Source organism: Oxyura jamaicensis, chromosome 2, assembly GCF_011077185.1.
Source record: "Oxyura jamaicensis isolate SHBP4307 breed ruddy duck chromosome 2, BPBGC_Ojam_1.0, whole genome shotgun sequence".
Taxonomy (NCBI): Eukaryota; Metazoa; Chordata; class Aves; order Anseriformes; family Anatidae; genus Oxyura; species Oxyura jamaicensis.
Genome location: NC_048894.1, coordinates 135,876,515 through 136,020,693, shown reverse-complemented (window position 1 = coordinate 136,020,693; position 144,179 = coordinate 135,876,515). Strand labels below are relative to the sequence as shown.

The window sequence follows — 144,179 nt, the reverse complement described above, 5'->3', positions numbered from 1 at the left end:
CACTCTGTTCCAGAGTTGTTCAAGTTCCTTGGAGTGTCTGCTTATTACGGGACTTCCCATCTTCTTTCCTTAGTCTTGTAGGAGAAGAATCAAATTATCTTCCATTGCTTTGTTTGACCAAGAGTTATCTTAATTAAATGCATTTATATGGATTTAATGATTTTTAACTTAAATGTTCCCCAAGTGACATCAGTTTGAATTCATTCTTTCTTTAGAAACCTTTATTTAACTTGTTTGTATTCAAATAGTAGGTAAAGCTTTGTTTTCAAAACACTGCTTTTAGGTTTGTTTTATTTTTTGGCTGCCATATTAAGAGCTTTATGTTAAGCTAACTGTGAGATAAAGAACTGAAACTGAAAATTCCTGCTGTGTAGTGCAATGCGAATATTCTCGCTGTCCTGATATTCTTGTGATCAGGGGAGGCTAGACATTCGCTATATTAAAGCTGTGCATTGTGTCCTCCAGGACTAGATTGTCACTCTAGTACTGGCTTTGTAAATGCTAGTGACAAGTACATAATTATCATAAACATACTGAATATCAATTAGCAAAAATGCAGTTAAAAATACTTTTATCAAGCCATCAACATTACTTTTTTATAAATACACCATTTCCATATTACTTTTTCATTTTCTTTGTAGAATCTTTTATTTTTTTGCATATTTCTGGAAATGGATCTTTCTGCAGGTCTTCTTGTAATGTCGTATTTTTGTTTTACAGGTGACTCTGACATCATTAGAAGCATGCCAGAACAAACCAGTGAGAAGTAAATGCTGTAATGGTGTTCTTTCTACAATAAAACTGGTTACAGATCTGTTTTAAGAAAAACTCGTATTGTATTATACATACTTTTCTGGTTTTAGGGAACAAACTATATAAATGAAGATTCTTTATCACCACTGTGTTTTTTGTTCTGTGAGAAGTTACATTTGCGGGACAAAACTTGCCTCTTGCTTTCTGTATGAGCTGTGTCTCTTGAGAAGGTGAGTAGGAGTTGACCACAGTGAGCACGGTGTCAAATCCCAACAGGCTGTGACTCCCTTAGGTTTTGTTTTTTTGGGGTGCTAATGGGAAAACAAGTCATACTGTGAGGTACAGTAGCAAATTTGGGATGTTGCTGGGGGATCCCAGTGGCTTTACTTAGAAGTGTGAAAAAGCTTATTTTAGCATTTTTTCACCTAGTCAGTCACAAACTACTAATGCATATTCCTGTATTTTCATTCCAAGAGAAAATAAGTACATGTGTTACTGTTGAGGACTTTGGCGTTTTCTGGATTTGTCTTTTTTTGTGTGTGTGAGACCACAGTTGCAGAATGTTCCTTAGTATTAGTGGCTACTAAAAGGGGTGTCGGCGCTCTGCTGACGTGCAGTGAAAGGAACATGTAATAACAATCGGTATGAACCAGCAGTCTCACAAAATTTGCATTCTATTTGCCAAAGAATGCTAAAACAGAATACGTGTTAAACCTTGTTACTTTGTACATGTTCATACTCATTTTATCTACGATGATTTAATTTTGCTGCAACTACTTCGGTTTCTGGAGCAGAATAGCTAAAATGGTGTGCATCAAGTTGGAGACAGTAAAGAGGCAAAACAATGTGTCCAAGCAAAGAAGGAATTGCTGGTGCCTGTACCTATTAAACCTCAGATTTTAGGTCAGTTCACAAAACAGTTCTGGTGCTGCTGTTGGTGTGAAAATAGAGCTAGCAGAAGGGTGTGTTCACCGCTAAGGAGCGGGAGTAAAACTTTATTAAAGCACTTCAGTTAGCTAGAATGGCTGGAAGCAATTTGCTGTTTCATTTTCATCTTAGCTTTTGTCAGACAAGTGTGCAGCTAATTGTATTGCCCCAAAAATGTCTTCACAATTAAAATAGTTGCATTCAGAAAAATGAAAAAATCACTGAGTGCTGACCAGGAGGAGGGTGAGGTAACTTGGTCTTGTGGCTACAGAAAGAGTACTTGGAACTTCAGATGGCGGTACTGGGATAAGCCGTCAGACTCCTTGCTTTGCTCATTTGCATTCATCACATTTTCAACAGACATAAATTCATATTTTTACTTCCAACCGATTTCAGTAGTCTGCACTTGTTGGAAAGAATGTATGAAATCCAACTGCTGCGAACGCCGTCCCACTGTTCTGTTCTTACACATGCATGTATATACAACTACACGTAGGCACACAGGGTGCTCGAAATAGCAGAGTGAGTGGAGGAGGGAAGTACAGAAAAGCAACCCAAATAAATTCATTCCTTAAAAATACTTCAAAACATGGAGGTTTCACATCAAAAATAACAGCATTTTAATGTTTTGCATAGCTTATTTCAGTTTAGTTCTACTGAATTGGAATTTTTGCTAGTTGCTAAATTGTTTATATATAAAACTTAAAAAAAAATCTTATCTGCAATCAATGCAAGACAGAACACATAGTATTACAGATGCAGGAGTCCAAAATACTCTTACTTAACTTGAGACAAGGATTTGTTATTTTACTTCAAACTGATTTAACAAAATAGCTCTCGCAACTTTGTATGTATAAATATACAGTGTAGTGTACACGTGATACTTTGGTCAGTATTTTAGCCTGTTTTCCAAGTCTTCCATTCTCTTCGTCATTTCTTCCAGTAGGCAAAAGTTAAGGAAAGAACTAATGATGGCATACAGTATTAAAAAATACATCAGGTGTCTGATCAGTCGGGTATTGCAGAGCATGGCATTACATAGCATGGAATAAAATGGGAAATTCGGAGGGTTTAGGAAGGTTAGTTACCTTTTGTTTGGGAAATGGCTGGGTATCAGCGTGTTCATGGGAGGTGGTAAGCGATTGCCTTTGCATTACTTGTTTTCTTTGTCCTTCCACTTCTCAAATAATTTTTTATGTTGACCTGCAAATTTTCTTGCTATAATTCCTCCTTTTCTCTTCCCTGTCCTACTGGGATTTGGGGGAAAGGGAAAGTGTGGTGGTGTTTACCTGCCCACTGGGACTGATCTACAACACCCCCCTTTATGAAATAACTGCTTTACATGGAATAATTTAAAACTAATTAAATGAGCAAAATGTGATTCCTTGCCACTGAAGGGTTCTCCTTGGGACGATGGGAAATAATGGTGGGGCTGGCTGTTGAGATCCACAAAACAGCTGAACATAAGGTGTGAGCTGGTAGGTGTACTCTTAAGGAGCTACTAAACTGGGCTTGGTGGACAACATTCTGGGATTTGCTTGGCTATCAGTTGCTGAAATCTGTGTATTTTGGGGTATCTGACAGACATGCAAAGAATGTTAGTGATGGAAATTAGGGGAAACGGGACAAATAGTTGAAACGGGACAAATAGTTTTGTGGTTGATGGTTGAGCTGGCTTAAGGGCACCACTTATCTCTCTCACACCTGATAGTGGAGTTCTTGGGCAGGCAAGTTAGGCAGTTTCAGGATAGCATGTATAGCATTGCGACTTCATAGTGAAGCTTAATTTTGGGAATTCAAATCTATCAATCTACGCTTCTTTTTCTGTGTGCATATTTGTTCATGCAAAAAATAATTAGACACTATGTCCTCTGCTTCCTCTTCACTGGGAATCGTACTTTAAGCACCTTCCTGCCTCTGGTGCTTTGCCTAGCAGCTCGGAAGGGAAATATCTCATGATTCCTGTTGCTACTAAATGCTGTTTTGTTAACATCTGAAGAAGTAAACTAAAGCAAAGAGTATTGGTCTTGAATTTAACCAGTGCTTTCTTTGCTGATCCTGAAGATGTTAATTGTTACAGATTATTAAAAGATCCATATTAATATTTTGATCCCTTCTATGAAGGAGAAACAGATTTCAAGTCTTAGGAGCCTTGCTTCTTGGAGATTTACAGTATCTACTAAGTAGTTCAGCCTTTCATTACAGTAGATTGATCCGTGCCATGAAGGTAGTTTATGCTTGCCATGTTATAATTCCTTTTAGCCCATCCCTCTTGATTTACATATAAGAAAGGATATATCGCTGTGTGAGTTTTCTTACTTCGCTGGTTGCGTAGTTCTGGAATGTCACAAGGTTTTCACATTTGCACTCGTCTTTATCTTTTGCTGAAAAACAGAAACAGGCAAGCACAGACTTAAATGCCGAATAAATCCAATGGGCTGAGAGAGAGAAAGACAAAGATTTTTAAATGCGGAGCAGGTTTAATACAGCTCCCTGTTGTCAAAACAGGTCAACATCCAAAGGAATGCTATGGGACAGATTTTGTGTACTGGGAAATAGTACACAGCACTTCTTAGCCTAGATAATGAAAGAGCACTCTGGATTATCTAAACGAAGGTAACCTAATTACCTGTTCTTGTGGAGTGAGTGTGACTGTCTTCAAAATGATACTTATGGTGTATTGCAAGATTGGGACAGGCAAGGACATCTGTGATGGTTATTGTGGTTGATTCAGGTCCTGCAGGAAACCCCCCAAAAGTCTAAAAATGAAACCCACTTCATGTAATTATGCATTATTTTTTGCTACTCACATGCACAGAGTTCTCCTTAATTAGTGAGTAATCTCACTGACTGCAGTGAGGCTCATTCATGGAGAGGACTAGTGATCCAAAGATGTGAAGGAACCAAGCTGTTAGGCTGTATTTACTGTATACATGATTTAAGGTGTGGGTTGCAGAACTGAAAGGGAGTTGTGAAAGTTCCTGTGAGAAAAAAAGTGATTGAAAGCTGAACATGCTTTAAAAATCAAGCAGTGTTGAAATACAAGCTTCCCCTTGAAGAAATTCATTTGGATGGTGTAAAAAGGGAGCATGCAGCCATGCGTCTGTTACGGCGGGTCTCAGATTTTCTGTACTAAAAGCAGGCGTGAACTGCAGAAAAGAGGGTGGCTTTTAAACGGGTTAGGGTGGAGAATGGGGCGAACACTTCTGTAAGTGAACTGTTAAGGTTCTCTGCAGCAGCAGCCATGGGGAAGGCAACTAACTTAGTGATGATTTGGGGAGGTAGCAGGACACTTGAGTTAAAGCAGCCAACCTGGGGACTGTGGACCAGTCTTACGAAGCCTTCCAGATGACGGATTTTGCTGGTGAGCTGAATGTTTCAAGGCTGGTAGAAAAAAAAAAAGTCACAAAAGAAGTAATAAAAGTTTCCCAGAAATTGAGATGTTTCTTACCTATCTCTCTCACCATACATTGAGAACACATCATATTTGTGCAGGCTGGAAGAAGTCCAGTGTGATGGGCTCAGCCTTCAGCTACACACCAGGACTGACCCTTCAACCTGACGATGAGAACTCCTCCAAAACTGGAAGTGCTTTACAAATACTTCGTGGTGGTGAAGCACTTTGAAATTACAGCAACCTATGTGGTGAGAACTCTTGTGTGTTTCACTGTCATCTATTGGCCCTTTTGGGGTGAACTGAGTAAGAATAAAAACTGCTTGCAGAAGGAAGATGTTTCTCGTTCTTCAGTTTTCTCCTTCATAATGGGAAATGTGGATTGGGAGTTGGGAGTGTTTGGTGAGAAGGGTGCAGTTGAGTTTCTCTAATGGACTACAATTATTAGCAGAAGTACCGGTTTATAGTTCATCATGCACGGACTTTAGACTGTAGGAATTTATTTCAGACTCCACATACCCAATTTTTAGTCAAAGTGTGTCTTGAGAGAAATGGAAACCTATTTCATAATATTAAAAAAATATTTTACAGCGACAGGTGTAACCATCTCAAGGGTTGTTCTGCACACTACCTGCTTCCTGCCACTAGAGGGTAATGGAGAGACAGCTTTTGTTTCTTAGGAGTGAGTTCTCTTCTACAAAATTAATGCTTCACTTTCAACTAATTGTGAATTTTGACGGATACACAATAATAAGCAGATGAACTAAGTTGCTAGGAAGCAGATGACACAGTTGGGCTTGGGGCTGAATGCTGAGCACAAGGAACAGGGAATGAACAGAAATGAGTGGCTGAGTAAGACCAGAGTTCAGCGGGCCGGACCACAGCTCTTAGGTACATCAGAAAGCATGACTGGGAGCCTGTTGGTGGAGGAAACACTCAGCTTAGACCTGAGTCCAGGGAGTTATGGGATGAGATCACGAGGTGAGGAGGAAACAAACTAGGTGAGGTGTCTAGTATAAGAATAAGCACCTAGGAACAAGGATGGTGAAATTCCCAATGTAGGTGGGACAAAACAGGTAAGGTGAGCCTTGAGTAGTTGACACTAAGTAGTAAATTGTGTGTAGTCGTGGCCGAGTGGTTAAGGCGATGGACTAGAAATCCATTGGGGTTTCCCCGCGCAGGTTCGAATCCTGCCGACTACGGCTGGAGCTGAAGCTCAGTGCAATTTTATGGATCACAGGAATTTTCGCACCAATATGAGGAAGAACTTCTTCACGATGAGGGTGACGGAGCACTGGAACAGGCTGCCCAGGGAGGTTGTGGAGTCTTCTCTGGAGATATTCAAGGCCCGTCTGGACGCCTACTTGGTCAACCTGCTCTAGGGAACCTGCTTTGGCAGGGGGGTTGGACCCAATGGTCTCTCAAGTTCCCTTCCAACCCCTATAATTCTGTGATTCTGTAAAATCGCTCTAGAAGTAGTTAAAGATCTGTAGGCTAATAAGACTATCTAGGAAGGTAGGACTGACATGAAAAGCTTGAGATCTCGACCCTGGGCTGACATAGATAGACAACGAGTTGAGGGTACACATATAAGAGATAGAAAAGAAACGAGACTGACAGATACAGTAGTAGAGGTGGGGCAGGAGGCTTCCAGTTTGGGAGGGTAGTTGAGCACTTCAGAAATTCCTATTCAGGCTTCAGAGACTGATTTGGACCCAAATATTTCTGATCTCAGCACCTCGGTCAAGTCAGACAAGTACAGGCAGAGGCTGCTAACCTTAACTAAGTTCTTTGATAAAGTCACTGCAGTCAGCATAAATATTCAAATTTGTTGCAAAACCACACTAAAGTTAGGTGTTTGTTTTTAATGTTCTGTTTTGGAACAAAATCTAAATATTACGTTAGAAAAAAGCCTGCGAGAAAGTATCTTCAAAGGCAGTGTCTGACTATTTGCAGCAGCGATAACGATCTGCAATTTGGAACAGAATGTTAACCAACAGGCGTCATCTGATCGGGGCTGGGGGGGGCTTGTGACAAAAATACATGTAACCGTGTAATTAAAGGCTCCCATAACGCATGTGCTCAGAACAAGGGTGGAAGCTGTCATGATGAGTGCCTATTAAATATGACATCGCTGTAGCCTTGTTACTGCTTCCAGTCGTATGAGAAATTCATATTAACCAGGGCAATCAATCCTTCCAAGTGAGTTCCTCTTAGTAAGAAGCATAAGAGAAAAGCACTTAAAAAAAAAAAAAAGTTACTAGTCATCAAGGATAATTAATAGTAATCAGCAACTGTTCCACTGAGCTGATGGTTTCTTGCTGAATAAAAGGAAAAAGCCTTACCCCTAAACAGATTTGGAGGACTTCTCTTTTACTTGTACGTATGCAGCCCATCCACAGCTGGGATTGGGGATAAGAGGCTTTGTCAGTGGACTCCACGTCTGAGCTGCACGAAGTTCAGAGAGCTCATCGCTGCCCTCACAGGCTGGTGCCTTAAGGTTCTCAGCTGAGGACCAAGGCTAGAGTCAAAATGAAATTACTGCTGTTGGAAAGGAGGGAAAAAAAATAGGCCGAGAGGAAAAACTGAAAGGAAAAATAAATTTTCAGCTTGTGTAACAGGCATGGAGGCAGAATTTCTGGTGGTATGAGTTGATGAGCAATAGTTGATGAGCAAATTCCTGGAAGTGTCCAGCAAAAAACAAACAAACAGCTGAGGCACTGCCTAGAGGTAAGAGAGGAGGAGGACAGAAGCTGTGAGGCACCACCTCTCACCGGTTACTAGAGGTGCAGTTTAGAAACTGCCACAGAGGGGCAGAATTTACTTATTTTTCATATGATGGCAAATGTATTAAAAAAGAAATGGCTGCTAAACACTGCCGTGGGTACCTGAAGGATGCATTTCCATCACCGAGCTCTGGGGTTTGCTAATGAGTGAGAATTATACCAGTTGCCAGCTAATTTTGGCTTTGGCGTCTCCCCAAGCTTTTAAGATGACATGCTGTCATCAGTAGATTATCTGCCTGGTAAGAAGGTTAATGAACAGACTTGGGTTTATGCTATCACAGTATTTTGAATTTCAGAAAGATGGAGCTAGAAGATTCATATGACTATGAGAAGCACAAAATATACAAACTAGGAAACATTCTCACTTTTTTTTTTTTTTTCCAGATTCTTCCCTGACATCTGTATGAGGAAGAAATGCACAGCTGCTTGCCAGTGAATTTTACACAATAAAGCTAAAGAACAAAGCAAAACCTGTTTGCATTTAAAGAAAAACAACCAAACAGAAATAGTGAAAATTAAACCACTCGGTACAATTCTAGTGCTGTGCTCAGTATTATTCACAGTGATGTTTCTGTATTTTGCTTCAGGTATAAATCAGAACGTTCAAAATAATGCTGAGTCCTGGGAACGTGTGAGTGGGAGAAACATACTGTCCTTCCTCTAGCTGAACAGCTTCCATCCCAGCTCACATTCCCCCTGTACCTTGCAAAATGTCAGCTGGGAATGTTTAGATTAAGGCTGTTCGTGCCAGAATGAGGAAGGGTGCTTTCTGAACAAACCTTCCACGTTTGTGAAGCAAAACTTGGAGCTTACGTGCAACTGAGATCCAGTCTTTGTGGCTTTGAATATATTGTCAATGAACTGTTTTTAATGTTCTATAAATATGCACAACAGATCTTGATAATTTATTTTGCTGAGTTTGTTTTCTTGCTATTGATCTTAAGAGCAATTTACAAGTCTCATTAGGCTTTATAAAGCCATTATTACTTTCCCACATTCCTAATGAACTAGATCATGCTGCTTTGGCAGGGTGGGGTTCAGTGCATGGCTGACTTCAGTGTAGCAAAAACGAAACAATTGACCCTTCTAAGCACAGAAATCTACATTTTATACAAGCATTATGAAAATAAACAAAATTAAATTATTTTATACCTTTACCTGGTGGTATATTAGGCGTATATATTCCTCACATATTAAAAAGCAGAAAAATTACTGTAAGCCTTGCAATGTCTGACACCAATGACCTACTATGACAGAGGTCACCATGAATAAAACTACTTGTTACTGTAGGCCTGGAAAATAAATCTATAAGCATTCACCCTTCTTTTAGCTCGAAGTGGAATACTGTTACCTTCACAGATTTGGACTTTTAGCTCTTCACTTATGTCCTCCAAAGCTGTGAAATCCTCAGCATAGAAGAGATGCTTATATGATGGTTCAGAAGCAATTTCCAGCAGTTCTTCCTCAATTGCTTTTCCTATTCCAATGGCATAGATAATTATACCTAGATTCAAAAGAAAGTGCATATAATTATTACATCGGCATTTCTAAGTCCTTGCTCCTCCATGAAAGGAAAATATGAGTATTAGTCATTTTAGAGAGAGAGCGGGAGAGCACAAGAAATATATATAAATGCTGTATATCTTCAAAAATGTGTTTGAACAGGCTTAATATGCTTCAGTTATTTAAAAGATGTGCAGAAACTGCTTTGCTGTCATTTAACAGATAGATGTTTTTTAAGATAAAGAGTCGACGGTTGGTTGGCCACTGGTAATAGTAAATGAAGCCATAAAGAGCGCTGTAAAAAAAAAAAAAAAAAAAAAAAAAAGAGAGAGAGAATTAGTTGGAAGCCACTAACTAGTGGTATACCTCAGGGGTCAACACTGGGCCCTATTCAACATCTTCATTAAGGAGCTGGACGATGAGGCAGCGCATACCTTCAGCGAGTTTGCAGACAATGCAAAAGTGGCAGGGCTGCTGACTCACCCAAGGGCCGTGCTGCTATCCCAAGGGACCTCAAAAGTCTTTAGAAATGGGCTGACAGGAATTTCATGAAGTTCAACAACGGAAAATGCAGAGTCCTGCACCTGGGGAGGAACAATCCCAAGCACAAGCACATGGAGGGGGCCAACCAGCTGGGAAGCAGCTCTGCAGAAAGGAGCTGGGAGTCCTGGTGGGCACAAAGTTGAGCATGAGTCAGTGATGTGCTCTGGTTGCAAAGAAGGCAACCATGATCCTGGGCTGCATTAGGCAAAGTGTTGACAGCAGGTCAAGGGAGGTGATCCTGTCCCTGTTGGGCCCTGGTGAGGCCACACCTGGAGCACTGTGTCCAGTTCTGGGCTCCCTGGTACAAGGGAGACCTGGGCATACTGGAGAGAGTCCAAAAAAGGGACAAGAAGATGAAGGCACTGGTGCATCTCTCTTATAAGGAAACGCAGAGCAAGATGGGACTGTTCAGCCTAGATAAGAGAATGCTCAGGGGAGATCTCATCAATGCCTCTAAATACCCAAAGGGAGGATGCAAAGAAGATGGGGCCAGGCTCTCTTCAGATGTGCTAGTGACAAGAGAAGAAGGCATGTGCACAAACTGAAACACAGGAGCTTTCCTCTGAACATCAGGAAGCAGTTTTTCACTCTGCAGGTGATGGAGAACTGGCACAGGTTGTCCACAGAGACTGTGGGGTCTCCCTCCTAGGAGATTTTCAAAAGCCATCTGGACGTGGTCCTGGGCAACTGGCTCTGTGGTTGGACCAGATGACCTCCAGAAGTCCTTTCCAACCCCAACCACTCTGTGATTCTGTGAATCATACAAGTCAGCCTCCCAGCTGAACTGAAAGTTCCTGGTCCGTGTATGCAGGGTGTGTGCGATAAAAGTACTTACTGGCTTGGTGGGGAGACCTGCTATCTGTCAGCAAATGGGTCAGATTCTTGAAAGATGCCAGTAATTTTGAATAAATAAATAAATAAATAAATAGTTTTTAACTGGAATCCTCAAAGCAAATTGATACTAGATGCTTTAATTCTAAAGGATGGGGTGGGAGGCACAGCAAAGGCACCCAAACCTATGAGGGTAAGAAGAACATGGGGAAGGAATCCTGGGGTCTGGGAGAGAAAGGCCCTCACAGCAGAGATGCTCTGTACAGGCATCTCCCCTGCAGACGTGCTAGGGAGAAAAGAAAAGAGGATTTATAGTCTTCTTCACTCTGATACCTGGGCAGGAGGAAGTGGTTCACAACCCTCCAATTGGAAAGACTGTAAACAAGCAACGAGTAGAAAACACGGTGATCTTCAATATCTCCTTTTTCAGCAGTTAACCACGTATTTCTTTATGCTTGCAAGCCTATCACTTGACACAACATTTCTCTACATCATTTCTGGCACAGAAATTGTCCACAGCTAGTGTTGATTTTTGATTCATGATGCAGCAATTAGCTTCGTAGTACTTCAAGCTCTTTTGCAAGATTCAAGAGCAAACAGTGACTTCTCAGCTGTTTGGTTTCAGATAAATCTTAAGAAGTTTGGTGTCTCTCTACTATCACTGAATAGTAACAGCTACACACTGACTGAATTGCAACTTTAGCCTTCTTTATGAAGAATCCTGGGCCTGATAACATCAAAAAAACATGCATTTTCCAACTCTTCAACATTTTGCTCAAGCATCTCCTTACTTTTTGTCATGAATCTGCCTACAATTGCACTTCAGCCAGGAAAGCAAAACATTCACCAGAAGCTTATTCAATTTAATGAATGAACCAGTCATACTGAATCTGTTGCTTTTTAAAGACTTGGAGATATCAGTGATAAAGCATTCAAGGCCAATTTTATGTTCAACATTACTACATTGCCTACACTGCAATTACACAAGGGATGGATTTGGCTTGTAGCGGTACAAATATCAGTGTAAACAGTCTCGAGCTGGGGTTTCATTCAGTAAGTAAGCAAAGTTGGCTTAGTATTATTTTCCTTCAGTCCTGTAAATTCTCCATGTACTTTCCCAGACCTCGCTATTTAGTGTATAAATCTTTCATTTTATCTTTGTAAAAGCCCTTGGCTTATATTTCATTGTAACAGCAACCTTGTTAGTTCATACTCTTCTCATATCCTTTTCTTCACACAGAGAAGTCTCAGTCCTGACCAGGGCTACACTACTCATACATCACCATGACTGTCATATCAAGTCAATAAAACAAGACCAGAAAAATATGTGCAGCATTGTTGTCGTGGTTTACCCCAGCAGGCAGCTAAGAACCACACAGCCGTTAGGCACGTGGAGGAGAGGATTGGGAGGAAAAAGATAGGACAGAAAAGGAAGAGAAATAATAACAATAACAGAATATACAAAGCAAGTGATGCTCAATGTAATTGCTCACCACATGCTGACTGATGCCCAGCCCATCCCCAAGCAGTTGTCTCTCCCCAACCCTGGCCAGACACCCCTAATTATTGTGCAACATGATGCCACATGGCATGGGATATCCCTTTGGCCAGTCTGGGTCAGCTGTCCTCATTCTTTCCCCTCCCAGCTTCTTGTACACCCCCAGCCTACTCACTGGCAGGGTGGTGGGAGAAGCTGAAAAGTCCTTGGCTTAGTGTAAGCACTCTTCTGCAATAACTAAAGCATCAGTGTGTTATCAGCATTATTCTCATCCTAAATCCAAAACAGCACAATACCAGATACTAGGAGGAAAATTACCCCTAACCCAGCTGAAACCAAGACAATCATCTAAAATTTGGCTATTTTATCTGTGTTGTGGGTCATCAGGCCTGGTTCTTAATGCAGTTTCTCAGAACACAGAAAATGTATTTCAATGTTTTACTGTAATGTTTTACAGTAGCACACCTACACTATCACTACTCTATGATTTTCTATGATTCTACATTCTCTTTATCACAATATTTGCCTTTAAGAAAGAATCAAAGACACTTCCACTCACCAGTTTGCTTCGCTCTAGCAGCCCACCCAGAGACTTCATCTTGGGCTCGTCCATCCGTAAATACAATGGCGATTCGAGGGACATTTGCTGAAAATGGTCTGGCTCCTTCTGTTTCTGTGAAGCTTCTCTCAAACATTTGCTTCAGAGCCAGTCCTGTCATGGAACCTCGCCCCATATATTTCATTTGTGATACAGCTTTCTTCATGTCTTTGGCTGATCTGAACTGCCTTAATGTAAACTCTGTGCGGACTTCACTGGAATACTGAAGCAAACCAACTCGAGCCGCTTTGGGTGAAATCTCAAGCGTATCCAATATTCCTGAGACAAATTGTTTCACAATTTCAAAATTATCCTCTCCGACACTTTTTGATCCATCAATCACAAACACCAGGTCAACCGGGCCTTCAGTGCATCCTAGGAAATAAGCAGCAGCGTTCAGGTCATGAACAAGTCCACAAAGTTGAAAATAGGACCTAGATACTTAGGGATTGTATGAGTTCAGGTGTCACCTAGAGTACCTTGATCCTGGCTCAGACAATCTTGCCAGTGTGTCTAGAGATGTTGTGCACAGTCTAGATCAAAAGGTAGGAGTGTGCCCATGACCAGAGTTTATAACCAAAACATAATCACAGTGAATATTTATCAAGATGTGCTGCTTTGTAGAATACTTATTTTTTTTAAAAAAAAGTTTGCAGTAAAATAGGTTTTTAAGTAAATTTTAAGAATGACTGTTAAGTGGGTAAAACTGTAACTGAAGAACATAGCTAAGATACAGAAACAGTTTTGACCATTTCCTTCTAGGTATAGGTCTGTATGCTAACTTTACCTTTGTGTAGATGACCAGCACTGAAATAAATGGAAGAGAATCACTGAAGCCGTATTTGTACTGCAGAAGTAGCAAAAACATAAAGATGGTACAAAGAAATGAGTTGCTGAAGCTATACTTGTATATAAGATGAAAATCTAGAAGTTATGTTTAGAGTTGCAGGAAAGAATGAGGCAAGAGCCAAAGAGCTTGGGGAAGGCTGAGAGAGAAGAGATGGGTTAGGTAGACTGCCCTACAGCTTAGGATGAGGTTCATGTCTAGGGACAAAATTCAGACGATGCTTGTGTTTTTATAGCACAAACTTAAACCTCTACTGGCAATCAGCTAAAAAAATATACGTGAGACAGTAAGTGCTAGAAGGGTACCTAGCTGATAATGTTGGATCAGAACTGTTTATATACATTGTTTTGCTTGGAACTCTCTTACAATCTTGTAATTAGAAGGCTTATTCATTGCTGAAATTAATGTTTTCTGTTTTACCCACCGGAGCTGTGAGACAATCCAGGAGATACTGATAAACTTGGGGTTCTCTTACTTGGTTAAATGCACATGTAGAAATCAAAGCAGCTGTAAGCACCCTGCTTTGACTGCAGAAATTACTGAAGCTGTCTGTTAGCAAGTCAGTAGGGATATGCAATTTTCAGTTTTAAAGTTTGGACATTTCTTCATAGACAATAGCTCCTTCATAGAACCGCTGTCCAAGAATTCCTTTCTGCAGTCATCTGAGGATAAGATGTGTCATGTACCAAAGTAATGGAAATGCACTGAATATCAGAACCACCTCAATATCACTGCATATGTCAAGACAGGGCAACAGTTCATGGTGAACTGTTTTAATTATGACTGAGATCAGCCATGAACCTGTTACCATTCTTTTGGTAATAATACTCTCCTCAAGTAAGGCATCCATTTTTTTGCAGAATAAATATTTTTACTGAGCTCCAGTAGATGAGTTTCTCCTCCAGAAATTAGAAGGGTGATGAGATAAACGCATATCATATTCAAAGGATGTCATGTTAGAAGATAAGAAAATAGAATTAATGATGTTTTAAAATTTAGTATATAAAGATAAAAGCTCCACAGTATATGGATCTGTTTAAAGTACACATTCCTTGATAATAAGATTTTGTTCTGACTCTTTTCCTGATGTTTGGAAAGGATTATTATTGTATTTGATACTGTATCAAACCAACCGTTAATTTTGTTATTTTTTTTTGCTTACAATAGTGTCAAGCTAAATTGTTCAAGACATTTTCCATCACACTCATATATGCTTTGGGCTTTCAAACAATACATCAGTTTTGAAGTGAGGCATTTGAAGTGAGGTCAAGTAATTTTAAAAATCAAAGAAACAAATTCTTTCCAAATAAAATGTACCTACTTCTGCATGTTTTCTGATCTTCTTTTAGTACATATCCATCCTGACATTTGCAGATGTATGAATCATCATTATTAACACAAATATGTTCACAACCATGGGCAACTGATTTGCAGACATCTTTGCCTATGAAAAAAATGAAATATTTATATGTATTCTATTTAACATTTTTATAAATTCAAACATTCCAAACATGTCATTTGAATAACATATGACAAACAAGTAGAACATCTATCAGTTTTTTAAGTAGTAACGCTGGAGAAGAGTGTCTGATAGACTTATTCAGTTACTTACTTCGACATGTTTTTCCATCTTGTCGCAGGACAAAACCCTCATGGCACTGACAGCTGTATGAATTGTTATTATTAATGCACACATGTTCACAGCCATGGTCAATGGACTTACACAGGTCTTTATCTGAGAATTTTTAAGAGAATTTCCTTATTAGATCTGTTCTCAAATGCAAAACTGGAATAAAACACTTTTGAGAAAAAATTAGTCTGTTATCGCTTTTAGGACTGAAATAGCATATTCCTCAAAAAAGTTCCAGCTACTCACTCCTGCATGTTTTCCTGTCTCTCCTCAGTATAAACCCTTTGTGGCACTGACACACGTATGAATCACCAGTTGGAACACAAACATGTTCACAACCATGGTTGACTGTTTTGCAGATATTTTTACCTGGGAATAATGAAAATAATATTTAGCACGGTTATCCAGGTAAATAACTTTCACAAAACATAAAAATTAGAGCAATAATCTTCCAAGAAGGAGCTCATTTCCATTAAGTTGATTGCATGTTATTTTATTAAGTTATTGCTGTGATAAAGACACAAAGAACACACTACATGATATGTTTCATGAACAGATCAGAAAGTATGTAATGGAGATTAAACATCTTACTTTTACAAGTTTTCCCATCTTCCCTCAGTATGAAGTCCTCATGGCACTCACAGATATAGGAATCATCAGTATTAACACAAATATGCTCACAGCCATGGTCAACTGATTTGCAAACATCTTTATCTGAGGAGAATGGATGGAGTTTGTTAGATGAGATTCTTTAGGGAGAGTAGGGAGAGATAATATCTTTAATAAGTAGCTCAGTTAGAAATCACAAATAAACATACACATATGGAAACACTCACAGGTACAACACTTAAATGCCTCAAAAAAACCCCATACTCTTATGGCTCAGGCTACTCACATCTACATGTCCTTCCATCTTCCTTCAGTATGAAATTTTCATGACATTTGCAGATGTAGGAATCTTCAGTATTCACACAAACTTGTTCACAGCCATGGTTGATTGAATTACAAACATCCTTGTCTGCAAACAGAAGAGTTAGTAGTTAACTTATACCAGCAGAGGTCTTGATTATATGTGTAATTCATCAAATTAAGTTATCATGCTACTTACTTTTGCAGGTTTTCCCATCTTCTCTCAGCAGAAACCCGTCATGGCATTTGCAGATATAGGAATCATCAGTATTAACACAAACGTGTTCACAGCCATGGTCGAGTGCTTTGCAAAGATCTTTATCTGAGAATAGATCACAGGTCTTGCTAGTTAATACGTTTCCACACAACCATGAACTGCAGATAAAAAGTTTGCTGATAAATATCGGACTACTTACTTCTGCATGTTTTTCCATCTTCTCGTAGCAGGAATCCCTCACGACACTTACAAATAAATGTATCACCAGCATTAACACAGGCATGTTCACAACCATGGTTGACTGATTTGCAAATATCCTTGCCTAGCAATAGTCAGATAATATTTAATGTGATTTCTTAGTTAAACTTATATATATATATTTATAGAAATATAAAGACCTTAGGGGTAATCCCATGAGCAAAGAAATATGGAAGCATGCATGCTGAAAGAAAATTTCTGACTAGTTGAATGATTGGCAGTTTAGCTCACATGGGGCACGAGTTCTTTACTATCTGAGCAGAAAGAACTGCATGGTTTGGATGGTCTCCCACTGACAATGAATCATTTTAGGATTAATCTGACTAGATTAAGGAGGACACTGTACTGACAGCAGTAAGAGAAAAAGGAAGGAGTAATTTAGCATAGTTATTTAGCATAAATTCATGCTAGTGAAAACAAAATTAAGCAAAACACCACAGGACACAAAGCAAAACAATTCTTTAGGACTCTTACATCAATGCCAAGAATCTGCATAAGCAAAATCCAGGAAAATAGGAACTACTAATTTAAGAGGATAAATAAATTGCTGAAAAATGATGGGGGAATTTGTATGAGTGCAATTGCAATGTTAAAACCAGTTGGTCATAACCTCTTCAAGAAGAATAGAGGAGGAGAAAGTACAGGAGGAAGTCAAGCCATCTATCAGCATTCCCTGTTGTTTTTTCACTGAAAAAAATCCCAGTTGCTAATGCAGAACTACCTTTACATAGGAAATATAACAGTGGATACCTCTGACAGCAAAGTTCACATTGGTCAGAATCACAGAACCATAGACTATCCTAAGTTGGAAGGGAACCACATCAATCTCTGAGTCCAACTCCTGCCTCCACACAGCACAACCCAAAAATCAGACCCTATGAGAGCATCGTCCAAACACTTCTTTAACTCCAGCAGGCTTGGTGCCACGACCACTGCCTTGGGAAGCCTGTCCCAGTGCCCGACCACCCTCTGGGTGCAGAACTTGTTCCCAACGCCCAGCCTGACCCTCCCCTGTCCCAGCTCCATGCCGTTCCCTCGGGTCCTGTCACTGTCCCCAGAGAGCAGAGCTCAGCGCCTGCCCCTCCGCTCCCTTCATGAGGGCTGCTCTCCAGCCTCTCATCTCCCAGTACGTACATACAGCTAGGGTTGCCCTATCCCAGGTGCAGATTCCAGCACTTAACTATTGTTAAATTTCATGTGGCTGGTGATTGCCTAGCCCAGCACAATCTCCTGCTAATGTAGTGTTACCTGCAACTTTACTTAGTATGCAGTCAAATCCTGTATCCAGATCATTTAGAAACACAATGAAGAGAACTGGCCCTAAAACAGAGCTCTGTGGACCCTCGCTAGAGAATGGCTGCCAGCTTGATGTAACACTATCACCTTTTTAGACTGACCCATTAGCCAACTGTTCACCCATTGTATTATGTATTTGTCTAGCTGTATGCTAGATATTTTGTCCAGAAGGATAATGTGAGAAACTGTATTGAAAGCTTTGCCAAAATCCAGATTACATCAGCTGGCTTCTATTGGTTCTTAGCAATTAGCAGAGCAAGTAAGTTCAATGTGTAGGGAAGTCATTTATGTTTTCGCAAGAACTTCAGTCTGAGACACATTACCTGGAGGTTTCATGCTGCCAATATTAAAAGTCAAAAAAATACTATAGAGGACAATGTTCTAACTCAACAAATATTACATTCAAGACATAACAATCTAGACTAGATCCCATTCTAGCAGGTAAAGAAGAAATGGTTATGGAAGTCAAAATTAGCATCAGTTAGCATCAGCTTATGCACAGCTGCGTGCAATATTTGTTGCTTTCAAACAGAACAAAATACAAGCCATCAACAGACTTCAGAAGGATAATTTTTACATAGCTGAAAGCAGTTATGAGCCAAAGAATTTTGTGATGGGAGGAAAAAATGAAAAAAGTAATGATGACTGCACTATTTAAGGTTATTTTAGATAACCTTAACTAGATACCTCCAAAAAAAAACTTAGTCACATCATCAAAAAAAAAAGTACCAGGGTAGTTAGAAACCAACCTCCTTTAGAAATTGAAATAGAAAACAGCTATAAGATATGAATAATGAATGAAAAGAAAATTCACATTATTTACTGAAAATGAAAACATGAAATTAAAAAAACATGGAAATAGTAAGATAAATGAAAAGGGAATGCCCGATGAACAAAATGAAGGGCAGTATGAGTAAATTATTTAAAGGCTATTTGGAAAAGGAAAAAAAAAGAAACATTCTAATGGCATATTGTTAATTAGTAGATAGAAATAATAGAATTTTCAATCTTAATGCAGAAAAGGTAAAAAATATTTAGTATATTCAGATTGGAACTTATGAAATAGGCTACTAGTGATGTTTTCTCAGCTGAGGGGTAGGGCACACAGCACTTACTGAAGAAACAGTAGTAACTTGCAGCCAAGAGGTGTAACAGAGCTGGCTGAATAACCTTTTGGATGCTTAGTGTTATTTTTTTTGTTACCTCCCATAACTCCAAGGAAGCCCCCCAAACACGTGTATACCCCCCGTGTATACACGCACAGCTTTTGAAAAGGATAACTACTTCAGTGTAAACCTGTCTGCTTGACACTAATCTGCATGAAAACAATGGAATAGATAATGTCGACCTTGATTTAGAGAAAATCAAAGAAAGAAAATTAATCAAGTTGTTATTATGGAAAAATAGGTCCGGGAAAAGTAAATAAGTATCTTTTTTAATTGACTATGAGGCTGTTTTGTAAAGCTCAGGTTATTCATACAATGGAGAATCCAGTAAGGTATCAGCCTTGGTTTTGATAAAGAAAACAACAACAACAACAAACCCTACAAAATCAACATTATATGGATTAATAGTGGCTAGAGAGGTCTTCAGGATAAATTGCAAATGGGGAATTGTCAAGTGGCTTTCTTTCTAAGAATTTGCCCTCCTTTCTGCTATTTAACATTTTAATGAACAATCTTAAAGAAAATATAAAATAATCACTGACAAAGTTTTTAGGTTATTCCAAAGTTGAAGGAATGGCAAATAAAGATAGAGCAGCTGCTGATATAACTGGACGGGAATCTTTTTGCAGGCTGAGTAACAACAAGCCACACATATTTTTAAATAGCCAGAATTAGACTTACTTATTTTTTTTAAAAAAGAATAAAGGCTATACTTCCCACGGGATGTGGGACACTTGTGTGACTGAGCGTCTTATGTGGCTATGGTTATGGTAGATAACTGGCTACACATGAGCTTTAGCAGAGTTGTATGGTAAGAGACTGATGTTATCTTTGGTCATAAAAAAAAAAAAAAGGTAGATTTAAAAAAGAATTAGGGATATAGTTCTTGTACCCTAGACCCTACTGTACCTTGTATTGTAAGACTTTGTACCACTGCGGTGTCCCCACAAGGATGCTGATAAATACAAAAGGCTTTAGGAGAGCAAGAAGAGATTTATGAAAAGATCGGAAAACATATAAAGAGCTTGCAGGAGTTTCATCTGCTTATCATGTACTAAAGACCATGATTAGAGGTTAAGCTAAGGAACGGGTTAAATTATGGTCCACATGAGTATACACAGAACAACACAGTGGCAGTTAGAATTCAACTCATCAAAGTAAAATGTAGCAACATCCTATGCTCAAGATTAAATTTTGGCATAGTCCAGAAATGAGGTTCACATTTTAAAAGCCACATTCAGACTTAAAACTGGCTGATTTTCTAAAATATAGCTTTAGTTCAAACAATAATTAATTCCTAAAAATCTTATGATCTATAGAGGACAGTATTCCACTCTGACCACTAGGAATAACTGAATAATTTCCAAGTAAAAGCGAAATGAAATATCTGCTTTTATTCGTAAGCTACTTACTTCGGCATGTTTTCCCATCTTGCCTCAGTACAAATCCATCATGGCATTGGCAAGTGTACGAGTCGTCATTATTAACACAAAGATGTTCACAGCCATGATTGACTGATTTGCAGATGTCCTTACCTAGGAATAATTTAGATTTGATTTACTACCATTTAATAAATGAGTACATTTCCAAAAATATAAATGCTAAAAGTAATAACCTCCCAGTAGAATAAAGAATTTATCCTCCTTTTTGTCAGGTAAAATCATAAATAAGACCTACCTCTAACACAACATGCTTCTCCAGTAGACCCCTGAGTGTAAAAAATACATTAACATCAAGTAACTTACTTTTACATGTTTTCTCATCTTCCCTCAAAACAAAACCCTCATAGCACTGGCAAATATATGAATTATCAGTGTTCACACAAACATGCTCACAGCCATGGTCAACAGAATTGCAAACGTCTTTATCTGGAAAAGAATAATGGTGCCAGAGTTTAAAACATGTCTACAAATGCACAGGTTATAAGGAATTTTTTTATTAAATATAAGGATACTTACTTCTACATGTTTTTCCATCTTCCCTTAAAGCAAATCCCTCATAACACTGGCAGATGTATGACTCATCAGCATTAACACAAACATGTTCACAGCCATGGGCAATTGAGCTGCAAATGTCTTTATCTGAGAATAGTTGACGGTTTTTGGTTAAAGCACATCTACAATGAATATATTATGCAGGGAGAAGTAATAGCTTTTATTAGGTCTATTGGGATCATTGGAAGAAATGGACAAAAATTTAGGCAGCTAACACTTTTAACTCTTGGTACCTGAAAAATTGTGGGTCTTTTTTTATCTACAGTCATATCAATTTAGCTACTAAAATACACTATTTCTGTCCACTGAGTCTCTTACAAGCTTCTGGCAGGTATAACAGTAGTATATCATGAATAAACTTCTGCTTTTAGTTAAAACACTTCCACAGGTCTGTGTATTGTAGATAAAATCTACCAGTAATTACCGGAGTACTTACTTCTGCATGTTTTCCCATCTTCTCTCAGCAGGAAACCCTCATGACACTCACAAGCATAAGAGTCATCTTTGTTAACACAAATATGCTCACAGCCATGGCTGACTGATTTGCAGATGTCCTGTCCTGGGAATGATTCAGATATAAATACAGTTTTGAAGGAAAACATGTTTAAAAATGTAGGTATCAAAATGATGTTATCTAGTAAAAGGTGATAAACTCCTTTCTTTCCTTGCCTAATGCACATGCAAAAATGTTCAAGATATATTGGTTACTCACTTCTGCATGTCTTCCCATCTTCTCTCAGTATGTATCCCTCACGACACTTGCAGATGTAGGAATTGTCAGCACTAACACAAACATGTTCACAGCCATGGTTGACCGATTTGCAGACATTTTTACCTGAGAGTAATTTAACAGATTAAGAATTGTGTTAGTTAAGGACAGGATGTTCAGTTATTGAATATTCATGTCTTTGCTGCTATTCTGGACTCAATTCTGCAAATCATTTATAGCACCTGCTGTCAATTTCTGTTGTAACAAAAAGGTACATCTTTGTTGTACAAATTTTATAACCTTATTACTAAGGAAAAGTGCATTGTTTTGGTTCCAGAGTTTGTATAATTTCATGTGTCCCCAGCATGAAGATTAGTAACCCACAGAGGTTTCCAAAGGCACCTAAAGCCCACCTCCACATTTCAAGTAGACTTTCTGGTGAGAAACCTATCTTTCCATCACCCTCATTTTATCATCAGTAATAAACCTGCTCAAACCCAGTCATGCTTTCTTTCCCTGTGGTTAAGTTCAGATGGTGTTTGTCATTTTTCTGTAAACTAGAATTACAAAAGCTCAGTTTATGTAGTGTTTAAATGTAATGAGAAGGACCAACCATATGATCCTGCTGTGGCATTCTGGAAAATTGCCAGCTATAGTTGGGTAAGCTGATGTTCAGTGGGCTTTCCTGATATGTGATTTAGTTACAGTTTATATTTCAAAATAAAATGAAATTGTCTATTTATTAACATTGGGTAAACTAACATCTTTCTTACTTACACTTTTTTTCTCCCCACCCTTTATTTTCTTGCCAAGACTGTTGTGTGGACACAAAATTTCACTTGCTTTTAGCTTTTTGCAATGTTAAAGTGTCAGTACTTTTTGAGACAGGCAAAATTTGTCACTCTTTGCATGGACTAACAAAGTAGGTTGTTGATGTTATATGTGTAATGCAAACTGATAATATGGAGATTTTCTTTCTTGTGTTAGCATCTGGATGACTTTTAAAAAAAATTTTGTAAATGTTTTTTAACAGCAGATGCTGATGAGATCTTTGGATATGATTTGGTTTATAGTTATGAAGTATATCACGCCTGTGTGGTTTCCAGGGACTTATCCATAATTCTTCTTTGATCACTTAGTGTGTGCTCGTATACTGCAGAGAAATTTTCAGTTCCTTTTTATATCTGTCACTCTTCAAAACTGCGTAACGTAGCCAAACATATAATGCAATTATGATATCTCTTTTGCAATGACCCTTATACCACATTGGGGGAAAATGAACATTCCATTAGTATTGCAGGCTTCCTTGTGCAGTATGTTTTGAAATGCTATATATTTTTCCCTCGATTTGGGAAGAAAACTACAGTTGTCTGATATAAGGATGTAAGTTGGAGTATAATAATTTTGGATCCACAACAGACCAGCATCAGAGCTACTTTTTGTATGTCCCAGACATTCAGGAAGTCATTCAGGTGCCTAAAAGTTTGCACCCAGTGCCCATTTAGATGCCCTAGAGTATCCAAGACATTGACACACTGCTGGCAAATAGGACACCAAAGGGGAAACTGTGAACTTTTGCAATCCTGGAGCATTTAAAATGACACAAATGAAACCCATGTTTAGGCAATCAAATTGTACCCTACGGATTTTTTTCTGTGAGAAATAAAAATCTAGCACTGAATTGCTGAATAATAACTTACGTTTACAAGTTTTTCCATCATTCCGAAGCCTGTATCCTTCAAAACACTGACAAGTATAAGATCTGTCACCATTTATACACAAATGTTCACAGCCATGATCAGTCAGAGCACAATAGTCAACTCCTGCAGGAGCAATGAAAGTTATTTTTAAAAAATATTAATAATTAATTAAACAATTGTTTTCATCCCTAGTATTTGCATTGCATTTAAGCAAGTAAATATAAACACATTGACTCACTTTAGGAACAATCCTGTTCCTTATCCAATAATATACATACACCTTCAGTAAAATTTAAGAAGGCTTTGCAGTACACTGCTTTGACTGCTGTAAGCAGAGTTGAGAATGTTTAGAATAACTCAAGAGAGTCCATGCCTCAGTACTCACAAATTGAATTATAATAAAACAGCACTTTAACAATGATTTCATAAAACAGCACTTTAACAATGATTTCATAAAAGACAGTGGCAAAGACAGAAAGCTACCTTGTGAACACTCGTCAAAAGTGGTTTTTAAATGACCTGATGTAAACGTGGCATTCCCTAGAACTTGCTTGTGTGCCTGACCTAGCTGCTGTGGCAGCAAGAAGAAAACCTCTCTGGGACCTCAGTGGTCTTTGGCTTGGACTATCCAAGCTTTTGCAAAGAATTGAAAATGACAAGAACAATCAAATGTGGTCCATTTTTTCATCTCAAATTTCCTAAGTGTTTCTTCTGTGTAGTACAAAGACATAGTACCCCCAGGAATCTGCAGGCAGCACTCACTGCTCTTTATAAGCTACACACACAGTGCCACTCATTGTTTTGTACTAAGCTGTCAAAGCAGAAATCTATTTACCACTCAGGTGCTCTCCCAGCTGTCTTAAGATAACTGTGCCTCTATATATGACACCAGTGTTGTCATGTCCCTGATGTTTTCCCATTAGGAGTGGTATATGTTAAATGCTAATCCCACTCAGCTGCTCATTCAAGACATCCCAAATGCCAAAACTATTTTCATGGTAGTCTAAAAAACCCACAATGTCTCAGCAACTCATCTGGAGCTCAGGAATAGGACAAATCTTATTCCTAAATAAATATGAGGGGAGGAATACACTGGCAAGAAGAACCGCCATTCAAAAATTCTCAGTTTTATTGCATGAAGGGATTCCAGAAGCCACAGCACAGCTTTAATGTTGCTGATGGGTGTCCAACTACAGCCTGGAGGAAAATGACTGAGTGAAATAAAACACCTTTTTACTACAAAGGAAAAGGGTTTTTCCATTCGCAAGTTGATAAACTATTAAAAATATAGGTCGGCTGTTTCTGAATTTCCAGTGGTTCTTTTAGATGAATTTTCAGATAAATTGTTTCTAGTAGACCCCAATCCCTATTGTATATACAAGAGCACTAATTTTGTATTACTGTCTCTTCTGATTTTTGCAGTGACAGAAGGAAAATTTGCCGAGATATAGAGTGGTGCTAAAAAGGGTAGTACAGAGACTAAGATAAGGTTAAAGACAAAGGCAAATTGCGTTTGCAGATTTGCCTCACTTTTCCCAAGATTATTTTTGTATCCAAGATTGTTTTTGTATCATTTTGATTTCTGTTAAAACTGTGTGGCCCAAGTGCAAGTAAAGGAGCTAAGTCTGGAGCTACTCCAACACTCAACAAGCCTGCAAAAAAATATACCTCTGCAACCTGCAGAAAAGGTGGCCAAAACTCTCTCATCAAAGACCACAGGTCCAGGAAAAGTAACCAGGCAAAATATAATCACATTCCTTTCTTCCTGGCTTTTTTTTTTTTTTTTTTTAAGTGAAGAAGGCAATGTGGCCATTTGTGAAACTGCAATGATTCTCAGCGATCATTAGATTTAGAAAGGGTGGAGGGCTGTCAGGACAACTTTTGTTCACTTATTAAGGGGTCCCATGTGAGCAGTAAAGCTCTACGGGACTCACACTTCTGCCCCAGATCAGATGATGCAGTTTGCCTGGGGAACACAAATCTTAAAATGTCAGTCAGACACATGTGTCATGTGACTGGAAAACTGTCCTCAGCAACTGGGGATGTATCTTCCAAGACTTGCTGCAAACACTACAATTTACAGTCATCTTGACAAGTGCCTTTTCCCAAGTTCTTTTTCTCTCTGTGTCTGCTTTCAAAACATTATTAAGGTGTTTTTGAAATTCAATCTGTGAGAATAAATTGAATCATAGAATCACAGAATGGTTTTGGTTGAATGGGACCTTAAAGCCCATCTAATTCCAACACCCCTACCATGAGCAGGAACACCTCCCACTACACCAGGTAGTCCCATCCAGCCTGGCCTTGAGCACCTCCAGGGATGGGGCAACCACAGCTTCTCTGGGCAACCTGTGCCACTGCCTCACCACCCTCTGAGTAAAGAATTTCTCACTAAGGTCTAATCTATATCTACCCTCTTTTAGTTTAAAACTGTTAACCCTCGTCCTGCTGCTGCACTGCCCAGGATATAGTTGGCCTTCTGGGCTGCAAGCACACATTGCCAGCTCATGTTGAGCTTTTCATTCACCAGTACTTCCGTGTTCTTCTCTACAGGGCAGCTCTTAGCTCATCACCCAGTCTGAGTTTGGGATTGCCCTGATCCAGGTGTAAGACCTTGTGCTTGGTCTTGTTGAACTTCATGAGGTTCACAGAGGCCCACCTCTCGAGACTATTACGGTCCCACTGGATGGTATCACTTCCCTCCCCTGAAGGTGTGTCCCCTTCCCTCTATGAAAACAGAAACCTTTCCCAGATGAGCTGAGATCAAGAAGACTTACGTGTGCAGGTTTTTAGGTCCTCATTAATGACAAATCCTTCAAAGCACTGACAGACATAGGAATCATCGGTATTTAGGCACAGATGTTCACAGCCATGATTACTTTCAGCACAGTGGTCCACTCCTATTGATTTGTGTTAATAATTGAAGAAACACATTGGAGTTTTAAGTACAAACACTATGACATTGTAGTTTGTGCACAATGTCTTAGAGCCAAGGGGAAAAGATCAATACAGCTTTTTATTTATGCAGCATTCCCACCTATTTGAACAACCAGACTTAATTAACAACACCTAAGTGAAATGAATAAAACAACCCCACACAGCAGACAACAAACTTGATGAAGTGCTTGCCAAATGTCATGAAGAGAAACTAAGGTAAAGTGTCCTGCCACAGGATCATTCTTTCTTTCGTTAAAAGGCAAGGCTCTCTCTTTTTTTCACCATAAAATTTTCTCAGGGAGAAGTAGGAATATTAGTAACTCTTGTAAAAGAAATTATAGCTTCCAGATTATTTCATAAACAGTAAAATCTTTTTCAACAAATGAGCAATCACAAATTAAAACTATCCTGCCAACAGGTTACCACAGTTCAAGCCTAGTGGAGAAAAGATACAAATTATGAGTATGGGAGTGTCTTAACTTGTTCCATTTACTTTGTTTTCCTATTTCTATTCTGATTCCAAGTCAGATAAAATGGAATATTTATTGAATCTTGTATGAAACTGGTCCACAGAACAGACAGCAAAGCTTTAGAGTGAGATACGTGCACTTGCAAATGTACTATGTAATCTGCTGACTCTGTAAGTATAGACAAAGCACATTTTAGGAAAAAAGCTTCATATTGAACTTTCTCATAACATTTTATTCATGTCTTGCTAATGGCTATTTTTAGTTATATAGGCCCAAATCACTTTAGCTTAACTTGATCAAAAGTAGTGGAGTTCCCTCAGACACAAAAAGTCTCATGTCTCTATTTGCAAATCATTTACAGATGTGAACAGACACGTCTGTAGCTGTCTACATTTAGAAAAAAAAATCCTTTACTTAACATAAGATCACTTAGTTTTAAATATTGCTGTTTATTAGTTTATTTAACTAGGCAATGAGTTTGCAAGAGTCAGTCCAGATTTACCATTATACATAAGGAGAGGTAACATTGGCTTGAACAAGCGAAGCTGAGGTGTAAGTTTTTACTAGCTGAAGCAAGTTCCAGCTGGAACAGTCTCCTTATTCCAAGGGTTTACATCACCATTAAGAGGCTTGTGTAACTTCTCAGAGCACACAAAAATCATGGAAAAAAGGATAAAATAATAACAATAAAAAAGAGTCTGTGAAAAAATGCATCTGTAGTTTGGCACCATTTTTTAAAATACAAACATCCACACTAATGTGAATTTTAACATTTAAATATTTGGGTTCTAATGCAGATATTTTTAACACATGCTTTCAAGGAGTGGAGTACTCACAAAGCAGCTAATTTCCAGGCTTTAAGAAATAGTGTAACTGTAAATTTGTTCATCATATTTGCCTCATTACTATTTTTTTAAAGGAACAGAAGGGTGGGGAAAAGGGGAAAGGTCTGTATTTAAAAAAAAAAATTGTATTGGGAAATATTTATTTTTAGATATTCAACTTGTGATAAACTAAAAACATAATTGTTAAAAAGTTCTTGCAACACAACCAAGTACCTTTCAATACAGCTTTATCACACATAGTTTATTTTAAAATAATTACTCCCTAGCCTATAAACTATTTTTAATTTCAGTGACAGATTGTTCCTTTGGCAAAATTTATCATAAGTACATCAGGCAAAAATGCTACCAAGATTTTAGATGATGTGCAGAATGGTTCTCTGGAAAAAATACAAAATAATAATAATAATAATATATATAAAAAAACAGTATCTTCTGAAAACTAGGTGACAGTAAGTGGGCAATGGTGTTGGTGTCTTCTGGTGCAACACTGCTCACTCCTTTAGTAACATTCTTATCAACAGAGGACACTTATCAAACAGATTGATGAAAGTGCAAACATGTGGCAGGGGGAGATTTCTTAACATCTCCACATATCAGCATACATTAGTTTTAAGTGTGCTGCAGTTAAATAGCACATAGCAATGACACAGAAGTTCCAGAGTAAGCTCTGCCGTTGTGTTTGACACCATGGCTGAACACCTTTTCCCAGTGATCTGTATTGGAGAAGATGATGCTTTAGTTCCATACTGAATCTGGGATCTTACTACAGCATGACTTCACTAGGGCTGCCTTGGGGTTGACTTTACAGAAACATAGGTTTGCATAGCTCAAAAAGATCTCAAAAGGGACTCAGGATCATTTTCTCATTCTGTTCACACCTCACCCCAATGCACTAACTAGTTGCTGCAGTTCATGAGATACTTATTTCTGCACGTATTGCCATCATGTTGTAGGGTGTATCCAGGATGACATTCACACACAAGTGACTCTTCCATATTAACACATTCATGTTCACAGTCATGCTAACCAAAATCACAGAAGTTTACTTCTCTAGAGAGAAAAACACTAAAGAATTCAAGCCAGTTGTGAGGGTTTCTGAAGTAAAATAGCTTACAAAAACTCACTTTTTAAAAATTGTACCAGATCCTATGCCTTGGACAGCTTTTAAAATTGCATATCTGATAGTGAGCTGTGGATCTGTGAGTTGACTGCAAGTACTTGGCTAGGTAAGACTGCACTTTGACTCCATACCCCTGCTCCTGTAGTCATTACTATTTATGCACCATGGTGCATGGTGGAGGACGAAAGCCTGGTGCTGGTCACCAGTGATGTATACTTCCTGATTTATAATGAGGGCATATATGCAAATGTTCTACTTTATCTTACAAGTTTATTTAGCATCAGCTTTGTTATAACAAGTTTTGGAATGGGAGCTCAATCCTGAAAATGTCACCAGATTTACAGCCAAATCCAGAGTCCCCTAAAGTCAAAGAAATGAGACCCTAAATGAGAGTTATGATTTGTCTTTAATTCTTAATTAAATCCTTGGCAGTTAGTATTCCAGGCAATATAGTTCTTTCACTCCTATACTCACCAAGGTACATCCATTCCATAAAAACCTGAATGCATTAAAATACCATACAGATAATAAAAGCCAGAGTAGTATGGATTGCTCTAAAAACAGCACTGTGTACATAATGATGCTTGATGAAAAAACATCTTCAAGACTGAAAGAAGACATACTTGTAAAAACAGATACATGTTATGAGGGTCTAGAAATATAATTATGTTGCTCTAATCAAGATTCCTACTCATAAAGTATCAGTACAATTCCCCCCCCCCACCCCCCCCCGAACTGAGTCACCGGGTTAAAATAGTTCTTTATTAACAGCATTACACTAAAAACTTGCTGAGTTTCTGGGCCCTAGCTCAGGACGAGCTGTAATACAAAATGCTTTGTGAAGTAAGTAATATGTACAACTGGTTTGGAACCCTAACATTGCTGAGGCTGTTGATACAGTTTGAAGGAAACTGTATGGGGTTTCATGTGTGATTTTAAGTTGCTTCTCATAACTACATTACCAATACATTACTTTCTCAAAGCTAATGAAATACATCTGTCCTTGCTATAGCAACTCAGCAGCAAAGCAAGGTAAAAAAAAAAAAAAAAAAAGCTGTTTGTGCAACTATAGGACAGTGTCAGAAAGTCAGAAAATAAGAAACAAACTTTTTGGTTTTGAGCCACCATGGTTTCTATATTATGCTTTAAGTTTTCATGAATCTCTTAAAAATATTTGTAATATACAACCCAGTCTATGAAACAGAAAACTGTATTTTTCCAGCATGACTGGCTCAGTTAAATTCAAGTTTACAAAGAAAGATTTGTTTCAACCTTTATAATAGAGAAAACTTTCATCCTTTCAGAAAGGAAACCATTCACAGCTGGTTTAAGAAATAAAAGCAGATGAACTTCATTATGTCCAAAGGATTACTCACTTTTGCATGTTTTCTTATCTGGATTAAGTCTAAACCCTTCTTGGCATCGACAAAAATAGGAATCATCTGTATTAACACATTCCTGTTCACAGCCATGGTCCTGAAGAGTACAATAGTCTGGTCCTAAATGGAAAAAATTGTGTCAGTGAGAAATATAATTCCTCAGATATAAGCTAGACAAGAAACATTTACGTCATTTTCTTTTATTTCTTTTTCCTCATGCACCGTTTAGAACTTTTACCATATTGTTTCAAACTTTGAAAATAAAAAGTTCCTTTCTGACAGATAATCTGTTACACTAAGGTAGACCTGATACGTATTCTTAAATGAATTCTTGGAGAAGACATGCTACATGCAGTACAGAAGTTAGAATCTTAAATATTTCTCAACATTTCACAGCTCAGCCCTATATAATGCTGCATCAAAACTGCCTATTTATTTTACTCAGAGCAAGTTTGATATGATCCGTAATAAATACACAACCAAGCTTCTGAATGCTATTCATTAGATCAAAGTGGGACAACCAGGTCATCAAGGGCATCAGTGTTTTTAAAAGCCTTGAGCACTTGCTACATGGCTCTTCCATTTAAAATGCTCATCAAAGGAAAGATGAGCAAATGCTAGCAACAGCTAACACTTTTGTACAAAGTACCTTAGAAGGGAAAATAATTCTGCAGTAAGCACTGAGATATTTACCCTGTAGCGCTAACCACTATTAATTAAGTCAAAGAACCTGAAATTCACTTAGATGCGATGTGTGGCCATCTCTTAGCTTTATATAAGTGGAGTTAACAAATTTGTTGTAGGGAAATAATGGTTTTAATCCTTCATCACTGCTAAAAATAGATAAATGAGTTGGAAATCAAATAAGTTACACTTTTAATAACATCCGGCACTTTTGAACACTTCATTAAACAGCCTGAAAACTGAAATTCGGTGGTTAATTATTATTCCAAGAGATAATTAGCTTCCTGAAGCAGGAACTGTTCTTTTCTAGTATATGCGGTAGCCTAATGCAATCAAGCCTTTGTAAGTGATGAAAGCCTTCACTAATAATAGACCAAGCAGCAATAGTGGCAAAAGTCCTCTTAACAGTTAACTCAGCTGCTGCTTGGTCTACCTTCCTCACTGACAATCTGAATTTACTGCCCTCTTCTCTTTCTGCCACACATAGAGTACTCTGCTGGTGTTGGCAGGATTCCCCTAATGAGCCGTGTTCCTTTTATTTCATTCTGAGAAGTTTGGAGTCATTCCCAGAGAAAGTTTGTAAGACTGTACGGATAACATTTACATTTTCGAGCTTTTTTTTTTTTTTTTTTTTCTTTTCTTTTCTTTTTTTTTTCTTTTTTTCTTTTTTTGTAGCCTTGAGCATTGAAGCTTACTTTCTATTTTTGAGCAGAAAGCCACGGTTCTTTGATAATCACAAGATCTTGGAACCTGGAGTCCTTGGCCCATGCCTGCTTACTTGCTTACTGATACAGTGATCTGGTCTGGCATGGGTGTGAGTCTTGGCTTGTTGGCAACTGTCACTGAGATTCAGTACATAAGCCAAACATGTAGAAATGTATGCTAAAAGTTTTAATTTACAAACATTTTAAATCCAGTGTTCTGAAGTTTGTTCCTTCATGTTGTTTATGTGAACTCAAAGGCAGTGTGATTCATAACATATGGGAACTAGAACACACTTTTGCTCTGAAGAGCTCTCATGTTGTCTCAATTTCGTTAGCATCAAAATCTACCCTGTTCTTTTCTTCATGATGTATTTTATTAGCAAGGCTCAGAAGACATCAAGTGTAAGGTAAAGTGGTTTGGTAAGTGTTTTAGTGTTTGAGCTGTAGAAAATTGTATCAAAAGCCTTACTGAAATCTAGCCAGACCATATCCAGATTTCGCTTGTCCACTCAGCATGTCGCATTGCAGTAGAAGGAGATCAGGTTCATCAACCAGGACCTGTCTTTGATAGACCCATGCTGACTGGCCCTGATCACCTGGTTGTTCTGTTAGTGCTGTGTGATGGCACTCAAGATAGTCTGCTCCAGGAGCTTCCCCACTACCAGGGATAGACTGACAGGCTTGTATTTTCCTGGATCCTCCTTCCAGCCCTACTTGTAGATGGGTGTCACATTTGCTATCCACCAGTTGACTGGGACCTCCCCGATAGCCAGGACTGCTGATAAATGATGGAAAGCAGCTTGGTGACCACTTCCACCAGCTCCCTCAGTACCCTTGGTTGGATTCCATCTGGTCCCATAGACTTGTGTACGTCGACATGGTTTAGCAGGTTGCTAACCATTTCCTCCTGGATGATGAGGGCTTCATTCTGCTCCCTGTCCTTATCTACCAGCTCAGGGGACTGGGAATCCATAGAACAACTGGTCTTGCTGCTAAAGATTAAGGCAAATCCACATCTCTTATCACTGTGTTTCATCCCCACATCCAATAAAGGACAGAGGTTCTCCTTGGTCCTCCTTTTCTTTTTAATCTATTTATAAAACTGTTTTATCTTGTCTTATCTTTGTCTTGTCTAACAGCAGCAGCCAGATTGAGCTCAAATTTGGCTTTGGCCCTTCTAGTTTTCTTCCTGCACAGCCTCATGACATTTTTGTAGTCCTCCTGAGTGGCCCACCCCTTCTTCCAAAGGTCATAAACCCTCTTCCATGCACTCTTAGACTGCTTCCTCTCTGCTGCACTGTATTTCCAACAGACGTCTGATGAGTTGAAGCCCCTCACAATAACAAGCACTAGCAACTATGAGAATCTTCCCAGTTGCTTATCGAGTATTGTGTCTGCCTCTTCAGCTTGGCTGGGCGGTTTACAGCAGACTCCCACTATGACATCTGCCTCATTGGCCTTCCCCTTGATTCTTACCCATAAACACTCAACCCTGTCATCACAGTTTTTCAGCTCTAGACAATCAAAACAACCCCTTAACATAGAGGGCTAGCCCCCTGCCTCTCCTTCCTAGCATATCCCTTCTGCAGAGTTTGTAGCCATCCATCGCAATGCTCCGTCTGTATACCTTCAGCAAATCTGTGTGTGACATTAAATTAGGGACATTGTGTGAAAGCAAACGGTAGTACAGAGGAACCTTGATAAACTTTACAACTGGACAAACAGAAGTCTTCCGAAGTTCAGCAAGAAGAATTGCTTGGGGGTATGTCTCTTTCCCTGGATATATGATCAGATGTGCACTGTAAATTAGATGTTTTCTTTCTAAATTTTAAAATTAAGTGACGTAACAAGCATAATATGCACTGTAGTCAATAGGTTAACTTAATTTCTTTCAATAAATGTTGAAATGCCCCCAAGCCTTAAAAAAAAACCACAGAAATACACTGCTACAAAAATAATGTTTTTTTTCACTTTATTAGACAATATGGACTATATTCATCAATGGCATCAGCAGTTTCACTCACCTAAAAACTAAAGGGTTTTGTCTTCTTACAGCTGCAACACTAAAGTTTCATTACCAAGGTCTGCCTTTATGAAAAAAGGTAACCAGGAGCATACATTAAAGTTTTCCCTTCACATTTCCTGAAGTGAGTTATGACATTACATACTACAGAGGTTTTAGCTTATTTTCCCAATTACGGGAAGCTTTAGCAAGAGTATTTTCTGGTCTGTTAGTTCTCTTCCGCTCTATATCCCCCCCAGCTCTAGTAACTTTTGAACTTGTTAGTCCAGTATCAATCAAGTTTGACAAACAAGCAAACCTCTGAAGTTATTATAAGCTGGTGGAAACATGGAAGCTTTATAGAGGCTACTGATTTTCCCAGAGCTTTGGCACAAGTATCAAAGAACTCTCTACTGGGGAAAATCCATAGCAAAATAGGCTGCAATGTTTCCTCTGATTGTGGAACTACTCACTCTGTTTAATTCTAGCTTGTCTTACAAACCAAGATTATAAATCATCTTGTACAGACCTGTTTGTTTATCCATCTAGGGAGATGATATTCTAAATGAAATATCTGGATAATCAAAGAGAATATGCAAGACAAAGCTTTTGGTTTTTACTGTTGAAAAAGGAGCCTGGTCTCATGTTAAATGCTTCCTGTTTATAGAAGAGGCCCCTCCACCTACTCTCTCTCCCTAAAATCCAAACTACCTCCAAAAACAACTTTCATTGCTTTTATGACCTTTGGATTCAAGGGCACTCCAACATTTTCTATACCTAATATTATTCAGTGTTCCCAGGAACAGTGGGAGAATTACTGCTGAGAACTGGACAGGAGGAGTACATACTGTGCATAATTAAAGCTTATCGGTACTTACTTCTGCAAGTTCTTTTGTCTGGATTTAAAATGAACCCTGGGTGGCATCTACAGTAATAGGAGTCCTTAGTGTTAACACATTCATGTTGGCAACCCTGGTTATCCACAGCACAGTAGTCTACAACTGAAAAAGAACAAGAGCAACATATATAACCAGAAAAACAAAATTAGAACTATTACACATAGAGATTATGGTACTAGTTATACACAGTAGCTATAAGAAAAAAAGGAAAAGCTGACATTATTTTTCTTCCGAATAACCTTTCTGCAAAAAGCAGAGTACTTTAATTACCAGTTGATACATCAGATTCACTTGAGTCCCAGATTGTTTCTCCTACCCTTTCAACATTTATCAACTCCCTTATTGTCAGGAACCTTCTCAATGCATTTTCTCTGATCTGGAAACCATAACTCAGCCAGCAACTCTTCTTCAGAGACCAGGGCAAAGCAAAGTTTGTTTTAGTTTTGTCTTCTGTCTCCTCAAATCCAGTCCTGGAAATGTTCTGCTTTTCCTTAATTCCCTCAGCTGTATTAGTTATCAAGACTTGTTCCAGTAGCCTGAAAACACAGGAGACCTATAGCAATACTTCCTACACTGAAGACTGTCACGGTACATTGATCCTCTCTACCTTGTCCAGAATCATCCTGTACAAATCAGGTGCAGCTATGAAGTCTGACAGCTTCAGCTGATTTTCACCACTGATATTTTGCTTATATAATGCCTTTTGTTTGAGAGAAATCAAACATCATAGTTAGTCTAGTCAAGTATTTCGTAAGTGTCCTATTACACAAATCCATATTTGCAAGATAGATTGCCAAAAAGGTAATAATATAACACTTTAGAGTTTACTCAGATGAGCCCATTTAAAAGTGCTAAAGGAGTGAAATAAATTATATTATTTCTTTGTGGTTTGAGCTGTTTCTTTACACAGAAAGCTCTAGAAGAAATCAAAGTCAAGTCACAAGGCAGGTGTTCTGACCCTCAAAAGCTTCCAGGCCTACATTAGGCAAGTTTACCTAATTCTTTCTGCAGAAGACAGCAATGTGCCCAGCTTCACAGACATTTAATGAGACAGCTTCAGCCTCTTTGCCAACTGACTAATTTTTTTATTTTTTATTTTTATTGCTCTACACTGTGGATACTCCCAGACTGTTTTTAAGAGGCTGTAAGTTTGTTTTAATGAAAACAGTTTTTTTTCCTTTAATAGCCTTCCTTTGCAAATAATGCACACTCAGGTGTGCTAAGATATTTAGTCAAAGTCTGGTCAGGAAAGCAGATAATCCATTTAGTGACCTTGAAAGAGCTTCTTTAGGAAGATTTATTCTTAGGAATAAATGTGTTGAATGAAGTCAAATTAGATTACTTACTCTCTACCATGTGAGACCATTTTCCTGGCAAGTACATTTCTGTTTCCACACTGAATAGCTTCATATAAAAATGTATTTGCTGAATATATATTTCAAGGATATAATGTGTCATGTAATTAGTCAGCTTTCCCCTGAAATTAATTCTAACCACTTGCACATTTCCAAGTATTTTAAAAGACACCATAGCAAATAAGTCAAAGAATATATAATTTCTTTCTATGCAGCATCATACCTGGGAAACAGCCTATTTAAATCTGTCCATAAAGTCACCTCCTCCTCTGCATTTAAATCCTAATGAATGTGCACTTCTACCACAACATCTGTAACTGCCCAACTAATTATTATGAAGTTGAGAGGCAACTGAATGGTTCAACAGGTCTTAGAATGCTTTATTATCAACATCTGAGTAACTATCACCCCAAGCACTTTCAGATGACAATCTCTTCCAGGGAAGGACTGTGCCTTCTTAGGTCTATGCAGCTGCTAATGTACTGTGGGCAAAAAAGGAAAAAAAAAAAAGAAACACCTCAAAATAAATAATTCATACAAGACACTGATTTTACCAGGCTTGCTTTGCCTCACATATATTAATTCTGGGAACCTCTTACTCATAGAAGTAGGTCTGTTGGCCTCTACCAATAATGAGCATATCAATTTAAATAAAGCTTTTCCACTGACAGTTAGGAATTCAGAATATTCTCTTGACAGTTGCTTTTGGAGATATGTATTATTTATTTCCTCTCCCTCCCCTGGTCCCTTATTCCATGCAGGCTTATCCTTGCAGACTGGCATTAGTAATCTACCTACAATTTAATTTCACTTTCAGCTTCACGTTTCATTTTGGTGGTACTTGCTTAGATGGGAAAGTTGTCAACAGCATGTCAATCAGCAAGTAAGTTGCTGGAGGACTTAAATCTTCCTGAAAAGACTAAAAAGAATTATAAATCTATATTTCTTATACTGAAGTACTGCAATCCTGCAGAAAATACATAACATCTGTATAAGAGCAAAGCAAAATAATATTTTCTTCATTTTTGTTAAGTTTTATTATTTTACACTTCCTTATTGTCACAAGAGTCACAGGACAGACACCAGAATGTGAACTTTTAATTTTAGCCCATACCTATTTCAATATGAAACTTTTCTAATTAATTCTGAATTAATGATATTTTTAAGCAAGCAAGCAATGAATTCAGTTGTCATCTCCCTGTTTGTTCCACCATGTTTTTCTTGTTCTGAATTAGTTGCTAAGTGATGAGATCTATCTTTTACATCCAGTTAACAGTTTCACACTCTGGGTGCTCATGTTGCCCTCTCTGATCTGTGGGCAGCACAGTTTATCTTTCTCTAATATTTCTGTTTTACTACTATGATGTTTATATAGTTTTTGTTGTTGTTTTTTCATTATTTTGTTTTGTTTTATAGGAGAATGGATTAAATTAAGGAGAAGTACAGAAGAAAGAATGGATTAAGTTAAGGAGAAGTGCAGAAGAAAGCCTAGGAAGAAAATGTGACAGAATAAGTAAAGGTATAAGGCAAATGAAAAACAATGTGGAGTAGGAGAAGAGAAAACTCATGGAAGACTTGTTAAAACCTAGAAACCAGCCAAAAAATGCAGCAGTGCCAGGATTTCAGACAGGTGCCAGCAGCCAAATCACTGCCAGGAGAAAAGAGCCCACGCCCAACAGCTGCAGCAGTATGGAGACAGCTCAGCACCAGTGCCAGGGAAGAGAAGACACCATGGCTAGCAACACCAAGAAGAAGGGGAGAGTGGGACCAAGATTGAGGGTGCTGTGTGTTCAGCAGCATAATGTAGAAAGAAGGGCTCATTGCCACCAAACTTATAACTGGCAGGATTTTGTTCATATGAAAGGTTAACATGAAAAGCTGTTTAAAAAGGCAAAATGGTAGTGCTCTGCTATCCATAATTATCACTGAATAGATAGCTTCAAATGCTGTTTAATCTGTAAATTTTTTCATAAACAGTGTGTTGCAAACACTTAGACTACTTCACCATTCAGTGGTCACTTTAAATGAATGCATTGTAAGCTGCTGGTTGTGAGCTTTTATTTAATTATTGCCATCCGGGTAACTGGCTGACAGGTACGTTAATAAAGCAATTAGCATTGCAATCGATTCTTAACTAGAGAAATTAGTCCTTCAGAAATGAGGAATAGAACTTAACAAAATAGTAATAACAGTTGATGACAATAAGTATGAATATCTCAGATTAAATATATGGTAAAAAAAGAATTAAGGATTCAAAAACCTGCTAAAAGAAGTCATGGATTTTCTTTTCAGGATACAGTCATATCAATAGCAGAGAAAAGTCCGACTGTGACACAGGTGAAGGTCACGAGGATTAGGTTAAGGTTACTAGATGAAATTCTGTGGAGTGTTAGATGTAGAAATTTGGCCTATAACGTCTGAAAGGCCTTCTTGCCTAAGCAACTATTATTAGCTGCATTTTTAAAACAATACAACTTCAGAAAGCAGGTTCTTAAAGTGATTTGCTAGTACCCAAATTATGCTGATGCTAAATTATGTTAAGAAGTGTAAACACTTTATGTGGCTCATGAGGCTACATGTGCAGTAACGTTTCTGGAGAGAAGTACAGAGTCAATGTTCTTTAAAACTACACATTATCTTAAGTTAAAAAAGCTCAAAACTTCATTTGTGTGTCCTATGTGAAACTATAAGCAGAATGTTCAGTTTCATAAACTGTCATCTATTTTGCACGTCAAAATAGGATTATTCTGTAACATAATAGCTGTGAAGGCAATAAGAGACAAGTTATGTTTGTGGTGGATTCCAGAAGACAGTATTTTTTTGAAATGTAGTGCAGGATGATAAACTTATGAGAAGGGCAATAGACTAATGTACCAGAATTATCTTTAAAATATTTAATGTGTATAAACAGAGAAGTAAAAAGTGAGATAGTTTTATGCTAATAGAAAGGGAAGTATGTTTTTTGTCCAAAAATTGTTGTACTGTATTTCCATGCTTGCTGTTTTGAGATATCTTAGGCTTGATGTTCGCTTCTTCACTACCCATAGTGAAAATTAAAGGCACATGTTGGATGGGTTTTTAATGGCGATCAACCATTCCTTAAAGCCATCCTTTGAAAAGGAGTTTGAAAGTTCTCATGGCATGACCATAAAACCAAGTGAGAAATGTTAATAAATTGTCCACTTTCACGTTTTCTTTGTCTAATTTCTGTCTGAAGAGGAGATACCAAGTTTGTCTGCTTTTGTTTGTTTTTGAATGCCCATATATATCAATGCCAGTACAATGCTTGCCACCTGCATGGATCTAAAATAAAACATTAGAAGCTTAGTTTCAAGATAGCAATGTTATTTTTCTGTGTGAAATTCATTGGAACAATTTTTCCCAGTCACCGTTCCTCATAAGTAAGGGCCTACTAACATGTCATATATGTTTTTCCTTATCTACCACCAATGTGGAAGAAGACAGCTTAGCCATCATTGTTTATGGCCATACTGGATGTTAATTTACATTTAATTTCCTTTGGTTTGTGTCAAAAGATAAAAGTGAATTGCTAAACTCATACTCACCAATGCAATTCTTTCCATTTGCATCGAGTTCGTACCCTTCATAACACTGACAGACGTAAGACCCAGGCGTGTTCACACAAATCTGCTCACAGGCGTGTTTCTCCACAGCACAGAGGTCCTGAGCTACAAGACATAATTGCACAAACATGAAGTTCTTTGCCCTTCCATATTGTACAGGTAGACTACATATTGGAAATAAATTTCAGGAATCTATGAACAGCTCTTTAGAGCTGAGCTCATTTCAACACAGAACATGCTGATATTCCGTCACATAGCAAAACTTTTATAACAGCAAGAACAACCACTCAAAGCTGAGGAGTTCATTCCTTTAGCTGAAGGCAACAACACTTACTGGAACACTGGTGCCTACTGGATTTGCTTGACTGAATATTTCACTGAAACATTTAATGGGTGTACTTCTCTTTTTTTAATAAAATATTTTTTTTGTATTTGTGTCTTTTTTTTTTAATTTTGTGTACAATCAACCCTAATAAATTATGATGAGGATAGAAAAGGAAAGAAAAAGAAAATGGGGCACCAAAAGCTCCATTTCTGAGTTTTATCATTTTTCAATTTTGTGCAACATACCATAGCAAGTTACCCCTCCCAAGCAAAAAATCTCTTGGGAAAAATATCTACAGCAAATGAGGTCAGTTCAGTTCCTGGTCTAACGACGCACATTTGGCTTTCTTTACAATAGACTGAAGCTTTCTGAGAACCCCAGGTTTCACCAGTGAAACCTCTGGAAAGCAGAGAATATTGTGTTGCTCAGGATCAGGCCCAGAGACTGCTCAACACATAATTATCATTTACAGCTAAAAAAAAAGAAAAAAAAAGTATTTTGGAACACATTTAAGGAAACTAGCCAAGCAAATATGAATTTTCTTTTATAGTGCTCTGCTTCATATCATGTGGCATGATGAACAGCATAAACAATGGTTTAACTCTCTTGTTCCAATATTATCCCAATAATTTTTGCAGCCACATTTGCTCTTTTGTACTGCTTTGTGTATTAGTATAAAATTTGAGTATATCTAGAGAAGAATGAAAGAGATTAAGTTACACAAACAGTGTAATGAGTACAGAACAGCCATTATCTGACACAACCACTCTTCTCTAGACAATTTAGATGAGAGTTGGTAAAAGGAACAATGGTAGGTTTTCATCCTTTGCATAGATGTAAAACCTTGTTAATGATTTCCATCCTTTGCATGGATGCAAAACCAGCTAAATGACATAAATAAAGAATATTTGAAGTTGAACAAAGGAACATTTTTTCCTGGCTTTGTTTTGGAAGGTGGTTGAGTTGCTTCTTTTTTTAAAAAAGAATAAAAATAAAATAATGAAAGGAGTATGTCTTTAATTCCATAAAATTCATCTTTTATGTGTTGCTTAATTTAGCAAGTGATAAAATGTGTATGTAAGGAAACTATTTGTTCATGAACAAGTTGACAAGTGTATCCAAAAGTTAGATAAATACATCTGTTGTATGTTGACCATGTACTGCATGAAATGTAAATATAATGAAGATTTATTTTACATAGAGGTCCAGGGAGGAACATGCTGTCTCTTCGCATGAGTCAAAAATCGGCAGCCAATGAAAGTAACTAAAATGGTCACAGACTGGGGTTTTTTCTATCACCATTCTCCAGCTTCCTTCTAGAAATAAGCTGTCCAGTTTGTCCAGCTTCGTTCCCCTTGCTCACAAATGTTGTTACCTCTCTGGGGACTTTTCTGGGGACTGATCTGACCTTGGTAGACTGCTACCACACCATCTCCCTCCTTCACCAATCTGCAGCATCCTAGAACACTTATGGTCAGTTTGATGGCTTTCAATATTAGATTTCCAGTATTACTGCTAAAATTAACTTACAGTTTGGTGATGTGGAAAAATATCCATTAGAAGTAGGCTACAAATACATTGAATGATGCATGTCCTTTCTACAATTAGGAAATTCAAACCTACTCAAAACAAGTATATAGTTAAGCATATCATGTGTGATAGGTAACCAGGGAAAACTAATTTAAGACTGAGTCATAACTTAAAGGAAAAAAAAAGTAAAGTAATGAAGCAGTGGAATTTGAAAAACTGTACAAAGCAACACATCGAGGACTACTGTGCATGGGTCACCAGTAGGAAAACCACATACAATTCCAAAACTCTCTTGGAAATTAATCTGTAACATCAAGCAGTGCAGTGAACAAAAGATGAACTACTGGCTGATAAAAGCTATGGAAATATAACACAACAATCCAGAAGATACAATAAAGAAACAATTTTTCATATTTGCAATTAAAATTTTCTCAGTTTTTCTCCATTATTTAAATCTAATTGATTCTCCATTTTTTTTTCCATTATTATTCTTGAAGTTCAATTGTCGAAAGTGATGTTAGGGGTGAAGATAGGAAAAAAATGCATAGGAGAAAATTCAAAAAGAGAAATTTTGTATTTAAAATAAATTTCAGAAAATTGAAAGCAGAAAAATTCTTCCTTAAAAAGCCTTTGGTACAAGAAAATCAGGGGCACAAAGAGGGTTTAAAAGAAAGGTTTATATGATACAAAAGTTTTGAATGAGAAGCATTTTAAAAGGGAAACAAAGGAAAGAAGAGGCTAGGGAATATTATTGAAATGTGATTGCATAGTTAGAGGCCTCATTTGGGATTCTGACCACCCATTTTTGGGAGAGCTACAACAAATGTGAAGAAGCATAGAGAATTGGCTGTGTTAAAAGTTGTTCTTGTCACTGTTCTGATCTTGGCTTAGCTGCTAAGTCAAGTAATAATTAGAACATATTTCAGATTAATTTTTTTCTTCTTGAGGAAACAAAAACCTGGAATAAAGTGTTAAATTTAATACTAAGCATTCCTCTACAATTCACACATGCATATGACAAATATCTAAGGGATGCTGGTGAGAAAGGCAATGAAAACAAAGATTCTTAAAACTAGCTCATCCCATAGCCCGACAGCATGGGAGGTAAACAATTCAAAAGTAGTTTCCTATTGGGCTCAAGGGGTCTGAACACGCTCCCACACACTGACAAAAATGCCCACATCACTCCAGTGCTGACATTCTTTTGTCCCCATTTCTATTTGCAGAGGCTCTGGTTGAAACTGTGTCCTGTTGCAGATGTAAGGACTCTAATCTTCAAGCGGCAGAGTCCTCCCAGATACTGACATACTCCCATTGTTTCAGTGGTCGTTAAGTATGTGATGTAAAATACAAAACTAAACAAGGGACAAAAAAAAACCTATAATCCCAAACTAGCTGTTCCAAACACATGATCAGGATTTGAGCCTGCATCCTTCACCTCACTTCTGAATTATCTATTATGATGTGGACATACTATGCTCTCACCATGGAAGTTTCCTCCAGCTTTTTGAAAAAACATTTTCCAAAATTATGTTTCTGGCTAAAATCAGTTTGGCAAATTCGGCTTGAATCCATGGAGTGTTGTGTGGTAAGAAACTGCATTTTTAGCGAGTGCGTTTTCCCCAAGCAGTAAAACACAGTGTCCCACAATTGCTTTAAAATAATGGTGGATACAGAAATAAATTTGGCATACCCATCTTATGTAGTCTGCTGTTAATTACTAGGAAACAAGTCAAAATGGACAAAAGAAATACTGCTTACAAAGATCAGAATTAAACTGAAGTACAGTTCGTTACTATAAACTATAGTTAAAGCCAATTACTTAAACTCGAAAAAAGTTGATCTTTTTAAAGAAGGAAATGAGAGCATAAGCAAGACTTTTGAAAGTATTTTTTTAAAGGCCCTAAGGCTAGACTTCAAGCAGAGGTTAGGAAGAATTTTCCAGATTGGCAAGTTACTTCCTAGTTCTCTAGTACACGGTTTATTCCACCTTTATCTACCACTTAGTATTGGTTCCTATTCTAGACAGGTTACAAAAATAGTTTGACTCACTTCATGTGGGATGATGAAACAGTTCTTTCTTTGAATGTTGTTTCATTCTTGAACTTATTGCACCAATAAATTTCAAAAGCAACTTCATGTAGTTACAGTGTACTTCCGCAGAGTCATGTATAAAAATTAGTTTGATGTATTTCATAAAGGCTTATGAAAACTTCATTTACAAAAAAAAAAAAAAAAAAGGCAAAAGAAATACAACTTTACAGTTTTAGACTCTTTGCAATGATTAGCATTAATTTCATACTGAGCTCAGTCCTTCTTTATGAGCCCAGCTCAAAGAGCATGGGACGTTAAGTGCTTTTCGGGAGCATGAAAGAGAAAAGTGAAAAAGAGAAAAAGATAACATACTGCTGCAAGTTTTCTGGTCAGCGTTCAGGATGTATCCTTGTTTACATCTGCATTCATAGGAGCCGGGGGTATTTATGCAGAAGTGATCACAATGATGTTCAACTATACTGCACATATGGGGAACTGAAAGAAAAAAGAGGTTATTAATTGCTTGTCACAACTAAATATATATGATTTAAAAAAATTTACCAAAGCCATTTAAAAAACTCAAATTAAATTTCAACAGTCAACACAAAAATAGAAGCTTAAGCTTACATCTGAGTGTAGGTTTACCAAACAGTATTATATGTCTACTCCTAACAAAAATAGGAATTTATATATTAGCTGTCTAGCCCTTGTTGCTGGCATGTTTTTGGACATGAAATTGCATGTGGAATGGAGATATAAACAAACAAAAAAATTACAACAGAGTATCTGGAAATGCTAATTACTTGGTGGTTCTCTGAAAACAATGAAACAAACCTACCACATTCAAATTAAGAAAATAAGTGTAATTTAAGTACAAACTGTTCTAGAGAACATTTAATTTCCTGAATGAAGAAAATAACCCCACAGCACAATGCTAAAGAAGAATGAGTGGAAAACAACTTGAAGAATCTTGCTTGCTTAGTTATTAATTTTGAGGAATGTATGGGCAATGTATGGCTATGATGAGGTGAAGCATCTCCAAGACTCAATAAGGAGGAGCTGAGCTGAGCTACATACTAGAGTATAACTCTTCCTGACTATTTTTTTTTATCAATTTGTATTTTATGTCTCTAATAGCAAGTAATAAAATGCAACAGACTTAGGAAGAAGAAGGAAAAAAAAGAATAGCAAGCCTATTCTGTCAAATTCATTACTTAACTATTTTTCCCCATATCAGCACTTTTTGGGGAAATACTAAATCTCATTGCTGTTTTCCTTCCACTAGAGCACTGCTCGTATGTCATTCTTATAATGAACAGGTGAATTACTTCTCAGAAAACAATGTGAGGAAAATAATACATTCTGCTCAATAACAGGGATTGATGTGCTCCTTATTGTGCTAGGTTGACAAACATCAAAATTTATGGTATAGATATTCCATGGTAATCTAGCAGCGACAACAGAAGCCTAATAAATAACTAAACATGTGGTACATGTGGAACTTATGAAAAAAAAATTTTGTTGAGATACATGCTGTGTATCCAGTCTTTGGAATGGCTGCCGGAGTTATGCATTTATTACTAATATACAAGCCACCACAATTGCCAAATCTCCCAATCAGCTTTTTTGAACTCACCATATCCTGCCATAACAAAACTCCTCGAATATTTTATCTGTGTAAATACAGAGCTGCTGGGACCTCTCTCAGCTGCAAGTGAAGGGTATATACGAAGCATATATCCCATTATGTTAAATGCTAAATGCTCCAGAAAATCAGACCACTGAGTGCACTGAGTCAAAGATTTAAAGTTAGTGGATGATCCCGACAGTTTTTGCCCTGTTCCTGTGCTTCCATTCCTCCAGCGTGAAATGGGGATGACACCACTATCTACTTTTCAGGAGAATAATAAAGACTATTTGCTCCTGATGGCTCCAGCCTAACTTCTGTGTCTTTCTCACTCTTCTTTTATTCATTCTCCATCTCCATTTGTGGATTTTGTCCCATATTCTGTTTCCCTTCTGAAACTTCTTTCAACTTTTGTCTCAATTCTCATGCCTCTGACTTCCCAGGATACTGCTTCCTTCTCCTTTACCTTACTGCATGGTAATAGAAAGAGGCCTGTGGGATCCCCTGGCCTCAAATGCTGTGTCTGACACCACTGAATCTTTAGGAGCCAGAGGCAGCAACTGCAGTCTGACTTAGCAGGGGATGAAACCCAGTCAGCTGAAATGGATTCTTCTGAGAATTTAGTTGCTAAGGCCTGAGACATCTGTGCTATCCAGGGGAAACAGTAGTTAATTCAGTTTACTTTTTATTTTGTCCACTGAGCTTCATCACTTGGCCAAATTCTTCTCTTATCTTCATGGGAACCAGGAAGGCACATTCCCACAGCCACAAGGACAATCCAGACCCCAAGACTAATCAGGAGTCAAGTTCTCTTCCCAAGGCATGAAGCCTAGCAGACTGCGTGCCGGGAAACTTGACCAGAGAGGGGTGCCTTGAATTGCTGTAGGAAAGAATCAAGGTGTCCAGATGTTTGACTCAGCTACAATGATAATCCCTCTACGTCCATTTCCCAGGAGGAACCTAGGTGCTCCAGGCTATGAGATGCTTAGATTCTCTTTTCAAATTTAGACAGCTGAATGCTGCTTCACAGTCCACACTCAACAAGACATTAAGGATCCTAGCTGATGTTTAGTTCCTTAAGATGAAATCCCCAGGATGCTAACACATTAAGTTCTGTGTTGAATCTGGCCTGGCTTTTTATTTTTATTTATTTTTTTTTGTTTTGTTTTGTTTTGTTTTGTTTTTTTGGATCTCACCTTCAGCTCCTGAAAAATGGTGTGGAGGCATTCACTGAGTAAAGGAGGCAGCAGCAATCCTTGTCACCTCCATACTCCTCCATCTGCAGGGGGATGGTTTTATTGAGGATCACATGTATTTGGATTAAAGATGAACTATAAAACTTTAATACATTTACTGGGTACTGCCTAGTCAGAAAAAGGTTAAGTAGTACTTGTACTGGATTCATTTCTAAAATGCTATTAAAAATCCCATAAAACGGAGTTTTGTAGCATTTGCTGTTCATTCCATTTAAACTCTCAATCCATGCTTAGTTTACTCTTTCTTGGTTTTTAAATGTATTTTACTATGCCAGCTAATACCGCGGCAAGGGAGAAACAGGAAAAAAATCTATTATCTGATGGATGTCTGTGATGTTGTTCTGTGCTGATGCAGTTCATCTGGAGCTCTATTGCTCTTTGAAACAGTTTTGGAAAAGACCAAGTAAGGAAAATTCTCCAGCCTATCCTGACAATAAGCCTCAGTTCTTCCCTGGAAAAAGCATCATAAGAGATGAATGAGCATTCGGCCTCACCATGTATTCTTTCCCTGGACTCTGCTGAAAATGTCTCTGTTTCATGCCATTATAACAAGTACACAGATTGGAATAAAATGAATTATATATGTCACAGTATTTGTAAAAGGTAATTTTGTAAATTAATACCTATTAAAATATTATTTACTTTATGGTATGAATGAATAATACCATGGCAAAAGCTTTTCCTAACTTTCTGTATTTAAGGTGGATGGAATAAAACTTTTATCATATCTCTGTCTCTCACTTTTAATGAGAAGGCATGCTCAGAGATAACTGTACATAGTTAATATGTTTTGGAAGAGGAATAACATGAGCTCCACATTTATTTATTTATTTTAATAACCAAAAGACAGAGTTATCAGGTTGAAGTTTAAGTACTAAGTGAAATCACATTTAAAATCGATAGATGAAACAACTTATCTAATGCTCAAATAGCAGAGGGTTGTAAACTAATTGTTGTTATGCAACGAATAGGAAAAATGTGGTATGTGTGTTTGCCTCAGTGCTTATGACCATTAGGAATTACATCACATTTTATGGCACTTAGCAGTAGAATTAGCTTTTCCCCATATGTATGATTGTTGTTCTGAATGTTGTCTAGCTACCCTCCCCTTTTTCAGCATATATATTCTAATAGAATAGGTTCCACAAGAAAAAAAAATGAAAATGCATGATTATTTTTTTATTTTTTTAATTTTTTTTTTCATCTATGCATTCAAACCTATGTATAAAAGCCTTACCACAAAGTTTAGTCTGGAAGGCGGAGGTCAGTGTTTCAATCTGACTGAAATTAGCGACCAGAAATACGTGCTCTTCATGCGGTTCACTCCCAATGGACTTCAGCGTGTTCATGTCCACTCTTCCCACTCCAATGGCAAAAATCAGGATTCCTGAGTTGCGAGCTTTCGCAGCAATCTCTGCCACTGGATCTTGTGGTCTCCCATCTGTCACTATCATGATAATGCGAGGCACGTTCTGGCTGAGAGGTCGAGCTCCTTCTGCCTCTGAAAACGCGATGTTCACGGCATACTGAATAGCCAGCCCAGTCATGGTGCCAGTCGCCAGGTGCATCATTCTCTTCACTGCTCTCTCGATCTCCTGCTTCCTCCTGAACGTCTTCAGAGAGAACTCCTGTTTGACAGTGCTGCCGTACTGAATCAGGCCCACTCGGGTGGCATCGGGACTGATGTCCAGGAACTGCAAGATGGTTAAAATGAACTCCTTCACTTTTTCGAAGTCGTAAGGACGTACGCTGCGAGAACTGTCAATGATGAAGACAAGATCCAGACGTTTTCTGTTACAAGTATTTTCTAGAGGAAGAAATGAAAACAACAATTCTTAACAAGAACTTTGAAATGCAGATTGGATCAGCTTGACCTGAAGTGTCAAACATGCTGTCTAAACAAATACCCTGACAAGTGTTGGGAGAATACAGGAAAAATAGGAGATGCCAGAACTTAAGCTACTTGGGCAATCTGAATTTGGTCTCTGGTGAATAACAGTAGCTGCCTGTTACTTGATAAGTGTATTATTTTCATGAGATCCGTGCTCAGAATGGGCACTGTTGAGACTTTGACCTCAAACCCCACGCAGGATGGAATCCCTCTCTGAATTACATAGTTATTACTGTAGTGGGCTGCACGTTGATGTTTGCTGTTGTAGTTTCCGAGAACTGAGAAATCCTAATGGGATAGCACTCCAATGACACACGGTGGTATTAGTCCTTTGTTAAAAACAAAGAAACAGACACACAGAAATCCAGGTCAAAAGCATCTGTTAATTGGAGTGACTGATCCAAGATGTGAAGGGGCTGATTTTTCAGGGAATTTGGCACTAAGGAGTGCTTTGCATGTACAAAGTACAGCTCTCAATGACGTCAACTGCAGCTGTGAGTGCTCAGCACTTCTGCAAATCAAACCCCATGATTTCAAACACATAATTAATGGCCATCTGGGAAAAGTCGAGTCTATTGGACTAGCTCAGCATCACACTGAAATTCTGTGGCTGCACCAGAGACAAAACCCAGTTTTCTACAATGGCGTTCGACTTGGAAAAAAGACCTCTCATACACTTCCTGAAATTTTCTGTTTCAGTCATCAACACAGCCTTTTTTTCCAAGAGCCATTGAAGCTGAAATACCACAGGGTGTGTCTACGACAACTGCACAGACAGGCAGACGAAGCTATCATGGGTAACAGCAGAAGCGAAGGCTGCCTGTTCTGAGCATGCTATGAGCTTTCCAAGGCCCTGGGTACACCCTCTGGCTTCTGCTCAGCATCCGTTGCTGACATATGTGAGTTGCAGGATGAGAATGGATAAGGACTGGCCGTTCACTGGCTTCTCCTATACAGAAAGCCAGAACATGGCAGGCTTACGGCAAGCAGAGGGACGTGAGCTGTGAGCCTTGCCACAGGAGACTGTGTATGGTAGAAGTTTAAAAGGACTTTAAAAGACTTCCTGGGATGCTGGTAATGTGAAATGAATTGAGGCTTAATAGAAATATTAGAGGTAGCAAGAAAGCTCACCAAACTGCAGTAGTATCCTCACCTTACTAAGCTGAGGTGCCCTTAACCAGGAGCGTCCTTCCCTGCCAAACCCAATTCAATTCCCAGAACACTCTTACCCATCTTGTGCGCTGAGTGCGGCAGATGCCCTGTGGAAAAAGTAGTTATTTGATTGTATAATTAAAGGCCGTGTCATACAGCACAAGTACAAGTGGGCCAATCAAAGACTCAATTGGAACAACATCTGCCTCTCCACAAGCCTTTACACGAGCTCAATTGTGACTGCTGATGAATGCTAACCATGTATTACTGCCAAGGAAAGGGGTGAGAAAGATGCCTATTCTCACTTGTTAACTCAGAAGCCTCTTTCATAGATTACCAAGAACATTTGTGGGCACAGAATGAAAATGCTCTTTGATGACATAAAAATGACTGCCTGGATTTATTTCTCTGCAGTCTACAGTGTGGCTTTATTCATAAGTGTAGGAATATGCTCAAGTTGCTTATTCTTTAGAAATCAGAGCGTGTTGAATGCAAGCCAATCTGAGCAGAAAAATAAAAATCCCAGTTCTGATGGAATACATATATCCTGACACATTAACTGTTTTCCAACTTATTAGATCAATGGCATATCTAATGATTATTTTTACTAATATGGGATATTCCAGCTCAGTTATAATACCAAGATAACACTAAGATAAGACTTGATGGAGCATGGCAAGGGGAAAGAAAGATTCAGAAAGAAGGCCAAGAATGTGTGTGTGCCTATGAGGGGAATGACAGAGGAGGGAGAAGGGCAAAACGACTGCTATTTCAAAACACAAGCCTTGCTGTTGAATTATTTTGAATTTTGGGATTTTTAATTTGAATGTTCAGATCCCAGTCTGAAGAGACTCAGTGCCTTATTTTGAAGTCAGGAACAAATCTTGGTGGGAAGAAACCTGGAGAGCATTAGCAGATAGTACTACCAGAAATACCCCCCATTGTGCTACATTAGTTATGCAGAAGAATGTGATATAGTATATTTCAAAACCACTTTCAATAGAAAAATTCTATAGAAATGCCAAACATTTCAAAAATATACATATATTTAAAGTCTTTGTCTTCTGGGGATTTTTAATAAACTTGTAATTATTAACGTTGATTCAGCTGAGCTGAGTTCCATGAAATATTAAGTATAACTCTTTTACTAAGCAGAACTCCAGCTGGGTGGTATTTTGAGGAGTGGCAATCAGTAATGGCTAACAGATATCAACATTCATCCCCTCAGATAAACTTTCAATGACGCCTTTTTAGCAGCTCCATGGTTTTGCACTTGCCTTGCAAACTATAACCTCTTCCTCCTACCAGCTCTTATGTTTAAACAGAGAACTTGCTCAGAAGTTTGGCAAACGTCTTCAAACCACAAAGTAACTCCCTTCTACAATTCTTATGAAAAGTGACACATTCATTGAGAAGAGCTATTCATCCAGAAACCTATATCTAAGTCAGCACAGTTTTTGGATTGCCAACACAGAAGTTAAAAAAAAAAAAAAAGCCTCAAAATGTGAGATATATTATCCAAAGGCAAGACAAGGTCAGGAAAGGAATGGTCAGGTCAAGAGTAAACATGTTCTCCTCCTCTGCTCAATACCCAGTTTCTCTAGAAATAACAGTTACTGTGATGCCACCTCCACAAAAAGAACAACACAAGGAGATTTTGGCTGGAAGAATCCAGCTGGGATCCAATCAGATAGATGCATAAAATACAGCTTAAAGGAGTATTTCACATTTCTAAAGCTGAAAATTTTATGAAGTTACTTTCAGTAAGCGAAACTAAGCTCAGAGGTCAGCTGGTCCACATTCACAGCATTAAATTCATCTTCTCTCTAGAACAAAGTGGCCCCATGTAAAATGCCTACTGGGAATAATTCCTGCCCCCATATCCTCTGCATCATGCACAGAAGTTGCTTGGGGAGTGCTAATCAACATGGGCCAGAGACAGCTCTAGCAATTTAACAATAATAATGGTGGAGTCCCAATGCCCAAAAATGTCCCTTGGCGTTATTTAATTTATCGGTATCCTCAAACATTTCCATTTTGGGTTATTCAAGCTGAACACACTCAAAGGATCCAAGTTTTAGATGATATTTTTTTTCAACAGTTTTTGCAAGCTGTCTCCCTTGAAAAGATTGTTTAAAATGAAGTTATTTTCTGTTGTTGTCCTACATCTTTACTTAATTCTTAATTACTCCATTTGGTAAATACTACACTAGAGTTAAGACATTTAGACACTGTAACAGTAATTTATAACAAATAAATACTAGTTCCATGATGACTTTTGCTATAGACTAAGACAATTTAAGCAAAAGGAAAGATGCGATCAGCTAAGAAGAAATGAGATCATAGACAAATTATTGCCTGAACAGGCAATGCATCAGTGACAATTTTAAGGTTCAATAGTTTGTGTTTCTTAGCTCTACAGTGATATAGATACAAAAATTACATGTTGTGTGAGATTGCCAGCAACAACAAGGTTTATTTTTAGATTTTTATCTTTATCTGAATAACAGAACTGAAGTCTTCACTCGATTAAGTAACAGGAGAAGACTATTCTCCCAGCTAAAACATTAAAATTTTTCTTCCTAAATTTTGTTTCTTTGTCATTTTATTATTTCATTTTCCCTCAGCCTCACTTACCTTTATTTTCTTTACAACTTCTTTCTTTACAAACCTTGGTACAACTCTTGCTAAATTTGTTGCAAAATGCATGAACCTGATGGTATCAATTATTTCTTAAAGTTTCAGAATTGTGGTTTTCCCTGGCTAAGTATCCAGCCAGAAAGATCAGGTTTGAGAGGTACAGATATTTCCAAAAGATTTCTCAGTTCAATCAGGTTTTGCAATTCTTTCATGCATATACCAGGAGTAAGACACTCTGATGGGAAGAAAGACATACGTAACTATTATCTACATACACCTTCTAGGAAAGTGCAGTAGCTTCATTAGCAAAACTCAAGCATGAAGCACACAGCAGTAAATTTAACATTGTTCCTGTTTGGAAAACACATTTTGTGGCTTCTGCCAGGAATAAATGAAAAATAGCAATAATTCCAAGCACTTCTTGGCTCTAGTGAGATACTTTCTGCAAGCTTACTTCCACCTCTTTTCTCATTCTAATTGAAAGATGGGAAAAAGAGTGGTTTGGTGGATTTTGGAGATAACCATCCCTAGCTCCTGAAGTAGGTGTTGGGAACTGCTTGGTACCCTTTACCTGGCACACGTATGTGCTGTACTTGGTCCTGTAGGTGACTCCACCCCTTCCCAGCTGTGGGACAGACCATGGGTCCAATACCTTCCCCCATACTCCCTGGCCCCATCCTTGCTCTGAGATGTTTCCCAAACTCACTGACCTCTGGATCCAACCCAAAGATTCATTACGAGTTTGGCAGCTCACCTACTCCTGCTTACAAATTTCTTCATCTGGGAACACTCTCTAAATGGAACACAGCCTCCAGAAATCTCTTCTTTGCCTCTTACAAAATATTCTTGCAACTTCCAAAACTTCTGGGAGAAGTATACGGCAGTAGGTTCTTGTACACACATTTCCATTTCCTTCCACATGTAAGTGCTTCACTACCAGCCACAGCAGGAGGTGTGTTACCTTGCTCTCATTTCACCTCACTATTTCTATTATTTCCCTGTCATCTTTTCCAAAGTAACAAGGTCATTATTAGTGTAAAGTCTCTCTAACTTGAGTCCAAAACTGAATCCTAATACATCTCCATTTCTTTACTGAGACTGATGCTGTCTCTGAAACTAAAAGTATGAAACTAAAGTATGTTGCAGGGATGGTCTCAAGCTTCTCAGCTCTTCTTACAGATTTCATTGTTTCTGAGATGGAAACTGTTGGTTCCCTGCTTTCGTAGCTAGAAGGACCAGGGATAGAGAAGTGGGGTTGCTTTCCCTTGCAGAAGAGGAACGCTGGGACAGAGAGATGAAACACCCTGATATCCCTGTGTTAGTCCCAACAGCATCAACATCTACCCACTGCATCCTACCAAAATCAAATGTTGTATGCTCTTAGCTGAGTGTAGCTTGTACACATAAAAGATGAGGAATTCATTTTCTGAGACATGATGGAGAAGCCTTGTAGTACACGGAGGTAATGCCACTTTGAATCCAGTTCTCCCAGACTACCTGGAGGCATTTACTCTGCCTGAGACCATTGTTTCCTGCACACATCTGTGAAACAACAAACCCGTCCTAACCAACAAAAAAGGTGGCTTTGTAGGAGATCTTCATATCTTTCTCCTTGAAGATCTGAAACTTCTGTCTTGGCTCAGCTACCTTGGATACCACTCAAGGGACACAGAAATTACTACAGAAGGAACAGACAGAACAAGTAAATAGCTTTTAGAAGCAGTGTTGAAAATTCAGTGAAAAGAGTTGACTTAATGAGTTTGTGCCTTCCTCCTTTCAGGAGATTAGCATAATGTTTTAAAACTTCTATCCACGCTTTTTTTAAGCCACTTGTGTCTTTGTTTATGGGGAAAGCTGTTAGCAACCTCGACATTACTCATTGATCAGCTGACTTGAAACCACGTATTTCTATCCATTGGTAACAGTTTAAGTACTAGGATCTTCCAGAATAGCTTCAGAATCAGCACCACAGGATACTGCCATGTGCCATCTCCCACTACCCCCAAAAATGCATAGGGCATCATACCCACCAACAAACCATTAGTCCTACTACTTCAGCAGTACTTAAATAAAGTCTTCCACAGCTTTCAAAGCATTTTAAAGAGCAAATCCCCCTCTTCAGCCACAATAATGTCTGATTACCCACACACGCCATAAAATGAGCTATCCCTTAGGTTATGCAAATGCTGCTTCCAGGATTTTCAAGTTACTTTTGCACATATGTGGGCTTTGTTGTGTTTCTTTTTGTTGTTGTTGTTGTTTTTTGTTTGTTTGTTTTAAATATTAAGCTGAAGTACTCACTTTGAAGCCAAAACCACCACACTTTTGAACATTCAGTGTTCTTTTTTGGCCCGATCTTCCTTCCATATAAAATATGCAACAGAGGCTTTGAGCTCTTTGAGAATATACATAATAAAATAGAATTTGTAATTTTACCCTGGAAATGATTGTCAGGACAAACTCTTTTTTCAAATAGAAGTGGCATTATGGGGGTTGTAACAAAATTTCATAAATACAAAGAGCATTTGCAGCTTGGTACATGACTCAGTTTTTTTCTGTAGCAACAGATATTCTTTCCTCCATGTGGAAAACTTACAAATCAGTTTTTAAAAAAAAGGGAAAAGGGCAAAAGGGAAAAAAAGAAAAAAAGGAAAAAAGATAAGATCATAAGAAAATGAAACAAAAAAAAAAAAAGAAGACAGGAAGAAGGAAGGAGATTAAAAAAAAGTAAGAAACAAAGGTTTTGAGGAAATAACTATACAGAGGAAATACTTATACAGTACAGAATTATTGCAGGAAAAAAATGAATCTTCCTTGTGCCACTAGAAATCCAATATCACATGCAAAATTAATTACTGAATTGCTCTTTAAATGGCTGAAAATTGAATACTGTTTTATACATGACTTAAAAAATTAACTGTGAAATCCAAATACAACAGTTGGCATGCACAACATTGTTATGTGGCTACGAATTGCTAACACAAATCAGAAGCCAGGCTTTCTGATCTCCCTAACAGCTGGCTGCACATGAGCAGACTCCGGACACAAATCCCTGAAGCCTGTCACAGCCCCAGCTAGCTCACAAGGATCATTAGCTGGGCTGTTCTAGGGATAAAAACTTCTGCAGGAACAACTGCCCAGGCAGTGATACGGTCACCACTCACTTGTTGCTTCCTCAGACTCTCTTTGGGTTTTGGGAGGCACAGCCACAAGGCAGACACCACAAAGCCTGAGAGCCACAGAGAGAGGAGAGGGTCTTTCACTGCCAACAAAACACAGGAGCCTAAAAGAGTGGAGGGGTCTGGGCAAGTGAAACTGCTGCTGTTTCAGACCAGGTAGATAACAGATACCAGCTATTGCTGGGAAGAGGCTGACAGCTGAGATATTAAGATGAAAGTTGAAGCTTGAATCCTCGGCATAAAGGTCACGAGAGACCTCCCATCGCTACTGGAAAGTAAAGCATGCAATTGCTAATATTCCACTACAGCACACTGATTGTACCTACACTACTGAGAAGGAAGAAACAAGTTATTTTGCAGACTATAAAATGCTTTGCTCTCACTTTACAAATAACACACCTATATTTAAATAGCAAATTTAAGATTTGATTAGTGAGAATCTGAACTGCATGTATTTGATTACGTTATATCCTCATAAAAGTTTAGTTACCTTGTAATTAGAAAATGATTTCAATTACATTTTAACTAAATATGTGACAATTCAGAAGAGGTAATTCACAACCTCTTCCTGCCTTTATCTATAACCAGGAACAGTTTTGATCTCCCCAGATAAAATATCACCATAGCATGTCACAAACATGCTGCAGTTATCATGGCACAATCCTGCCTTCAATTGCAATGCAGGCTTCAGTTGCAATGACCCTGCTTAACATCTTTGAGGACAAAAAAAACTTGGCAGGGTTGCAATTATGTGAAGAAATTACATGAACACACATGATGAGGCTGTGAATGAGATTCCTACAGCTGCTATCATGTGGTTCAGCAGTCCACATTAGCAGGATTTAGAGACCTCTGGCCAGCACTTAGGGTATAAATGTCCAATAAACTCAATCAAAACTACACAGAAATCTTTTCTGTACTCCACAGAAGTCTTACAGATTGTACTCACTTTTACCATGTGTTTTCCCTTCTCATTTGTGGCTAAAATTTAACCCAGAAAAGTTAACTGGATAATGCTCTTGAACCCTGAAGTTACATACAAACAAGCTTATGAACTGAGTCAGATATAAGAATGTTTGGAATAATTTTAAGAGACTAGCAGCGATTCATAAATTTAGTGAGCCATGTGTACTTCAAATTACTTCCCCTCATATTATTAGTGGAACCCTATACATGCAACCAAGAGATAAATCATTATATATTTTGCTGCAAAATATAATTCAACACAGACAAGGACACTTGAGTTGGGCCGCAGTTTCTACTGAACAAGGGCCAAGAACATTTCCCTCTTGGCCTCCTTTCCTCTCCCTTTGTTTCAATTTTGTGCAGTATAGTAAATCTCTTGTAGTTTCTTTCTTCTGGTATCATGTAGCATTTAAAGAAATGCCCCCTAGATTAGCTTTTTCATTCACTTAAGTTGTTATTTTCAAAAACAGGTAGGTGCATGTTTTATATTCCTAAGGAACACATGGAATATCATTGCTTGTAACATTAAACCACAGCTTATTCAATTATTCCCATGCATCCACTTCAGAACTCTCCAAAGAAATATGTCCCTGATGTGACATGAAATATATGCCCAGTTTACAATAACTGAGCTCACAAAAAAAGCCAACCCCCCCAAAAACTTGTGGGTTTTACACAGTTTGCACAGAGATTTTGCTTTGGCTTGTTTTACAGTAAATGCCTAAAATGCAGTATGATGTTGCTCCCCTTCCTCATCTTCCCCTAAAGCACAACATCAAGCACAAAAAAAAAAAAAAAGGCTGTATCTTGCAAGAACTGCGTATGTGCCACTTCTGAACATAAAACCTGCTGAAAGATGCTGTGGACTTCGGACCACAGCCTTGAAATCCCAGCACTGGAATCACCTCCCTGGGCAGCTGATTGAAAGCTCAGCCAGTCAGACCATTTAAGTGCAGAAGTCCGTCTTGGTTATACCTGAAGGAAATTAGCTAATGTAATAGACTTCATATATTTAAAATATATATTTTTATAATTTAAAATATTTATATTTATCTATATTTAAAAATATATTTATATTTTATATAAATATAAAAATATTTATATTTATCTATATTTAAAAACATGTAGCCAACTATATTTCCATTACTGCTTTCTTTAGTATCCAAAAAGCAACACTAAGTTGGCAAGCTGTGCTTTCACTGATCTGTGTGTAATCTAACAAAACAGCTGCACTCAGCAGGAACAATGATTTCGTCAGATAGCTAAGTAAAAACTCTTCAGAGCTCTCATAAAACCCTTAAAAGAGAAGATTCTGAATCAAAAAGGTTCCTTTGGGGTATCAGGATAAGCCAAAAGATCCAATACTCAGGATCAAATCATTGATAAGAGGAAAGAGAAGGTATGTTTTAATTTGCATGTAATTTAAAGGAAGAGTCTTTAAAGGGACTTTAAAGGGACTGCCCTCTGCTTCAGAAAAGACAGATTTCCATAGGCCATCCCATCTCTTTCTGTTAGTTTACATGGTCTTTCAGGACACCACTCCACTCCAAATATAAATATACCTACTTTAACACATTGCTTTCCAACAATGTAACATATGTTCTGTGAATATGAGAAATACACAAATATTTTCTATCTCTAAACAAACTACTCATGTTCTACAACTAATATGCTGCAGGGATGATTTAGGAAAATGTTCGTGAAGTCAATCAAATCAGCATAGTTGACAGGTTTTAAATACTTGGGAGTTTGTTTCAGGGTTTAAGGAAAGAGAAGTATGAAAAGTCAAACCTACTCGAAGCAATTTGGCTTTCAAAGGCCACACAGAGTTCCAAAAGCTTTGTGTTCAATTGCACAAAAGATACCAGATTTTAATGGAAATTATTAGCTGTAGTAATAATTCTAAACAATCAGAAGCTAAGCAAAGTTCTATGAAATGAAAATACACATTGATGTTTAGCAGAAAGACTGGGGATAAGAAAAACACAGAAAAGACAGCTCATTCCTTCTGAAAGCTTCCTTAGAATTTTCTTCCTATAGTCTATTAGCCTGAACAAGATAATTAACAAATCTATGAAGGATGAGGGTATGGCTGCCAGAAAACTAAATCCTCCTGAAGCTGGATCCCAAAGTACTTGTATCTGTATTTGGGTAATACCACAGGATTTTCCCATCCGTTCCATTTTGCTTATTTATATTGCCAGTTTCCTGCAGCAAGGAATTTTTCTTCTGTACATAGCCACTGTTAGTATTTTACCAGTAAATACATATCACAGCAGTGCACTGTTGTTTTAAAAACTGGTAAAATAAAGAAAAAAATGAATAAAATTATTTTGATGCTACTAATACTCACAACACACAATCCTTCATTTTAATCCTAAAAACAGAGACCTCCACCCAACAAAAACTACTTGAACTTGTATTGCTTTTCCACGTATCTGCTGGTTCTTTGCAGCTACACTGTTCATTTTTGCCTGCCAACCAAGTCTTTCCACAACAGCAGCAACTGTCATTGCCACTATTTGCAAAATATATATTATATAGAATGGAACAGCTTCTAATCCCTGTTAAATTGCTCTAAGTCTGAGTGATTTTATTAAGTCAATAAAATTGATGCCACTGAGATCACGATTTGGCCCAGCTCTTTCTCATGTCATGTAAAGAACAGTACAGCTTTCGAGCAGAATGGCATCCATTTTACACATTCTGTTCTTTGCAGAGAGGCACGTCTTAACTATGCCACTGCTCATATGCAACTGCAGCATTTGAAGCAGGTGACCTAATTTACTGTAACGGAATGCAAGGTCCAAGAGGCTGACTCCAAACTGCCACGTAGTTTTATGGGCTGGACCAGAGAGTGTCCCAAGTTTCTTGCATCAGTTAATGTCTCAAAAAGGTTCTTTCAGCCAGAGCTGCCAATACTGTTTGCATCCCGCACATGCCAAACTGAATAGGAATACAGGAATTTCCAAAAGCAGGGGCCACAGAATTGCTCGGTGTTTGAAATAAGAAAGTAATTTAATCTGTACATTTTGACTTAGTATCTGTGCTAATACTTTTAATGCATTTTCTACAATTTAAAATATGAAAAAAGGACTATAAAATATATATATATTTTAAATTACAGAAAAAAGGCAAGCTGAGAAATATGACACCTGTTAGTTTCTCCACATTGCACCTTACTATTGCATGCATTTTGTAGGGAGACAGTTCACTTCTTGAAATAATAAGATAGGATATTTTTTGGAGACCCTGAAAGTTTCAGGAGGGACTGCTATTTAAGCTCATTTTAGAGTTTAAGATCTTAGAAAGATTAAGTCTTGTTGAATAAGGTGTGAATGGGAGTGTTTCTCTTTGCTGTTCCACATCCATGCCTTCTGATGGACTAGATCTCCAGAGCTGTGGTTTTCAGCCTCCAGTTGCTGAACCCCAAGCATCTCAAGACCACATCTATTACTTCTGAGGCAGTAAAAAAGGGAACTGGCAACAATCAATGAGAGAGATGAACCTATGTTTTAAAATATGACAGACACAAGCTAACTGCCAAATCTGTCCTCAAATTTTTGGCAAAACAGGAAAAATGAGCTACTCATTATAAATAAAAGCAACTTGACAGAATGAAGGGATTAACATCAGGTAATGTAACAAGAAGCCCCATTTAAATACCTAATGATTTTAGTTCAGTCACCCTTACCCAAAGCACATATAAAAAGCTAAGGGTTGCTTGCATGGGAAAAGACAGTTTTGACAGAACCTCCATGCACCAAGATGTATTTTCTCTAAACACTGAAAATAAGGCTTCCCCCTCCCCCTTCGGTACAAGAACCCTGTAGAAAATATTTATTTCATGGCACTTATATAAAGTAGATCTAATATCCCAAAAGTAAACACCTTCTTTCAAGAGCTGCTAGGTCAACAAACTCTCATATTCCTGCCTGAAAACTGTTACAAACTAACTCAGCCAAGGTTTGGCCAAGTGCTCATGCTTTTTATCTTTATTATCTTTATATTTTAGATGGCTTTTAGTGGTGGTTGTTATTTTGCTTTGGTTTGTTCTTTTTGTAACTTACCTAGTAGAGATTGTGAGTTAACATCCCTTCTTCGGGTGAAATGTCTTCCGGGGAGATCTTTTGCCATGACAGAGCCAGAGGAAAGCAGCGTGTGCCCAAACAGCAAGAAGAAGCATGCAACCATTTTCTTCATTTTCAAGAAGTAAAGGGACATTCCAGGCTGCAAAACTGAAACAAAGGAGAGAAGGAGATGAGCTCTGTGATTGCACAAAAAGAAACACTACAACCACGTCAACATCCAGTTGTGTTGCTTCCCTCCCATCACATACCAACACGTAGATGTACTGGCATACCTATACCTTCACAAAAGAAGACCTATATAATAAAGCAGCAGTTAGTAGACCCTACATTGTCTTCATGCATATTATTAGTTGAAGTTCGTAGCTAAAATTGTAAATCTATCAACTCCTAGACACATCTGTAAAAATCAATTATTTTTAAAGCAAGAAAGGAACTTTCTTTCAGCGAGCTTGTTAGCACAAATGGTTATGAGGATACAAATAAATGTTCATTATTCTACTCAGCAGTCCATGCAGTGTGCATTTTTTCAGATGTTTAATGATTCTTGTGGTCTGACAGATACTTGCTTCAGAAAATTTTGGAGAATAAGACAAGAGAAAAGAATATATTCCAGAAACAGTAGCTATCATAGTGAACTGGAAACAGCTTTTTTTTTTTTTTTTTTTAAAAAAGAATATCCTTGATTGCTAAAATAAAAATAAGAGTGCAGAATGAACCTTGTTTACTCAAGAAGATGACTTCTGAAGACTGGCAATGACCTTGCCCCAAGTTAAGAAGCTTTTTTTTTTTTTTTTTTTTTTTTTTTTTCACAACAATGAGCAAATTAACCAGCAAAATCCCTCTACTAAGAGATGATTTGTGTCCAAAAGTTTGTTAGGGCACCATCAAAAGCCATGGCTGAATCTGCTCACAAGCAGAAAGCCAAGACTGAGATGCTAAAAACCCATCTTCTGGCTGTGTCCCCTGTAGGTGACATTTTCAGATGGCTATTCCTTCTACCTTCCCCCAAAACTTTCTTGATTTTAATTTTTTAATTTTGATTGTTATGTGCTGTGAAGAGAACATTTTGCAGGAGCTAAGCTCAGCCTTGGAATTGGCAACATGATGAAGCTTGGTCAAAAGATGATGGATGAAGCTACCCATTTCCACAACAAAAACAGGACTGTTCTACCTGAAACAGGGGCAACCTCACAAGCAGTGCAAATTGTCGCTAAATGACTGAAATAATGAAAACTATTTTAATAGAGTCCTAAGCCTGATAAGCATAGCTACACAGAGCCACAGATCTGTAACGGAAGACAACTAAATGCCCAGGTTCAGCAAGAGAATTACATTTTTTCATCACCACGAGGCACTCACTAGCAGACTATAAATTCTACAGAAATATTTTCTCTGTAATAAACAGGTTTTTATCCATTTTTTTTTAAGTCTGTCCCACACAACCATATACACATGGCACTACTTGTCTGTGCACCAATCTATTTTTCCTTTTGTGTTTCCTGCTTGGCACCCCCAAATACGAACACAATGTTCTGGTGTACATGCCATAGGGCAAAACGAACGGGGCTTTTGCCCAACCACGTTTAAATGTTTAATATCACTCAGTAACATATGATTTAAGAACATTCAAAATAGGGCAGAGTTTGAGTAAATAGTTGCCACTAAGCAGTAAACTTTTGGAGCCCCAGCAGCATGGACAGCTGGATGGCATTATTGGTAGAGCAGTTCCAGTGCTCTAGTCAGAAACAGATGGACTCTGTAAACAGCATGCACCGCTGAAAACGGGACCATATTTTGCTGGATGCAACAGTCACGGCTGAAAGCTGCTCCCAGGTCATCTCCTCACTTCCCAAGGCCATCAGCAACAAACACAGGGCTCTGCAAGGGGGCCTCCTTCCTTCTGGCCTGCTAGTTAGGACCAGCAGACAAACAAACCTCAAGGACATGCCAGTTCTCTAAGCAAAGCCATTTCACCTGTTCCTGATGGTGCATTAGCAGAGAACCAACAATGCTGTGGCAGAGCACCTCCAGAGAGCATCACTGAACTGTCCTGTGAGCAAAGAAAACTGTGACAAAGAATAAAGGACCACCCTCCCAGCTCTGCGAAGTACCTCCAACCCAAGTCTCCTACAATCTGCTCCTTAACGTAGTTTATAACTTCGCAGCATTTTTTTATATTTGGTCATAACTTCACTAGGATCAACTCTGCCCACAAGTGACTTCAGAAATCAGAAAAACAAAATGTTTGCTGCAATTCTAAATATTTGACTTCTACTAGGAAAACATTTATAAAGCATGCAAATATCATATGATTAGCTGACCAGATAAACCAAAATGCCTAAGGAATCATACATTAGCTGTCACTGAATTATGAAACATTTTTTTAAAAGTGTTCAATTCTGCATGATTTCAGGAGTCAATGGTGACAAGTAAGGGGTACTAAAGAAAGAGAAGAACTCAATAACAGTACCTAGTTTTCTGGAGATCTTTTTATTCAAGATTAAGCATAGCTTCTACTGCTTCATAGTATTTCATTTTACTTCAGAAAACACAGATCCTTAGATCTCAATACCCTCACCAGTCTGATAATTGGAAAATAAGCCTACTTAGAGTCCCAACAATAAATGCCCTGTTACCAAAGTACTCCTACTCTCACAAGCATTTCAAACTACTGTTTCAAAAGAAACCAGTGCTTAAAAGAGGAGAGATTTATTTACCTCATCTCCAAGTTCTGATGTACAAGGATATTTTAAAATAAAAATTTAAGGGAAATTACATTGATTTTCAGTGAGAAAAAAAACGAGTTCCCAAATCCAAAAGCTATATAGTGTGTGTGTGTATAAAGTATAGTATATAAAGTATACGTGAGAGTATATAAGTGTATGTGATAGAAGGCACCACCGATCCAAACCTGTGCTCTTCTCTTGCCACCTTGAATCCGAACTGAAAACTTCTGTACCGCTTTCCTGTGGTGATGGCACTCTGGACTCGGGTGCTTTGCTCCAGTTCCAGGTACATACTTGTGTCCACTGCTGCTTGCGTTTTCACACGACCAGCCTGCACTGTGGTCACACAGCTTCTGTGTGTACAGCCCTCCCACAGTTCTCTGTTTATTTTCTGGGTCTTCTGCAAGGTCTGCTATCTTCACTGGGGAAGCTGGATAGTGTTTATTGTACCACACTTGGTATTTAACACCTCATTTTCCCAGTAGGCTAAGCCAGGCTGCTGGCACAGCTCTCTGTAGCATCGTGTTGCTGGTTAACCCTTGCTCTGCCAAGCTAAGAGTGTGTTCCCCAAGTCACAAACACTTTACTTTCAGGGGCTCTCTGGAAAATATGTATCAAGTCCTTCAATTCCGGCTGCTACAGCAGGAGTATTCATGACTGTGCCATCAGGAGACAACTCAGTGGGGCAGCCCCAAAACCAAGCTGGTGTATGACAACCATCCCAAACACCTCGAAAGCCAAAGGCACCAGGAGGAGGCATGGCAAGACACATGGCTCACGCAGGCTGAGCACCAGATTATTTTTAAGCCCTGTAATGCATTTTCAACTTCCATGAATTACAGTGTAAGAATATAGAAAAAATGAAATCGTGACTTCATCTTTAAAATACATACTTCCTCCATTGGACAACATTCAAACACCACGTGCCTGTTTCTATCCTTTAAAGTATGTTTCCATAGAAGTCTTCTCACAAGGGATTAATGGCTGTGTTTTGAGCAGAGGCTCTACTGGATATTCAGTGCCAGTGGTGATAAATCAATGACCTTCTCTATCGCACGGTGTGTGTGTTTAAGATTCGTCCTCTTTCCTGTAATAACTCAAAAACAATGTCAAGGGAGGAGAGATGCTCTGTAGTTCATGCTAAAGTCGCAGTTCTTCCATCTCTTACTCCATAGTAGGGAGATTTCTTTCACAGAGAGAATTAGGAAAACCTTCCACTGGCTGTGTAGGACACCACTTTTTCATTCAGGTCCTTGCTGGGCAGATCATATCCAAAAAGAAATCGGGAGGTTGGGCTTGTTCCAGCTCAAGCCTCCTGCTCCTCTGGGTGGTCTCCTTCCTTCTTGTGTGGGACAAGTTCCTTTCCCAGGATAAATCAGACCCTTTAAACCCCACAAGCCCCTGCCCCACCACCCTCTCCAGCTGCTACCAAAACTGGCTCTGTGCACAGAAGGGGCAATTGGCAGCAGTTATGTGGGACTTCAACACCTTTAGTAACTGTGGATAACATCCCCTCTCTTGAGCCCTATATAGAAAGGGTTCAAAAAGGACAGAAAAGGACAAAAAAACACCACTGACAACAGTTATTACTGCTACATAGGGGCTGCCTTTGGCTTTCCTCATCTGATAGTTAAAAGACACAGACATTTACCTCTACTAAGCTGCCTGCAGGTCTAACTTTGGTATTCTTGATATAAAGATCTCAAACACATAAAAGCAATAACATTCTGAAGTCCTTTCAGCACTCCTTATCATCCACCCATTTTTAAGATAACAGCAAACCGTGGTTAGATCCGAAAGCTTTTCCTTTCCTGAAGTTAAAGAACCTGCAAGCGATCTACGCCAGTCAATGAAGTCCGGTCAGCAAGCACTGTGAGCTACTTGGAAAACCAGTCAGTCCTTATTACACACAAGACACAAAATACTTCATTCTCGTTTCCACCACCTCAGATTTTTATTTTTGTTTTTGTAAAAAGATAAAAACTAGGACTGCAGGCACTTTAGGGCCCTGTTAACTATCAGTTAGAATGTGTTCCAAGGTATTGCACTACCACAAGCCAGCACATGCATTACTGGTCCATTACTCACTAAAATCACTGTGTGTGGCATGGGTGTCAGGACACAGCATATTAATAATTTCCTCCATCTTTCTGGACCAGATTGCTGATGCAGGCAGTTTTCAGTTCTGAAAAATAGCTGTGGAGTTCCTCAGAGCCCCGCACTGGAAAATATCTGTCCCTAGCTATGCAGGTGTTGTGTGGAGGCAGCCAGCCACAATCAGGAGGATATTTAGCACGTCAGCAAGAAGCACCATCTTGCCTTCATCCTTACAAAGAAGCACTCTACATAATCCTGTTCCCCCAGATGAAATGGATTTTCTATGGCTGCTTGTGGCACAAGCCACAGGTCTTCATGAGGCTCAGGAGAACAGCATGGGTACAACTCCCATGGCTGTCAACCACAAGTTACTGATACAGTTAAGTCATTGAGAGAGAACTAGGTTGCAGGTGCTCCAAATTTGTAAATCCTTCATCCATTCCCCAGTCCTGATGGCAGGCACTACCTGCAGAAGAGTGCATGAACCTATCTAGGACGGCACCGAGTCCTGGAGAGCAGCACTGCAGCACTCCCTTGTAGACACATTCATTAGCTCCTTCTAAGGGGCTAACTTTGGTCATTTGTGCTGTGAGTAGCATGAGAAGAATTTGTGAAACCCATTATCTAAAAGTCAATTAGTGTTTCAGGTGTATTCTGAGACAGACAACCCAAATGCAAAAACCTTCCATAACAGCACTGCAAGCCACCACAGCACAAATCTAATTGCTGACTTGACAACTCCAAACATTCCCTTGCCAATCCAAGATAACAAGACTGTAAGAGTAACCCAAGTCTGCAGTGGGTTTAGAACCAGAAGTTGTGTGCCTAATTATTCTGACTACTTCTACAAATGCCCACACCTGAGTTGTGTCCTGAGTTAATAAAACCAAACACGGCAGGGGAATAAACCTACATATCAAAACAGCGAAGAGAAGACCCAAACCACGTTCCAGAGCAGTTCCTAGAAGGGAGGTGGATGACATGAGGTGGTCAGCCAGCTACTGCCACTAACCCTGCACGGTGCATGAGTTCCCATATGCAGCGTGGCTGAAGGTGCTACAGAATATGTAAGGGCAGCCACGTTCTGTCAGCAGTCAAAGAAGCGCTGTGGATGGGGGGAGAACAGCTTGCCTGTTTGAGCGTGGAGGGCAGAAACACACACATATGATGAGTATGCACACCAAAACACACAGCTTATCAGAAAAAGCAAAGATCTATATTCTAAGTCTGCGTTACATTTTATGGTGAGGTATAAATATCATATTAGGACTTCTACACAATGGACTTGATAATTTAAGGGGCTTAGAGTATATGTGCTACAGGTACAATTTATTTTTCTCCTAACAAAATAAAGAACACCCAGAGATCTCTTATTTCTAATTCATTCATCTAAATCACAGATAGACTTCCTGGTAACACTGTGGTAGAACTAATAACTACTAAATCGCCGAATCACAGACTAATTGAGGTAAGAAGGGACCTCTGGAGGTCATCAGGTTCACCCCCTGCTTGGAGTGGAAGCTGACAATCATTGCAATTATTTCAGACCCTTGACATATAAAAGTTAAGAGTGATGTTGTAGAACAGTGCACCCATAGTATGGTTCACTCTGCATAGTTTCCAGTGGTCAGACAGCAAGCCTTAGCAGTGTGAATTCTTACTTTATGACAGCATCAATCTCCATGTTACAATTTTCTTCAGTTGCCAGTTGGACAACAGACCTTTTCATTATCTTGTTCTTTAGAGGCAGGCTTATTTGCACTTTCTGGTTCTGAACTGGATCTAGACATCAGAGTTTCCACTAAATTTGTGGAAGAGTAGCATGGCAAAGCTGAGAAATTTCAGTTTTACAAATCAGAGAAGGAAATTATATGAAAGCATATATTATATGACATTTAATATGTATGCGGGCTGCTTAGTTTTGTCTCTCAAAGTACACTCACAAACCATAATGGACTGCTCCTAATTGCAAACAGAAAGTTTTTCTTTACAAAACAGATCCAGTAGCTCTAAAACATATTCGCAAACCCACACTGACCCCAGTACCAGCAGCAACACAAAACAATAATTTGCGGATATAAAACACTCCATTCCCCATACCCCTTACTCATAAAGAAAGCACAGCCCCACAATGAGTACACTGTATTAAAAGAGCTTGTTACTGATGTGCAGGTCATAATTAAATAGCAGTGGTTAGTGCTTTACCTTCCCGTGGAGAGTTTATAAGTCATGGGAGAGCATTTAGAGCTGATTAGCTTTTTCCTAGTTTGCACAGACTGACTGAAGCATCTTTGCAATTACAGCTGGGTCCCAGCTCATAAGCACTAGAGTGTGTGTGGGGGGGGGGGGGGGCGGGGGTTGTTAGATATCCCAGTGAAGTCAATGGAAAGACTCATGTAAACTGACTGTGAATATCGTACACAGGATTTAGGATCTTAACCATATATAATAAAGTGCTACCTTTTCTAAAGATGTAAAACAAACCAAATTTAATTTGATGGACATACCTATAATGATATTGGTGTATAGTACATGAGAAAAATCTGGTGCTTAAAGCTGATATATCTATAAGATAAACTGATATAATCTGTAAACTGATATATCTATAAGAATAGTGTAGCATTCAAAAGTTATTTTGGATCAGAAGTTTCAGGGTTTTGTGAAAAAGACAAATATGTATTTCATTAAGCTCTTGATTTCAGGAGCTAAATTTCTTCTGAAGTTGTCAGCTCCCTGACAGCAGCACAGCTATAACACATAAAGCAGCATGCCCTCTTTTCAGATTTCAGTCAGGATCACTGGGTGATGGCCCAGAAAGCAGACCCAGGCATTTAGGAAGCATTAGATTAACCAGGGGGTTTCAGTCTTCCTTCTGAGCCAACTCCACCCCGCTGCCGAGCGTAACGGCAAGGGTCAGTCAAACCCTGCAAGTACTGCGTTCGGAAGCAGAACTGGGTGGTCATTAAGGGTGCCACAGCGATTTTTGTAGGATTAAGAGCACCACCTAGGCCGGGTTCCCAGAGCAGGCACACGACCCTCAGCACGCTGCCCCTCGCCCCTTCCCCATCCCAGAGGCGAGTCCTGCTGCGCCCCGTCCTGCGGGAAGCGGGAGAGGACACCTGTGAGATATCTCCCTAATAAACCCTTCCAGGTAAAGCGCCTCCAGTTCCTCACCGAGCTTAAAACTCGGGTGTTGCTTCTCCTCCCAGCACACGGACAACGTATGAGTTAGTGAAACATGGACAAGGAAGCGGGCGTGAGGGGAAATTTCCCAACCCCGCGCACCTCCGGGGGCGAGAGAAGCGTTTGGAGAAGGGGAGAGGAGAATCCTCTCGGTGGGACCTCGCTGCCAGTTCCCTCCCCAGCTGCGAACACCCTCGCCTCGCCCTCCCGCTGCCCGCCCCGGGGGTCCCGGCCCCTCGCCCGCCGCCCTTACCTGAGGGGCTGCCGGGGCCGCTCCGCGGGGCGGCTGCGAGCAGGGCAGCGCCTCCTCCTCCTCGGCACGGCCCCGGGCAGCCCCGAGCGGTGTCCGGCGGAGGGGTGGCCCCTCGGGAGGAACCAGGCTCGCTGCCCGACCCGCCCCGGCCGCCTCTTCGCCGGGAGGCAGCCGCGGGGGGCCGGGGCGCCTCTGTCCTCAGCGTGCACCCGAAGGGACGCGGTCCTCACTGGGACGCGGCTGTCCGCACGCTGCCACCCCCGGCAGGGACGAAGCGGGGTCGTAAGCCCCTCACGGGACGCGGGTCGTCGGCTCCGTCCCTTCCCGTCCCTCCTCTGACAGCCCTACGCCTTCCCGCACGGAGCCGGGACCCGGGACCCGCCGCCCGTCCCCTCACGGACGCGGGCTGCCGGCCCTTCTCCCTCCCCACCAGTTGAAGTCTCAGCCCCAAGCCCCCCCTGTACCTCAGCCCCGTCCCCCCCCGCCGTCCTCCCCTGTCAGACCTGTCCCTGCCCCGTCCCGGGGGCTCTCCCCGCAGCAGGGGAACGCGAGGCCGCCGGCAGAGGAGAGCCGGGGCCGTGCTCCTTTCCAGGGACGCCTACCGAGGGAAAAGCTGGGGAATGGAAATCCCATTCCCCGCTCGGAGGGCCTCCGGGGCCAAGGCAAACAGTCCCTGGTGAATCATGCGGTGTCTCCGCCGCGGCGGCTGCCTCTGCAGCGAGCCGGTGGGAGCCCCGTCAGGGGAAATGCTGCGGGAGGTGGTGGGGTGAGGGGGTCGGTACAGCAACAGGCGCTGCTTCGCTGTCCCTGCAGCTGCACGGTCAGCAGCCCAGGTGGAAAAAGCAAACCATGGGGTTTACATCAACACAGCTTTATTATGCGTGAAGAAAAACAAGATATCCAGCTTTCTTCCAAAGCAATTGTTACTTTTTTTTTTTTTTTTTTTTTTTTTTTTCAGGTAAACAAACAAGCAAAAACAGCAAAGGTGAACTGACTTTGTCACTTCCAACAAGAAGCTCTGAAACCTCTAAGCCCTGCAAATTCACGTTACAAGAATGCATGCTGCATGGGGTGCCAGCCAGGTCAAAGAGAGAAGGGTTGTACCTCCCAGTGCTGCTCGGGAGGTGAACAGGCTTTGGAAATCAGCTGAGCTAATTTTGAAGAGTTTGGCAAGGCACAGTAATTGTGTATGAAATCTAATCCCTGGAAAGGGAGGTGTAAATGACAAGCATACCACAAACTAAGAGGGGCCAGATTCACCCCATCTTTCCTGCTGAGCACTGTCTCTTGAATCTCTCCTGCAGCTAGAAGAAAGGAAAAAGTAAAAATAAAAAGACAGCTAAACTAACAGTCCTGTGGCTAGACATTACAACAAACTCAGCAAAGCCAGGTGCAGAACAGTTCGCATGTTCTGCTTCATCCTTTGTAATGCAGTGTAGCAAGAGGCCCCAGCCAGAGTGCCAATTAATGCTCTGTAGGCTCAAAATACACAGTCTGTATCCCAAAGATTTTATTGTGCTTTGTCTTGATTTACCAGGTTGCTAGAGAAAGACACGAAGCAGGAGAGCAAGAGTCATGATGAGAAGATGACTTGAGCATGCAGAGGCTCAGCTTGGCAGCTTCAGCTCCAATCTACACAGAAGAAATCCCAGCACTAGCTATTTGCAGACACTGTGCAGCCTGCTGCTCTTGGCAGATTGAACACACACAAGGTATCACAGCTGGAGAAGATGGGCAAGGGTATGAAGGCAGTGAGTCAGCATGCTAAGGCATCGATTTGTTTTGTAAGAGAGAGCTTAGAAGACAGGGAGACCTTTGCTGGACAAGCAACTCAATGATTGAGCCTGGCACGGGGCAGTTGCATGGCCTCTCTTGGGACTGTGCAGGTCACTCCTTCCACCACGTGTGTAGTCAGGCTCACGGCGTACACCAGAGACTTCTTGCATCTCTTCGACCCAGTTCCTCAAACAGCTCTTGTGTTTCATGTCTCTGTTTCAAGGGCTGACACTGCAACATCCCACTCCCAGAATCAGAGACTTTTTGCAACCCTTATTTTACCCTCTGACATGAGCAAGAATGTCTTTGTGGTCCCTGTTCCATATAAAAAGGCATTTTATTCTCTAGATTTTCATTTGACTTTATTGATCAACTATTTCATCTGTTTAATAAGGCATCCAAAATTCTCTGTATTTCCATGTTGCAGATTCTCACTGTCTCTTCACTACTTGTCTTTCCTTGAGTTACTGCCCTCCACTCCCACTGTGTTACTTCTCTCATTGCTCAGTCTGACAACATTTGGGAAGGTAGGCAGAGCAAATCTGGGAGATATTATGTTAAAAAACCTGGAAAAAAACTCCTATTAAGTTATGCTTTGATCTGCAGCAATTACTAAGCTGCTTGAAGATTGCCAATGAGATACCAGAGGCTTTCTGAGTCTCCTCTTCCCTTTCCTGGCTTCCCTCAGTATCTGTAAGGATAGTTCTCAGTCTGGAAGAAACTCCCAGTGATGTAGTCTGCTTTCTAGTTATCACATGACATGACATAATGTAAATCATTCCAGAACGTAAGTTCCATCTTAAAAGCAGATGAATAGGGAATTATTAAAAACAGTAGGGAACTAGTTTTGTGCTGGCAGTTGGAGGACTCTTCCAGACCTTCCTCTTTCTGATAGTTGGACACTTCCTATGGATGTCTAGCCTAAAAGTATTCATGACCATTTAATACTTATTTTCCAGTATCAATGTTGTCTTTCAGTCTGAACAGCTTTTTTTTTCTTTTTTCTTTTTTTTTTTTTTTTTTTTTCCCTCCAGGGCTTTCCTAGCTAGCTTATGTAGTGACAGCAATAATTTTCTCTCTCAGCCTTTCTTCTTGTCTCACTAAACAAGCAAGATGTCACTGTGCACGTGCTGAGCTGGTTCCTGGGAATGTGTGTGACAGAACTGAACACGATACGCCACATGGGCTCTCACCAGAACATTTCTATTTACTGGAAATACTTTGCCTGATGTGGTCTAGGATTTCATTATCATTTTAATTGGCTGCATTGCCACTGCTGGCAGATGGTCATCCTTGTATTGTTAATATATGCAGCTGCACCTGTTTTCTGGTGGATGAATCCTAGCTAGTATATGATCTTTCATTTTATACTATGGCATTTCATCTCTCTATTAGTTCTTTCTTTCTGAAGATAATTCAGTCCTTTCCAAATGAGATCCTCCTTTTCCGTTCCATTTGCAATGTCTATTGACTCTCTTGTGTTTCATTAGAAAACTTCAACTTTTGACTGCCTATTTCACAAGTGAAAAAGTTGAATGTTAACAACATTTTAAAAATGATCTTCTAGAAATCGCTAATAACTTTCCTTTATCTTCCCCCTCTGAACACTCCTGCATCCCATTTTCTTATTGTCATTAGCTAGATCCCTGCTTAGCTCACAGTCCTTCTCCTAGTTCCCATTTAAACTAGTAATTTCCCCAGTGGGAATGCTTTTCTGAACTGCAGACAGATTAGGTCTACTGGCTTTCCTTTGCCTTAAAAAAAATAAAAAAATAAAAAAATAAAAAGCAGGTTGGATGAGCGCACAGCTTAATGTTGAGAAACCAGCCTTACACTTACCACTTGCCCATGTTTTGCAATATCTTTAATTAATCATTGCTTATTTATTTATTTATTTAGTCCTCTAAAATCTTTACTACTACTTAGGTCAGAAAAAAAGCCAGGATTGCATTTGTACAAATTAAGTGCCTCCTAGGTAAGGATTGCTTTTCATTGGGCACCATTCCTGACTCTTTAGAATTGTTAAGAAAATTTGGTATGAAAACTGTGTTGTTATTTGGATGGAAATAGTCTGCTCCTCTTGATGGGACTGTGTTTTAGAGTTCATGTCTCCTTTGCTTGTAGTTGCTGCCATTCTTGCTTATTATCCTGCTGTTGGCTATGTTGGCTATAATAAAATATTTATAAACAGCAAAGTTTTTAGCAAGACAGGGTTCTCAAAGAACTAGACAAAGGTTTTGTTAGTTTCTATCACAAACAAGAAAATATTTAGACCTTGGTAAAAAAAAAAAAAAAAAAGACAAGAAAAATAAAGGTTGAAATAAATAGATTAAAGTGGTTGTCGATGTAATAAAAAGTCTATGGCTTTTGTCAATGGAAGAATTCAGTGGTTTATTTATTGACATGCAAGGTCCAAAATGTTCATAAGTGAAGCAATAAAGCTGTTGTGCTATTGAGAGTCTTTATTAACCTTCTTTATTGAAATCAAAGCAGATTTTTTAAGTCACTTCAAAAGTTTATTCCTGACAGACCTATGATTGGAAATGTTGTAATGTATCTGTATGAGTAGCTAACAGGGTTTATAAGTCATGCTGCACTGCAATTAATCAAGCACAGTTCACAGTGCATATGCAAACTTAAGTTCATCAATCAAAGCACCAGGCTTAGTTATATAATTAGAAGAGATGCTCTTTCCTGGGACCAGTGCTCACTGAAATTAAGCGGTCTGCACTGATTCCTGAAATGCTGGCTCTGCTGGTAATTAGTACCTTTAAAAAGATGCAACGCAAGTTCCTGTTAGTTACAGTGGGATTTTCAAATTCTTACAACAGCTCAAAAGTAAAAGTGTATTCATCCTTTCCCTTCTCTACTACTTTTCCTATGTAAAGACAAGGCAGGTTGTGGTTTGGTTTTTTTTTTTTTTTTTTTTTTTTTTTTTTTTGCTTACGTAGCTGTTGAGATTATAATTTCTGTCATGTAGAGCAGGTATGTTAGCCAGTAGTTGTTGAAACAGAAGACAAGAATATAGGGTTCAAGACTATATTTAATCTGTTATCCTGAAGATGTAATTAAATAACATGCTAAATCTCATCATTCCACAAAAAAAAAAAAAAAAAAAAAAAAAAATCATTTTGCTATGGTGTGTACTTAACTTCTTTTCTTTGCTGTTTTGAGCATCTGTTCCACAGGTAGCTTGTGTGATTCTTATTTGTACATTATATAGTTTCTAAAAAGAAAGGATGAAATATATTTTTTGGAAATCCATACTGCTTCCTTACATGGATCCTTTCCATTCAGCTGATGCTTCCCATAATTCCAGGAACATGCTGCTGATTAACAACAAATTCAGTACAGATTCAAATGTAATGATAAAGAATTTATTTCATGCTTTTGGTCAAAAAGACTCATGAGAGTTAGCAATGGGTCAGTGATGCATGGTTCTGTTCTATCAACTTCATTTTATTTATATATAAAACCAGGGAGAGTGACGTGGATCAAAGGGTTTGAAGGAGTATGAATTTGTAGAGAGCATGCATTTACTTTTCTCCCACACTTCTGTGTTGATTTTGCTGTGTTTTAGGTCCAGATGCTTGAGGATTAGGATCTTGTCTGGCTCTGTACGTAGTTCTAAGAATCACTTCATATTCTTAAGTCACCTGAGAAAGGCAAGTAACACACTGGCCAGACATTATACAGCCTCACTTTGGTCTTTCTTATCTCTCCCCACCATAGCAATCCAAAGCTTCCATCTTTCTAGTTGCCATGGATGGCAAATGCAAGCAACTAAAGTCTCCTGTGGTGGCTCGGAGAATTGGGCAAAAGGAAGAAGTTTTGGTTCTTGAAACTCAGATATTGTAGTCACCAAAGTTTTTCCTGCTGAAATCCTCCTGGAAAATCCATTTGTTTCCTTCAAATGTTATGGAAGAAAGTGAGAACTCTTGCAGCTGGCACTTGAAAACCAAATATTTGTCATATGTAGGCTAAGTCCTTTCTTCATTATCCTCAGGAAAATTGCATTCAACTGCAGAAAGCACTCACCTACTTTAACTGGCTGAAACATTGCCCCAGGACTGCCAGTCTGCCAACTATATTCACACACTTTACTTTTGATGTAACTTTCACATGTGTACAGTAAAATTGCATTTGCAACATTTCACTAGGCAACTTAAGCCATGCCATGCTTAAATTCATCCTTCTCCCCCCCCTTTTTTTTTCTTTTTCAGAGACAAATTGAGTATTTGCTTACTCAGCTCTTAGATAAAATTGAGATCACCATACACAAGGAGTCAAACTTGGACTACAACATGATCCAGAAAGCATGCAAGTTGCTAGCTCTAAGTCTCTCCCTACACAATGAAAAAAGAAAAAAAAAAATCTTTTTTTTTTTTTTTTCCACCAATTCTCAGCAGTTTCTGGACCGTAAGCAAAATAACAAGGTTCTTAGGGAATCTTAGGTAATATTTATGTTACGGTCAAAACAGGCACCTGAGTTTCATCCAAACTATAACTCTGGCAGAATTTAAGCCATCTGGCTCTTAGTGGTGTTTGTACAGAACTCTGTAGTTCCAAGACGAAAAAAAGAAAATGCCAACAACATTTAAATTGTGATGATTTAGGTGCCAAGCAAATAAAGAGTTGCCAATCCAGTCTTACCCCTGGGTGCTTTTGTGGCATCATTTGCAGCAGAAATACCAGCCTGGCTGATCTGTTATTGCCATTGTCATTGAGATTTGCCCTGATTTCATCTGTAATGAAATTAATTGACAACTTTAAACCATAGAATATTCTATTATCACAGAATATAAAAATGAAGCAGACCGGCTTGTAACAGGTGTCAAGAAAAATACAGTACTTACACACAGAGTAGGTTTTATTTATTTTATTTTATTTTATTTTATTTTATTTTATTTTATTTTATTTTATTTTATTTTTAATGTTAATACAAAATATGACTAGAGTAACTTACCTGTCTCTAAGTGACCGAACAGAAATATATTTTGTTAAAAGGCTGTTATGGCAAGGCACATTAATTGATACAGAGAACTATGGCTATTACGAACCACTCTGGTGTCAATTAAATGTTGCAGACTGAAGCTGTGGTACTGTTATGATGCTGATGCCCAGTTAAGTCTGACTTGTCAACCATCTTGAGAAGATGAAGGGGTGTGTCCACAGGGCCTCATCCAGGAGGCATCAAAGCTTGTGCTGAACTTAGATTCAAAATAGATCACTCACAGTCTTCAAGATAAGCATGTGTTCAGATGTTTATGGTGATTTCTTAAAAACAATCATCACCTTAAAACAGATTTTGGTCCTGAAAATTTGGCCCTGCAACACATAGGTTTGTGGCAACAGCCACTGGAGAACTCGGTGCTTTATAGAGTGCATGAGGAAACGTAGGTGCTGCCAAACCTGTTCCATGGTAAGAGACGAAAAAAGGCAGGTCCTTGCTGCCAGGGCTGGTCCCATACTCCTTGCCAGGCTGTGCAGAGGACACCAAGAGGCAGGAGAGGACTGCAGGTCCACCCTGCTCTCTGCAAGTCCTTGTGCTCATCACCCTGTGCTCACTTTCCCAGACATGCTTCCAGGGCAGATGATCCAAGCCTCCGTGTAAATGGCAGTTTTTAGTAATAGCCAAGTCCCACCTGCAGCTAGGGCTGTGCTGCATAATAAACCAGAAGCCACTTTTGCATTTTGTTGGGAGCAAATTTCTTTGTGCTGAGTGAGTTGGAAGAGCACACCAAGGAACTAAGGTGGCTGAATGGCTTCGGGGAGTTTGTGCATGAGCTGGGCACCAGCCCACTCGTCTCTGTCCAAACCAGTGGTGAGTTAAACACAATTATCAGACCTTTTTCCTTATCTGGATCCCCCTGAGGCCTAGGCAGCAGGTGAATGCTGGGCTCCACAGCCTGCAGAAAACCCAGCACACCATGCAGCACTGCAGACAGCAAGGGAACAGCAAAACATCTAGCAAGTTTAAGCATCTGTAAGGGTACACTGCCACTGAACATGTCTAGACATCAGTTTTGGAATAAAACACCCAAGTCCTTGCTTAAACCTCCTACACACTAAAAGAGAACAATTTTCCCTGCATTAGTTCACTCCTGAATTCATTTATGAATTGCCTTGCAAGAACATTCCTTTATTACTCAAAAAAAATTGCTAACAAGTAAAAAAGCTCTTACCAAACATTATCGAATATGAAAGATGGGGTGTAGGATAGCAGAAAGCCATCTTGTTTCTTGTCTGATTTTTCTATCCGCAGGTTTCTGCTATTGTTACACTTTTGTTGGTTACATTTAAGATAGCTTTTATTAAAGTTTTGTCCCCTATGCGCTTACTTATATGGTGTCCTTAAGTCACCTCTTAAATCTGAGTTATTAAAGACATTGCATTTCCTGAGGTTTTCACTTGATGGCATATTTTCCAATAGCTCCTTCAGCTCTTCGCTAACCCATTCTATTTTTTTAAAACATTCTGCTTCAATTACTTACAGGCTTAAGGTATAGGCAAAACATAATCTAGTCTCCTTTTTTTTTGCCTTTTTATTGATGATGTATGCTCTTTAAAGTCATGGATTAAGAATTTTAAACACCGTGGAGTCAAAAACTGATCCCTGTAGAATTTCTCTTGAAACACTCACTCTCTGAGAATTCTTTGCTTACTTACAGCTGAGATTTATCAGCTGTTTTGCAATCTATTTCATATGTGCAATGCTGTTGCTATATCATTCTAGTTCCCTGGTCAAAATATTATATTGTATCAAGCAGAGTGTCTAAGAAATGCCCAAGTGTATAATGTTTGCACTCAAACCCATATTGATCCATTTCATAACCCATTAAAAAAAATGAAAAAAGAAAAGAAAGAAAAAAAATATAATATGGATAGTTTGACAATGCCTGTTTCCACAAGCAGTCCTGTGTTCAATTGTCATTTTTTTGTGCACTAGATCACAAAATTATCGACAAATTTATGTAGGAGGTGACCTAAAAAAAACCCCAGGGATTGTGTTCAGCCCCTCTAGGTTATAGTTATGTATGATGAATCTCCCATTGTACCTGAAGTCTAAAAATTTTAATTCAGGAACTCTCCAAAACATGATTTTTGAGTACCACCACTGGCAATGGTGGCATTTGCCAATGTTTTGGCTATGCACAGGACCACTGTGCTTTTAAAGACTGAGAGAAAGAAAACTTTGTTGTGGTGAAAACACAGAAGATGAAAGATTTCTTGAAAATACTACTATGCAGTTGTAGCTATAGCGTATCTTAAATAATGTTATGTCTTCCTAGTGATGTAAAAAAAAGTCCTCAACCTCCCTACTCCCAAATATCTGGAAAATCTACCCAAATATAAGATGGTACTTCACAGAAAAAAGCATCAGAGCAAAATTGCAGTGAAATAAAAGCTATGAGAAGATCTGTAGTAACCTCTTAATATAGCTTGTAGTTGTTGGGTAGTAAACAGAATCCAACCCAAATCCAATCCAACCAAAGAGAAAAGTCACAGACTCACAAGGAAATTAATAAACTCTTTGTGCTTTGAAAGCAAAGTAGAATCAATTACAGACTGTTATCTGTGTCAAGTATAATGCAGAAATGCTAGCTATGAACTAAAGAGAAGACTTCGTGTGTTGGAAGTATATGGACATCACAAACGCATGATCAGGGACCATATCTCAAAGCTCTCCCAGCTTGTGATTCTGCCTGGTGAAGGTGAAGCTGTACTTCCTCAGACACGTTCACCTTCCCGCTTTTCTCAAACACCAGCATTTGTAGCCCGTCCTCAGGGCACTTGTGTAAAATAAACTGGTTCCAGCTCAATGCCTGTGGGCTCTGCTGCCTGTGGGCTCTGCTGCCCCAGGAGCCTCTCACGGGAGGCCACAGACTAGGCAACTCTATGGGCTGGGTATAGCACTTCCCGAATGTGTCTGCACAGTCACACATCTGGAATGATGGGAGCATATGTGGTGCTGCCCGGTGGTATAGGAATATAGCAGTAACAGTCAAGTTTTTCTTTTTCTGAGCTCCTTGTTTTCTGGGTCTCCTCTGGATCCCTGGAGTGCTCACAGTGTCTGTTCAACATAATGATGCATCCATTTTATTGTACTTTATTTTTGCAAAACACTGGAAAAGAGTTTTTTATCCAGGTTGAAAAATAGAATTGCAAAGTGAGGAAAAAGCAACCAGAAGATAACCATCTATTATGTATTGTGCTGTGCTATGGGCTTATTTTGTTTGGTGGTGGTGGTAATTCACAAGGTAAAACAGAACAAAGCAAAACAAAATAAAATGAAACACACACACACACACACAAAGTATACTTTTAAAGTGCAAACCAACCAGCTTTCCTAAGATGAAAATTTGGCCAGAGATACTTTATCTCTAGTTAAAAGGAAAACATTTCCATTAGAAAAAGAAGACTCCTTTATTTGTGGGGAAAAAGAACAACAAATTGCTGTATCAACTAGTTTGCTTCATTAAAAGCATTTTGAACTGCTTTAGTTGCTTTTTTCTTTATGAAAAGCAAAGAAGCAGGATCACACAATAGCAGGAAATTTAAGCTGGCCTGTGCAAGCAATAAGGTTAATTTCATCTTTGGCTCCAATGCAATGAAGGAAATGAAACCAATTCCAATTTTCTAATGATTTGGTGAGGAGAGGAATTCAGGAACTCACAAAAGATAAATATGGGCAACTAATTGCCAGCTCTCACCTTTATTCCTGTACTTTTATTGCCCTTGCTGTCCTCAGGTGAGTGCACCTGTTACTGCTGAGAATGACCCCATTAACACAAATAGCATCAATTTCCCAGTGCCCCACCTGTCTTAGACTGGTGTATGTGTGATATGCAAAATATAGCTGTAAAAGTAGTTGTCTGGCCAGCCACATTTTCTCCATAAGAGTTAAGGCATCTGTTTGTGCTTGCCCCTGGCCCAGAGAGGAGCCCCAAAGATCTGCCATCCCTAAAGTAGAACATGGCTGTCTTAATAGGATGGTGTTTGTATTTGAGAGCTCATCCTGACACTGAATGTGCTAAGAGGATTTGATGCTAAGAATCTACTAGTTTTGGACCTCTGGCTCCAATCACCTCCTCTCCCCTGCTGTTGTTAATGGACTCGAAATGGGGCACTTTGGAGGGGGAACCAATTTCAAAATTGCAGGCTATCAACTCCCAAGATTTCCTGATGATGAAGTAAAAGAAATCTCAAAAAAACCTCTCGCCTCAAAAAAAAAAAAAAAAAAGTATTTGTATACTCAGAAATAATCTACATGAAAGCAGAATCCTGTTAGAGTTATTGGCAGGATGCACTTAGATACTGGAAGGGTACCCAAATTCTGGGCTAAAAAGCTACACTTTGCTCGTCCCTGATATTCCTGGTCATGTTGACCTGGAAGAGCAAGAGAGCGAGCAGAAGACCTGGAAAGGCTGCAGAGCCTCTATTGTGCTGCAGCTCCCTCTTTTAGAGTAGCTTCACAGCTCCTCTCCCTGCTGGCCAGCAAGCTTCTCCTTGATGCCAAGTAGCCAGCCCTGCTACATGCCTGATTCATCTCCTTGCTGTTTATTCAGCCTTCCAAGTGACCCGGTGTCCTCAGCTCAGGCCAATTACTTAAGTCCAGCTTTGGCTACAGAGGACAAAGATGTTTCAGGACTGTCTGAAAGCCCTTCTATCAGAAAGGTTTGAATAAACAGAAAGAAAACAAAATAAATTACTGCGTTGAATTTCATGTAAGCTCCTCATTTAAAATAAGCTACTGTAGTAGATCATCGTCTAGGATATATTCAAAGAACTGCCTTTTTGTTTTGAAATGACTTGATATCTGCTGGCAGACTGACAATGGGGTTTTCACTCCTGTTGCTTCGTAGCTTGCTGGAGGTAGACGGAGGATGCAGGCAGAAGGTCACAGATCTGGCTTCCACACCCTGCTGAGCTATTCAGCTGAAAAACTGGCCACGTTGCAGAACCATTTTGGGTCAAATCCATGGGTGTGGAGCCATCATTTACAAATACCAGAGTCCTTCCCTGAAAGAACTCTAATCCCGATTTATCAGAGCCAAGCCTCCCTTTAGATAACTATAGCTGCTGTTTGGGGTTTCTCAGAGCTGTGAACTGAGATAGTGCTGGAACATCTCTGTAGCCATAGGCACCAAAATTTTGCTAGAAATACCTTTTTGTGGTACCTGATAGCAAATTCTGCACCTAGTATACCCAGCAGAGACATATAAAAGGCAAGGGTATAAGTTAGCTTCAGAGAAGCAGCCACTATACGCTGAGAGTCCTCTGTCAAACTAGACACTTTGGTAGGAATCAAGGCATCAGCCATTCCAGTGATGAAAATCTTAATCAGAGCTGGCATTACAGCTAATGTAACAGGTTATGGGAGCAATTTTACTTCCTCCTGACCATAGCATGGGAGGAAGAGAGCACATAAGCCAACCAGTTTTGTAGCAGTGAACATCTCAATGCAATGACACCTGTCTCTCTGTGTTGCTTAAAGGAGGTACGTTATTTTTCCTTCTGCTTCCTTGCCAAGCTTTTCTTGGCCATGAATTCATCTGATGTGGCCTTTGGTAAAATATCAAGTCTGGATTGTTTTTAGAGACCAAGGGCTTTCCCAAAGAAATACAGACAGACTAGCAACTAAAATAATAGTTAATAATTGTTTTAGAAAATGTCATGTACTTACAAGTGCCACACTGCTGGCTAGCAAGCTTCTCCTCTAAGCTAAGTAGCCAGCCCTGCTATATGCCTGATTCATCTCCTCTTGAATTCATCTTTACTTTCTGCAGTATGATGCAAGGATATGTGTCTGAGAAAGGGAAGCCACTGCGTTCCATCAGGAATAAGAGCATCAGGCACAGATGAGAGAAATGGGATTTGTGCTTTAGCTTGTGTTGGCTTTGTGAAGCCTACAATGCCTTGCAACTAACAAACAAAAAAGATCTCAGCAAAAGATCTACTTACATTTCTGGTACCGTCAAAGTTTAGATTATTTGCTGACCTTGACTCCATATTTATGATGTTCCACATGAACATATCTGAAAATGTTTTCTTTCCACTCCTCAAGTTACTATATATTATTAGTATAAACTACCATAATAGATTTTAAGATAAGAAAACAGGAGAGAGTTTGAGTAAGTACACACTCCTAATATCTAGGAGAAATAGAAAACTGCAAGGAATATTGAGAAAAGCAAGCAGTCCCCAAAGCTCCCAACAACTTAACAAGCCAGGTTTTTAATGGCGTTGTGTGTCACAGATGACTGACTAATAAAACTGAATTACTGAAGCTGTAGCGTGAATTCCCCAAGACTAGACACAGAAATGGAGAACGAATTCAATGAGAGAACAAAAAAAAAAAAACCTTCAGCTGGGGTTCTCTCTCTTTGTGTGACCCGGAGAATCTGGCCTCCTTGAGAGCAGGGCAACTTGTCTTCCCCCAAGGGGCCTCCAATACATCAGCAGAGCTGAACGTAGGTTGCATTATCTGCCCCCTCCACAACCCTGCCTCCTTTAACTCGAACTGGCCCAGCTCCAAGACACAAGGAGTACTGGCAGGAGCACACATGCAGTCACACTTACGCACGTATGGTATGCGTGAAGAATTCTTTTTAGTTGGACAAGCCAGAGTCTACACAAATTTCATGTGAATTAGCACAATATTATCCCTGTAATGAGGTGGAAAAAAAAGAAGCCATAGCTTGCAGTAGAGCTCAGTATATCCCTGTTCTGCATCACACACTTCATCAGACCTGGGAAACAGTTCTGGACAACAAAATAGAAACTTCAATTATTTCTTGTTTTTATTGGACAACAAATTATCTGATAATTTTACTATTCTGTTCTCCTCTTACACAATATGGATGGGAAGTTGGATGAAAAACTTCTGCTTACTTAATTTACAGAAAACATCCTACTGTGTCAGATTGACTGCAGAGGAATCAGTGTAGGTTTGTGCTTAGGAGACCAGCAAAAAAAAAAAACAAAACAAAACAAACAAACAAAAATATTTCCACAGTTTTGAGGAAACACCCTTTATTGTAGAGAAGTTTGTATACACAGATGCGATGTATTTACAACCAGCTTTTCTCAAACAGATGGCTATTTAAAATCCTTCACAAATCTGTCAAGAATGAAAGAAAATGAAGCTCAGAAGCCCAACCAGCCCGACCCCCTAAATTCAGATTAATTCCCGAAGATAACTGCAATGAGATCATTATACATGGAGTTATTCTGAAGGAAGCAATGGGACTGTGACAGAGATCAATGGACGGACTTAAGGGTTGGTTCAGTCAAAAACATTGCTTAGCTTGATATCAGTATGAATGACCCACAAAGTAAGATGCCATGAGGCAGATAGGGACATGCTTTTTCCCGGGGATGTGGAAAAGACAGGCAGAAAGAGCTTCTTTCCATGGCCTCTGCAAGGACAGGTCACGGTGAGAACCTCTGTGAAAAGAAGTTGTTGGTCCTGTGTTCCCCTGGAAAGGTCTTTTCCAGAAAAAGGCAGGAAAAGCTCCACTCTTCTTTGATCTGCAGGATGGAGTCAATGCACTGAAGGCGAGAACAGGCGTCCTCCCAGGGAAGGGTGTGGGCTCACATGCCAGCCCAGCCACAGCAGAGATGGCCCCTGGGTGCTTCTGGTGCCCCTCCAAACCATCCCTCAGCTCTGCACTGCAATTTTCCTCTGTGCAATGGCATCAGCTTCAGCTTGCTCAATCACCCCAAATGCAGAGGAGGCACCAGAGGGGGAGCGGTGAGAGGTAGAGATAGACATTATATCTCCTTGTCCTGATCCTTTTCAGTAAAAAGTAGGATCTTCGTCAGCAACAAAAAAAGTTACATGTGCAGGAGGCACTTCTCTGGGGAAGAAAAAAAAATACCTCACGCAAGCATTCGTGGATGGATGAGTCCCATGAGGAAGATTCTCAGCATAACCAGTTTGGTTATAAAGGGAATCTGAAATCCTCACGCTGATGTATACAAGAAGCACGCTAAAGGTATCTGCTAATGCTCCAGGAAGGTACATGCATAAGTTTCCCATAGGCTGGGAACGTATATCTTGGAATCTGCATAATTTACTTCACACCCAGCAGAACACTGCGATATTTACAGGCACATTCCAATGGGAAAACATTTGCATATTGAGTGCGAAAGATGCAGCTTTGCCACCTACCCATGGGACTTTAAAAACAGGGAGTTTGTGACCTCAAAATGCTATTTGAGGAGTTTCTGGAGACGAAAATGTTGTATAGGCAGGAAAAGAAAATTACCAGAAGTTGGGAAGAAGTTTTTTGTTTTGTTTTGTTTTGTTTTGTTTTTGTTTGTTTGTTTGTTTGGTCGGTTGTTTTTTTTTGACCATTAGAATGGTTACAGGCTGGGACTGAGTCCTTGTAGACCACAGGTTCCAGCTTGTTACACATCACAGAGTGCTTTGTCCACTCTGATTTCCCATGCTTATTTTTCCCCATTAAATTGGTTCCTCACTAGCCAGGTTGATGAGACTAGTACATAACTTTCATCCTTCCTGCAGTCATCACTTTTCATATGAGTAAGCATGCCTGCTCATAGATTTTCGCAGAACAGGAATGAAGCTGAATGTCACTTTTTGGATTTGGTCTGTATTCTGAAGGTCAAAGTGGGCATCTGAGAAACACATTTGTAATGCTTTGGAAGTTTTATAAATTAAAAAAAAGAAAAAAAAAAAAGGGCATCACACTCTGAACCTGATTGAGAATGCCAAGTTCTCCATCCTGTAGCACTGCATATCAGATGTGGTGGACAAAGCTATTCAGCAACTTAATGCTACCCAGAATTGTTCTGAAACGAGTTCAGCACACTACAGTAGTTGCAGCAAATTATTAAAACTATCTACAGAATTTTAATCATACAATTTAGGTTTCAATATGTCAGCAAAACAGCAACATATAACCCACAGAGGTTATATCCTGCAAGTGAAATTATCAAACTATTGCTCCAGTGTCTGAAAAGTAAAGCTATCCTCCCTAGGTACACGGCACGCTCTCACTTATGCTGACACATAAGGTGGTGGTGGATCTTTAGCAGCTCCATTCACAGGATCATCATATGGTGGCAACAGCACCTGCAGGAAAGGAAAAAAAAAAAAAAAAAGAAAAAAAGAAAGTTTATATTTTCTAAAAAGAAGCCAACTGATAAAAGTTACAGGAAAAAAAAGGGGCTTGTGTTAAAAAATAACAAAAAAGGGTTATCAGGAGCTGATTATTTAGAAAATGAAATAGTGTTAGTTTGAAGGTCCTTCTTTTCCATTTATGTGTTGGTTTTCATTATGAAGGAAAATAAGATTTCTCCTCATTCTTATTGACTCCTGTGACAGCGCAATTTCAGCCAAAGGCCACTGCTTGCCAGTACCTGAATTTCTTCAATCTGATGGTGACAATAGCTGCTTATTCTGCAGCTGTCCTCTCTCTAGAGTGCTTAAACCATGCCTGCAGTCTCAGGCTGCTAAACCAGAGTGAGGAATGTCCCCCAGACCTCTCTTTCTGAGCTCTCACTGGAATAGCAAAGAGTTATTTTGGGGTGGGGAGAAGGAAAGAAAATTGAGAACAAATTACCAATGTCTAAATAAATCTCCAGTTTTGTGCTTTAGGGGCTCTCAGCTGTGAGAGGAAAGACATATATTACCATAAGCTCTTTAGTAAATACTTAAACATCTGATAGAAATTAGGACAGCTTTAATCGTATATCATCCCCATTCATGGGAGGCCAGGCAGCTTCCTAGGGCATGGGAGGTGCAAGTTCAGGCCACACAGGGCAGAGGAGGGATTTGAACCAAGGTTTCTACTTCTTTAAGCCAGCATGCTAGCTATCATGCCATTTTTTTAGAGTCACCAGCACAGATATTAAGTAGCTTGCATGTGAAAAGGTGAAAGAGCACTTGGTCTGTGAACCCAGCAGGGACTGAGAGTAAAATGGATGTCTGAATGAAGAATGAGTGTGCATTCCCTAAAACCTATCGATAGCGTGTAAAAATATCAGCTGTGGTGCATTGTCAGAGATACTTTATGCGGCTGAAAATAAATTATTCACAATGGAATTTCCAGATATATCAACATCACTTCTTGGTCATTAAAGGGCACATGAAGCTGAATGTCTAAACATGCACAGGGAGAACCCTGACACCATTAAAACTGATGGGAGTTTTGCCATGAGAGGATTTCACCAGTTTTTAAAGAAGTTGATAATACATCTTCTGTGAAGAAACATCCGTGGTCAACTATTTTGGACCTCAGCCACAACATAATAAAAACAGTGGGAATCTTAACAAGTTTAACAAGGCTAAGTGCTGGGTCCTGCACCTGGGGCGTAATAATCCCAGGCAGAGCTACAGGCTGGGAGATGAGTGGTTGGAGAGCTGCCAGGTGGAGAAGGACCTGGGAGTGATAGTGGACAGTCGGCTGAATATGAGCCAGCAGTGTGCTCAGGTGGCCAAGAAGGCCAACGGCATCCTGGCTTGTATCAGAAATAGTGTGACCAGCAGGGCTAGGGAGGTGATCGTCCCCCTGTACTCGGCTCTGGTGAGGCCACACCTCGAGTACTGTGTTCAGTTTTGGGCCCCTCGCTACAAGAAGGACATGGAGGTGCTTGAGCGGGTCCAAAGAAGGGCGACGAAGCTGGTGAGGGGCCTGGAGAACAAGTCCTACGAGGAGCAGCTGAAGGAGCTGGGCTTATTCAGCCTGGAGAAGAGGAGGCTCAGGGGCGACCTTATCGCTCTCTACAGATACCTTAGAGGAGGCTGTAGAGAGGTGGGGGTTGGTCTGTTCTCCCACGTGCCTGGTGACAGGACGAGGGGGAATGGGCTAAAGTTGCGCCAGGGGAGTTTTAGGTCAGATGTTAGGAAGAGCTTCTTTACTGAAAGGGTTGTGAGGCATTGGAACAGGCTGCCCAGGGAGGTGGTGGAGTCACCATCCCTGGAAGTCTTCAAAAGACGTTTAGATGTAGAGCTTAGGGATATGGTTTAGTGGGGACTGTTAGTGTTAGGTCAGAGGTTGGACTCGATGATCTTGAGGTCTCTTCCAACCTAGAAATTCTGTGATTCTGTGATTCTGTGATTCTTTCTATAGATTTAAATAGGCTTTGGATCAGCCGTTTGTAGGATGGTTCCAAGGGTGATTCACGTTGTCCTTATGTGAGTTTACTAACATGCACTGTGTGTTCAAGTACATCTGTGCACATGTTTGTTGGATTACAAAACAGATACCTTTGCATCTTCAGCCATTAATCAAAAAAGTTTCATCATTTAGAAAAGGAAATTGTCAAAGTTGTTGCTCTTTACGAATACCATTAGCTTGAGCTTGTAAATATAATACATCATGCACATATCCACTACAAAATCTAAAAAGCTCTGTATTAAAAAAACATTTAATAAATTGTGTCAACTTTAAAGAGTGTAAACAACTTAAGGCAGAATACTTATCTAGTGAAATCAGAACAGCATATAGAACTTTATATAAATGTGGTGATAAAAAAAATATATATATATATATAAGTTACAATATAACCTCAGTAAGTCTCATTGCTAGAACATGTAAACTGTGAAGAACATTAAAACTGAGATCCTATCCTTGGTGCCGATCACTAGTTTAAAAGTTTTCTAGGGTCTCTAGTAAAATCCTCACGTTTCTGAAAAAAACACTAGTTTCTCAAATGTATTGAAACACATTCATTAGTTGCTTATAAAACAATATAATTAGTAATTAAACCTAATTCATAGATGTTTAAAAATGAAATAAGTTCACTTTGTGATGATTTAGCTTTCTTTTTGCATTCTTGTAATGCTCAGCCCCAAACTGTTGTCTATTCCTTTCAGGTTCGTAGTCTATTTCATCAGGCATAATATGAAATGACAGCAGACTCAATCCATAAAGCTGTCCATTTCCCAAGTCTACCAGTTGATTAATAAAGAACAATACCTCTCCCTGTGCTCTGATCCTCTCTTTTAGATCAATGAATCCTAAAACTACTGTGGTTACATCAATATTACTACTTCAGCACTGTGGTTATTGTCATTTGCAGTAGGTCTCCTGAAGGATTTGCAGGTACAAGTGAGCTTCTTCTTGGCTGCCTTCACCCTTGTGTGAAATGAAATCCATCTGATAGAAGAGCCTCCTCGCGAGGCTCTTACCATGCTCTGGAGAGGTGAATGTTCTGCTTTGCTCCATGGACCCCCAAAATCATATGTGGGTCAATGACCCCAAGGAGCCCCAGAAAATGCTTTCTGACTTCCCAACAGTTCCACAAGAAGAGAGGAAAGACAGAAGTACCTAGAGGAGACATTTTGGAGAAGCCATTGGTGATATGATAAGGGATATGGACTTCTGCTGGAAAATTCAAGGTGTATGAGGTATGAGCTCGGGATGTCACTGAAGAGGTCCGTATGTTTCATAATAAATTATCTACGGTAGAAGGCTAAAGAGTGTTTTCAAATTTCTGCAAGGTCTAGGGTCACTTTATTGCTGGTAAGGGTTATTATTGCTGGTGAATAGTTCCATCAGCGATGAGTTTACAGGCTTACACCCCACACATTTTTGTGTTTAAATACTGGAGTACCCTCATCATCCATTTCCTTGACATGAACAGAATTGTGAGCTGTAAAAAACAATGAGTGCAGAATAAGCAGTATTCAAAATTACTACCTTTGCCTAGCAGTGTTTGAGTTAGACAAAGAATATATGGACTGGATTTCTTTCAGTCAATGTGTGTTTTTTTTTTTTTTTTTTTTTTTTTTTTTTTACTGTTACTTAATCATTTGTCAATTGTAAGTATAAATAGTCATCATTCAGCTTCCAAGAAAATTTTAATAACACTTAAAACACTATAATTATAAATCTTGCAACTCTGCCTGTAAGAATACCCTGTAATTGTTTTTGACAGAAACAGTTTTAGGACATTTTTTCCCTTAATAATTTTTCTGTCCTTTCAGTTAAGTCCATTTTGGCCAAAGGGAGAAAGACAAGAGCTGAACTGTCTCAGCTTTTAGATCTTTACTGTTAAAACAGTTAACCACCTACAAAAATCTAAAGAAAAAGAGAATTCCATTAGAATTTTAATGGAAGAACCTATACCAAAGTGGCTGAGATGTAAATCCGGATGATGGTGTTTTTCTCACCTATTGTCTTAATTTTAAATCTCAACAGGTTTAATGGAAGCAGATAAGTTCCTTGGACATAAAACTGCTTAATTTTTCTGGCAAAGCATTAAGTTCTCTAGAGACTTAAAATGGAAGCCAGTCACTGAGCCAAAGTGTGAATTCAGAAGCTGGAAAAGTAGACAGAAACTCACTATTCAGTTTTATCTGGGAACCTAAATAGAATGGATGCAGTCTAAAAAAATTAATGAATGTCAAAAATACTTTAGGTCCATGGTATCCCCAAGGCAGAATATGCACTAAAACAACTGAAGCATTTTGCTTCCTGGGCACTACATTAGAGCGTTTCCTTGTTTGTTTGTTGTGAATTGAGAAAAATGTATGTTTGTTCCCCTGGATGTTCTGAGACTAATGCTCACAGAGTATTTGAGATTACTCTTAATAATAACTTCGAAGTGACAAAGACAAAGGGCTCCCATTCTATGGAACCCAGTGATTCCTGTGAAGTGAAATTCTGGGGTTTTATGGCTAGACCACCTAGCACGTATGAAAGATTAACGTCCGGTCCTATAGGATGCCTAAAATCCAAAGGACAGAAGTTCCCAACTTCTTTCACAACCCCTAAAACTGTATTTAAAAACCATGGATCATCCTTTAATATGTGTCCAGAAAAGGAGCTGACATTACTTGCTGTTTGTATAATGTTTAGTGATAAAAAGCATTGCCCAGAGACTGTGAGATCAGAGTTCCAAGGGCTCCCAAACCAAGACAGTTCAAATCCAAAGTCCCCATCTCTCATATGAATGCCTCAGACAGAAGGTTATCAGGTAGGTTGGAAGGCCATTTTCCACCCTTCTGTTGTCATAAATCCAAGTCTGCAATAATCAGGAAGGAAGGAAAGAAAATAAGAGAAAGTGTGGCTCCATAGCCCCATAGTTAATGCTTAAGTGGGACAGAGAGTCCTGGGTGCTGGGCTTTGCTCCCAATATCAGTTAAGCATTTTGTGATAAGCAGTCTTGTATAATACACAGAAATAATCCTGAACTGACCCATAAGAAATCCTGGTCCTGACTTAGCTGGTGTCATCTAACTTATTTGGATAATTGTATTACATAAGCTTCTCTCTATTTTAAAGTGCAAGATAAAGAATGACCTTCTCTGGAAGAAATAATTACCATATAAGTTTTCCACTGGCTATAACATATTCAGTTAGTTTAAGCATATGCCATTTCTTATTTTTTACTTCTTGGTTAATCTGTTTTTGAGCGGAAGTTCTTAAAGTTATTGCTTAGAAATATGCTTAAAAAGAAACACTGGCAAATACTTGTATATTCAAATAGTTCAGAATTAATCTTGGCCCAAAGTTGTTGTTTTTTAGGGGGGTGGGGGGGATTGCATCATTTCAATAATCCTTCTATATTTTTTGCAGCTGTTTCCCCATTTAGCTGAATTTCCAGTACAAAATTTTCTTTCTTCATCATATGTGCAAGTTCTCTCATACTGCTGCATGTATTCCTGTTTGAACTCAAGATCTTAGATATGTTTGGTGTCTAGTACATTTCTACAGGACAAAATGTGCTTAGTCCCGTGTGAGTAAACTTAAATATTTGATGAATTGATTATTTCTGCATTCTTGAGGACCTGACTAAGACTCACTGAACTTAACAGCAATCTTGCTGTGTCTTCAGAGAGCTTTGAATAACATTTTCCCACAACCGTTTGTACTCTTCACTGAGTGGAATCATACAATTGTCACAAAACAGCTTCTGGCTTGAACAATATTTTGGCTGGCAGCAGCTATGTGAGGCTTTTGTGAGTTCCCATGGCAAAATACCTTGTTGATGTCTTGTTAGACGCAAACATTGTTAAAAACAACTCTAAAATATTTATTTATTTATTTATTGGTCAATTCCTAGCACAGAAATGTACTTGATAATGTCAAAAATAGCTATAGATTAAAAAATTCTTGGTAAGTGCTGATGGTGGTAGTCAGCATTCAAGATGTTTTCTCAAACCTCAACTTGGAGATGCATCAGCCCTTCAATCTCCTGTCTGTAAAGCCAGGATTATAAATTATAGAATAGATTTGGGGAAAACAAACAAACAAACAAACAAACAAAAAACTATGCATCAATCAGGTTGGATAAAAAATTGTAAAAAACCACAGATTTACTGTAATATAATTTAAATAATTTACTTTTTTTTTTTTTTTTTTTTTTTTTTTTTAATGTATGAAATACGGAGGAACGCGCTGCTGCCTAGCGTTTGAGAATTCTTCCTTCAGCCATGAACAAGACCCCTCCCCGCTTCTTGAAGTGAGAGGCTTGTTCTGGGACCAGCCTTATGAATGCTCTGTACTTCAGCTGTGCTGTGAAACACAGAGTATCACTTCATGAATTTGGGAGGAATACGTGCTTGAACTCTAGCACTTCATAAACAAGTGTTCATCTTCCAGCTCCCTATAACCTGGGTGAGCATTTCCATGGTGCAGCAACTTCCAGTTTTACTAAGAGAGTTCGTGGAGCAATGTGAACACGTTGTAGAGGGTTGTGGCAAACACCACCTGAGAGTTTTTTCAATAAAAGCTCCAGACCTTCACACTAAAGGACTTCACACTACATTAATACATGATATATAAAGAGGGACAGATGACAATGAGTAGGATTAGGGTCATCACTACTGCAATTCAGTCCTGGTCCTGTCTCTGACATTTTAACAAACCATTTGACTTGGTTGCAGAAGGATTTCACATTTGTAAAACAGGCACATTATTTGAAACATCCTGAAAGGTGTTCCAGACCTAAAGACAGATTTAAAACTCTCTTGGGTGAAACTTGCATATGACTGTATGAAACATGGCCTAAATTGTGGAAATACTTACAAACAAAATGTATATTTGCTAAATATTTGACCTATGCCTGGAAATGTTTACCCCACACTCTCCACCACAGCTATGTGTGCAGCACTTCTCATTCTCCTGCAGAAGTGACATTTGCATCCCAGACACCCAGACCATTACCAGGAATTCCTACAGAAGGCCCATGCAGATACACAGAGAGGAAAGAGAGAGAGAGCAAAAGGAGCCTTTTCTCTCACGCAGCTGATGTACAAAGTGTCAATGGGTACAGGCCTTTCTCTCTGTTTACTTAAAAAGGGAGGAGAGTAACCACAAAGTGATGGAGAATATGGCAGAGCCAGGGCGGGAATCACCGGAGTGTTGCTGGACCAAGTCATGGGTAAAAGTGCTGAACCACAGGAATTTCCTCGTCCGGGAACTTCTGCCCAACATGCAGTGCCGGTGTGCTGACGGGAGGACTGCTGGCACAGCTGCGGGCTGAAATAAAGAGTTACTGAAGGTCTCTGCTGTGGCTAGCCTTTTTTTCCCCTTCCTTTCCAAATCCAGGATAAAATTTCTCCTCGATGTTGCACAGGGCTGATGCATCAGGGACAGTTGATTGCAATATGAAGCCTCCAGCCACACAAGCCTAGTTGCAAAAATCCTCTGCTCTGGGTTCTTTTCATCTCAGTAATCCCAGCATGAGACCAAGCACCTACTTGTACCGACGGAGGCAAGGCATGATAAATGTACAGGTGGTACTGTTGTGTGGTCTGCAGTGGGCTTCATGGTGTGCAATCACATTGTCTAACTCCATGCTTACTTCTCTGCTCTCCTGTCATTCACCCGGCCAAGAGGAGAGGGATTTCCTTCCGCAGCTGCGGTGCCGTGAGAAGCCATTAACAGCAACCTAAACCACGTTCAGCTGCAGTGGAGCAAGCAGACAGCCTACAAACAGCTCTGAAGGGAAGGCTGCTGACATGACCTGTCCGGTTCAAGATAATCCCAACAGCCCTCTCCTCTTGTTGGAGACAAATATTGTGAAGGTCACCTGGGGAAAGAAGATTTCTGTGTGCATTTCTGATCGCTTCACTCTGCACACAGAAAAGGATGAGAATGAGTCTCTCTTTGCAATGTTTTCCTGTCAAATTGGCAATGTATGCTTTTTTGTTTCTTTCTTTGCTTCATTTTTTGAGAAGTCAGATGACAGAGGAAAATGTAAAATTAAAACGTGTTAACAGAAACTTTTAGGGTGATTATTAGTATACCCAGAAGATTTGGGTGAAAATACAGCTGGATGGAGAATTTGGCCTGGAAGAAGAATGGATCATGCATGTTGAGACTGTCAAGAGAGAGATTGACTGAATCAGGAAGTATTAAAACTAAATCCATTAAGAGAAAAGCCTTTAAACCCATGAGCATGAAGACACACTTTATGCTGACTGTATGAAAAGACTGACAGCCTTCTGGTGAAGAGGGAGCTTTTTCCTCAGAGTGAAGAAACAGGAAAAATAAGAGTAATTCTTAGGCAAGAAGCAGTTACTAAATGTTGCAGGAAGGGTAAGCACTGGAGAAAGAAGGGCTTAGCTTTTAGCTGCAGCTGAGCATGTACATGCATGGACAGCTCTGCTGGATCAGGTGAGATATCCATGTGGACCACAGTGATTAGTGGTAGATGTCGAAGAAAGAGAAGTGCAAGAGGTAACAAAAAAAGAAATGAAGATGGAGGAGAGCAGTGCAAGCATATGTGGAGAGGCCGTGACTGGCAAGGTTAAGATGAGGCAAGTTAGAGAAGCAGGAGGGGTGCTGAGGGAGCTGACATCCATCTGAATGAAGCTTTCTTTCTCCATGCTCAAGAGAGGACCAGGCACTTTCTCCCACTTGACCTGTGTTAGCTATGTTCTTCCAGATGAGATCAACAGCCCTGTGGAAGCAATTCTTTTTCTCTGATGCTTAGAAATATCTGCTTTCAAGGTGGCTGTTTACAGTGTAAATGGCTGCCCTGGTCACATGAGTGCAATCGAAGGAACTGTTTTTAAAAAAGTTACAAGAGCAATGTTTACAAAAAAAGCTTCCCATCTGCCTTCTTCTCCTTCCTCTATCCCCAGTTAAAAACAGCCCTGGATATAGGACCAGAGCTTCATATCAGAGCCAAATAGTATTTAATATCAAATAGGAAATGTTTTTCTGTGTTTTATTTACAGCTGAATTTGCTTGAAAGTTTGCCCCAAACGTGCTAGTTAATTACGATTTGTTTCAGTGTTTCATGATTTTTTATTTGTCAAATAAATCCCAGGAAACCTTCCTCTCGACATGGACAGGAAGTTTGTATGTTTGTATGTGTGCATTTCCATTAGAAACCACACCAGAATGATTACAGATGGACTAACTGGAAGCAGAATAGCTCTGAGATAATTCATAATTCCATTCAGACAAAAAGTAGGCCTCGATGCTGAAAAATCATCTGTACAGAGTTAGAGTTGGTATGTTGTGTTTTTTTTCCTTTCCCAAAACTGCTTATTTACTCCAAGCCACCAGCTCTCCAAGACACTGTCTAAGCTACTTTACATGAGTTCATGGATTTCTGTAATGAAACAGCACAATGTTTTCAGCGCTACAGATAGATGAATAAATGTATATATTACGAGGACACAGCAATATTTAGGGACAGATTGTGATTGCTCTTGCGTGGGAAGAAAATTGGATTGAGGAAACTATTGCCTTTTTTTTCATCATGTGCAACCTCATAAAAGTCATCCAGAATAATGGTGTAATTACCCTCCCCATTCAAAGGCATGGAGTGATAGTTCACCCCAGGCCACTGAAGCCTTTCCTACATATTGGCCAGCCCTCTTCTGCTGCACCTCCTGTCGTGCATCATGATCTTGTGTGGACAGAGCACATCCTTCAGGCTTTCAAAATGAGCATTTGCTGGATGAATATATGATTCCTAAGGGGTACTTGACTGCATGTCACCAGTACTGATGACTTGGAGATGTATATTTCAATTCTGTGTACCAAATGGTCGGTGTGTTGTCCTGAGTGCAGAGACTGAGAGCACACTAATCTTCTGAGGGATTTTTTAATTATTAACATGCATCTCCAGCCTTGTCTCCTCTTATGATTACATTTTGCTGCCACTCAAGAGTTAAAAAGACAGGAACCTATAAATAGCTCACACAGGGCAGCCAAATTGTTTAGTAGGAATGGTCATCTCCCACGAGTGTTGTTATCAGACATGTTTGCATTACAGATACTGCTGGAAAGGCTTCCATTTTATCTTCATCTCACCAGCTGGACCATTTTTCCCTCCCTATCTGCCTAGGGACGTGGGGTGATCGAACACTGGTCTTTGGCACCACAGCAGAGAGATGGTAAAATCTGGGGGTAGAAATCTCATCATAGTGTTTGGGAGCAGTAAGATATGGGACTTTGAGATGCCTAGTTCTGTCGTCCATAAATATTTTTCACTAATTACTATGTTTATGCAAAAAATGTATCTATATATTGCACAGTGCATTTAGGCATTTCCTAGTGAAAGCTGAATGAAAGCCCTTGTTTATAACAGAATTATTGTAGTCCTGTGTTAAAACTACAAAGCACTGGTGTCATGAAAGGTGATGAATTGACAGCTTGAGGGAAAAGCCGTGTGTTTTTGTGGAAATCTGTTAATGTTAGTAAATCACATTTGCAAAGCACCTGTCAAACAGAAGCTTTCATGATTTTTTTCACATCTAAGTTTGGCACACAACTAACAGCTCAGCCTTGTTCTTTCCAGAGTTAAGGAGGGTTTGTCACAGAGTTCAGTTAAAACAGACCTTGCTTTCCTCACTGCTCATAAGACAGAGGACCGAGACCATAAGCGCTGCGCAGCCCAGGGCAGGCTGCAGTGGAGGAAGTCCTACATCCATAAAGTGCCCTGAGGGAGGCTTGGGAAGAAAGCAGTTGCTCTACTGGAAGCTATCGCCTTTACGGAAAATGAAGACAGACTGGAAGAATGGTCCAGAAATCACCAGAAGCTAACAACTGCAGGAAGTCAGCCTTCTGGATTGTTGTCACACCCTCGGCAAAACAGCCGCAGCTGCGTGTACTCCTCTGTGATACGGTGCTGAGCACCGCCTCAACGCAGTCTCTAGGAGAACAATGCCACCTACTGAACTGCCAGCGACGGCAGCTCCCTCCCACCCAAGTTACAGAGGACGTGATGCTATTTCTGCATCCAGCTTAGGGTGCTGGGTAAGTTTTGGCACAGTGGCTCAGGGCTAAAAAATCTGGGACGTGCAAGGAGTTGCTCCTGCACTTGGCTATGGCCAGACTCGCGCTGTGCAAGGGGGTGTGATGCAAAGGCTGAGCTAGCTTTAATGATGAAAGGCAGCTTAGCAGAGGAGCAGGGCTTCCAGCATGGGCCAGCTCTGTGGCTAGAGAGCCACAGCATGGCCAGCTGTTGCCAGGGCTTGGCATCTTGCATCCTGCTGCACTTCCCGGTCTGAAGAGTGCTGCTGGGATGGATTCAGGCTTCCCCCATCATTCGTTGCACAGTGTAACTACAGCTCGAGCCTGTCCTAGAAACTCTCACAGAGCTCAGCTTGTACACCCATATATCCTTGGCAGTAAGCATTTAAACTGTCATCAGCATTTGCTGTGCTGATATATATCCTCAGAATTATACCTAAGACCTAACTCATTTTTTCAAGCCCACAAAACAGCAGCCGCCAGATGGTAATGAATTGAGCCTGTTAGAAAAAAGGGTCTGTAAAGAAACTCTCCAACTTTATAAACACTCTGTATCTTTTTCCTACATTGCAACACTCCCAATTAGTGAATTGAAAAAGATCTGGAAGATTCAAATTACACATCTCTATGTTATGTCTTTTCCTTTTAAATTTAATTATGAACAGTGAAAACAATTTCTCTCTATTTCAAACTTCTTACTGATTTTCATATGTTAGAGTAATTCCAGTATTTGAGCTGAAAACAGCACTAGATTTATTTATTTATTTATTTATTTAAATTGCACTGGGGAAAATAGATAAACGTGTATTTTGATCTGTAATTCAACTTCTAAGTAAATGTAAGTTTAATGACTGTACTGACAACTGAAAGTGTTCTGTAAGCCTTATTTTTAATTTTTAAGGGCATTTGCCCCAAATTAACACCATTAATAGCCTGTCTGAGCAGCACAGCTGGCTTCCAACATCATCCAGTAAGTAATAGGTGAGACTTGTAACCAAAATTGTGATTAGCAAGTAGCCCTAAGTAACAGAGCAAGCAGGCAGCATGAAGCAATTTTGACCTTAGGGAATGCTGGAATTTAAGAGAAAATCCTTGCATAAACAAGGAAGCAGTGGAAGAAAGAGCTGTGTACAGATGATAGGAAGATGGGAAAGGTTGGGGAAAAAAAAAAAAAAAAAAAAAAAAAAGGCAGCAGCAGCAACACAATCTCTTCATTAAGATTAAAGGACAACTGACAAAGGATGAGACTTCACTGCAGGTAGAAAGTGAAGTGCTGGAGCAGCCATATCGCTGTTTGTTGGCAGAAGCAGACTGTTAGGATACTTTTCTGCAACTCAGAATCAATTAGAAGAGGAAGTGCACACACATGAGAGAGACGTGAATGCTGGCATCCACGTGGGACTTGAGCCCTTTGAAGAATCTCTGATTAAAGACATTGCAGTGGGAATGTACAATTTGAGCTCGTAAGAGCCATTCTGCAGAGAAACAGATCCAGCCCTTAAACAACACTTCCAGATCTCATGCAGACTATTACTCGTGGCTACTAATTAATTACCACCTTTACTTCAAGTGCTCGGTAGTTCTGTTTATATACTGTGATATTTTTCTTGCCTCTGCTTCTTCTTCCTCTTTCTCTGCCTCCTGTTTTTTACCTGCTTTCCCTCTTGCAGGTTTTATCAGACAGCTTCCACCAGGGAAGGTGGGAGCTCCTCTGCCTGCACGCAGCTGGAGGCTCCAAGAAGGGCTTAGAGTGAGTCATGGCAGAGGTATTCGTTTGTGGTGTGTGCTCACTCCAAAGTATGCTCATGGTTACTACTCAGTGGAAAAAGATGCCTCTGATGTAGTGGCCCAGCCATAACGGTATGCATACAAACCACCATGCAAGACCAACTTCTTGGTGAGCATTGCCAAGTTTCTAGGAATTTTATGCTGCATTATGGAAAATACCTTTAAAGCAGGAATTTTCTCAAAGGTACCTTGAACTCAGACACGTACTCTTTCAAAACTGGCTCAGTATTTGGAAATCACAGGTCCCAAAGAGCCTACCAGAAACAAGAACTCCTGGGCACAGTTTGTCTGCCTCTGGGCTCCATCTCGCACTTCTGTTTAATTGGCAAGAGTCTAAGGATCCTTCTCTCCTTCTGTACACAGACTAATCACCCTCCACACATGCAGAATAGGACAATAACACAAAGAGTGGCTCTTCCATGCTCACCAAGATTATTCCTTCCTCTGCTCAGAGGAATCATCCCCCAGGAATGAAAGACCTAACTGCACTTCTCAAACAGGTCTCTATTGCTTTGGGAAAGGGAAAACAAACAAATGAAGAGTGTTGGCAGATTATTACAGACTACTTGGTTGATGTCACGTCCACAAAAGGAATGTATCTGTGCTGAAGACAAAACCAAAAATGAATAATTTACCAAATAACTTATTAACCATTGCAGATAAATGTATGTCAGATAGGATTCGTTAGAGCAATTTGGGAAAGTACCTAAGAATCTAAATCCCAATTTGAGGAGAGATTTATGGCTTTACATTTTATCCTCACTGGCAGCATGACCAGATTGGCTTCCACTGATTGGCTATGGTGAGTGTTAAAAATAAAATAACAAAATCCCCTGGTTGCCCAAGAGCACAAAGGAGCCATTCCTGCTATGGAGAACAAAATCTCTAACTTTGAGTAATCCTCTGCACTCATAACTTGGCAATTTTTCCAAATCAGACAATCATTTCCATGGCACTGCAGTCACAGTTTAAATCAGTGTAGAAAACCGATCTTCATCCATGGAGTGCTCGAAGCAGTTGGCAGGAAAAAGCAGTCCCAGACTGGGAAAGTAGAAAAAGTAACCTTCAGGTTACTATGGTTCATTGCGTGGGAGCCACCTTACTGCCATGCCAAAACCTCTGGAATAAAGCTTAGAGGGGTGAGATGATTCTTGAGCAACCCTGAGGCTGTTGTGACTCAGGTACACAGCTGGATCTCCAGGTCCTGCCATTACCTGGTGCATAACAGGGTCACATCTTACCTTTGGCTAGAGTCCAGGCTGTTCCCAAGCCCGGCACCAGCTGTTCCCCACACCCCATAACACGCACTGTTCATGGAACCAAGCTGGGTGCACTGCTCTGGTGTCAAACAGAGCAGGGGCCACAGAAGGAGGATGTCTCACCTCACAGGGGTAATGTAAGCATCCCATTTAAGGCCAGCAGCCGGGAGGACGCTTGTTTGTTCCAGATGGCACGCTTGCAAAAAGTATGGCTCTAACCACTTACACTGAGTGACAAAAATCAGATTATCTGGTAGCTAATAACTATAGCTATCAGGTGCCTTACAGTTCAGATCTACAAGCGTTATTTATAAGAAACAGTTTGATCAGGGAGAACTGGAAATTTCTGTGCTGTGAATTTCCCCCCCAAATTAGTCCAAACTGATGTTATTCTTATGGTTTTTTTGTGGCATGAGAATTGGATAGTAAGGAGGAATGGAGGGAGACAACTGGAAATTTTAAAAAATGAAGTATCCTTGCAGTGAGTATCTCAGAAGAAGGTACAGCAGATGCAGGGGAGTGCTGGTGACCAGGACTGGCAGAGCACTTCTGTGTGAGGGCAGACAAGACAAAAGCTTGTCTCTTGGAAGGCAACACTTGTAGTTTTCCACCACAAAGCCAGCCGAGAAGAAGATGGAGGAAAATTGCTGTTGAGACCTATACAATCTCAACATGAATTCAGAGAGCCTTGATGGGCTTGCTCTTAGATAGAAATGGGGTAACTCATTGTGAGACCCACCAAGGACTTCCAAACGCACAGAGCCAAGGAGCAAGTATCAAGAAGCAAGCCCATGCAACTGTGCATAAGGAATTGCCTGTTCCTCTAATCACATTTGGATGTGATGTGCAGGTATGCTTATGTACTTTGCCAGTGGTAAATTAAGAAATGCAGTAAAACAAAAGATAATCCAGTTATTATTTTTAGAACAACTTGCTGGGCTGGAGAACCACTTAAATAAAATCACAGATTCTTGCTCTTTTGAACCAAACACTGTTGCTCTATATTAAAGATGTTTCCTCCTTTTGTAAGAAAGGGACCTGTAATCCAGGCATCTCAGAAAGGTTCACAGCTGCTGCAGACAGCAAGTAACTATGGACCCTTTTTACCTCTTGTGCCATGACATCTCAGCTAGTATGGACTTGATTGTTTTTCTCAAGAAAATCTCAGTCATATATTTTATATTTCCATTTAAATTGGAATTTAGATATATTTTCAAGCAGGTAGAACAGGCAACTCCCTGTTCAAACATCAGAAGAGGGAAAATAATTATCTTTATGAAGCTATAAATAAATTCATATTTATCTGCCAATGGAACATCCAAGAATTTGATTTTGTCAAGATTTTAACAGACCAGAGAATAAATAAGAATAAATACAGTAGCTGACATGTCTTCTCTTGCAACAGGCATGGGTGTCCCTTCAAAATGTGGCACACAGCAGTCATCAAGCAATCATAACACAAATGTGATTCAAGCAATTTTCTATGGCAATTTAATTGTCTGTATTTAGAGAACATGGGTTTACCCATTTTTTTCCATTTTCAGGATAAATCCTGTTGGTACATAGAATTTTGAATTCAAGGATGAGTTTGCTGATGATTTGTTAATGATCTCTTACTGATAATTATTTTCCCTGAGTGCAAATTACAATAGAAATAAGGTACATGCAATTTTTAACATATTTTTCAAAGACAATGACTCAACCACTTCCCTGGGCACCTTGTTCCAATGCCTCACAACCCTTTCAGTGAAGAAATTTCTCCTAATATCCAACCTAAGCCTCCCCTGGCACAACTTGAGGCCATTTCTCCTCATCTTATCACTTGGTGCTTGGGAAAAGAGCCTGACCCCCACCTCACAACAATCTCCTTTAAAATGATTGTAAATTACAATAAAGTCTCCCCTGAGCCACCTTTTCTCCAAGCTAAACAACCCCAGTTCCCTCAGCTGCTCCTCAAAAGACTTGTTTTCTAGACCCCTCACCAGCTTTGTTGCCCTTCTTTGGACACCCTCCAGCACCTCCACGTCCTTCTTGTAGCGAGGGGCCCAAAACTGAACGCAGTACTCGAGGTGCGGCCTCACCAGAGCTGAGTAAAGGGGAACGATCACCTCTCTGGACCTGCTGGCCACGCTATTTCAGACACAAACCAGGATGCTGTTGGCCTTCTTGGCCACCTGAGCACACTGCTGGCTCATGTTCAGCCAGATATCGACCAGCACCCCCAGATCCTTTTCCTCTGCACAGCTTTCCAGCCACTTTTCCCCCAGCCTGTTGTGCCCCAGGAGAAGGAGCCAGCACTTGGCCTTGTTGAACATCGTACAGTTGGCCTGTATGAAGTACCAAATGTTTTTGGTAATGCTATGTCTTGCAATTGAAAATAACTTAAAAAAAAAAAATCTTGGGTGCAGAGTATAGATGAGAGGCATTACTTTGTATATTGCACAAGTGATATTAGAAATAATAGCTGGGACCTGATCTCTAGATTTTAGAAGTATCAGGATATATTTAAACCTTTTTACACTAAAATGCAGCTATTATGCCCAGTCCCATATTTAAGCTCAGATTTTTACTTCCATTTGTATGGACTGCTATTTTTTTAGCTAGTGCTAGTGACAATTATGTATAAAAATAATAAAAAATCCCTGAATACAAGAATATGCCCTACAGCTAGGACCTACAGCTCTGTTGGAATTCAGGCAGCAGGTTTGATTCTAAAAATGATACATTTCTTTTGAAGTAGAGGGCAGAGGTCGACCCTCATTTTTTCAGAAACTTGTAGTTTGTAATTAAAAAGCACATTGGGGTGAAGGGCCTTGCCAAAAGAAGTTTCCTATCATCAAAACCATCGTTTCATATATAAATACACTTGAGTGTTCGGGGAATGTTATACAATTCAGCAGACAGCAGTGACCTATCAGAACATGTCGAATTTTTATGAGGCTTACTCAAGAATCCTAAACTCTCAAAGGTCCTCAGCACTCAAATTTCTAAGTCCTATTCTTCCACGCTTCGTTTTCAAACCACTTTTTTTTCCATTTGTGTTGAGCTTACTTTTTAAAAAATATGTGAAAAAAGGATTTTTGCTGATCTCTTTCAGCCTATGCATCACAAAAAAAAAATCTTTTACGGTCTTCAGATTGGGAGGTAAAGGGAGGGAAAAACAATCTTCTGATTCAAAGTGGAGGAGGATGAAGATTTAACCCTACAAATTCTGTTGTTCCTTGCTGAAGCTTAGCAATGAGCATAAGAAAGAAGGGCTGCTCAGGAGTACGTCAGCTCCTCCATCACATCCCTGAGTGCAGGGTGATGGCAGGCATCCATGGAGTTTGTCAGGGAAAGATGTGCAAGAGGTGGAGAGTGACTGCATCACCTGGAGGTGATGGGACTCGTCCTGGCTGGAGAGAAACACTCAGACATGACTTTTGATGAGGCTTGCCTCCACCCCAAGTAATGCATTCAAAAAACTCTTAGGGACTCTCTTCCTGCCTCTCTGGCAGGGCCTGAGAAACTCTTCTCCAGCAGCATTGCTCCTGAGCCTTTCTGTATTCCTGAACCAGAATTTTGTGGTGAAGAAGATGGTTAGCTGAGAAATTCCCACACAGCGCTTTCTACAGGACCTGATCTAACATCATTGCATTGAACTTACAAAGAATGAACAACAAACACATTGTAGCTGAAAGCAACAGATTCTGGCCATGTTCACAAGAAGAGAATGTAAATACTGGGGAAGGAAGAAAAGTCCAGTGGTCAGGGCACTAGCCAGGGACACACAGCTTTTCTCAAAACCTGCCTGTGCTGTAGCTGTCTTGTAAGATCAAGAAAAGAAAAGTTAAATTGAACTCAATGCAAGAATATGCCATATGTAAAACAGGGTGAAAGGGCCTCCTTTCCCCACGGAAACACATACAAGAAATTTAAAGATGAGGAGGCAGCTCAGATTACTGCCAATTAAATGCATTTACATAGTAAACAAAAGTACTGAGATAAGTTCTCATAGCCATGCATGTCTGAAAACCAAAGTCTCCTGCTTTGTAAAGGCAGCAGTGGAGCATGTGTTTTTAACACAGGTTTTAAAAAGCCTTGGTAAATTTAGTTTCCTAGATAGCTCAGCTGACATTCCGCCACCGCTGAGCCTTCCAGTGCTGTGGTTTGTGTAGTTAGCAATGGCTGAAGATGAGTTACAATGACCTACAGGCTGAACAAAAGAGCTATCAAAATTATTTCACATAAAACTCCTGGTTTTACTCAAAATAGACTCCAGTAAAGAAAATAGTAATATGTCTTAGCTTTCAATATACCCATATTTTTATACTTAAATGTCCTGTTTGCCAGCTCTGATCGTAGCCTGTAAAACTTCTTATGTTTCCCCTAGAGTTACAAATGCTGAAGACAAATGATCAAGTGAGAATTACAGCTTTCACATGAAAGCAGCTGTAGTTTTCTAGTCCTTGAATCCGCACAGGAGTCACTCATTCCCATGGTTTTAAGTTGTTGGTCTAATGTCTCAGCATGTGGAGACCACCCATGCTTCTGGAAAACCTGAGGAAGGCAGTCCTGAAATTTTACCCAGATGATCCAAAGAACCACGATCGCGCTGCTGTCATTCAGTTATATCAATTATGTGAAGATATAATTTACACAAACTTGTTCCATAAACCAGTGGTGTCACCCTGGGACTGATTTGGCACACTGCCCTCACTGTGGGGCAGCGCCACAGAGATCACCACAAGCACAACTAGCTCTTTCCAGGGACTCCAGGCTGCATTCATTCTGTGCTTTCTACAACCAGCAAGATGTTGCTTAGCAGTAGCACCCTGCAGTTATGCATGTCAGCACTAGGATGCTATAAAGTGAACTGACATCTTCCATCCTTTGTGGTTAAAATCTCTTTATTCACTTCTTTCATGTTGCTCGTTTCGTTGTCTCCTTCCTTTACAAAACCGTCGTGCGTTGGGAGATGAATCACTGAACTTGTGTTGCTTTTAGATCTTCTTTGTGATGGTGCAAAGCACTACACTGAGTGCTGAGTGCCCTAAATCACAGTTTCTATAGCTAAATTCACATTTCACAGCAGGTGTAGAGCATGGCATCCCTGGGTCCTAATAAGGCCCTGAACTGATCATAATTCCAGCTGTGGCATCACGTGGTGTGGTCTTACAGGCTAAATGACCCATGTTGTACCACACAGCAGTGGGGGCTGTGCCACCTCACATCTTAACATGAGATTATCACACAGCTGGAGAGTTCAGGGCCAGGGGCATTCCTGGGCCCATGAGATCAGCTGTAGTTTATGCCTAACACAGATTCTTTAGCAGACTATGCATAAAATAAAACCAGTACTTTAGCAACAGGTGTCACTTCAACCACAGCACCCAAAGCCATTAAAACTCAGGTCTAAACATAACCAACAGATGAGGACTCTCAAAGAAATGAAGATGGCTAATTAAGGAGTCAGAAATTAATAGAAAATAGAGATACTGACACAATATTAGACAAATATCTTCTCTGTGATCTAATGTCCTTACCGCAGTGTCATTGGTGGTAATGTACACCAACACATCCGAATTGTTCCTGCCATTAATGTATCGGTAACAGTTCCACACGCAGCTTATCAAGTAACCCTGAAAAGAGAAGGGAGTTATCATTACGTGCAGAAGATAAACTATATGTATTCTTGCCATAGCCTTGTGCAAATTCTTGAACCTAGACTGGTTAAGAGCTCTGGCTTGACATTGAGAACAGAAGGGGAGCATAAATACTGCAAGTTCCATGAAAACAAATAAAAAAGTTAATTACTAGGGGAAAAAAGAATAGATATGATTATCAAGCTTTCTTTTGCTAGAGAAATTTCAGCTTCCTATCTTTTTGTTGTGTGCCTTTATGAAAGGCCATATCATAAAGGAAGCTTTCCACAACACCCTGTAAATTGTGTGCTTGTCTTGTGATACCAAGGAACAAAGGAGTAGAAAGAACAGGCAGAGTAGTACAGAGTGAGTCATGCTCTTCAGGGCTCTGTACACAAACCAGGGTATTTAAAAAATGAAATACTAATGTAAATATGAGCCTGAGAGAAGCATGGGACAGTCACTTGGCTTGCTGCAGTGACTGTAAATTTGTGCAGGGATTCTGTAAGTGATCCAATATCTCTTTATCCCCAATTTTACTTAAATGAGCAGGTCATATATGCAAGCTTTCTTCCTGACACCTCTCTAAATACAGAGATGTGAGTTCAGTCAGACACCTCACTGCTGTGCATAGGATGCTGCACACTGGCAGGGGTGAGGTTTATCATGTAAAATGAACATACAAGTCAGATCATGACAAACCAGAGAAGGTGTTGCAGATGCAGAATGCCTCAGGTACAATAGAAAAAGTAAACAGAAACCAGTTCTGGATTCCTCCACGGTAAGGCATTTAAATATTGTCACTGAGCATTCAGAAGGCTGAAGCAAACCAGTAGAAAGAGCACAAGCAGTCTGGGGTCTGAACCATCATCAAGAAAATTATAGGAACCCCAGGATACGATTCCTTGTCCTGTGGTTGGAAGCCTAGCTGGTGACTACATGACGACTCAATTTATCACATGCATGGTTTCAATACTCCTTTTCACTTAATCTGAGATTAAATCAATGTATTCCAATATGACCGGAATAGTATGTGGTCTTCCTTTTCGTGCCTGACCAGAGAAAATTGCCAGTGTACAAGTTTTTACTGAAATCTAAAATTACTTCTATCCTTTTTATCCTTATTGCAAATACTTTTTTTTTTTTTTCAGCATAAAGAAAAAAAAAAAAGTTATTGCAGCAATATTCCTACCGCAGGATCATAAACCTCACTGTTTTTGTTCCTGGAGCTCACTTGGCTCCAGATAGCAAAGAGCTAGGAGTCTGCCTGGCAAAGAGCTAGGAGTCTGCACTTCTTTTATAACTGGTTAGGCAAACTGCTCACATCTCCTCTGCCAGCAGGAGAGGTTCCAGTCTGGCCAGCAGCAAAGAGCAAAGTGGCTGGATGGAAGACAGGAGGCAAGAATACGCGGAGGAGCAGAACTCAGATCCTCAGCATGCCACAGACAAGGCTGGTGGGACTAAGCAGCTCGCTGTGGAGCTTTCTGCTTCCCACATAACCACACACGACAGTGATGAGGTGAATGACGTGATTTGATAGCACCCAGCTTATATTTTTACTCAGTGGGCTCTGCATAGCAGTCCTTCCACAGACCTAGCATGTGCAAATTGAACTGCCAGCGCTGATTGGATTTGCATGTGTATCTCTCAGAGTGAGTCATATTTTTGTGACTCACTTGCACTGATGACCTTCCAAAAGCCTCTTATCCTCTTCAGCTGCCCTGTGCTTCCTCCCTCTCCAGAGCTGTCACACAGGAGCTGCATTTCTCAGGACGCCACATGACTCACGGATTGCTTGCCTGCAGATCAGGAAGAGGTTTTTGTTTTTTTTTTTTTTCCACCCAAGCCAAGCTGGCTGAAATCCAGTAAGTTTTCTTCCTCTTCTTAATGACAGCTCCTGGATGATGTGGAGGTGTCACGGGCTTTGACAATACTTTCTACTACCAAATGGGGAGGATGACAGATTTCTGGAGCGAGCTGAGCGCTAAGGGCAGGGCAGGCTGGCTCTGCACCCCAAGCAGTGGGCTGTGTGAACCTGACACAGATTACTGGAACCAGTGGTGTAGAGGCGTGTAAATGAAGAACTACATCAGTTTTTTTTTTTTCTTTTTTTTTTTTTTTTCTTTCCCCAGAATTGAGGAAGAGTGACACTGTTGTTAATGATAAATGGTAATAAGTAGTCCAGTAGCTTTTGACACTCAGATGCCAGGCACTGAGGAAGGTATGAGACAGTACAGAGCAGAGGACTGAATGCAGGACACTTTTTTGGGGACACAGCCCATCTTCATAAGAAACCCATGCACAGCAAGGCCACCCATTTGCAAACCAGTCTTTATGCTCCTCTGTTCAAACCCAAACCAAGGGAAGCCCCGTTTCTGATAACGCAGCCTTGTCTGGGAGAGCCTAGCGGGAGATTTATCTTTGAATTCCCTCCTTCTGCTATGTGTGGTGAATAAAACCCATTTAACCTCACTATGTGCACACACAGCCTCTCTGCCTCCCAGCCAGCCTGGATGCACGAGCTGTTTCTCAGAGGGGGAGGCCTACTCTAGCCCTTGGGTGAGAGGCCTCCAGTCAGCACACAGCAGAGTTGGTGATAGTTGGCCCTGTGTAAAAGTACAATGCACCTTGAGAAATATTTTCACACAGCACAACACAGGCTGCTGACAGACTCTTTTTGGGGCAGCAGCCGCTGTTCCAGAGGAGCACGGTGATGCCACCACCACTTGGAGGATGAGGACACCACAAGAGCTGAGCAAGGAAACAGGCACCGCACCTCTTCCTGTCCCTCCATTTGCATAGTGACAAATGACACTAGGCCCAAAGGAACTGAAACCCACAAAGCCTCTCACAGAGCTGTTTTTTTTTTTTTTTTTTTTTTTTTTTTTGCTTGCAGACATTTAGCTTCACAAGATTTCAGCACAAGCTGAAATATATATGAAGACTTCAGAGTGATGTGAATTGCAGAGCAGTTTGTTACATGTATTTCACACATAGTGCTGCAGCAGGGGGCACACTGGGCTGCTGTACTGATCAAATCTGCAATTAAATCCATCTTCCCAGCACACCTGAATGTGCATTGTGAGTATAAGAAGGCTTATACGGGTTAGCCCTGCTGGGAGCATCCACTGGGCTGAGACACTGTCTGTCCTGGTGAGCACAAAACATGGTGAGCAACACCTTATCTCATCTGCTGAGCACCACCAGGGGTGGTCTGGTCCCCAGGCTCACCAGTACATCCCCACAGCTTATAGGCATATCATGGGGACGAGGGTGACACTCAGCTTATCTCACGGAACTGGAATACCTTTCGGCTGCCTCTTCCTCCCTACTTTCCAGCAAAAGGACGGCCAGCAAAGAAGAGGCCACAGTCTGCAGCTGCAGAGTGCCAGGGCAGTGAGGGAGAAGGGTTTATTTGGTTGTGTTTGTACTCACTGGACAATACATAATTCAGGTATGGGGGGGGTCTGCCCAGGCTGGGGAGGGGGAGCTGAGGCCTCAGGGTGTCTGTCCCAGCAGCTGCAGCTGGCCAGAGGAAACCAAGGCTCCATTCCCCAAAACAGCTGCAGAGAAGGGCACGATTCAAAAGCCACCATGTTGGCTCTGTGCCATTTGAAGTTCTGTGCACATTCAGTTATGCTGCTCGGTGTCCTTCCTCAGCCAGATAGGAAACACCTATGTTTCATGGTATGTAGCTCTGGTTCAGCTTCTAGACAAACAGGGTAAGTGGTATAACACATTTTGGTCTACTCTGAAAAAGAGTCTGCTTTGGCATGAAGTATCTGTCCATGCATCTATCCATCCACCTGAAATATCTATTAGCTGCTTGGGATCCAAGTGAATCCTGAGGGCTATAAAGACAAGCACTGGTGCGTGGTTGGCTTTCATTCATTCTTACTGCCCTCTTTTGTACCCCGCTTGTCACAGACTTATGTACAAAGCACAATACCTCTATCTGACACATCGATATCTCAACTTCTGCTCAATAGTGTTTTCATTTGCATGTAGCTGCACCCACAATAAAAGGGTCCTGATGCCAAATGTTTCTGACAAATTATGTGATTCTGTTTCATGTTTCCGACCAGATGAATGCAGCTTTTCCTACTGTAGCTTTTCCTAGGTTACAATGTTTTGGTTTCTCTCTATTCCAGAGGGAGAGGGAGCTCAGGCATATTTTTATGCACAGCACCTTTTCAGTTTCAGTATATAAACCTGGTGCCATCTGTTAAGTCTATCAGTGATAAAGTGTGATGCATGTCATAGCGTCCAGCTTTCTTTTCATGTAGCAGACTCCAAAAATCTGCATAGCCGCTCTTCTGGAAACACAAGAAATCCAAATTAAAACACTAACTGGAATTTAGCATGTGTTTCTGTGTGAGTCATATTTTTGTGACTCATTTGCACAATAATATGTTGCTAGAATGAACATTAAGAAAAGCAATAGTCTGTAATAACCCTGGCTGTAAAGAACTTAAATGAATACAAGAATGGAACATTAACTAATACTTCAATCGAACTAGTCACATATATTCTTGGAAAACTATGTGTAGCAGCTTTAAAATAGAATAATTATTTTGCACTATTAATTTCTTAGATTTCTTTTTTTCAGTAGTATTTTTGCTGTTCCAATATTAGATGCATTTATTTTATAAGCTTGAGACATTTTTCAATGAAACACCTGACCCATCTGGGATAAAAGCAAGGTGATACTTACATCCAAGAGTTTTAAAGAGCATGTTACTTGTGTCACCTGGCTGATCTACATATTTATTACATTCAAAAGTGAAAAAAAAAAAAAAAAACCACCGCTCTATTGCTGTGAACATATATATGGACAAAGCCAGAAGGCTAAATTATGTTACTAAATCAAAAAAGAGAAATGAATTATCACTTCCAATTCCTCCTAAAATATATTTTCTTTCCAACTTTGAAAGAGCTTCAATAATCTAATAATCTAATCCACACTTTTTTTGGTCACAATTACTTTCCCTGTTTGTGCTGTATAGAAGCAACATCCTGTCCTGGCTCTTCAGGATGTCTCTAACTTAATGTGTAGCTGCTCTGCAGATGAAGAGCAAGAGCTATTCAGACACCAAACCAACATCAATTAAATAATTACTCCCTGTTCCCTTTTTCCGCCCCATGTGACAGTCTTCTGTGCTGACGCTCCCAGGAGGGACTGCTTGGATCTATTTAACTGCTCCTTGTATGAGAGCTCTTCCATCCTTCAGATCATTTTCCTTCTGTCCCTGCTGGTTCTGTAGCTCTACAGCATCCTTTTTGAGATAGGGCACCCAGAAGTGAATGTATGCTTCAAGATGCCAGAGCGTGGCAGTTATCACAAATGGCACAGAAATCCTTAGATATTTTTTTCTATTTATTTTCTGTTTATTTCTTTATTTCAGGCTATTTCTATTAATGTATATATATATATACTTGATATTTTATTAATATCTAATATTGTTAGCATTTGATTTACTCATTTGACCAAAACTGAGAAGTAAACTAGTACTTTCATGGGCCTGTGCTATTACAGCAACAAGACCCCTTTTCAGGTGTTCATGCTTAGTTCAGAGTTGTCTACAGTGTCTGTGAAACAGGATTGTATTTTCTCTGTGCCCATCACTTAGAATATATCACCATGGGGTTTGTCTACTGTTTTATTGCTCAGTAACTCAGAGCCATGAGACCCTTCTACAAAGTTTTCTCAGCAGATTCCTTCCCTATTTTGGGTGACATTGCAAAACATGTTGTCGTCAGATCTTCATTCCATTTCCTGGATCTTTTCTGAATGGGCAGCATGGGGATTTGTTGTAAAAAATGATGATTTATCTTTACCCTCTATTTCCTAGCTACAGTGTATGAGAGGACCTTTCCTCTTGTCCCTACACTTCTCATGGTGCTTTTTTTTTAAAGCCTCTGATGAGAGGCTTTACCAAATACCTTTGAAAAAACAAAACGTCTGTATCAACAGTCCCTTCCGTGTCCACTCCTTTAACTATCATGAGCTCCCCCTACAAGCATCATGCTTCCCCACTGGGGCCTACGTGTTCATGTGTCTGTCTGTGACATTTTCTCATATATATATATATATATATTTTTTTTTTTTTCCCCACAATACCTACTACTTTGCTTCGTGCAGCTGTCAGACTGCCTGGTTGGTATCTCCCTATGTGTCTTCTGGGGCCAGGACTCCCAGAGGGAGCATGTCACCCATGACCAGTAGTAGATGGTATACAGGTAGATGGTATACAAGACTTACCTTAAAAGCCAAAATGATGCTTATGAAAAGGAGTATAATCACAACCAGACATGTAGGGTTCACGGACATGATCTCTTCCTTGTAGGGAAAATTGCTGGGCTGCACAAGCAAAAATAAGCAAAACACTGTAAGTTAATCTCACAAGTCATTTAAGAGCCATTCAATTAGTGCAGTCTATAATTAATAGCTTAAAAAACTTGCTGTGATCTACTAAATTGGGAGCTCTCTGCACCAATAACCAATTTCAGTAAATTTGTCTAGAACATGTGTTACAAAGGCTCAGCCTGCCAAATGTTCCCCAGAGGGCTGAGGGGTTTGCTTTTGCTCTCTATGTGTGGTGGGTTTTCTTTCCCTTTGTGCACGCTGGTTTTGTAACAGACACAGATTGACAAGGGGCATCCCTCTGGGGGCTTTGCAGCAGGAAATATGCCCTCTTGGGCAAAGGCAGGCAAGTTCTGGTCCTATGAAGTGGTCGCTATCTTACAAGATACAGTACTCTGGCTGTGGCTGCCAATGACCAGTGGTAGCTCCTTCCAAGAGCCAAAGAGGAAAAGTCGAGATAGCACGATCCTTTCACCTAAATATTTGATCAAAAGATATTGGCTGTATTCAAATCCATTTTCTATTAGCTAAATTTGGACTAATTCTCCCAGCGGCACTTGTTAGTGCTGCTGTTCCCCAAGGCATGGTCCTTACAGGGGAGCAAAGGCATGACTTTAACTCTGAAGGTGCTCCAGGCCCTTCTGTTATCTTGTATGTGAAATCGAAGTGACAAAATTCATCTTCTTAGAGTAGTGATTTAGAATTGTGGGACACTTCAGGATCAGTGGCTGGAAAACAACCAAAAAATGTTTTGCTATACCTGGTATTGCTTAAAAAAAAATAAATAAATAAAAATAAAAAAATCTTTAAAATGAATTGTATTGAAATATGGTAGCACAAGGGCTCCTGTTCCAGATGGAAGAAACCATTCTTTGCAGACAGAGCCACTCTTCACACTCGATAGCTCTGCTGCAGCAGCAGCGGCTCACTGTAACTGCATGCATTAGCTCCTTCCACGCAGAGCTCCCTTTTTCCTTACAGGTCTAATTACTTAAGCAGGCCAGCTCTGAATCCCTGTCAGGACAATTAAACAGCCCAAGCTACAACTGTACTCTTGGTAACAATGGTGAAAACCCTTGATGCCCCTTACACCAGAAGTCAGAGCAGTGCTTCAGGAAATTCTCCTTTCGGACAGCCACTGGCGAGAACAGCTCTTTATGTAGCACTTCCATGATCTGTTCGGAGTGGTTAACATCAGCTGCAGCTGCGTACGATGCAGATAACGGTTACATAAGCACATTTTCCGCTTCTTGACAGCAACGTTTCTGTTAATGTACTGAATTTCATGGCTGAGTTTTTTATCATGTTATCTTCTTTGTCGAGGTACAGCTTTTGTAGGAAACCAACTTGCTATAATCCAAGGAATTACTTCTTTTTTATTTTCTTCACACAAGGTTATTGCTAAATATAGTGGATGCGGTCACGCAGAGACCAAGAAAGCAAGAGTGTATGCTAAGAAAAGTGCACTGTAAAGTAAAAGCAAACCCCTTATATACACTACATTTAAGTATTACAACCACAGCCCACCCTACTGCTTGCAGGACTGAGGCCATAGGTTGGTCAGAAAGCCCAGGCAGCTAGGGGCAATCCCAGTAAACCTGCCCCAGTAGGCTATCTTTTAGTACTGATCTACCATTAAAATCTAGTCAAACTAATTCATGAGTGTAATAGAAACTTCCTAGCTTGGATTTGGTCTTCATATGGTCTGGTTTTGGGGAACCAGTTGCTAGTCAAAGACTGAACTGTGTGCTGGGGTTTTTATGCCTGTTTTATGCTTGTTTCCAAACATCAATGCAACTGGGATTTGCATGGGGACAAGACAAGGGTGGGAAAATGACCAAGGAAGTTCCTGCAACCTTGAAGAGCAGGAACATCTGCTAGAGCCAAGAGCCCTGGCCAAGTCTGGAAGCAGCACATCCCTTACGTCAGCAGTGCTTCAAGTGAAAGGGCCTAATCAGCACTGAAAGCAACAAGCTGGGGGAGTACATGAGGAGCAAATTCTGTGGTTTCTGTCCTCCACACTCAGGTTTTGGAGTTTCCTTCCTGGAGAGATGTGAGGTGGCTGCCCCCACCAAGTGGTGCCTGGGAGATATTTGTGTGTTGTGTGAAAATCAAAGCAGGGCCCTCCTGGGGCTTCCCTGCTTGCTGCGTGGGACAAAAGGCTTCTAGGCCTGTGATGGATGGCCCAGGGCTGTGGATCAACGTGGAAGAAGATCATTTTGTTTGGTAACCAGGCTGGTTGCACCTGCCAGCCAGAAGATATTTAATGCTGGCTTGCCCAGGCTGGCCGATGAGCCTCCTGATCTTGACTCACAACCACAAACACCTTCAGTGCAGTAGGAAAAACAGTTTATGAAACCTTCATTTTGCAGAGAAGCAGGAAAAATTACGGGAAGTGTCTCGGCTGCCCAGTGCAGGTATTGCTGCGGAGCTGGTCCATGCTGGGAAGGTCTCCTTCATTCCTACTTTAAGCAAGTGCCAGATGTGGCTCAGCTGAACCAAACACCCATTGCCCTCCGCTGATGCTGCAGTGATGAGCTCAAACTCTGATGTGGCTGTATGAAGTGGGAAGGGACAAATTCTGATCCCGTGCAAGGGGTTTGTCACCCCATGGGGAAACCAGGAGCTGGAAGCCTGTTGCAGGAATGGTCCTGGGCACCAGAGTCAGGCCAAAGGTTTGGCAAACGCACGAGTGCCATAACTTCTGGGAAAAAACTCTGCGTCAAATATTGTGCAAGGTCTGATGAAGCTCAGACAGAAATATGGCTGGGTGGGAAAAAATCCAGCCCGTCACTGGAAATGCAGGAGGGATTTTGCGGGAAGATGTTGTGAAATTTCATGCACAGACAAGAAGTACTTGTAGTGGTGTGGCACTGGCATGCTAAAGTCTTAATTAAAGTGTCATTCATAACCTTGTCATGGACACTGAGTGCACTACATGCATAATAATATACCCTTAAATTTTCAATTAAAAATAATTACTGCTTATATGTAGCCAACCTCTATTAGAGACTTCAAAAGAATCTAAATCTTGCATGGCAAGTGTACAGTATTGACACTGTACAAATGCACAACAACAGAAAGCCCAAGCCTGAAGCTCCTTCTTGTTCCCTCTTGTACAACCACCCATGCTTTCCTTCCTCTGGGACCACAAAACAATCCACTTCATATGATGGTGTGGGTTCTTATTCAACAGTTACAATACTCCGAAATTAGATCTTACAGAATTGAAATAAAACAGGAATGCATCTGTAGAATTTTTAAAACCCTGCTAGGAAGTTAATTGTACTTTGGAATTATAAAATGTCATTAAAATGTCAGAAAGAATATTCCCTTTTTAAGCTTTAGTTTATAGGAATCAGTTTAGTTTTAATCTTTTACATTCTCTAGACCTCTTTCCTAGGACTGAAAAGCATGACTGGTACAACCTGAGCTGTTAGACAGCAGCATCACAGCTATTTAATATACTTTGAAATTTTCTTTAGATGTCCTGCGAAAGTTCTGTACTTTCATAAAAAAACAATGTTGCGTAACTCAGTTGCAGACCAGCCTGTTCTGCACCTCTGGTTCAATTCATTACGTATACTGTTATCAGATGACAGAAGATGAAGTGTTTAATTTTAAGGTTTTAGAAAGCACATACATCAAAGTGTTATTTGGAGTGAAGAAATGAAATGCGTTTTAGGTCAAACTACTTCAGACCCCTACTGCTCCAAGAACCAAGAAGATTTTTTATACATGCAACATTTGCTGTATGCGAAGACTTTTTTTTCCTAGTGACAGTGATAATGACCAAGATGTCCAACATAACCTTCAGAAAGTTTTATGACACGTCATCTCCCTGCGACGTTTCAAATGACAGATTTGTAACATCTACTTATTTTACATGACCCTTTGTGCTGAGATGCTCTTGCAGTGTATGGGATTTAAGGGACACACCTGTGTGCAGCTGGGTACTAAATGGCAATGCAAAGCTTCCAAAGACACTTAGCAACTCTGAAAGAAACAGTCAGCGTAGGCTGATATTACAAAACATCTTGTGAACACCATGCTCAGTGTTTTGGAGTTGCAACACTTTTAGCTAGGGTTCTGCCTATCCTATTCACAGAATCCTGTTTGCCTAAAAGTACCCAGAGCGTTTTATAGCAGCTTGCAACTCACCATTGTTAGACTTAAATCTGGTAAAGAAAATCATATTCTTCTGTGACTGCCAAATATATTCCATTACCTGAGGTATGTGCTCTTCCAGATATTGAATAATGAATTTGAAGGATGATTGGGATTTTTCATTTCCCTTATGGAGCTGTGCTCCCTAAAATACCAATCCCCATATTAAAAGCAGTTTTAGAGGGAAGAAAAAAAAAAAACAAACTGTGAGAATGCCAAGAAGAAACACAACCCTCTCCCTTGCTTTCTGCCTTGCTTGGCAGGTCCCTGCAAAGGGGATGAGGACAAGATGTCCCTAGGGCTTATTTATAAATCATCAGGAGCAATCACACCCAGTTGGCATGACTCATTTCTCACCTGTGGGGACATGGGTATTAACTGCAATCTTGTTCTCAACGTGGTGTTTAAGGCTACAGACCTGTCTACCACGAACATCATTTAAAGGTAAGGGAACACGTCCACGGATGCAAGCCTGCATAGCAGTCCCTGGGCTGTATAGCTGCATTGGTGATATGATTGTGAAAAACTGGAAAAGTTTGCTTTTAGTTTCATCTTGTTCTGCCCCTTATATCCCATATGTTGGAAGAGCATCTCAGCATCCCTGAATATCTGATACCAGCAGACATGAATTTCACCCATCGTGTCTGTTTTTCCCCACTTAGAGTGCATTTGCTCTGAACCAAATGCGACAACTTTTTGCCAGCTGATGCGGGCTCCTGTCTGGGGGTCCCAGGGATTCACTTCTTCTAGTGACCGCAGCCCAGACAAGGAAGAATCAACAGCTTCAAAGCTGTTGCAAAATGGCTTCAAAACTTTGTTGAACAGTTTCCGTACAAAATTCACCTTGGTTGTTGGTAGTGTTTGCCAATCACTAATCTCTGCTGTAAATGATGTAATAGGAATTTCTCCTTGTTTCTAACTGATCTTAACCTAGACTAGCTTTTAGCTACTCATTATCATTACGTCTTTCATCTAATTTAAACAGCCTTTAAACCTAGCTGCTATGCATACAAAAACCATAATGGCATCACCTCTTGATCTCCCTTCTCGACAAACTGAGCAGGAAATTAGATTATCTGTCATCATACTACAATTTATCTAGCTTTTATATGATTTACAGAGAAGCTTCTCTGCATGTACTTTGACTTTTAAGTCAGAGACACCAGAAGGAGGTAGACACAACCTATCTGATCAACAGAGAAGGAAACCATCCTATCTTAATATTCATTGCTCTATTTTCTTCTGCCCACAAATCTCATGAATAATATTTGCAAGCAGAAAAAAAATGAAAAAAAGAAAAAAAAAAAAAAGTGGACTTGTTTTGTCACTTAGTTCCCCCCAGGCTGCTTACAAAGTCACTGCATTCTAGTTGCAGTTGCCATGGTATAAGCTCATCAGTATTCCTTTTTTTTTTTTTTTTTTTTAAATATTTATTCACATTTAGCGAAGTAGCACACGTTGCTGAATGGACTCAGCTTCTCAATCAGTGTGGCTCACTCTGAGTAATGGCTCTGTCCATAATGTTATTTACTTCTCCATCAGTCTCTCTGTCAGCCACAGGTTTTACTAGAAGTGATTTTGCTGGGAAAGCCACAAGTATTGACTCTGGGAAATGCAGAGATGTACTCACTTTGGGCAATGCAGGGTACAGTCTTTCAGAGGATGACACCGCAGGACTAGATTAGGCTCCTGCTCTCAGCTTTCCTCTAGAGGACTTGGTCCCTTTGGACAGTGACCTAGGGAAGCTCTCCCAAAGCTGAAATAGCTTTGTGAATGGCCTCTTGGGCACCACAACACCCCATCTGCCATCTAACGTGATCTAATCCATTTGTTACATCCTTTATCGATCTAGTGCTTCACTGATGTTCTGAGTATCGTGCTGCGAAGTCAAATGTCTTACAAAGGTCTACTGTGCCCCTGCCCAGCTTTATTGACAAAGTCAGTAATCTTGTCAGTGAAAGAAAATGAGTTTCCCTGCAGGACTGATTTGCTGTGAAACCATGCTGGCAGTCATTAATCATATTTCTCTGTCCTAATCCTTTGTCAATTGAGTCCCATCTCAGCACTTCTGTTACTCTGCTTGGTAGCAATGTCAGGCTAATCAGCCTATAATTATCCTGAAAATCCCCCTTGCCCTTCTGAGCACAGACAGTTTAGCGCTCATGAAGCCTTGTGCAATTTCATTACCCACGTAGAAGATGATTTACAACAGCAAGAAAGGATCTGTGCAATCAGACATTTTAACACTCCAGAGTGCACATTATCTGGGCTTCCTCATTTTAAAATGGTGTGTTCAGAGTGAAAACTCTTTAATATGTCTCTGGACTCTCAGTGAATAGAAAGTACTTCCAAAACCCCAGCTACATAAACATGTTCTACTGCTTGTTTCCAAATGCAGAGCAGAAATAGCTGGTGAACACTTTTTTTTTTTTTTTTTTTTGCTTCAGTACATTTATCACCTCTGCCCAACAAATGGCCTCTCCTTGCATTAGAAAGTTTTCTTTTTTCATTTCTAATATACTTATAAGTAGTCTTTTGGCCTTTTTGCAGTTATAGATTTTTCTCTGAGGTTGTTAGTTATTTTTTTTACCTCTGGTAACTTCTAATGAAGGTTGCGTTAATTTGTGCTAGCCAGAAATAAAACATCTCAACAGCACGGAAAATTCTTAAAAGGAGATTAAGTCTCCAGCTTTCTTGAAGTCAGCTCCGTGCCTCAGCATACCACAGGAAAAGCATCATGGAAGAAAACCCAAATATATGTGTGCAGCATATGGTGGCTACACTGACAAGGAGGGGAAAATGTGTCCTTCTTGGAGTTATTGATAATGCCTTGGAGTTGCTGTTAGACATGTAGCTCAAAATGGGTATGTGGCTCACAAAAAGCTCCGCTGCACAACTTCCAGTGTCCTCCAGGGTCTGCTCTTTGTATTTTGGCTATGGAAGGGCCAAAGACAGTGATGCCTTAGCAGACATTTTGAGAGAATTGTCTGTCCTTTGCCCTCCTGGTGAGCTGACTCCAAATGTGGGACCCAACAAGAAGATCAGGAGCTCTTTAGCATGCAGCTCCCAGCCCCAGACTGATGATTCCCCCCTCACATTTTCCATCATCGACCAGGATTAAACAAAACCTGGTTACAGTGAGCCCCCTAGGATGGGGAACGTGAGCTCCAGAGCTGCAGCTGGTCCTCCTGCTGCCACAGGAGGTGGGCTGGCACTGACCCACGGTGAGGGGCTGCAGAAAAAGAGTGAAGAGGAGGAGTCCGGCCTTAATTTGTTCTTTTCCACCCTTATCGCTGAGTACCTCTGCTTCTCTTCCAGTGTAGCACCAGCTGTGACTGTGGGCGGGTGTTAAGTAAGGTGAAGGATAACAGGCCCCTGATGCATCCCAGCTCCCGCTGGCTTGACACATTGCCTCTTCCCAGAGATTTGTGCAGCCACTTATCTGCCTGCTGTTGCTCATTACCTGTTATTTATAATGCCCTAGGTGGTTTTCCATCCACATAACAAAGTTCACAGCCAAACTAATCTGCATTCAAGTTCTCAAGACAGGTTTTCAGAGACGGCCGCAGCATTAAGTTGTCCCAGAGCTCTGCAACTCCATCTGAACCCATCCAGACACAGCCCAGGACCCGAGATGAAAGATTTGCTTGTCTTCACTGTAGGTGGTTGTAATCACATACTGTAGCTCACACAGTACTGACTATGGATGTTTGGCCACAGTAGAACCTGTCAAGAAGGGAGCCTCTAATTGTCCCAAAGATGAGACAGATTTATAATATTTTCTAGCAAAAACAAGCCTACCTTAAGTCTAACACCTGACTAAAGAAATTTGTGTTAAAGCCACCAAATAAATTCAAAGGAGCAACAAAACATCCTTGCTATAGCAACAAACATAAGTCACAGGATATGACTGCAGTAACTCTGAATCCAAAAGCAATCTCTTAGGATCTCTCTTGCAATATCATCATCATTCCTAATGAAATGGTGGTCAGAGCTTCCACAGCATCACAAAACTCCAGAACTCTGCACAGATACTGTAATGTAAGTAACGTAAGTCAGAAATGTAACTCTCAAGGGTGCGGAATACAGATGAGCAAGCTCATACTGAGAGGACTGTTCAAGGACTGCATTGGAAGACAACAGCAAACCACTGGCTAGAGATACGGGACAAAATGGGCATCTTGCATGGTTCTCCCCAGAGCCCCAAAAGGCTTGTGAAAGTCGGGTGATTTACCAGCTGGCGGAGGTAGTCCTGAATTGTGCTGGGATAGACAAGTACACTGATGGCAACCAACGTGTTGAGAGCAAAGTCAAAGATCTGGTAACAGAAGAAAGGGATGATCCAAGCCGCATGTTGCTAGAAAGGAAATAAAATAAAAACTCATCAACCACAAGCTAAAATGGGAGGATATATATCTTTCTGCACTAAAACCTAAGGAATATTTGACAGAATGCAATGTTACATTTCAGGAAGCTGTAAGAGGAAATAACTTGTAAAATAGGCTAAAAGAACTACAACATTCAGCCAAAAGAATTGGCCAGGCCAGCTTGGCTGCTGAGCTGCTGCAGTATGTGTGGTGCAAGCCCCACAGCTCATTATACTGGGACATTAAAAAACCACAAGACCTTTTTTTTTTTTTTTTTTTTTTTCCAAATAAATAGGATTAATACGCGGGATGTGAGTGGGAAAAAAAAAGTCCATTAAATTTGGTAGGAACAAGATGCAGTTCTCTGAATTTACAGACTGCCCAGAGCTTGCTCCTATGTGAAAGTGCAGATATTAAACACATCTTGGCAGCCTCCAGTGTGGGACAGGCCATACCATGCATCTAAACAACCAGTTCTGCCACCTCTTCGTTTGTTTGTTTGGTTTTCTCTCATTTTTCAGCTAAACATGAAGTTGTTAGAGAGCGACTTTCTTCATTTTATTTCCACAGAGTTGTATAGTTCACTTGTTTCACATCTTTATGGAATGTAATGAATTACCTTATATGCGCCATACGTAGCCATTGCACAAATGAGAATCATTAGAAGAGAAATTGCTGTGGCAATGCACATATCTGAAAAAGAAACACACATGAGTGATTGCAGGAAAAATTCAGAGCTTGGTTCAGTTATTTTGCCATCTGCTTAGTGCTGAGCATCCCAAAGGGCAGGATGGGATGTGTGGGTGGGTGCAGATGAGCCAGGTGCCTCACGCAGCCATTGCTGGAGGAAATCTCTGGCTCCTGTGGGAAATCTCCAAATTATGAGAAGCTAAGACCCTGGTTACACTGCACAAGCCTCAGCTGCCCTGATAAGGCTGGGGAGATGCCATGAATTGTTCACTTTTATTTCTGAAGGATTTTCAAATATCCGGGAAAGAATGGCTAGAAGACTATTCTGCCTGTGACGATGACGTCTGTAGTCAGAAAGTGTCGGTGCTGAAGTCAAAATGTGACCACTGGAGATAAATCTGAGCTTTCCAGACACATGGAGCTCAGCAGGAGCCGGATGCCTGGCTGTTACCAGCCCCTCGGGTACCTTTACATCCTGTACCCAGCTCTGCCTGCTGTGAGACGGCTTTCAGTATCAGGACAGGCAGCTGAAGGCTATCTGTCTTGTGTGAGTCAGCAGGAACCACTGTCACATCTTCGCCCATGGTTGCAGACATGCCTCCCAGACTACAAAGGTTTACAGTCTTGGAAAGGATGTCTGCATTGAATTAGATAGATAAGTTTAAATTAACCTTGGGGTGATCAGGATCTCCTCATTATTGCCACACCTACTCTGCAACTAACCTAAAGGATGACCAAGCTGCATGGTTCTAGAAAAAAAAAAGAAAAAAGAAAAAAGAAAAAAGAAAAAAGAAAAAGAGGAGAAAATGAACACTGTGGCTTGTTTCTGCAGTAACAGCTGCCATGTATCATTGCTCACATCTTTCTAAACATTTCAGAGAAGCAGAAATGCATTTTTAAAGGCAAAACCAGACAAGGCAAGTAGGGTTATCTTACAACAGAAATAATATACTGAAAACTTTCATTCAACCAGGAATAGTACAGAGATACACAGTTTATTAATGGAGATGTATAACTGTCAGGAAAGGTGAGGCAATAAAGTAAAATATTTTTTACGGTTTTGATTGGAGTAATTACAGGACTCCTATTTTTTGTTCTAGTGCTTCTGAGCTTTAAATTAACTTTTCGTTAGATTTAAGAAGTTTCTAAGCCACAGACAGGTGGAAGGAGATCCTGGGGGGAAAAAGTCACATTGTTTATTCTTTTCCTATACACCTGCCTAGATATAATCACTGGCTTTAGGATACGAGAAGTGAGAGGCTGTATTTCTGACCCTTCCCTGACAGTAGGTTTGGGAGCACAACTGAACATTGCTACTGCTCTTCAGAGGCTAAGCACAAAGAGGAGAGAGGAGGCAAGGTATTTAGGACATGTAGAGGTCCCAGCTCTGTGAGTATCCATGAGATACCTGCTGCTCACAGTGCTGTTATCATGTGTGTGGAAACTTCCTGCATATGTTAGCTATTTGGGGGACTTGAGACTCAGAAATGCTGTGTTCAAGCTGCTCACTGCCTGACTTTGGAGGTGTTTGAAGTGTGAAGATGCCTCCATTTGACCACAGCATTGCCATGACACCTAACTCTAGCACTTTCTGAGGAGCATCCCACAGCAAGGGACAGTCCTTCACCTCCCTGTCTGCATCCAGATGTGGCCCTGCTCAGGTGCCCAGGAGCCTGCAGGAAGGTCCCTGAAGGGGCCTGATCTGGACAGGGACTCCAGTGCAGCATAAGAGAGCCTACTGCAGGCTGCTTCCTGATTTAATGGATGGAGAGTCTTTCCTGAGCACTTTTAAACCCCTGTAGTGTGACAAAGGCCTGGAGTCCTCATTTCCTTACTCACGGTGCTTCCTACCCAAAGTGTCACACGTGCTGGCTTGTGGATGCCACGGGAGTACACACAGGCTCCCTGTTTGCAGTGAAGGAGGGGATGACATCTCAGTGCTTCCCATATTGCTCTTCAACCCAAATTGCTCTTCAGAGGCACCTTCTTCTCTTGATACCCATCTCATATATCCAGCTTGGACATCTGAGCTATGCTACCATGAGCAATCTCCAGCTTTTTAGGAGCTGTAAGGCCTGCTCTGTGCCTGTTGCAGGTGGTCGGGATTCTGTCCTCAAGAGAAAGAAGCACCCACAAAAAATAACCTGTGCTAACAACAGTTACTGCAGTCTGCTCGTATGCTCTTATTTGTGTGGTTGTTTACTCTGACTGGCCCCCATACCTCCAGTGAAATCACAGTGATGTTGAGCACTCCGAGTGCAATCAAGGTTATGAAAGAAAGGATAGATGTGGGAACGGCTGCCTGTAGCCACCAATTGAACCTCTTGGAAAAGAGCCTCTTGGATTGATATTTTCTCTTTAGCCATCAGTTTGAAGGCACTGCATGCTTATTTATTCTGCCCATTCATAATCCCAGTCCTTATTCCCTGTCTCAAGGGGAAGTTGCTGTCATTGCTGCTTGCAGCAGACGCAGCAGTTAGGGCCTGGCTGTGCTGGTGATCCTGGCTGCTCTGGTTCAGGGCCAGAGCCCAGCGAGCCTGGTCCCTGGTGCCACTCGAGCTGTGCAGGGCCTTGCCAAGCCTTCGTTGGCCCGAGCTCATCCTTTCTCATTTAAGGCTTCACTGGGCTTTTTGAGCTGTGCCAGCTTCAATTAATGAGAGTGAAACCAGATATGTAGCATGCTGAATGAGACGCTAACAGGGGCGTATAATTTTTTCTCCAGCCACGCTGCACGTCCCGTGGCACTCACGACTAGATGAGCTGTACTTGCACTGCTACAGTGTTTGCATAGCCTGCTGTTCTAAAGGGCTTCTTGAGCTTTCTGCTTGGTTTTAGAGAAACCGAGTTGGATTTTTCTCTCTTGAGCCTTCTGGGGAGACATCTTTCTGTCTGTGATAACTTCTGCTTCCTTCACAGGGAGACAGCGAGGAGCCACTGCAAGGCCATGACCTCCCATCCTCCAGCTCCTCCCCTGCCCACCCTGGAAGGCTTGAGAGGATGCTGAGTAGCAGCCTACGATCCCCAGGCAGTTATGTCTACCCTCCCAGCCTTATTTATCTGGCAGCCTGGCCCTGTTACAGCCCTCTGAGAATTACTGCCTCTCTGCCTCCTCCAGCCTGCCTGTGGGAGCTCTGTGCCCATGCTCCCAGCATCACTCCTGGGGCCCAAACCCCTGCATCAGTGGCATTTTCTTTCCAGCAAAAGAAGGTCAGTGAGAAGGAAAGAGAGAAGAAAAGAGAGCTTTCTACACCTTTGAACCCAGCTTGTTTACTCCACAGGGTAAGAAGTAGCCCCAAATATGCGATGCTGGGGCAGGGATTTTGTTTTTTCCCTGCCTGTGACATAGGGCTCATGCTACTCTGGTGATGTTGATGCAGAGGGGTAGGAAGGGAATGCCCCAGTGGAAGAGCAAGCCTGCTATATAGATGTTTCCTTATAAAAATACATCTATTTGAATTAAATCTTTTTGTACCCTGGGGTGCACGTCACGTTCTGCAAGGAGACCATCCCACCAGCCTGCCCCCTGTTCCACTCAACCCTGTACAGAAACTCCTCACCCCATCTGCACATCCTGGACAGGAACACCAGCTGATTTTGGCCTGATTTGCTGACACTGGTGTTAACGTTCCCATGGGTTCTCACAGGGCATAGGCAGGATTTCAGTCCTGGCTGTCATATGGGTTAGGAAGGATCACACACACCTGTGACACCATGAGGGCAGTAAATGAGAACAAGCAACACTCCTTGCTCATTTGGGCTTTAACACATCAGGATCATAGCCTGCACACGTGAAGAAGTTGACCAGGAGTCTCAGGTGAAACCCTCTGGGAAGCTGGAGTGACTTATAGGGCTTTTCCAGGGATATCATGCTTTTACCAGCAAAAGCATTGCATTGAACAGCTTACGTGTTTCTTATTTTTCCCAGTCCAGCTTCTAGTTCATAAACTCCCCCAGGCCCTGAGGAAATAATGAAAAGAAAGATGAGGCTGAAAGGGCTCAGCTGAGCAGCCAGAAGAGAAGAAGAGGAAGCCCAGAGCACTGCCAGTTCCCAGATGCACACCTCGGGGCGGCAGCCAATCCACACACCCCTGTCGCCCAGCACATCCATCTGCCACAAGGCAAGTCCTGGCAGATGCTTTTCCCCTTTGTTTCCCTTTATAGAATAGAAAGAAAAAGCTCTGCCCTACAGCTTTTTCCAAGTGCTCAGGTAGATATTTCCTCTGCTTAATTGACCACTTGGTGCAGAGCCTCTGGCAATGCCCTGGGAACCATGCTCCAGCCTAAATCCTGAAGTTAAGGGTAAGCAGCCATTTGCATAAGAACTGGTGCTGCACTGACATTTTCAAATGTTTCAAAGTTGACTGGCTCTGACCAGACAACTGTGACACTACTGGAACAGAAAATTGAAAATTGTCCATAAACCAGGCCTTAGTACGGTCATAAAGGAAATATGAAAACAAATATAGGGGGAATCCTGGTTTCTTGGGAGACAAGGGAAAATCTGTCATCAGTGTCAGGTGAGCTTCCACTACTATGACTCAGCTGAAAAGTTTTTTTTCCAGCTAGTATTTACAGAGGTTTGACCAACAATTCTATCTGAGGAGGGAGGGAAAAGGAATTACAGTTTTACATGCAAAATCTTTTTTTTTTTTTTTTTTTTCCTTTTCATTGCTATTGATAGGGGCAACCAAAGTAGCAGAGGATAAAAGTTACTAATACTTCCATCATTATTTGTCAGTACAAGCACAGAATCACAGAATGGTTTGTGTTGGAAGGGACTTTAAAGCCCACCCAGTTCCAGTCCCCTGCCATGGGCAGGGACACCTCCCACCAGACCAGGTTGCCCAAAGCCCCATCCAGCCTGGCCTTGAGCACCTCCAGGGATGGGGCATCCACAGCTTCTCTGGGCATCCTGTGCACCACCCTCTGAGTGAAGAATTCCTCCTAAAGCCTAATATAAATCTCCCCTCTTTTAGTTTAAAGCCACCCCCCCTTGCCCTATCCCTACACCCCCTGACACAGAGTCCCTCCCCAGCTTTCCTGTAGCTCCCTTTAGGCACTGGAAGGCTGCTGTAAGGTCTGCATGGGGCCTTCTCTTCTCCAGGCCAAACAACTCCAGCATCCTCAGCCTGTCCTCACAGGAGATGTGCTCCAGCACCTTGGTCATCTTTGTGGCCCTCCTCTGGACTCACTGCAACAGCCCCACATCCTTCTTGTGCTGGGGGCCCCAGAGCTGAATGCAGGGCTCCAGGTGGGGTCTCACAAGAGCAGAGCAGAGGGGGACAATCACCTCCCTTATCCTGCTGGCCACGTTGCTTTTGATAGAGCCCAGGACACGGCTGGCTTTCTGGGCTGCAAGTACAGATAACAACTTTGGGACCTTCATTAGTGTAGAAGTCAGTGTATCTTACTGTATTTTGTACTCATGTTTTCCCATCTTAGAATATCAGCACATGTAGCTAACCTAGGAAACATATACCCCAAAACAGTCACACAAAAGTGGGATAAGGGAAGAACATGTGAAAGTTTGTTTGATTATTTTACCTCACAAGAAAATGTTTCCTCTGATTTGAACAAATATAGTCATATTCAAAAAAATAAAAATAAAAACATTCTCTCATGCCAGCTATTTCCAGTGACTATAAAAGCCAGCAGCCAAATTCAGCTGTGTTACTTGATAAGGCATTGGCTAGAGGGAGTCAAAGAATAAAAGGAGACCTTAATTCACGTGTTCGTTCATAATTTAACTGCCTGAGAAATGTTCCCTCTACCAAATGGAAATGAGGTTGCCTGGCCCACAAGCCATCCTTTCAGGGCTCACTTCAGAAACCTGAATAAAAAATATAGAAAATACAGTTTTCAAGTGTAGATGGAAATCCCCAATGTACTTGATCTGAGAGCTATTGCATTACAAAACAGAATTACTATTTTAAAGCCTTGGGCACTGGCAGGCCTCTGATGTCGGCTATATAAAACCACACTGACAGACAGTCATTACCAAGGTTAATCTCTGAGAATTAGGACACGGCAGTCAGTTTTAATATGTCAGAATCAGCTAGGAGCCCATCTGTATGGATGACGGTCCCTACTTCCTTAAATCCAGTTATATAAAAAGATTTTTAGTCCAAAGTTGTTGGTGCTTTGTCAGTGAAGACACAATAAAGTAGCAATTGCCCCCTATTATTAAATGCAAGCCTTCAAGGCATATCTGCACTAAAGAACTTGTGGAAATAAGCATCCCTTAACAAATAACCCAGCAGCTCTGACACGCCAGGGTCATAATTATTTTTCTCATGCATGGAGCTACTCCTTTTCCTGCTGATATTTTTATTGGCTTCAGTGGGAGTGAGTTGGAACCTTTTGCTGTAGATGTGTGGCTCTGAGCAGCAAGGCACCAGTGGGACTGATGGGAGCCCTTATTTCAGATTGCAGTGGGAAATGTTGAATGTAGCAATCTTGTGAGCAGAAAAACAAATATGTAGACATTTTTTTATCAGAACCACTTACCAGGGAAAATTTTCTAGATACTGCTCAAACAGTTAAAATAAACAAGCAGACCAAACACCACCAAATCATTGTCCTGGAAATAAAACTGTCATGGAAGAAAGAAGCATTTGCAAAGGGCAGGAGGTTTTTGCAGGAGACATAAATGGCGTTGAAGATTACTATCGCCTTCGGTGAGAGATAACAACCCTGTGTTATCCCTATACATCTATCCCTACATCTAATACTTACATCTGCATCTGTCACTACAGGTTGGGGCAATTCATGCCATGTGCACATGGGGATGTAAATGTACAACATGAGTGACCACATTCAGATGGTTACATAAATAGCAGCACATGGTCTTATGTGTGAGCAGCCACTGCAGGGCATGGTGCTCAGAGGCCCAGCATTCCCTACATTTTGCAACCCCCAGGGGGCTCTCAGCATTGTGCTGGGGAATAACATCTGCATGTCTGAGGGCTGGCTGTGCCCTGGCAAGCCAGGAAACAACACAGGTAACAGGTAAGGCTACTAATGGGCAGCCAGCTTGAGCTGTGCCACAGATAGATCTTCCACAATAAAAACACATCTGTAAGATACTAAGGGGAAGAAATAATTAAAGGACAATAATTACTGAAACAATAGGACAGCTACTTGAATGCTGGAGCAATGAATGTTAGTGCTTAGAGAGCCTGTACTTACTGGCATCATCCATAAATTCGAATTCACCCCCTAATTCGGCACTGGTGAGGTGGTACTGGTCAGGGTCGGTCAGGGCGCTCAGCAGAATCAGCAGTACCACCGAGTTGATGATCTGTGGAGAAGAAGAAGGGAGAAGGGTCAGGCCATGAAAGTAACCATTATGAGACTCTGGGCAGGACATCCCACCGCATGTTCTGCTGCTGACTGAGGCACTGTCTGTTTTCCAGCTGCAAAACTGTAGTATTTCACTAATACCAGAAATAGTTCCTCTAGGTTTGTGTGGGCAGGATATATTTCTTTCCCAAGTGGCCGGAAAATTAAACAAAATCTGCATCATTCCTTTTCCTTCGGACTCTCTCCCACAACATCAGACAAGTTATCTCTGTTCTTTTGGATTATAAAACAAGTCAACATAGCCATTTCATTTTTTTGTTCTGTCAAAAAACTCCAAATCAGTTTAAACCTGTAACTTTGTGATTACTACAAATGAGCACTGCAGTGAAGGTTTATTAGCAGGGCAGAGCTAGAATTGGTGATGTGCCCTGTTAATGTGCTAGATGATCAAAGAAAGGTTCGTTTGCTGGAAAAGGCTGAATTTAAGAAGAGGCTGTGAGTAACAAGCAGATTCACATGAGCTGCTATATCACGAGGCCTTGGGGGGCCAGGAGTAGGTGGAACCATGAACCCAATGCCTGATGAACACATTTTGTGGCATGTGGCATGGGGAGAAGTTCACACCCATAGGCTTGGTCTGTGAAACTCAATAAGTGAATTAAGTGCTAGAATATAAGATTGACTGAGAAATTCTGTAGAAGCAGATTGTCGGGTACCAGCTATGAGTGGAATGCAAAGGTAGATAGGAGCTGTACTTTGAAACAAATCTGAACAAAATACTTACAGCTCTTTGAAGTGATGAGAAGACTAATTGCAGAGAAGAAGATTGCTCAGCATGAAATAACACTGTCTGGCTAAGAGATTATTATACAGAAGTAAGAAGATCACTGATCAACAGGAAAAATGAAGATAAGGAATCTGATAATAGAATATGCTGGGAAAGATGGATTTTTATTACTCTGGTTCTCATTTTGAAGTCATCTCAATCTGATCATAGGTTACTAACAGCAATAAAAAGGTGTAAAAAAAGAGCTATAATAAGATGTGAACAGGCTAGAGAATTTCTTGGGTAAAATAAATGCTTTTTGATGGGCAAATTCTTCTGCGTTTAGGTGATATCAGATTTGTTAACAATGTTATTTGAAAAATTGTTAAGAATAGATGGAGTTCACAAGACAGGGAAAGAACACATCCAGTTTATACCTTCACAAAGCAGAAAGGCCATAAAAAGAATTTCTGGCTAGGCTGTGCAATTTGAGAATAAAATAAACCCAAGAACAGACAATCAAGTGGTCTCCTTGTTGGCACTTAAAATTTGTATGGTCATAAGCAACAATCTCCATGGGTTTGTCAAGGACAAGACATTTTATCTCATCCTATTCACCTTCTCTGACAGGCAAATGGGCTTTTTGAGCAGGAGAAAAGGAGCAGATAACTTTTTGCACCTTAGCGGGCCTTTTGACATGATGAGATTCCCAGTAGTGAGCTAGAAAAACCTGGTCTGGTTGCAAGTTCAGGAAGGTAAGCGCACAGCCAGCTGGATGGTTGTAATGAAAAATAGCTCTCAAGGATTCACAGAAGATATATTGGCTAGGGGTTCTCCAGTATTGTTCAAACACCTGGTATTTCAAGTAACCTGTGAATTGTGTCTTTCTTCCGTTTCAGCCAATGCCAAGATGTAAGGACACTGACCAACTATGGCAGAAGTCAGACAAATAGAGAGTAGAGCACCTCATTTGTGACAAACACCTACCAAAGAACAAGAGTGGAGATAACTGAGTGGGCAACAGCTCCTCAGAAAGGAGTCCTGGGAGTTACAGTGAATAAACTGAACATGATTCAGCACTGTCCCATAGCTGCTGCAGGATCCTGGGTATTAGATGCAAATTGACCTCCCACATGCCCTCCACAGGGGCTCTGCAGGAAGGGCACAGTTCAAAGCCCTTCAAAAACATACCAAGAAAAACCCTGTGGAGGATCCTGCAACAGCACAGAGGGTGATCAGATATCCAGAATGTGTGACTGACAGTGAAAAAGCTGGGATTGCTTAGTCTAGTGAGGAGAAGGTGGAGGGAGATACTCTCAGCCTTTCATATGCAGAATATGAAAGGCAAGGAAAAGGAGGCAATAAACTCCTTCAGATCCACTGGGAGATGAGTGAAGTAACAAATTTAAATTACAGGAAAAGGGAATTTAGGTTATGCAACTTGCTGAACAAGAGGAGGTTGTCTAGAGGGGTTTAGGAATCTTCATTACTGCATTTTTTCACAGAGCAATTAGGCAGGTAGCTTTGTGTTGGGAATGCTGTTGCCATAGTCTCTTGGCTTGTATTTCAAGTCTCGGTTTGGCTTCCAAGGCAGATCAGATGGCCATCAGGATTCAAAGTAATATTCTATAAATCCTCTCAATTTTTAACATTATAATATAACTTTATGTTTCAATCCAGTTGCTGCTTTAAACTCTTCTGTGGAAAACTTGAGGAAGCTATCAGCAATAAATAAATAAATGTTACTTAAAAAGAGTACTCAAAATAATCAAGCCATCAGAAACTATAAATGCATACTCTGTTGCTATTTTAAAGGCATGTCAGTTGAATCTTTTGTACAGATATAGATAGGAAGATTCATAAAATACTGACCTGGGCACTCTACTTTCTCCATATGGATATATCCAGATTCAGATTACATGTTGGTCAGCATAGTCTTTAAGTCTGTGTGTAAAGACACAGGATGTGTTTGTCTGATCTAAAGCCTACTGCAGTCAGTGGGCATCTCTCCAAGGCTCTTTAGTACATCACTTTCCTGACCTACCAGGTTTTTGTCTTGAGATCCTCATAACGATCTCCGAGCCCCTTCCAATTGTGCTGTTAGCAATGAAAAGTTTTTTTAAAAAAAAACAAGCAAGCAAACAAACAAAAAAAAAACACCAAGTGTTTATTTGCTCAGCCTTTTTCTCAAGAGAAGATATGTATGCACACACAGTTGGGTGCCTTGTTAGGGTTTTTCTTTTGTTTCAAATGTGAACAACCATTGAATTTTGAATAATGCTTTAATGCATAAATTTAATGATTTAATGTGCCTAAAAACTTACTGATGTAGCATCTTCTAAGGACACATCATCAAGGAAAAGAGCATAAAGTGAATCCCTGTTGACATATGCAGTTTTTATAAGAGTTGAAATCTCTGTTCTAGGAAAAGCAAAGGTTGTTTAACTGCTCTTTCAATACAGCCAAGATTTCTTTGAAATGTTTTTACATTCCTTCAACAAGAAATGATGTAACAATGAAATAACAATGCTTAGAAAACATTTTCATTATGCAATGTTTCAGTCAGCAACTAAATGCTGTTCCTCCTTGATGAAACATCACCCTCCTTTTGTGGATTGAGAAACAGAAACATGTTCATGATAATGCAGCAGGGTGGTTGGTGTTAGGTGGTGAGGATAAAATCCAAGAGTTTCCACTATCAAGTCGGAGCTATGACCATGAAGTCCTGCTGCTGGTTATGGCCATAGTTCTACACAGAGTTATAGGAGAGGAACCCCGGAGGTACCAACAGGCCTTGCTGGCCCTAACAGCCCCATCTGAGACCTGCCCCCATGCCTACCCGTGGCCCAGGACCCCATTTCAGCTCGGCCCAGGATTGTCAGTCCCTGCCTAAGAAACACCACAGGAGAGCTGTTTTCTAGCCTTAGTAAACCCCTTCCAAAGTATGTTGGAGCTTGTCTCCAGCTGTGTTCCTGGTTTCATTCTCTTTTGCTCCTGGTTGGGCTCCCTGGATGGCCACTAGCCCTGGTTCATCACTGGCTGCTGTGGGGGCTGTTGATGGACCCTGTTACCAGCCTCCAGCTCTGCCCCAGGCTCAGCCCCTGCAGGATGGCACCTGGGGTGTCCTAAAAAGAGACTGGACAAAGTTCCTACAGAAAGTCCTAGAAATGTCCAACTGTCCTCCTACCCTGTAATAGACATAAAATAATAATAAAACCCCATTTTTTGCTGCTCTGGCAAACAGATTAAATACATCCCCCTTCTCCTCAATGTACGGAAATAAAAATACTCTGTTTTGTAGAGACCCCAGAATATGTAATGAAAGCAGGAAATGTTCTAGAGGAGATATGGAGTCCAAATATTGGAACATTACTTAGCTTTTTTTAACTAAACACAACTTCAGATCCAAGTGGAAGATTTTAAATAGCAGCAACTGTGTGACAGAATGTGTACACGGGTAGCAGGGAGCAAGGCAACAGGTGCTGAGAGCAGGACCAGCACCAACAGCCACGGTACTGCTCCCATCTGTACAGGGATAAGGAACCAGCAGCCTGTGTTTGATGTGAGGCAGCGCAGAAAGAATATGCAATGTTTTAGGAAGAAAGGAAGCAACCTCATGTTTATGCCAGACAGCATTCAGAGTTTAAAAACTATATAATGTGCTATACTTTGAGACCCCTGCCATCAGTGAGTTAGTTGTCTTCCACACCATTTGCTCCAGAGATGAGCAGTGAACTGCAGTGACCCATGGAGATAAAATGCAGAGGAGAGAGAGCAGGTGTATCACTGAGTATCAGCACTGTATCAACAGGTGATAAGAATATTAGTACTGCTAAGATTTCAGACCCTTCACAGAGCTGCAGTTGCATGGTATCTATCCCTGCTTACCTAAAGTAAAAAGAGCTCCAGTAGCTCCAAAGAGCATGCCATTAATACAGATCTTTTGCTGATACCTAGCTGAAGCAAAGGGAGAAATATTCAAGCTAGTGACTTAAACAGATGCCTGTAAACGCTAAAAGAATTGTCAGGAGTGACAATAATGAAATTTCTCTATGCCTTACAGTCAGGATTTTAAATAAAATTGCTCTGATAAAGGAGTTTAGAAGAGGAGATATAAAGCTTATTTTAAATTGGCACATTGCATTAAAAATACACTGATGTTTTTATTGAACCCCTCAGGGTCAGCTCTACAAGTATTCTCAACTTCTCCCAAGGCTTCCTGATGCAGTGAAGGGAGTTCCTTATATTTACAGGAAAAAGTAAGAAGAAAGCTTGCTTTATTAAATTGAGAATTCAATTTAACTGAATCCATACACGTAAAGGTCTGCACACTGTGCTGTGAAAGATAGCCCATAGGCTGTTAATTCTGAGTTTTTTCCCGGTCTCACAGAGCTCCAGGAGGAGCCAGGACAGCACATTCCCTGCACCTCAGCTCTGGTGAAGCACCAGTACCCTGTCTGGGGACCCTACAGCTCCAGAGAGGCTGTAAAGGCAGTGAACACCACCCTAATACATAGGGATAAGAACAGATGTTTAGATAAGGGAATAGAAACAGAAATCTGCAAAGCTAAGCTTTGTTTTTATGATGTAGAAAATAACAAAAAGTTGGATTTCAGGAAAATGAAATCATCCTTTGTTACTCCCCACAACTTCCCGTGATCTGTATTAGTGAATTATAATGCTGGGACTGATATGTGCAGCTAGTTACCAAAAACACCGTTGTAGTTTACTCTACAACCCACTGCCTGATCTACCAGGTGAAAGAGAAGGTGGCGCTTAGGAACTAAAATGGTTGTGACCATGCAGCAACTAACAGTTATAAAGACTATGACCAGTGGGCCATCGGAAGGGCATTGCTGGCCAAGACTTCAAAATACAATTCTAGAGTACATTTAAAAACACACAAAACGGGTAGGCTTTAGTTTGTTGCTCTCTACAGAATTATTATTGAAGCAAGTCACTGATTACCTTAATTTCACTAGTAAGAAATTATCAACGTTTTTAATAAAGCTGAAGGGAGTCAAAAGCAAAACTCCATAGTGCTCATTCTCCAAAGAAAAACAAAAACAGAACACAAACAAAAACAACATTTTTGCTCCTTCAAACTAAACTAACAACAAGTCTTTAAATATTTTATAATACTTGGATACTTGAAGTCAGTATTACCATCAGAGAAAGTTAGAATGTATGGAAAATGTCTCTGTAAGGTAACTCAAATAGCCTTAATTCTCTCTATCAACTTTTACCATTCCATTGGGCATACTCTTTGCATTTTTGTTGCATTTTTCTTTTAGCATAAAAGACATTGCCAAGGAAAACTTTTGTTTATCAAGAGAACATAAGAATTCTACAAAGGAAAAAAAAAAATCAAGTTAATGATATAACTTAAAGAGTTCAGGGTAGATTTGTGGCATCTGGGGCTCCTTTCACAAATTTCTTTTTTAGCATTGATGGTGAGTTAAGAAGGTTTATGATCTATAGTGCCTTACAGGCAGAACTTTCTATCTGTTTATAAAAACTCCCTGCTAGGCAAATTTTATGTTTTTCTTTTCTGAATTCTGATTAAAGAGGAAAAAAGGAGGCAATTTTAGAAATTAGTTTTTTACAGCTGTTTGGCTGCTGTGGAAAGTAGGCAAATGACGTGAGAAGACAAGCAGTGTGTTGGTATGTGCCCAAGTTTCATTACAGATCTCATGGCAGCAATTCAATCGTCTCCCCCCTCAGGGCACAGAGAAGCCACGAGCTAGGTCTGAGCACACATCATGTGGTGGCCTGAACTAGGAAAGGAAGGAGCAGGACAGTTCTGGCTGTCTGAGCAGATACTTCTCGCTCTTTTTTCCATTCTGTAAGCCTTCTGCTTCATGCTATTTAAAATGTATGTACTCTCCAGTGATGTGGCTAGGGACAAGCTACAAGTGATGCATGAAATAATGAATGGTTCAAGGAAGGAAACCCAGTCACACTTGGCTAACTTTTCACCCCACCAAAGAATAACAGCCTAAAGGGAAACAGAAAGATGGCCAAATGAAGTTGGGATAAAGTTGGGATCCCTTTCACCAGTGATATCCATTCATAGACGTTACTACTGAAACTGGAAGGAGGAATACAGAAAAGTTGAGATGTGTTCAGTCATACTTCAAGGCATTTTAAAAAACAAAATATAAGCCCTCATGGTTCAGGTTATTGCCCTAAATTAAAATAGTAGGAGAATAAATGAAAATGTCTTCCATACACAAGTCATTCTTTCTAATGTCCCTATGTGGTTTCTTAAAGCACGTTTCTGGCTGGTACTTGATACACCGCACTGGAAAAGGGAGATCATTAGTCAAACCAGAAGTATAAATTAAGTTGTTCTTCAGTCTGGAAAAGACAGCATAGTCTGCAATTCTTGTTGCTTATTTTTTCATATTACTCATGAGAATTCAAAGAATGATCCAGGAAGGCTCAGACTAGCATAATACAGATTGCCCACTATACACAGCATACAGTAGAAAGCTGCATAAAATATCTTAATCAGACTTTATATGCAACCGCAACTTTGATTATTACAATGATACTAAGCATTGAACTTTAAAATCTATGCTGATTAAATTGATATAGGAAGTCCAGCATAATTTATCAGCACCCTTCTATACAAATGACTCAACTACTGCTGGCTGCCAGCCTTTAAACAGTCCTAAAGCCCAAACCACAAGAGGCCTGTCACTAATGAAATATGGTAATGACTAAATCTATAAAAGAAAAATTAGATGGACAGACAGTGCAGGATGCACACTAGAGACTTCTGCCTCACTAGAGATAGAGTTTAATTTGTTATATACTCAATCTTAGTCCTATTGTGGTTTAGAGGAATGGAATATTTGTATTCAAATTTTTTGGTGGATTCTTTGTTACTTTTCCATTGCATTTAAAGAAAGTTGAAGCTATATCTGATCAAGGTCCTGAAAATGATTGCTGAAATCTTCTGCCTAGCCTGGGGGAAATTTAATCATATAGCAATGTTCTAGTTACAATATTGCCTGAACAACTCACTATTCCTACTAAAGCACACCTTGGTTCAGGATGCCATGGAGAGCAAGAAAAGAGTTGGCATGCATTAAAACTTTGTTAGAAAAAGACTTTCAAATAGTCAGTTGGGATTTTTTTGGTTTCTGTAATCATCCTTGGCTTCCAAATACAGATTTGGAAATACAACTGTGAAAGGTTGAGGGTGGCCCCCTGCTCAAGTGTCACTGTTGGGGTGATTTAGGGAACCTCCTATGAGTTTGAACCTTAATTTGGACCTGTGACAGAGGATGACCCTAACCACAGCTGGAAATGAGCAGGCTGGGTTGCCAGAGGCAGTTGGCCCTGCCAGCCGGAGTGCCTTACCCATGCCAGCTCACAATGCCATCTGTGCCCAGACCGACCTCCAGCCTCTCTGGGCATGAGCTACTGCAATGGTTAGAGGAGTGTGCCCCAGCTTCTGACAGCAAGCCACACACACCTGCTTATTTTACAACCAACCAACCAAAAAAAAATTCACGAAAGCTTTGATCAATTATTCTTACGTAGTCACCACAGGCAATTTCCACAAAAACCATGCAATGGAAAAGGGCTGTCAGTAGTACACTGCATCCTCACATCACTCTGCAAGCCAGGCAGCTTATCTGTAAACTACAGATAATTACTGAAGTAGTAAACAACTTGATCACATTTATGCAATCTGCCTGGACCCAGCTGTTTCACAGCTGGAAAATGCACCTCTGCAAGGTGAAAATTTCATGCAAACCCGTGTTTCTGCCAAAAGCATTTGTCCTGTCTGCATTAAGTAGCTTAAAGTATCTCCCGACAGAACAAGATCATGCTCAGCACAAGCCAGAAGTGAAGTGAAAAGCAGCCACAGCAATTTAAAAAGTTCTCTGAGCCAGAGGACTAAGATCACAGGAGTCAGAGCTGACTGCAGACACATGAACGAGAGCAGATCCACAGGAGGTCCAGAACATTGCACTAGGCTCAAGTCCAAATTATTTCTTCAGTGATGCCTTGCTGGCAGAGACAATGCCTCAGATGGATGAGGAGTACTCCTTCAGTAATGAGCATTGCTCTTCCCTTCCTGTTCTGCTCTCCAGAGATACGGGGCTTTAAGCCTCGAGTTCAGCTGCCGAACACCAGAGAAACTTGTGTGCATTTTCAGGTTTTGGCCACTTTGAATATCCATAGCTTTGTAGTCAAGTCATGAGCTCCACAATAAAATGAGAGAGGAAGAAGGCAATAGAGGAGATTAATTCCTGCCTATTTTGCAACATCCGTTCCATATGTCCAGGAATATATAAGACTAATTGCATTTTCACTGAAGTCACTCTAATCAATGATCAGTTTACAAAGCTTAATGTCTGGCTCAACAGGAAATATATATTAACTGTCAACGGAACCACTAAACACCTTTTACTTGATTAATGTAATACCTTCTATCCTTTCTGTAAATATGTTCATGATTTTTGAATGACATCTTAAAAAAAAAAAAAAAAAAAGTAAATACAGTGTACTGTACTCTTAACATGTTTCTTTCCTGTAACAAGCATTTATGTAAACTTTGCTCCTCTTTCAACTGTCCATTTTCTCAGAGGAAGGAGACAACTGTTCCTTGTAATCTCAGCAAATTTATCACCCAATTGAAAGCCTTCCTAAAAAAAAAAAAAAAAAAAGTTTATTTATTTATTTATTTATTTATTTATTTTTACAAAAGTTTGTATTTTCTGAATTGATAACTATGTTAATTGGAAAAGACAACTCTGTCACTATCCTGGACAGCTGATGCAGATTATCAGCTCCAGTTGCAATAATTCATACTGTGAAAAATCCCAGCATGGCATCTGGGGATATATGAAAACCTGCATACGCGAGGTGATTAGTGTTTAAAGAAGTGTTCAGAAATCATTGTGTTCAGTAAGTGCATGGGCTGTCCAAAAGATACTTACAAGGAATTTTAACTGTCCAACGCCTTAAAAAGTTTTTAAAACAGAAACATTATTCAACATGCTGATGTGTAACAAAGTCTGGGGAGGACTGACAAAATGTTGCTTCTGCTCTTCTGTGCATTACAGCAAACAAGCAAAGCTGATGAATTTCAATCAGAAAAGAAAGCACAGATAGTGTTAGACACCAGATACCTATGAATCCACCCTTTCCTTTTTTGTTTCAGATAAACTTTCAGTCCTATTCATGGATTAATTCTCTCACCCGTAGGTGAGTGATTAGGGTCTTTTCATGTTGTCTTGTTTATTTTACAATTTAAATTTCTCCCACACGGAACTTTATTCAGTATTTTAATTGAAGAAGTCCTGAAGAATGAATTGGACTGAGAAAGAAAGAAATAAAGTGGGATAAAGTTCTGAACAGTAAAAACCAGCCTAGATTTGTGCATGGTGGGAAGAATTTATTTAAGGAGTTCACCAGAAACCTTTCATGAAGCAGCCAGTTAGCTATTACATAATTCTAAACCATCTCTTTATACAAGTTACAATCACAATATAGTTATTTAGAAGGTCCTCCAGAGCAGATGCATCTTGTTCGTGCTAATGATCAGTGCTGGTCTTTATTCTTTGTATTATCGTGTCTAAAATGCAGACATATATTTTCAGTTTCTTGCGAAAGCAACGTGCAGGTCCTTAGTAGACATTTATGTGCAGGATCATTAATATATTCCCTGCTCATCTTGAATGAGATAAAGAAATAGATGTGATTCACTCTAAAAGTAAATACCCTGATCCTCCTCTGATTCCAGTGCCAGTTGGGTATTGAACATGTACATCAATGATACGTAGAAATCTTTGAAAGTAGCACTCGTTTCTTTTTTCAAAGCAGAAAGTCTTCAAGAGTTACTTGGGAATATATTTTTTTCCCCTCCAAGATCTCAGTATTAATTTTATGAAAGAAAGCACAGACAATAACAAAGATAACAATAATTTTGTAGGCATGGTACTTGGAACATAAATATTCAGTCACTGCAGCTATTTCCACTGCAAGAATCAGGCAGCTCGAGTCATTTCAGATTATGTGCTGACCCCTTCACCTGCCAGTGGAGAACACTCTTCTGCTGCTGAGAAAGCATCTCCTGCTAAGGGACAGGAATCAGCCATGTCTCTGGCACCACCCAGGTCTTCCCTGTGAATGCACTGCCCAGGCCTGAGCCACAGAGGTGTAATCACCTGGTGAACCCACAACGAGCCCCATTCTGCAAGATAGTGCCACCAGAACCAGATTGTTAGAGGAGGGATAAAAGGGACCAGCAGTGCCTGCAGGATAACTCGACCCGACAGCCCAGCTACATCACACTGCCACAACATGGAAAGTGACATCCCTGGCTGGGGTGAAGGAACAGAGACTTCAGTATGACCATTTGTGTGCACATAACATTGGAGAAACTGTGTTCTTAGCCAATTTCATTCCATATAAAAACAAATAAATCTAAATTCAGGTTGAAAATTAGGAGAAATTTATTCTCAGAAAGAGCAGTTAGGAGTTGGAACAGGTTTCCCAGGGAGGTGGTGGAGTCACTGTCCCTGGGGGTGTTCAAGGAAAGGTTGGACGTGGTGCTGAGGGACATCATTTAGTGAGTGACATTGGTGGTAGGGGGATGGTTGGACCAGATGATCTTGCAGGTCTTTTCCAACCTTAATGATTTTTATGAATCTGTGAAATTTCTAAGTAAAGCACAAGACCTCAAACTTGCATTCATGTAAATTCCCACAGCCTGGCCCGAGGATAACAAAGTTCCCAATTTCCTTGAACCTCAGAATTTCTAATGGTTCAATTTCCCCCTTTTCACATTTTTCACAATTCAACTGTGTTTTTATTATTATCATTTATTTATTTATTTTTCAAAATCTCCCAGTTCTCACAGGCTTGAAAATGATAACTTCACCTTTTTTTTGAATTTCTCCTGCCTTCCCTGAAAGTACCTTTTCACACTGTTCAAGTGACCCACACTTACAACTCTTTGCTGATGTGAGCAGTCCTAGACAGTCTAAAGGTTGCAGGAGTGAGGACAGAGCAGGTTAGAAGGACCTCAGTGTGGGTATACTTTGTTTATATGAACAGCCAGTGCTGATCTCTGCTCCCTGACAAGTAAGCCAAGATTTCAGTAATCTTCTAATGGGTATTTAAGCATATTACCATGCATGCTGTTTTGCACATGCTGTGGAAAAGACACGAGAATAAGCATGGACCAATCAAGAAATATAGACCCTGAAACTCTTTTTGACATCAGGCCAAACACACTTTACTGATCTCAGCAGAGTGATCACCCTGTCAATCCATTGCACAATGAGGCTATAGTAAGCAGTACTTCTCTTTTGCTTTACCATATAAAAAGGATAGTACCATTACATTTTTTCATCCATTAGGATTCTATCCCTTCATTAAAAACAACTGGAATGTTGACAGAAACCATTCAAGTTTTCAACCATCCGCTCAGAAAAATCCAGCACTGAAGCATCACAACTAGCAATCCGTCCTGAGCTTTCCACAAATAGCTCAAACGTTGAAGCCACCCTGGCTAAAAACTTAGGCTTGCTCTATTTATGTTCGTACCACATGTCCTTCAGAGAGTGCCTCAGCAATCTGAATAACTGGCAGTCATAAAAGGCTCTTGCTCTTCCATTAGTATTTTTATTTTTAGGCTCCCTCGCAGGGCCCTGGGTTGAGGAGATGGAGCAGTGCTTCAGCACGGGCCGTGCTGGACAGCTCCCGTGGTGGTTGTGGGGTCCCGGCTGCCCCGCGTACACGGGGGCAAAGCTCCTTCTTCTCGTGTTCCCTCACCACCACCTCTCCTGGAAATTTTTTTCCAGAAAGATGAAAGTTTCATCTTTGCCCCGTGCAAGTCAATGGAAAATAATTGCTGCTGTCCCAGATGGTGCTGGCAGAGCCACGGGGTGTAAACAAAGCCCCTGCTGCCATGTGTTGAGCTAATGGAAAACCCTTCTGCGGCACTGTCAGCACATCAGATGCCGTTTCTTCTTTGTTTTTTAGATAAAGAAAGGGGAGTGCATTTACTAGGGAAGACAACATGCTGTGTTTACAAGTGCTGTTACCAAAGAGGATATTACTCTGACTCACCGCTACCCACTGGATCACTTGGAGCTAACAAAAACGCCAGCTTTTCATTCTCATTGTCCTTCTTTTTTACCTACATATATGGCACTTTTAAGACTTTTGTGCCCCGAAGTCTTCTGCTTTATTACTTATGGCCTCAGATTTCATGTTTGATATAATACTGAGGTGTAAAGTCCACGCCAGTGGGATGAGAGACAAAGATCAAGATCCAGCTGAACTGAACTGGTCCCCAGGTTTCTGCATAAATATTACACTCCAGCCAGCCATATTATTGCCAGTTTATGAACATTACATTTATCTTCAACGTTACAGTATGCCTGGTGTTTTTCTCCCCATTGCAGCACATCGGCTCCTGAAGCGCAGGCCCCTCTGGAGCCCTATATGGACAGATATTGCTGTCAGGAATTTTCCTCTGATTGAGGAAAATAAAGGGCTACTTCACCCTTTACAAGTTACATTTTACATTGAAGTACGTCAGTGCTTTTTGATAGTATATTTTAAGATGCATACTACAGTGTAGTATCATGTAATGCTGTATTACATTAGTCTTGATGTGGTGCCTATGGCTCTACCATAGAGAAACTACCAAAACACAACAGCTGCAGAAACATTAGCATTCTGAGATCCATTATATTCTAAAATGAAGCAAAGTTAAATATTTATTTCCCAGATATCGATACTTTATGAAACCACTGTTCCTGCCCTTCACATGCAGGGGAAAGTGTTCTGATCACCCGACAGCCCCACATGCACTCAGCTCCCCTCACTCTCCGCTACCTGGAGGATCCCAAGCATCCGATTAAAACATTAAAACTGAAGAGCTAAAACATCATCACAGAGACACTCGTTGCTTTTTTCCACATATACTCAGAAATTCTGCCTCCTGAAATTATCCTAACTGAAAACCTGCTCAACATGTGAAAATGTTACGTAAAAAACCTCCCCAAATTTACAAGATACTATTTTTTTTCTTCTTAAGAAACTCATTCTGTGATACTGAAGCATTATATTCATAGTCAGAGGATTAGGAAGACTTGTACTTCACAAGAAGCAAGATATGAAAAAATATATATATATTCGTTCTCTAGGGGGATTTTTTTTTCTCAAGTAATTTCCTGTAAAGATTAATGGCAAACAGTATAGAGAAAACATATTGGTGTGGTGAAAAATCAAATATTTTTTTATTTTTAAACTTTTATTTGAGGTAACATTCAGAGCTCATTTGTGGTTTGGAGTAATACAACCACACAGAATGAATGAAGAGGAAAAATCACCAGCAGGACAGCACCAATTTTTATGTATATGGTATCAGAACACAATTGATTTGAGATAAAACAATATTTTCTTATATGACATTGTAAACTAGAACTTACAGCCAGGGACTTAAGCGGCTTATTGGTTTAAGGGGCTAGCCCTTATTTACCTCCTAACTTGGTAAGCTAGCAAAAAGGTTTAGTATTTATTATCAACATGCAGCAAAATTTCTCTTCATAATAGTCAACCTTAAAAATAAAATTGTGTGTGATATATGAGAAAGAGTAGAACACAGTGTTATGAGTTAACTGGCATGTTATGAGCTATTGTCAGTTTGAAGTCATTAGGAATCTGCCCTGAAAAATGTATAAAGGGGAAGGAAGCAAAGTAGGAAGATGTATAAATCAGGAAAAATCAATACTTAGAAAAGAACATTTTTAAAGAGGTTTGGCAGAAATGTAGTAAGTGAAACTGGGGCACTGGCATTTAAATGTTCGTAACGTGGTAGATAAAGTCTTTAAAAAAAGCCATCAGCCTTTTCTTTGTAACTAAAGCTAAGCTAATGCACTTAATTCCCTCTTCCTATAATATTTTTAGGTCCACTGAGAAGCTGAAGTATCCCTGTCTTTGTGGAGCTGATGTAAAGAGGCTTCATTCAGATGAAGGCAGACAGAAATAACAAGAATCCTGGAAGAAATGTTCAGAAGCTTTCAGGTCATATTCAGACTCACTGAAACTCTGTTGTAGGTAGGCAAAAAGGGCATCTTTTTCAATGCTGTGGTTATTCCAGACACCACAGGCTGTGGATATTTCATTTAACTATTAAATGGGGAGCAAGAAATAGCTGAACTGACGCACCATTTTATCAGTGGTGAAATATGCATTTTTTAGGACATCATATTTTATGTGATTTCTGGGACATAGATGTCAACCTGGCATTTTAATTACGCTGATTGAATTTATTTAATGAGCTGCCCTACAATAGAGGACAGACGTGCATTTTTTACTTCCTTCTGAAGGGAATTTCAGCAGTTAGCAAACAAGCCTGGGTCTAATCTGCTTCCGTCTGCAGTGACCCTTGGCAAACGGCTCTGCGTGGCCTTGGCATCAAATGGAGACAGATTTCTCGCACCAAGGGACTGGGAAGACAAAACAGGCTGAGAAGCAGCACATCCACATAACCCAAAGCGACGAACCAGCTCTTTTTATTGCTGTGACACATTTGCAAACCCCACGACTACGGGACTGGCTCTGGAAAAGCTGCTTTTCCTGCACTGCTACCCAAGGGGCTGAGAAAAGATTGTCAGTGATGGGAGAGGAGATGGGGGCTTGGTGCGTCTCCTCCTCTTTCCCTGGCTGGACAACTGGGTGTCCAACAACATCAGGTGCCCAACAGCCTCTGGATGGATGATGGTCCATTAAGCCTGTGCCTCAAGGGTCAGTTCCTCACTCCACCAGCCTGGTGGAGGAATGAAGTCTTCCTGATACGTGGTGGAGGCTCCTGCAAGCCTCCAGCCCCCTGTCAGCCAGCTCGGATACCACCAACGACCAGTTATCCGGCACACGCGGAGCAGCAGTGACAAGAGCACCTGCCCTCTTTGCAAAGCAGCGTCTCAAAAATCTTGAGAGCACAAGATTTACTGTGCAGTTTGTTCAGAGCCCGAGCAGCCTCGGCGGAGCCAGCGCATCCGTGGGTTCGCAGCGCTGCAGTGAGCAGCGAACCCTTGCTCCGAAGTTTGGGGAGCCGGGACAAACCCACGCCTATCGCATCTTCACCCCCAAATCTGCTTTTTGCTCGAGACTCCTGCTTACCCTTAAATCCACACGGATTTCCTCTCCTGCTGCCGGCAGACTTCCACCACCAGCCCTGCCAAGGAGCGGCGGGGAAGCGCCGGACCCTCACCAGGGCTCAGCCGCGCCTGCCCGTGTCGGGACCCCCAAAAACCCCCTCTTACCAGGTACCAGACGCCGAGGATGATGGTGCCAGTGCGGACATGGCAGCAGAGGCAGCAGCTGTTGGAGTAGAAGCGTGCCCAGGGAGAGCTCAGCATCTCCGCGGCTCCTCCGGGCTGCTCCGGGCTCCGCGCAGTTCCGCACCGCTCCGCGGGGGCGGAGGCGGGGCCAGGCCGGCCCCTCCCGGCGGGCGGGACCCCCCGGCCGGGCACCCAGCACGAAACATCCCCCTCCTTCCCCGGTAGATAGGGCTGGAGACGATGGGGAAAATCTCAGCGTCGGCCCCGGGTTCTGAAGGCACGAACGGCTGGGGTTTCCCCAGCGTCCTCCTAACCCGCTCCCATAGCTGCTGCCATCGAGGAGGCTGGCGTTGGGGTGGTTGTTTAACTGGCATGCAAGTGGCAGAAAGCTCACTCTTGCTGACTGTAGTCAATACACTGATGGTGGGGGAACCGCAGCAGGAGTAGGGACCCCCTTCTTGTGGTCAAACAGCAGCCCCCATGCAGGTAGAAGCTAAGCTTCCTGCCTAGAGGAGGGCTTTTTCATCATCATCGTCTTGCTCTTACTCCTTGAGATTTGTATCATTCTCTAGAGGAATTAACGCAGAAGATTCGACCAGGAGGTCTGCACGCCTAGCCTGACCCCGAGAATAATTCAGTTGCTGACATCTTATCTTGGCTACTTCCCAAATTGCGCAATGTATCATCAAAATATAACACTGAAAAGTATTCAGATGTTACCCTATATGGTTGCTTTGGGGCTCTTTTTTATTGCATACATACATCTGCACCGAACAGTAACTTCCAGATAAAAGCTAACTTGGCACAGAGGAACATTTCTAACTGTGCCTCTTCCCTACTTGTAAAACCACTGTAGTAAATTAAGTTAAAAATCCCTTAAGGAGGAACTTTGCATAACCTCAGGTTTTAGGTTGTCCTTACAAAAAAAAAAAAAATAATAAAATAAAAATAAAAATTGTGCATAAATAGAAAAGCCACTTGGCACTGAATTTATAGTTTGGACTATATTATGTGCATAACTAAAAATTGTTTTTTAAGATTCATATTGAAAAATGACCCTAAAATCTAT

The 144,179-nt window shown here is 40.4% G+C and overlaps 3 protein-coding genes, 1 long non-coding RNA gene and 2 other non-coding genes across 20 annotated transcripts in view; 4 read left to right on the top strand and 2 right to left on the bottom strand.

Moving 5' to 3' along the window:
* Positions 1-896, top strand: part of RPL30 (ribosomal protein L30) — a 3,385-nt gene extending 2,489 nt beyond the window's left edge. The window contains exon 5 of the mRNA XM_035319606.1: positions 721-896. Within this exon, the coding sequence (XP_035175497.1) occupies positions 721-770 (50 nt within the window). The 3' untranslated portion in view covers positions 771-896. The remainder of the gene's footprint in view (positions 1-720) is intronic.
* On the top strand, positions 379-513 carry LOC118163332. Its single transcript, XR_004748990.1, has one exon. It is a non-coding gene; the product is annotated as a small nucleolar RNA SNORA72 (small nucleolar RNA).
* Positions 897-2,272: 1,376 nt separating the features above from the next.
* On the bottom strand, positions 2,273-69,136 carry MATN2 (matrilin 2). Of its 15 annotated transcripts, none has more exons than XM_035319585.1 (27): positions 68,992-69,136; positions 60,209-60,376; positions 47,548-48,117; positions 43,800-43,922; positions 39,521-39,643; positions 34,579-34,701; positions 30,308-30,430; positions 26,337-26,459; positions 23,560-23,682; positions 21,863-21,985; positions 21,587-21,709; positions 21,115-21,237; positions 20,902-21,024; positions 20,569-20,691; positions 16,636-16,758; positions 16,419-16,541; positions 16,206-16,328; positions 15,902-16,024; positions 15,557-15,679; positions 15,293-15,415; positions 15,002-15,124; positions 12,795-13,208; positions 9,212-9,364; positions 4,993-5,064; positions 4,310-4,417; positions 3,978-4,064; positions 2,273-2,622 (listed from the first exon to the last, which is right to left on the bottom strand). In XM_035319585.1, the coding sequence occupies exons 1-27, from the start codon at positions 69,119-69,121 to the stop codon at positions 2,570-2,572; spliced, it is 3,969 nt and encodes a 1,322-aa protein (XP_035175476.1). In that variant the 5' UTR covers positions 69,122-69,136; the 3' UTR covers positions 2,273-2,569. The 15 variants fall into 15 exon arrangements, with proteins under 15 accessions (XP_035175476.1, XP_035175475.1, XP_035175479.1 ...); XM_035319584.1 differs by having other exon boundaries at positions 3,978-4,068; positions 4,311-4,417; XM_035319588.1 differs by having other exon boundaries at positions 3,978-4,068; positions 4,311-4,417; positions 69,091-69,136.
* Positions 6,195-6,276, top strand: TRNAS-AGA. The gene has a single exon. It is a non-coding gene; the product is annotated as a tRNA-Ser (tRNA).
* On the top strand, positions 65,616-74,457 carry LOC118163128. The gene is made up of 3 exons (XR_004748866.1): positions 65,616-65,628; positions 70,026-70,200; positions 73,845-74,457. It is a non-coding gene; the product is annotated as an uncharacterized LOC118163128 (long non-coding RNA).
* A 9,476-nt stretch (positions 74,458-83,933) lies between these two features.
* LAPTM4B (lysosomal protein transmembrane 4 beta) lies at positions 83,934-143,399 on the bottom strand. The gene is made up of 7 exons (XM_035318414.1): positions 143,093-143,399; positions 126,908-127,019; positions 119,649-119,722; positions 118,897-119,019; positions 110,394-110,492; positions 104,033-104,128; positions 83,934-84,368 (listed from the first exon to the last, which is right to left on the bottom strand). The coding sequence occupies exons 1-7, from the start codon at positions 143,186-143,188 to the stop codon at positions 84,294-84,296; spliced, it is 675 nt and encodes a 224-aa protein (XP_035174305.1). The 5' UTR covers positions 143,189-143,399; the 3' UTR covers positions 83,934-84,293.
* Between the last annotated feature and the right edge of the window lie 780 nt (positions 143,400-144,179).

What these genes read in the sequence shown, in the direction of transcription:
- MATN2 (XM_035319584.1), bottom strand. Translation starts at nt 69,121, where the DNA reads ATGGGATTTCCATTCCCCAGCTTTTCCCTCGGTAGGCGTCCCTGGAAA. An exon ending in CCGGGACGGGGCAGGGACAG is followed by an intron (nt 60,377 to 68,991) that starts GTCTGACAGGGG and finishes CCTTTGTTTCAG; the next exon opens with TTTTGCAGCCTGGAATGTCC. An exon ending in AGATGGGAAAACATGCCGAA is followed by an intron (nt 16,759 to 20,568) that starts GTAAGTAGCTTA and finishes GACTATTGCTAG; the next exon opens with GCAAGGATATTTGCAAATCA.
- LAPTM4B (XM_035318414.1), bottom strand. Translation starts at nt 143,188, where the DNA reads ATGCTGAGCTCTCCCTGGGCACGCTTCTACTCCAACAGCTGCTGCCTC. An exon ending in TCCTCGGCGTCTGGTACCTG is followed by an intron (nt 127,020 to 143,092) that starts GTAAGAGGGGGT and finishes TCTTCTCCACAG; the next exon opens with ATCATCAACTCGGTGGTACT. An exon ending in CTACGTATGGCGCATATAAG is followed by an intron (nt 119,020 to 119,648) that starts GTAATTCATTAC and finishes TTTCCTTTCTAG; the next exon opens with CAACATGCGGCTTGGATCAT.